This window comes from Rhinichthys klamathensis, unplaced genomic scaffold (assembly GCF_029890125.1).
Source record: "Rhinichthys klamathensis goyatoka isolate OS25496 unplaced genomic scaffold, OSU_Roscu_1.1 h1tg000486l_1, whole genome shotgun sequence".
Classification (NCBI taxonomy): Eukaryota; Metazoa; Chordata; class Actinopteri; order Cypriniformes; family Leuciscidae; genus Rhinichthys; species Rhinichthys klamathensis.
The window spans coordinates 543,725-682,500 of NW_026606973.1; the positions used below are offsets into that span (position 1 = coordinate 543,725).

Here is a 138,776-nt window from a genome sequence, read left to right on the forward strand (position 1 = left end):
GAAATACTACAACTCCACACATAACTGGAGCTGAATTGGAAAGAGAGTTCACACAGTCCTAAACACTTTTCTTAACTATTGCTGCATGAGCTGTGGATGTCAAAAGCAGCAGACAGATACAGTGAAATATTTGTGATTTGCATGTCACTTGGAAAAATAAATATGTTGTCAGGATATATAAAGTTAATGTTGAAGGGCCGTCAGTGGAGAAATACATTTGAGTATTAGTATTATCAAAATTGCTCTCTGAGATGATGATATAATGTAGATGATATATTGTCATTGTTTTGTCAGCCATGGCATCCTCCAGTGGTCCATCACTAAATGAGGAGCTCCAGTGCTCCATCTGTCTGGAAGTGTTCACTGATCCAGTCACCACTCCATGTGGACACAACTTCTGCAGAACCTGCTTGATCAAGAGCTGGACGAACACACAGACCTGCTTCTGTCCACTCTGTAACGAAAATTTCAGCAAAACACCTGATCTCAAGATTAATACAACATTCAGAGAAGTTGTGCAACACTTTAAGGAGAAGCTCAATCTAGGAGGATCTGAGGTGTTCTGTGACTTCTGTGATGATAGAAAGCAGAAAGCTGTGAAGACCTGCCTGACGTGTCCAGGCTCTTACTGTGACTCTCATCTGAAGCCTCATCTCAGTGTCCCAAGTCTAAAGAAACACACACTGATCAATGCTGTGGAAAATCTGGAGGATTATATATGCCAGAAACACAAGAGACCTCTGGAGATGTTCTGTAGAGATCATCAGACGTGTATTTGTATGTCCTGCTGCACTGAAGGAGAACACAGGACTCACACGATTGTTCCTATAGAGGAGGAGAGTCGAAATAAGAAGGTGAGAGTTACAAACAAAGCACTTTAAACATGCTGTGAAATGCAGATGTCTTTCCTGTGTCTTGACATGTTGAAGAACCTGTCCCCTTTTTTCCTTTTAAACAGACAAATCCAATAGTCTTTCATTACATCTGATAAAAGATGATTTTGATACCCTTAAAAACTGTCAGATGGACTAAAAGATTCAAAACTATCATTTTGAATTCAAATGGTCTTTAAATGGTTTAAAAAGAGAGATTCAAATAAGATCATCAGAAGATGGGAAGCTATATTCAGTGATAAATGTGTCTATGTTTTTCTCTGTATGTAGAATCAGCTGGTTCAGACACAGACAGACGTTCATCAGATGATCCAGGACAGAATGAAGAAGATTCAAGAGATCCAGCACTCAGTAGAGCTGAGAAAGGTTTGTGCTTCGATCAACCCGAGTTCATATCCTGACTCATGGTGTCCGATCCCCCTTTCACTTTCTGTTCACTCTCTAACTATCCTAGCTAAAAAATACCTTCAAAAAATTATATGCATCATAATATTTAAATCTAATTCATAAAGGCATTGAATTAAATTGTGAGTGATACAATCATCTAGTAACCCTCATGTGTAATGCTTAGTTTGATAGAATATGAAGACAACGATTCAAAAACATAAGATTTAATATAATACTCTGAATAAAAAGCCAATATGCGAGAGTGTGCTGCGCACAAATAATAACCGACAAATGAACAGAACCAAGGAAGAAACTTAAATATACAGAGATGATTAACTAAAAGATGAACCGCTGTGATGATTAGGGCTGGTCCGAATACCATTTTTTTGAGCGTCGAAGCTTCGGTAGTAATGAACATCGAATATTCGAAGCTTCGGAGAGAGGGGGCTGAACATATTCTTCTCACTAGGCTAATAAAGGCAGAAATCTCTGTGTCTGTCTGTTTGCATTTTGATTATTTCGAGAACCGTTCATCCAACCGACTTCACAAGGGAGTGCAGGACACGCGAGACGCGACACATTCAGAATTAATAAACTTTTAGCAAGCTACAGAACAGCGCGAGTGGGAAGCAGCGCACCTCACGCGGGCAGGGTTTATGCTCCGAGAACGCACACACACAGGTCTGTTAAATTAAGCAATACTTTTAAGGTAGTCTAATATTTTTCTGACTAACAAATTACTGACACAGTAAAGGGTAGATTTAAATAAGGAAAAACGAAATTTAAATAAAGAAAATTTTTAATTTAAAAAAGGAAAAACGAAATTTAAATAAAGAAAAAACGAAATTTAAATAAAGAAAAACAAACTTAAATAAAGAAAAAACGAAATTTAAATAAAGAAAAACGAAACTTAAATAAAGAAAAAACGAAATTGAAATAAAGAAAAAAAAACTAAATTTAAATTAAAAAAAACGAAATTAAGTTAAATTAAAAACGAGATTAATTTAGATTGATAATAACGGGTAAAAGGCTAATACATTTTGTTCTATTCTATTTTCCACAATGTCAAAGCAACGCAGCTTAACCAAAAACACAAGCTCATAGGCATGCACTTTGGTCCATACAAACTCCGCTGTTCTGCGCTCTAGCCAGAGAACACTCCCGTTGCAGTTAGGCGTCGGTTCTATTTCTAGCATGCACGCATTTTCCGCGTGGCTCGAGCCGCGCGTTTCACACAGGCAGTGTGCAAACTCCAACCTGTTAACATGGGAGCTGAAATAAAAACGTACATGACACTCACGCCATGCAGCCAGTGTGTCGCCAGCCTTATTCAAGAACCGTTTCGCGGGGTGTGCAAAAAAAAAAAAAAAAAAAAACCCTGAATATTCGAATGTCAAATTTTCAAATCGAATACCAACCCACCGAACGAATATTCTGGTCCAGCCCTAGTGATGATTAGTTAATGTCCAACTGATGAGTGGCGGAAAATAAAGTTTAATACAATACATGCAAATGAGAACAAGGAACACGTGTGAAAGCAATGAAAGCAAACTGAGAATCCATGACAACAGAAACTAACAGAACTTAACGGTGACATCATGTTGCTCCAAACACACATGATGTTTTTTTCCCATAGAGCACAAATCTGTTGTATGGAGTTATATAGGAGTGCTTCAACAGCTGGTCCTCAAGAGCAGCATGCAAAACATTTTAAGTGACATAAGGTTAATTAAAGATGATAGAGTTTTCATTTTGGGGTGAACTATCCCGTAAATAATATGTGAATATGCAATAGATTAACAAACATAACTGTTCTCATTCATCAGAGAAACAAAGAGGAAGAGAAATCCTCCAGTGTTGAGCTCTTCACTGATCTGATCCGCTCCATTGAGAGATGTCAGTCTGATCTGATGAAGATGATGGAGGAACAGCAGAAAGCAGCAGAGAAACAGGCTGAAGATCTCATTAAAGAGATACATCAGGAAATCACTGAGCTGAAGAGGAGAAACACTGAGCTGGAGCAGCTCTCACACACTGAAGATCATCTCCATCTCATACAGGTCTGTCAACATCTGTCTCAGTCAATATGTACATCATGTCTTTAAAGGTCCCGTTCTTCAGGTTTTTTTTGAAGCTTTGATTGTGTTTACAGTGTGCAATATAACATGTGTTCATGTTTCGCGTGTAAAAAAACACAGTATTTTTCACACAATTTACTTATCTGTATACCGCTGTTTTCACTGTCCAAAAAACGGCCCGATAACTTCCTTGTTCTATGAAGTCCCTCCTTCAGAAATACGTAACGCGTTCTGATTGTGCCAGCGGTTCCTGTGTTGTGATTGGACAGCAGCTTATCGCACGTTGCCCGGAAAGGTCACGCCTCTTACCATAAATTGGAGATGCATGCGCAGCTGAAGTGCTTCTTCTCCGTGGGAGCGCAACAAGACCACGCCCCCTTTTTGTGTATTCCTGTGGGCGGAGATTAGTCAAAAAACTGTTCCAGTTACGTCATTAAAAAAGGAAGTAGAGGGATGTAGTCCAAACCGGCCGTTCGCTGTAGGCTTTGAAAGGGGACTTCTGTTAAATAAAATATATCGCTAGGCATTGAACTTTGAGCTTTATAATTTTACAGGTATTATGTATGCTCTAACAGCAACATTACACACTAACTAAAGTTTGAAAAATGGAAATCGCAAAGAACGGGACCTTTAAGATCCATCAAATTGACCCAACGCCGGTGTCCAGTGGTGTGTCTGAAGGTCTCCTGTGTGTTCTGTATTTTCAGTGCTTTAAGTGAATTAATTTCAATTACACTTTTATCTGACTCAATTTTATCTTGACCTTAAATTTATGTTGGAATGCCAATGGATTATTGGTAACTTATATTTATCTAGATATTATATTATTCTGTTTAACTCTTTACTTTAGATTGTACTTGTTCATTTGGATTCCAATGTTGCTCAGAGGCTCACGCCGGCCGTTAATGTGAATCTCACGGTCACAAACTCGCCAGTCTGATTATTAGTCAGAGCAGAGGTTATGACTAATAATATTTAATAGGCCGTCCATGCTTGCCATTATTTAAAAAGTAAATCCGTTTGGCTATATAACAACTTAGTTAAAGCTCAAACAATAACCAGAGGTTATGGCTAATACTATAAAGTAATGCCACCTCATGCTTGCTATTATTTAAATTGCATTTTTGTCTAGCCTCCTATAGTGAATGCAACTATATAACAACTTAACTAAAATCAAGCAGTTCTTCAGACATCTCGCCTGATGTGCTTCATGCTCAGTCTAACCTGAGATCTAGTAAAACTCAAGCCTGGACACAGATTAGCAGAAACATGGATATAACATAATCTACTAGATTCAATAATCTCAGGTAAATCAGGTAAATCTATAATGCCAATTACATAATTATGTCGAAGATAATCAATACAAAACAAAATGCTCAGAAATAAACAGTAAAATATGCATACCTGAGATCTGAAAGATACATAATGCTGAGTGTCTGGAAGAGCTTCAACATTACGAGCTGATCAGATACAGAATCACCCTGAGCCTTTTACAAAATTTCTTTAAATACTCAGAACAAGACAAAACATCCTCCAAATGGAGGCACAAACTAACGATTGGAATTTGCATTAATCAAGATCCCAGACTTGGGTAGTTTAGACCTTATTGAGGACAGAAGGTCATTTGCATGAAAGACCCTGGTAAAGGCTCTCCCTCCACAGTAAGCAAAGTGTAACAGCTTTCCATTAAGCCGTTGTGGTATTGGTAATAGGAATGAGCAGAAAATGAACGTGTATAAACTCGATGAACACAGATGTAAGATGCAAACAATGTCTTAAATTTCTTGTGCTCTAATTGATCAACGTTCCTTCCGATTAGCTTCTTGTGTGTCTCATTCTTTGTAGTTCAAAGCATACTAATGTTAAATCCATACCTTGCAGATACAGCGCATGAACATTGTCCATATGTCCTTGAACATCACTCTTTATCAGTGAAGCATGGTTAAACACCATTAAACTCAATCCAACACATAACAATCTTATAGGCACGGTCAGCATGGTATTCCACGTAGTACATGGCTTAACACGGTCAAAAAACGGTGTGCTTCCCAACTACCAATACACCTGTTGTCTAATTACCCCTGTGCAACTAATATACAAATGTCAGAGCGCCCCCAATGGACAAATATATAATAATTGCATTAAAATGGCTCCAACACAAAGTATTTCTAAACTCTCTAACTTCTCTGGACATGAGACCATTGCACCAATCACACTGAGACATTTACCAAACAATGCTGTCAATTCACTTGCATTGACAGAACATTGTATTTTTCATGTAATCATTCTGATTGAACTGAGTGAAAGGAAGAAAACAACGAAAACCCTGTATAAAAACATTGAATTTACTGCTTTAAAAATAATGATCATATTTAACAGTGTTCTCTCTCTCCTGCTGTAGATGTGCTCATCCCTGCACACTCGTCCACACACCAAGAACTGGACTGAGATCAGGATTGACTCTGGTGTGAATGTGAACTCTCTGTTCATAGCTCTGACTGAACTGAAGAAAACTCTCAATGAAACACTCAGTCAAACTGGTATGTGAATCTCAGATGCAGTGTATAGATTTTTGTTATTACCTTAGAAATTACAATTTTCAAGGAATATTATGGGTTGAATAAAAAGTTGATGATCACCACAATTATTTTATCTCAGTCTGCAAAAGATCACACTGTTTGAAAAATATAATCATAACTTAGCATTAGACTGTTATGATAAAATCACTAACTAAACGTACTCTATGTAAAGTTTAGGGTTAGGGTTAAACCCTAAACCAAACTTATCTGATGCCATAACCAGTTATTGCAATATTAATTTAACTTACTTTAGAGATATGTAAGTGATATGATGTAACTATGATGTAACTATTCATGAAGAAACACTAAGACACATCACTGTAAAATTTGTTACATGCTATTTTAAAAAAATGACGGTAAAAATATTACGCTTGATATTTTTGAGTAGTTTTTAAGGCTTGATTTCTTTAATTAAATCTACCTGAATAAATAATGTAAAATCTCCTAAATTATTTAATATATATGACACAATGAATGTAATATTTTCTTTGTGAGATGTGCTTTTTTAATTTAAGTTGACTCTCAAAAGTGTGTGATTTTTAGTGAACGGAAATGACGTGTTTGAATTGGACTTGTGTTGTATTTGACAGTGAGTCTGGTTTCTCCAAAGGCTTTTCTCTCTCCATTCTGTCACTGATGGAGTTTTGGTTCATCGCCACTGTCGCCTTTGGCTTTTGGCTTGCTTAGTTGGGGACATTTAATTATTAATTAAATATAACATTTAATATTCAACAATATTATTGATCTCCTGCATTGACACCATTATATGAGAACTGAACTGAGCTGGACGATGACATCACGGTTTTCTCCAGAGCGGCTCGATATAAATTAACTAAATTAATAACTTTTTACAACAAAAATGAACCATTTCTGAACGTTACTTAAGCTGGACTGTGACGCTATTTTCTTCTAGAAACAAACTTTGTTGCATTATTTGACCCATTTCCGTAAAACTTCAGTATCTTTTCTTAAAGAAAATAACGGTGACGTTTCCACGCAACGAACGCGTTGTTTCATAGCAGTGACCGCGCAATGATATGGCAGCTTTATCAATGGCTTGCTTTCTCGATAGAGAGCTGTCATCTGCTCATGTGAACACCAGTGGCTGTCCTGAGGAGAGCTCAAACACGGACTGCTCAAAAATCTGTAGATGAGAGCTATATGGGACCGAGCGCGAGCGGAATCCAGTGAAAGATGGTAAGAGTGCAGCGAGTATGTGAGAGCTGTGAGGACGCGAAATGACGCCGCACAACGCCTCATTAATTCGCGCATGTAGTCATTTAATGTTTATATGTTTTAAAGCACTGAATCTATATAGAATCGCAAATTATTCGATTCTTAGCATTTTAAATCGAATATTGACCGAAATAAACGATTCACGATTCGAAATACATGTTTCAAGATCGATATGCATCGTCAGGATTTGTAATCGATGCATCGAGAAAACGAATGAATCGTTACACCCCTAATATTTACTCTCCATTTCCAGCCATGTGCAAAGTTTAGTTTATTTCTTTATTTGATCAGGGACAATGCACAAAAAAAAAGTTAGTCTAAAAAAGAAGAGATGTCATGTGCCAGGTTATAGCAAAAAATGCTAAATGCTGTCCCTGGACAGGTTGATGTTATACTTACAAAAATTAATAAAATGTATACAAACTAAATAAGCACTAAATAATATAGTGTCTCTAAATAAAACTCACTGTTAACCTGAAATTACTGCTATAAATAATTCATCATTATATTGTCATCTGTGTCCACAGGGTTGAAGTTTGTGCAGAAGTTTGCAGGTACAGTGTGACTGACACCATTTTCTTCAATACACTTACAATACATTGTTTATAATCTGTATTATATACTGTATCTGAAAATGTTTGTTCTGAAGTTGATAATGTCTGATCTCTCTCAGTGGATGTGACTCTGGATCCTGATACAGCGTATCCACATCTCCTCCTGTCTGATGATGGAAAACAAGTCAGTCGTGGAGACATTAAGCAGGACGTCCCAAAAAACCCAAACAGATTTGATGTGGGTTGTGTTCTGGCAAAGCAGGGATTCAGTTCAGGGAGATTTTACTATGAGGTGCAGGTGAAGGGAAAGACTGTGTGGACTTTAGGAGTGATCAGAGAATCCATTAACAGGAAGAAGTCAATCAGACTGAGACCTAAGAATGGAGTCTGGACTGTGGCTCTGAGGAGGGAGAATGAATATGAAGCTTGTGATGATTCACCTGTCTCTTTATCTCTGAGAGTGAAACCTGAGAAGGTTGGTGTGTTTGTGGATTATGAGGAGGGTCTGGTCTCTTTTTATGACGTGGAGTCCAGATCTCATCTCTACTCTTTCACTGCTCAGACTTTCCCTGAGAAACTCTATCCATTTTTCAGCCCATGCGATAATGATGAAGGTAAAAACTCAAACCCACTGATCATCACTCCTGTCAGATGAAACGAACAAAATAACATAAAATCTCAAAAGATTAACTATGGATGTGCTGTTTTGAGAATATGTAAATAAAAACCAAAAAAGAATTTGCACTAACCACAATCAATAAGTTTTAACTTACAACTATTAAGAAAATAAATATGTGATACAAGCTCAAAAAAATAAATGTATATTCAGGCCCTTAAAAATCAACTATAATGAAATATTTGTGTGTTATATACGTGTAAAGGGCTAATTTGTTACACATCTATATATTTCTTTTGTCTTACATTAATACTTTTCTTTTCAAATCTACTATGAAATTTTACATAATATGCTTTCATGTTATATGGTGAAATTCTACAAAATTATAAATTTACAAACTTACTTTCCAGAGTTTCTACCAAACTTTCTGAAGCCGTTTTCTCTCTCTTCTCTCCAGCTGTTAACACTCAATTACTGGTGAAATGTTGAGGTTCTTGGTTCATGTGAATAAAAACAAGAGTTCAATTCTATAACTGATATAGAGCGGGGCACAACCCAACACTTTCTGACTTTCTCAGTTTGTGTAAATCCACTTGGGGTTCAGACAATTAATTTTTTTATTTTAATTTAGACACGTCTAGTACAATTATGTGGTTTTGTTTCATTAATACAGTGTATATATTTTTTCTTGATTTACCACGAAAGAATGGAAGTGAAATGTGACAACATGCCCCATTGTAACATGACCATATGACAGATTAAAATGTTTTCTGATCTAATAAAAAAAATTTACAAGACAAACTCAAATATTTTGTCAATAAAATACAATTATTAATTTTTTCAAATAAAGTAATGGCTTTTTAAAATAATTAAAAATAAACTTTGACAACAAACAAAATTTTGACAATTTCTTTTTCAAAGAAAACATTTTTGTTTTGTTTTATAATAGATTTGAATTATTTGATTTGCATTGAGAGATGATCTTATGGAAAGTACCCCATGCCGACTAGCACTGCCGTCTTTACTTTCGTTTATGTAGGCTATTTGTTTCATTTTGTTATTAAATGTTTTGATTGTTCGCCGGTTCCCGCCTCCTTCTTCCCATAACACCTAACCTTGTTACAATGTATTACACATATTATGGTAGCCCTGTTTGTGCTAAATATAGTGTAATGACACCTTTGCCATTAATATGTTTATAAGCAACTGAAAAAAGCACAGATGTCAGGGCATGTCAAAACATCTCAAGGACCCCAAAAACACCGTAGACCCCAGAGGGATAATAACAGATATAAGATTAAAATAATATCAGATGTGTCTAATTTTAAATAAACACAAAAAACAATTAAATAAAATTAATAAAATACTGCTCACATTACTTCACAATTGCTAGATTGACCATATTGTTAATGTGATAAATAAACGAGTTTACACAATAAAATTTATATACACATAAAGAACAGATTTATTAACATACTTGTTTTAAATGCTTATAAATGAGCAGAAATACCGTAGTAAAACCCTGCTGTCATCAGAAACACACAACAGGACTAACATGTCAGGTCACGTCTCCTCATCAATAAAAGGAAAAACAAAGAGAAATGCATCGTGCATAAAGAAAATTTATCTTATTTTAGGACTATTACTGTAATCCAAAACATAGTTTGGAGACACGAGATGGCACAGATCTGTTTCCCAATGTCCCATAAAGTATAAAATATATTTACCCAGAATACAACTTTAACAAATTTAAAATACAGTATGAATGTAGTTAATTGAACCTGAATTATTTTCACTTGGAAATTAAGTATATGGAATACCAGTAATGACCAATGAATGTGTTTTTGAAAAAAGCTGTAGCTAGAATTATGTTATTTAGAAATAGCACTCAATAAAAACTAGAATCTGAGATCTTAAACTCATACCTGAACAAACTGAATCTGAAATATCTTCATTAAAATGTTAATTAAATCTGTTTTTATGAATGATGTGTGTGTGTGTGTGTGTGTGTGTGTGTGTGTGTGTGTGTGTGTGTGTGTGTGTGTGTGTGTGTGTGTGTGTGTGTGTGTGTGTGTGAGCACTGACCAAATCTGACTGGGTTGATGGTTATCAGATCCGTTTTCAGTCCAACATCACTGTCATTAACCGCTGCCGAATTAAACCTGCAAGAGAGAAAACGTAATATTGAAAGGAAGGATGAGTGAAAACGTACTCCGTTACTAACGTAACCTCGGTTCTAGAAGAGGGAACGAGTACTGCGTAATATCTTACGCTAGGGGAAAACCTCTTTTCCACGAGATATTGAAGCCAAAAATTATCCTTAATTTTGAATTAATGTAAAACGCTGTGCAGCAGCATGCAGACATAGGCAGGACGGCTCGCGCGCCCATTGGCTGCCCTGCTGCAACAGCAGCCTATCGAGAGAGGCGCTGCGTGACACCATATCCAATGGGGGCATTTCGCGCCCATTTCGTCACGTCCCGCCAGAAAAGGCGTGGTCTCGCCCTATAAATATAGCTCAATAAGGCTGGTACACTGGTTTTCATCGCCGAAGCGAACCAGAGCTGTGTACTGTATGCACGGCAAGATACGCAGTACTCGTTCCCTCTCTAGAGAGAACCGAGGTTACGTTAGTAACCGAGTACGTTCTCTTACGAGAGGTTCTCTCGTACTGCGTAATATCTTACGCTAGGGGAACACAGTGTAAAACGCCGTGCGTACAGGGATCCAACACTAAAGTCCCAAGGGCAGAAGCCCGGGGCTCATGTAGTGCATAATCACCATAGACTCACAGAGAGTCGGAGAAGAGAGGCTGCAAGCATCATTCCCCATGAAATAGCATCCTACAGGAGCTAGTTATGTTAACAGTGTTTCACACAGACAGGGTGAACGTGTTCAGCCTGAACTGGGTAACAGTACGGGTTACTCAACACCCATGGAGCTGTTTTATCGCTTAGTGAGCGATGCACTAGCAAAACTCAGCATCTGGGCCGGTACAGCGGGGCAGATTAGCACTGAATTCCATACCGACAGAAGCTTGGCTTGTAAGGCGGGAACCTCTAGGTTATAAAATCTTATAAATGTAGACGGCGAGGCCCAGCCCGCGGCCGTACAGATATCTTGCAAGGTAACCCCACTATACCACGCCCACGACAAGGCCACGCCTCTCGCGGAGTGCGCTCTGACACCCAAAGGACACTGCAGGTCCTTAGAAGTGTAAGCCAGTGCTATGGCATCGACTATCCATCTGGATAGGCTCTGTTTTGATGCGGCCAGTCCCCTGGAGCGTCCGCCAAACAAAACGAAGAGCTGCTCGGTCTGTCTGAAGCGGGACACATAAGCTCTCAGTGCCCTGACAGGGCAAAGGAGACTCGCATCCTCCTCCAGGGAAATAACCTGGGCCCTGAACGGTGTGTTGAGGGATTTGGGCACGTACCCGTGCCTTGGTTTGAGTATGACTTTTGAGTCATTAGGCCCAAACTCCATACATGACGCGCTTACTGAAAGCGCTTGTAAGTCCCCTATGCGCTTCACTGAAGCGAGAGCCAAAAGAAACACCGTTTTGAAAGACAGATGCTTCATGTCTGACAAATGTATTGGCTCGAACGGGGCACCTTTCATGGCTTCCAAAACCGTAGAAAGGTCCCACACCGGAACTGAAGGAGGTCTGGGAGGGTCCAGGAGCTTCTGAGAGCCGGAGACGGTGGGAACAAACCTCTCATCAGTGTAAGTGTAGCACACGTGTCAAATAATATTGCACTTGTTACTAATATTAACCATGGGCCAGTAGGTTTGACTATGGAGGTGTAATAAGGACAACACTGTTTAAATAATAAAGTAAATCTTTATATTTAAATGAATGATTGGAGTAATTGTTGATAAGTTAAAAATCAAGCTCGTCGCGACGGCCGACCCCAGGGGGTTACATACCTGCCAACCTAGAAGAAATTTTATGAGTACAACCATAAAATATATGTATAATAACCATACATACCCCCCCCCCCCCACCATATCTTTTGTCCATGTAAATTTGCATCCATTCGTTTTTCATTTTTTAACCCGTAATTGCAAAACGAAAAATGAACGGTTGTTGTATTTTTAAAATGCAAAGTTGAACACCAACATTTGAATTTGAACTGTAGGCTACACACCAAATGCTGCACTAAAAATGCTGTCGTCACCGGCGCGCAATGACTTATGGGGTAGGATCAGGGTAGGATAGGCCGCTAAGGATCCATTTATGTATCCTTCCTTTCACGGGGAAACGAAGGGTGCATTTGGCGTCGCTTTTGAATCAGGGTAGCCTTCGTTGCACCGCAACCGGCCTTCAAATGATGCGGAATTGAATTGGGACAGCCTTCATCTCGCCGCGGTGATGCAATCGGCCTTTAAATGCGGCCTTCGAAGATGCAGCCTTTGAATTGGGACATCCTTCGTCGCGCCGTTGTGACACAATCGGCCTTCAAATGCGGCCAATCGGCCTTCAAATACGGCCTTCGGAGGATGCAGCCTTCACATTGGGACACAGCTAAAGATTCCTAGAATACTACACCTTCAATATAAAATTCAACCCCATAAACATTGATAAATGTTCACAATTATAAAATTGGACAGTTCACTAAATCACATTTAAAAACATAAAAAAAAATGAACAAAATGCAAAAACAACAGTTCAGAAGAAAACAATTCACATAATCAGTTCAAAAGACTCGTTTGAACTGTTCAGTTCAAAAGGTTGAGTTTGAAAAGTTCACTTCAAATTCGTTTGGAAGAATTTGATTCAAAAGATTTGATTCACTGATCCAGTTCAGAGAATTCAAAGTTCCTTAGAATCGTGAAAATTCTAAAAATCGTGATTCTATAGTTCCACAGAATATCTGTTTGCGCAGGGAAACAAAATACTATGAGCAGAGCAGTCTTTCCAAAACAAAGCTCAGTCCAGGTTAGAAAAAAAAAAACTAGCAGGCAATCAGAACTTTCCTACCAATTCCACAGGTGTTGGTTTAACTCAAATCTCGCATCAATCAACGTTCATCTCGCTGGGAAGGGTCGCCATCTTAGATCGTAACGCTGAAATGAACGCAGTTCCAGGGTAGGATAAAGACCTGCATGTGCAACAGGCAGCATTTAGTTCACAGCACACATTAAATTCACAGCTTTTAGTTTAACAGTAATAGTAGCACTTTTTATCCTGTTTAACATATAACAGCTACATTTCCATCGTAATTCGACAGCTTAGATAACATTATGCAACTTAAACATAAAATCACTCGCTCAATATGATCAACAACAAAATATGAACATTACAAACTCATACACATTACCATTACATCACTTTTTGCTCATTAAACATCAGATCGTATCAGCATTTCATACTGACAAAGAAATACCTTTTCACTCTCTCAAATTAACACATCAGTACACAATCACATTTATGAAAGTTTACAAAATTAAAAATGTGTACTCACCAAATCCAAGGAAAATAGATCATATACGTAAATGTCTCCTTTTCGATCCTCTCTGACGATCTTAACTTTTACACAAAGTTATTCTGCTGCTCGTCACGCAAAGGAAAGAAAATGGCTTCCCCCATACAGCAACTCAACAGGGAGGGACTTCAACATAAACCCCCGTAATTGGACAATCATAAAAATGTCAATCATCACACTGACATGCATTTCTTTTTGATTAGATTTTTTTTTTTACACTTTTTACTAATTCTGGTTATTTTAACAACTCAAATTAATTAATTCCCTTTTATAATTAATTTGTTAAATTATGCAGGGTTACATTAGCGTTGCAAGGTTCTCCACATCACTGACAGACAAAGACCATATCAACTCTCTGGAAGCTTCACTCTTTAAATATCATATTTAATGCAATACAATTTATGTTTTGAAGCATACAGTGCATGAACACGTCACAGCTGAAATTAAACTGCTGTTAAACACTGAATGTCTTACCCATTCACTGTTCTCCAGCTTTACAGTCTGAACCCATAGACTCTGTGCAGGTTTGATCGGTGGATCCATGACTGTCACACACACACACACACACACACACACACACACACACACTCTCTCCTGAGCATCAGTAAAGTGAGTCCTGTGTGTCTCTGGATCTGTGTGTGTTCAGAGAGTTGATCTCTGACGCTCCACTGAATCCTGTCCATCAGTCACACACACTCAAACCTCTTCCAGCTCCTGAGGAACACAGAATCACAGCGACTTTTAATTTATATAACAACTGTTCCTCTGAGGGACACTATTTTAAAGATTAATAAACTGTTGGCAGACTGGATGTATGAAAACTAATAAACAACATTTTTTATATGACATAAAACACGCATGAATAATAGGCCTATTCAGTTAAAAGTGAGAAGTCTTGTAAACTGGTATAACTTGTGCATTTCCCCTTCAAAAACCTGAAATTCAAATCAACCTTGTCCATAAAACCAACAAAACAAGATCATTTTATGATTAGAGTTGACACAATACAACTCCAGACATAATTGGATCTGAAAGAGTTTTTCAAGCACTTTGAATTGGAAAAAGAGTTTTCCAAACACCTTTCTTAACTATTGTTTTCTTACTGTTATAGTTGTCTTCAGCCATTTTGGTGTGTTAAATTTGAGTCCGGTTTGGACTTCCCATTTTTATGATTAAATTTACATTGTAAAAAACAAGGTTATGTTCCATATTATGGTGTTCAGCAATTTTAACATAGTATTGTCATTATATCAGATAGATGTAGATGGAACAAAATAAAACCATTATATCAAGTAAATAAGTATAATACTTGATGACACTCTTGTCCCAAAAAGTATTGCTATATATCACAAATATGTTGTCCCACGGTGAGTCATTTTCCCCTGTTGACCAAAATGTGAGGGTTCCCTCACAAATCCCAATTTAACCACTGTACATACAGTATATTATTTGTAGTTTGTGTGTGGGAATTATTATGACTTGTATTTTATAAGGTGTTTTAATGAGTGTTTATTGCAGGGAATTAAGCTGCATTTTCTAAATTCTGATTGGCAGTTGAGAGTTTGAGAGTTACCATGACGACTGTGGCGCATCCTCAAACACAGAGCAGAACTTCAAAAACACTCTTGTTTATCTCACTCATTTAGTGCTAAAGGTTAGTAAAATCATCACATTTCAGTGGAAAAAAACTGTTACTCAAATGCTTTAATGTCTAACTATTGCATTTCAAGTAGATGTTCAGTTTATTAATAATTTTTGTATACTTATGTCATAGAGAAGTCTGATAGTGTATCGTTTAACTTACCTGTGATCAGTCTGCTGTGTGAAAGAGTCTGAAACGTTTATTTATATGTAAATTTATGTATGGTAACACTTTAGTCACACTTAAGTCCAAATCTCACTGTTAACTAATTGCTTATTAGCATGCCTATTACTAGGATATTGGCTGTTTATTAGTAGCTTACTTATTAAGGACATAATAATGCCTTATTCTGCATGACTATGTTCTACATCCCATAATTACAACATTACCTTACTAACTATTAATAAGCAGTAATTTGGAGTTTGTTGAGGCGAAAGTCATAGTTAATACCTAGTTAAAAGTGAGAAGTCTTTTAAACTGGTCTAACTTGTGTATTTCCCCTTCAAAAACCTGAAATTCAAATAAATCCTTGTCCATAAAGCCAACAAAACAAGATCATTTTATGTTTGGATTTGACATAATACAACTCCACACATAATTGGATCTGAAAGAGTTTTTCACTTTGAATTGGAAAGAGAGATTTCCAAACACTTTTCTTAACTATTGCTGCATGAGCCGTGGATGTCAGATAAGTTACTGTGAAATGTGTGATTTATGTCACTTGAAGATAAAATATTTTCTCAGCTACTTTTAAAGGGCCGTCAGTGGAGAAATAATACATAAAATCTTTGAGTATAAGTATTATCAAAACTGCTCTCTTGCTTCTCTTCATAGTTTTGTCAGCCATGGCGTCCTCTGCTGATCACAGGACTCACAACACTGATCCTATAGAGGAGGAGAGTCGAGAGAAGAAGGTAAAGAGTTACAAACTAAACACCTTAAACACACTTTGACACATGTTGATGTTGGTGTAGGTCATATTGAAGGGCTCGTAACTTTTATTTCAGCCAGTTTGATTGGACGAGCGGTGCAAGATGAGTCTTGAAATTGTGTTTTGCAGAAAAGCAAAGATTATACATCTTAAATTTGATATGCCAAAAGTTAATTTTTAATTTTGAAGTCATTAAAATTTTTTTTTTTAAATAATTATTCAAATGACTAATATGGAATTAATATGTAAGCTACCTGTGTGTTTCTCTCTATGTCTCATCAGCTGGTTCAGACACAGACAGACGTTCATCAGATGATCCAGGACAGAATGAAGAAGATTCAAGAGATCCAGAACTCAGTAGAGCTGAGAAAAGTGAGTGGAAGTAAACATGCTAAATTAATATTGCATTATAACATTTCAATCTGCTTAATAAAGGTTCTCAGTTAAATAAATTAAAACAACTTTTAAGTGACATGAGGCCAGTAGATGAAGAAGAAATTTCTATTTTTTTTGTAAACATGTAAATACATAATAACCCTTAAGGAAAATAAGGGTAACACTTTATTTTAAGGTGCTTGTAATAAGCAGCAATTAACAGTTAATAAGACACTTATAAGACCTTATAAGATGCATATAAGATGCATATAAGCATTAACTAATGATAATAAATAAATTAAATTAAATAATACATTTCTCAAGTATCAATACATTGCACTTTTAGAACAGCCAAACAAACATAAATGATAACACAAACTCCCAGTCACTTAAAAATCGACCTTTCCAAGAGGGAGTATAGTTTCCCTGATCTCTTCAGGGCCTGGACCTTTAATTAACCCTTATATGAAGTAGTTAATGCTTATATGCATCTTATAAGGTCTTACAAGTGTCTTATTAACTGTTAATTACTGCTTATTACAAGCACCTTAAAATAAAGTGTTACCAAAATGAGTTTATTCAAGTGTGCTATTAGTATATTTATTTTAAACAAAAAAATAAATAAGAAAGTATACTTTCAGTCTACTTTTTATGTACTTAATATAACTAAATATAACTAAAAATTACAAGTAAATGACTTGTACTGACAGAAAAGTATATTTGGCGAATATTTGTACTCAATCTTTTGATCGAGATATACTCACATCTATATTAAAGGTGCCCTAGAATGTTTTTTATTATTATTTTATAATGTTTCCTGGGTTACCCTTATAATGTTAGTATGTTTTTTAGATAAAAAATAATCATAATTTAGAAATAAATGGCATTTTTCCTAGCCTGCTTTTAGCCTCTGATTTGAACACTCTGTTTGAAGGGGCGTGTCTCTGTGGGATTCAGTGTAACCGCGGCCACTGCTGTGATTGGCTGTGGGATTCAGTGTAACCGCGGCCACTGCTGTGATTGGCTGACATGCTTGCATATGAAATAGCTACATATTACATGTGAAACTCTCTCCCGAATACTTTTACTACTGCTATTATACGTTTTTACTATAACAGCTATCGAGATTAACGAATCGTGAGATGTTTTTAAAGTATTTAGATCTATTCCCATCACATAAAATGTTGCCGTGATGAGCATTGAGCAGATGACAGTGTGTTGATCGCGAGAATGAAGATCTTATCATTGCAAAGCAGTTTCTGCACTCTCTCTGCTTTCACCAATGCAAACACGATGATGTAAATACAGTAAGAGCTTCGTTGTGCAGTAACGTGCGTCATTGATTTCATAACGAGTTTGGCAAGTGTCCAGATAAACTCGCGCTGTGTGGAAAGATTGTTCTTTGATCGCTTTCTGTATATAATTTGTTCACAATTTAAATACGATTATTTTCATCCTACTAAAAGAAACGATGTGAAGCTGATATTTTAGTCACTGGCTTGACTTACTGATGCATAAACAGTATTGAACGATTTTGAGAGAAAGATTACCTGTCTGAACTTGAACAATTACACATCAGAAAGTGTTGCTTGGTAGCTCGATCCGAGGCCAGCTCTGTCGGTGAAATGTTTGGAAATTTCCAGAGAAAATAAAATTAACCCATTGTTTCTTCAGAGGCTCAGATGAAGGAACTAAAAAATACTTTTGTGTTCATGTGTACATCCACACTGAGCAACTGCCATGCTTCGGCTGCGCAGTTCCGCCTGGCATTGAGGGCTGGCATTATGCAAATATTTGGAGGCGTACATATTAATGATCCCGACTATTGCGTCACAGTCGGTATTGTGTGGAGAACCGACCGTTTTTCAGGGGTGTTTTTCATAAACGTGAATTAAATGAGAACGCCAAAACAGTCCAGTTTGAGATTCACTCTATGTCATGTCCATGCACTGAACTCTTGTTATTTGACTATACCAAGGTAAATTCAATTTTGAATTATAGGTCACCTTTAAATATTCCAAGTACACTTGGCTTGTAGTTGTGTTTACTCTTTTGATTGATTATCCTATCCAAATAGTTTTACATACTGTCATATGAACTTAAATTGTTTGAAAATATTGATTTATAAAGAAAATGTTTCCTTATTCTGACTATTGGTAGAGTACAGAAGAAATTACTTCAAATCTACGTACTCTTTCCCATCACTGACTGAATTCTCCAGATATCCATGTTTTCACTGTTATACGGTAGGGGGCGCTATAGGCATCTTCTGAAAGAGTACTGAATCTCCTGATCAAAACACAGGTGAAGAAGAAGCAGAAACAAGCGATAGAAGATTGTTTACACAGATATAAAATAACGCTATCATCAAATATTAAACAGCATAAATCAAAACTGCCTAACGTTACCGAATGAAATGTCGAACCCATGAAGAGGAAACGACTGAAGCTTTGAGGGTGTTGATGGACTCGATCCACTCAATCTGTGTTTTGATCATCGTTCTGAATCTCATCCGGACAAAGTCTTTGGGGGAAAAAAAAAACACGATTTTCTCAGCTTTTTGTTAAAAATGGTGCTTTAAAAAAATTAAACTTACCCACATTCAAGTGTTGATTAAAAAAGGATGCATGTTTTATTCAAAATGTTTTTTAAATGGAAAGAGTTGAAGTACAGTAAAATATATATTTCAAGTATAAAAAATGAATACCTAAATGGGAACATAGTAGTATACTTAAAAGTGCACAAATAATATATAAATAATGAACTATAAGTATGATGTTACAGTATGTTCACTTAAAGAAACCTTACATATACTTGCGTTATAAAACTACAAAACAAGTAGTTTACTGAGAGTATTCAAAGTGTACTTTCATAAACTAAAGAATGTGCTACAAGTATTTGACCTATAAGTATAAGTTCACTTGTAGTATAGTTGCAGTACAAACGAAAAATTTAAAAAGTGGGTCAATTTATTCCCAAGTAGTTTTAAAACAGTACACTTAAAAGTATACTTCTAGAACATTGATATTAGTATACTTACTACATAAAGTATACTTTGTAGAGGCAGATACAAGCTCACACATCATGGATCTGCTGACATAATTCACTCATCACCGACACACATGTATATTGGACATGTCCCCTTTAAGAAGACGTTCATGAGAGTTTGGGGGTGGTTTAATGCGTGTTTTTTTCTGACGCATGAGTTCATTAAAAAACACAACAGTTGTTGTTCTGACACTGCAATCCTGCCTCCGTGTATTTTTGATAGCACAAAAGCTACATTGGTGACCCCGATACAGAACAATTAACGTACGATGTCGACGAATGCTGTATCTCTGAAGCTGCCGGAGTTTTGGGAGCAACAAGCGGCCGTGTGGTTCGCTCAAGCCGAAGCTCAGTTCGCATTGCGGGACATAACCGCGGATGACACGAGATATTACTATTAGGGGTGCCAAAAAATCGATTCACAGAAGAATCTAGATTCTCATTTGCAACGATTCAGAATCGATCTGAAATGTCCAAGAATCGATTTAATAATTAAATCAGCTGGCTGTTCGCCTCCATTTTTGTAACTATACGGGACGTCCGGACGCAGCCGGTTTTTAAACGTGAGCGGCAAATCAGAGGAAGCAAATATGGATGCTTTTATAGAGCTTCTGATGCTTCTAAATATGATGCTTCTACATTCATTCTGCCGTGACGGGCCGCCACACCTAAAATAATCCCGCCACGGCTGCAGCTTCTCAGTGAGGTCCGATATTAATGTGCATACTATTGTGTTATTGTTAAGCTAAAGGCATAATAAACATTGTAAAGCACCATAAAGTGTTCGCACTATATTCCAAGACTTCTAAAGTCATTCAATAGCATAATGTGAGGTAAAAATGAATATTTAAGTCGTTAGTTAAAGTTAATGGAAACTCATCTCTCCTCAGTCATTCTCCATTCAGCATTCACACAGCGCGTCGCGTTATAGCGTTTTCTAAATCATAATCCTTTCTCCCGGGTGTCTGTTAGATTACAGCACTGGAGAGCGCTATGAATTGTTCTTCATCCGCACTGTAACTGAAATTTAAAACCGTTAAAAGAAAATGCTCAATAAACTGTTGCAAATATATAATACATTAAGCATGGATAGACAGATATAATCTCTTCGTTTTGTGCTTTGAACTTTTCGCTGCGCGCTGTGACTTCACGTTGCTTCAAGTGCATCATTCTGCGCACGGGATGCGCATAATCGCTTTGCCGCTCTTATTCGAGCCTTTGGGGGCGTGGCCAATGGCAATCACTCATGGGCCACGCCCCCTCCCCCTGGCGAAATGGACCTGCCACCACAGCTGGAAAAAATCCTAGAGGAAACACTGGTCTCCGTTTGTCATTCTGTATAGCAAAGCAGATGAGAGTAGATCATGATCAGAAACCCGATTAGAAATCATTATGGATAAAATCGAATCGTTTTAAATCGAAAATCTTTTTGAATTGAAAATCGATTTTGAATCGAATCGTGGGCTCAAGAATCGGAATCGAATTGAATCGTGAGATGGTAAAAGATTCCCACCCCTAATTACTATGTTGTTGCAGCCCTCGGCAACTCCACGGCCGCGCGAGCGATCAGCATTCTGGAAACCCCCCCGGATCTGCTTAAATATGATACTCTAAAGCAGTGTTTCCCAACCCTGTTCCTGGCGGCACACCAACACTGCGCGTATTCTTTGTCTCCCTAATCAAACACACCTGATTCAACTCATCAGCTCATTAACCAATGTGATAATGAGCTAATGAGTTGAATCAGGTGTGTTTGATTAGGGAGACAAAGAATACGCGCAGTGTTGGTGTGCCGCCAGGAACAGGGTTGGGAAACATTGCTCTAAAGCAGGGGTGCCCAATCCTGCTCCTGGCGATCGACTGTCCTGCACAGTTCATTTCCAACCCTAATCAAATACACCTGCCTTTAATTTTTTAGTGATCCTGACGTGCTCTGAAGACCTTAATTGGTTGCTTCAGGTGTGTTTGATTAGGGTTGGAGATGAACTGTGCAGGACAGTCGATCGCCAGGAGCAGGATTGGGCACCCCTGCTCTAAAGGCATATCTGTTAAAGACTTTCAGTTTATCAGAGACTGAAAGAGCACGTCGTTTGCTCTCACTGCCAGGCCTCGGAGATTCCCGGCCATCTGAGTCAATGGATCACATGCTAGCGCTGCTGGGTGAGCATAAACCATGTTTTCTGTTTAAAGAGTTGTTCTTACAACAGTTACCACAGACCGTTCGTACCGCTTTGGCAAATAGTACAGTGACTGACTACAGAGAACTAGCACAACTGGCAGATGTTTATCAGGCAGCATCACACAAGTGTACAACTACTGAGTCAGTGGCTGCGTCTGTATACCCGGTTATGAGAGCTGCAGCACAACGGGCAGATGAACGACCAGCTTTTACCGCGCGGCAATCACCGGACCAAGGACTACGTTATTTTCACGCCCGTTTTGGGGTGAAAGCCAAAAAGGTGCCGTCCACCATGCACGTTCAAGGGGAGCCATAATACCACACCTACAGTCAGTAGCATAGTAGCTAACGACAACGCTTACCTACTGTTCGTCACTGACTCATTATCTGGCCGACATTTCCTGTGTGATACAGGGGCGCAGGTCAGTGTTCTCCCCGCATCCCCGGTGGACAGACGCTTGGGTGAAGTTGGCTCACCGCTCGAGGCGGCCAACCAAGGCAAGATATGCACCTATGGGAAACGGCTAATACCACTGTGCTTTAATGGACAACGCTTTACATGGGAGTTTGTCTTAGCGGATGTGAGTAGGCCTCTCCTGGGCGCAGACTTCCTGTGCACTAATGGACTGTTGGTTGATGTCAAAAATTGCTGTTTAGTCACGGCGGAAGGTTTTAATGTCTTACCCTGTTCGAGGAGCATTTTCCCCACAACCACCGTGTCTAGTGCATTGACAGGCGAGTGCGGGTTCGCCCAGCTGCTCAATGAATTTCCCAATCTCACCAAGCCCACTTTCTCCTCAGCACTGGCCAGTCATGGGGTCGTTCATCATATCTCTACATCCGGGCCGCCAGTTTATGCCCGGCCCCGTCGACTAGATCCAGTGAAGCTAGCAATTGCCGAGGCGGAGTTCACAAACATGGAAAAACTGGGTATAGTACAGCGCTCCAACAGTCCTTTTGGCCTCAAAAATGCGGCACAAACCTTTCTAGTCGATATAGGAGGACGCCCAGAGCGAGTGACTGTTGATCGACTCAAGGCAGCTCATGGGGAGCCAGGTCAACCGATGGTTCCGGCGCATGTCCCGCCCCTCTTCCACTGTGATTGGACAGTTGGGTAAAAAGCAGTGATGAACGCTGCGTTTTACCCAAAGTTGGACATTCTTTAACTCTCGGCAACCGGTAAAAAACGCTGAGCGCTCAACACTTCAGCGTGAAATAGACGCTCAGTGCCTCGTTACGCTCATGGCGTTTTAAATGCATTGGTGGACACAGGGCCTTAAGGATACTTAATAAAATTAACTTGAAGTATACTTATTTTTTGTAAGAGAAATGAATCTGCTTATTTATTTTATAGAGAAACACAGATAAAGAGAGATCAGCCAGTGTGGAGCTCTTCACTGATGTGATCCACTCCTTTGAGAGATGTCAGTCTGAGCAGATGAAGATGATGGAGGAACAGCAGAAAGCAGCAGAGAAACAGGCTGAAGATCTCATTAAAGAGATACATCAGGAAATCACTGAGCTGAAGAGGAGAAACACTGAGCTGGAGCAGCTCTCACACACTGACGATCATCTCCATCTCATACAGGTCTGTCAACATCTGTCTCAGTCAATATGTACAACAGGACAGTGCCCGGTTGCATAAAGCACCTTAAGTGTAATTTTCCCTTAAAGTCGCCCTTATGTTTCCCTTAAACCTAAGGGTGTTGCAGAAAAATACCCTTAAGTGTTACTTAACGTTTTTTTTAAGTGAAACGTCATAAACACTTAGAATTTCCCTTAAATGCTGTTTTTTTCACTTAAGTAATCGTTAAGTGTTGCATAAAACCCCTTAACGGTAATTTCCCTAAGTATAACTTAAGGTTTGGAAATCGTAACCTTAAGAGTAACGCGGACAAAAGTAAGACGACATGGCTGAATTTATGAAACCAGCTGAAGATCATAGGGAATAGGGAGAACCCTTTGGACCAATTTAGCCATGAATAATTGTTGCAAGAATACCGATTTGATCGACGCGCAATATTTGACATCGCTATCAAACTAGACGGCTGTCTGTCTGTCATTACACGCGACTCGCATGTAAACTATCACAACGTTAAGTCAGTGCGCGCACGGAGAGTGTGTGGCCGACCAAAAATTCACAGGAGAACGAGCTGATTCTGTGTTTTAAAAGGAATCATGACAGAAGAAAACAGGTACGCTATGGAAATATACTCAGCTGTATTTCGAGACACAGAGCCAGAAGTGCATTCACAAAACCTAAACAAATGCCAAAGCATGAGACGGTGAACAACACAAACTGCCGCCACGTTCGGAGCTAACGCGGTGTTGAGTGATAGCGTCACTGGACTGACACGTGATATTCCGACATGTTAGTGTTTTGCGTATCTATGGCAACAACAGACTTTTATAACGTGAATCCAGGATCGCTGTCGTAAAAACACTTAAATGTTTCCCTTACCTAAGAGAACCGTTTAAGAGATTATATGCAACACCCTTAAGTTGTTCTCTTAGGTAAGGGTAAATCGCCCCTTAAGTATCATACTTAAGGGAAAAACTTAAGGTGCTTTATGCAACCGGGCACAGGTCTTTAGAAATTAAACAGAATGAAACAGTATTACTTGTCAAATAAAAAAAAAAAATTTAACTTGAATAATAATAATAATAATAATTAAAGCTGCTAGCAGCATTTAGCGGTGTTCAAGCATTTAAGACAGTTAAGACAGTTAAGACAGTTAAGCTCAAAAGCATCAAAAGACATTAAGGTTTATGTAGCAAGCATTTAACCACTGACATCATAGATGGAATAGACCATGTTTTAGCATGATTTGCCATGATATACAACATTTCAGTGTGATTGTTAATGATTTACTATGTTACAGTATGATTTACCATAGTTTACCCTGTTCTTGCATGATTTACCACAATTGAACACATTCTAGTAGCCTAAGATGTAATATGATTCTAGCATGCTTTATCATAGTTTACCTTGATTTGTCTTAGTTTACCTTGATTTACCATGTTATAGGATGATTTACCAGGGTTGTAACATTCTTTACCATGATTAATCACATTGCTAGCATGATTTACCATGATACACCATGTAATAATATTATTTACTGTGATTTACCATGTTTCTATCGTGATTTACCATGATTTACCACGTTGCTAGCAATTATGTGAAGCTTCAGAACAGTAAAGTGAATTGAAAGACAAAATATGATTGTTATTATAGTAATTGTCACATAAGGTTATTTTTTAGTGTCTAAATATATGAATGCAAAAGCACATGTGAAAAGACTATTAATAAGTATAATGTCCAGCAGAGGGTAGTAGAAGACCACTTATTGCTATAGTACCACTTTTATTTTGAACTACTTGGTTTAATCAATATTGTGCACTAAAGCAAACCAGTCTTTCAATGTGAATTCCATTGTGCATGCTTACACACACACACACACACACAATTTTGGGTTATGATATTGTGAAAATCTCTTTTTGTGGTCCTTAAGCATTTCAGATATTTATTTGTGATGTAAAAATATTAAACTTTCTAATAAATCATTATTTAATATTATATTATTTATTATAAATATTATTTCCAACATAATAAATATCTTTAAGCATTTGTTTGTTAGCCATTGCTGAAAACTGGTTAAAAAGATTAAAAACGTCTAATGCTGTTGCTCCCTCTAGTGGACAACAGCGGTTTTACAGCCTACATAAACGGTTGAAATGAATGACGGGAAATTCGTTTTTTTTTTTTACTTATATCTCGGGAACGAGAAAGTGAAAAAATCTGAAACTCAGAACTTAGATAGTGTTAGAGGAGCTCTGTTGATCAAGACCATTCCGGTGTTGCTGGGTGATTGGGGGCGGGAGTAATGTCCGTTTAAATGCATATTTTGTGGGCTTATATCTCGGGAATGCCCAGGCCAAATCGCACCAACCTCGAATCGAAGCTAGATGAGGACGGGCCCTTTCCAACAAGCTCTTCCACAAGGATCTAGATGGTCTGGATCAAGAGTTACAGCCGTTTCAAGTTGGGGTTCTCACAGATTAGCGATCCGCGGGGGGGGCGCTCCCGAGCCCCGCGACGATAGATTTGGATCAAGATCCCCGAGAGGACCTTACCATCAAAATTTGAGCGCGCAGAGACTTTCCGTTTTCGAGTTATGAGTGAATTTGTACTTGGGGGGCGTGGCCCAATGTTTTACTTTCGTTTTGAGGCTTCCTGTGACAATTAATTATAGAGGCAAATTTTGTCTGATTTGTCTGAAATTTTTCAATGCCGTACAGAGTGATATTACACATGTTCTTGACCGTTTTAAAGAAGATCTGAGCATTCATTTAAGAGATCAGCATTTACAGCCAATTCAGGCAATTTACCATAGGAAATGTATGGTTTTAAAGCTTTTTGACAGTTTTAGCGCCAACTATGGTCCGATCTCCATGAAACTTTGCATGCTTCTTCACCATGTTATGACACATATGCTCACCAATTTTTGTTTAGTACTGAGTTTTTATTTATGATTTATAGGCTTTTGTGTGTATTTGACACGCCCCTTTTCTAAATGACCCTGTTATAGCCATACGAAAAATGCAAAAGTTCAACTTTTTTTCAATGATTATTGATCTAGAGAGTCCAGAGAATTGTCCTAGACTGGTCTGGTTCCGATCGGGTGAAAATCCAGGGACTAGTTCGCAAAAGTAGGTTTTTAACATATTCGTGAATATTTAATGAACGATTTGATTGACAGCAATGGTTCTAGAGGCAAAGTTGTTCAACCTGAGGAGATGTATCAAATGATATGCATATTTTGGGGATGTGTGCAACACCACGTGATTACAGAGCCGTAAAACTCGTTAGCGCCAACTAGTGGCCAATTTCTTTCAAAACTCTTACAGACCTCTTTGGCCATGAGTCGAACATGCCCATCGAGTTTCGTTCCGATTGGCCTCCGTTAACCTCGTCTAATAGGTGCTCAAATTCATTGGCCAATGGCGGCCATGTTTTTTTAGTTACGCCAATTTCCTCATACACATACATGGCACCTTGGACCAAGACACTGCATACCAATTTTCAAGTCAATCGGACTAACGGTCAGGTTGTCATAGCCCCATTTAGGTTTTTTGTGTGTTATAGCGCCACCTAGTTTTAGGTCGACGCGATTTTTTTACTGTGACCTCAGATTGAACTCATACACATGTGTTCCAAGTTTGGTGAAGATATCTCATTTCTTTCTCGAGTTATAGCCATTTTAGTAAAATAGGCTCCTCCCACAACGATCATTTTACTCCCCCTAGCGACCGTGAATCGAAAATTCAACTTTTTTTCAATGAATATTGATATTCAGACTCCAGAGAACATGTATGCATTTGTCTGGTTTTGATCGGGCAAAAAACCAGGGACTAGTTCGCAAAAGTAGGTTTTTGACAAAATTCAAAATGGCCGAAAAATTTGCATACCGGAAATGAAATCGGAGATATACGTTTTGTTCTTCAGGCCTCCAGCTTTCCAATGATATAAGACACTTGAGCCTACGACATACGGTTTAGGAGTTATGAGCAGTTTCGCGCAATTGATTGCTGTAGCGCCACCTATAGGCCAATCGGGGTCATACTTTCTGAGGCTCTCCTCGATTTTTGTACTACCATCTGACAAAGTTTCAGAGCTCCAGCACTTACGGTTTGTTCTGCACGATGCGTTTTACGGCAGAAGAATAATAATAATAATAATAATAATAATTAAAGCTGCAAGCAGCATTTAGCGGTGTTCAAGCAGTTAAGGCCTTTAAGGCCGTTAAGCACATAAGCATCAAAAAGCATTTACAGCCAATACAGTCAATTTACCATAGGAAATGTATGGTTTTAAAGCTTTTTAACAGTTATAGCGCCACCTATGGTCCGATCCAGCAATGGTTCTAGAGGCAAAGTTGTTCAGCATGAGGAGATCTATCAAATGATATGCATATTGTGATTACAAAGCCGTAAAACTCGTTAGCGCCAACTAGTGGCCGATTTCTTTCAAAACTCTTACAGACCTTTTGGACCATGAGTCGAACATGTCCATCGAGTTTTGTTCCGATTGGCCTCCGTTAACCTTGTCTCATAGGTGCTCGAACTTCATTGGCCGATGGCGGCCATGTTTTTTGAGATACGCTAATGTCCTCATGGACCAAGACACTGCATACCAATTTTCATGTCAATCGGACTAACGGTCAGGTGGTCATGGCCTTTTCAATGTAATTTTTAATGTTATAGCGCCACCATGTGGCCAATCGATGCAGTTTTTTTACTGTGACCTCAGATTGAACTCGAAAATATGTGTACCAAGTTTGGTGAAGATATCTAATTTATTTCTCGAGTTATAGCCATTTTAGTAAAATAGGCTCCTCCCACAACGATCATTTCACTCCCCCTAGTGACCGGAAATCGAAATTTCAACTTTTTTTCAATAATTATTGATAGTCAGACTCCAGAGAATATTTCTGCACTGGTTTGGTTCCGATCGGGCAAAAAACCTCATAACCAGAGGTGTAGTGGTAAAAAAAGAGGTGGGCAAACTATAAATTCTGGTGGACCACGACGTGGTCACCCGGTAAGGTGGGCCACTGCCTACCGGTGTATGTGTATCCTGATGACATTGCTAACATTGCTCGACATTAAGCCTTTTCACTTGTCCTTCGGACAAGTAAATCTGTCATTCACTTGTCTGAGTAAAAAAATTGCTCGTCCGGATTTTTTTTTTTGGTGTGTGTGTTAATTTATTCTGAAACAATATTCTCATTTATTCTGATTATTCTCATCAGTGTTCAATCAGCTTTGATATTTAAATCGGCATATTGTAATATCTGCACCTTTAAAGGGTGTCCCCTCCCCCTATATTATTAAATGTATGCTTCATCTTTCATTTTAAATTCATACATTTGGTCAATAAATTCAATTATTTAGAATAATAAGACACTATAGGGCTGTTACCCTAGGGGCTGATCAAATTAAATAATTTACACTGAAAAATTACAATTGTGTAAAATAATGTTATGAAATTGATTTAAATTTACATATAAGAAACATTGGAAAGAATGATACTACTTTTAAACATAACACTAAACCGCCAGTAGGTGGCGGCAGGCGACCGTCTTAATGAGTGAGTCATTGATTCATTCATTCAAACAAACAAACAAACAAACAAACGATTCGTTCAAACGGCTGATTCATTCAAGAAGAGACATATATTTATGAATGGGTCATTGAATCTTTGACTCAATCGATTCGTTCAAAATGCTGAATCATTCAGTAATGAAAACAGGTTGAGTGTTACTGTGAGATGCGCCGTGGTTCTGCTGTGATTTTTGTTTGGAACTATTTTCGCTGCTGAAACAGAACAAAAACAGCCAATATTGCATCTAAAATGTAAGTGACTTAATTTTAACTGTTTATTGAACTGTTGTAGGAAATGTCACATTTTCAATCATGATGGTGTTCAGGAAAAATAATTGAGGTTGCTTAACATATGTTAAAAATATAAAAACTCCACATTTAGATTTTTATAGGCAGTATGTTGTTAACTGGTTAACTGAGTGTGTGTGTGTGCGCTCATTTGTGTAGATTTCTCCTCGAGAGGCTGCGCGAGCGTCAACAGCGCAACCTTACCGTCCGTCAGTAAAAGTCAACAACACTGACAGTAATGCAGCGCAATATGAAAGAGTTAGTCTTAGTTTTAACAACCTATGAAACTAATAATGAAGAATATGAAACTAAAACGACATAAGCTTAATTTAAAATGTCTTAGGAACTACGGGCTATTTAGAGGTGGGTAAACGCTATTTAGAGGTGGATAAACGCTATCTAGAGGTGGATAAACGCACTTTGGAGGTGGGTAAACGCTATTTCCGAATATTGGGAGGTGCGTAAACGGCGTTTACGTGCGTTTAGCCTCCACTACATCCCTGCTCATAACAATATGGTCACTTGCTGCATCACGTGTAAAATTTCCATTTCGCCTCTAATATGCAGAAACATTTGGACACACATCATGAACAGACTTTAGTCCCATTAAACTTAAACTGGAATGTCACTGTTTCTGTCACTGCGACTTCACGAACGGGTGAACACGCGCACGCACACACACATCACTTTTGAAGTAAAATTGAGGACGCAGTGCATGTAATGCATCGAGATATCGAATTGAACTGAATCGATAACATGATAATCGTAATCGAACCGAACCGTGAGACCAGTGTAGGTTCACACCCCTAATACTCTGTGCTGTGTCAGCGAGTTAATAATAATTAACAAACAAAATAAGTTATAAGTTCAATAAGTTAATACAAACAAACAAATTTGTACTAATTCCCTCACCCAATGAGAATCGATAAGGAATCGAATCGATAAGCAATATCGATAATGGAATCGGAATCGTTAAATTCTTATCAATTCCCATTTCTAATCAAAATGAAAGTGAGCCAATAAGTGGTCTTCTACTGCCCTCTGCTGGTCACTCTACTTATTAATAAAGTGTTTTCACAAGTGCTTTGCACACACACACACACACACACACACACACACGGGATATGTTATTGTGAAAATCTCTTTTAATGGTGTATAAGCATGCATTTCACATATTTCTTTGTGATGTAATAATATAAAACTATATGCTTTAAGCATTTGTTTGTTAGCCAATGCTGAAAGCTGATAAAAAAGATTAAAAATGTCGGTAACACTTTACAATAAGGTTAATTTATTAATCATTGGTTAATGTATTAATTAACATGAACTAACCATGAGCAATACATTTGTTACTGTTTTTGTTCATCTTTGTTAACGTCAGTTAATACAAATCCAGCTGTTCATTGTTAGTTCATGTTAGTTCACAGTGCATCAACTAATGTTAGCAAGATTTTAATAAAGTATTTGTAAATGTTGAAATTAACATTAACAAAGATTAACAAATGCTGAAGGAGTATTGTTCATTCTTAGTTAATGTTAACTAATGTAGTTAACTAATGAACCTTATTGTAAAGTGTTACCAAAATGTCTAATGCTGCTGCTTCATCTATTGGACAACAGTGATATTACAGACTATACAGTTGAAATGAATGAATGGAAATTTGGTTTTCACTTATATCTCGGGAACGAGACAATGAAAAAATCTGAAACTCAGAACTTAGATAGTGTTAGAGGCCGTTGTCCGATGTCCGTTGAAATGCATATCTTTGTGGGCTTATATCTCGGGAATGCCCAGGCCAAATCGCACCATACTCGAATCGAAACTAGATGAGGACGGGCCCTTTCAAAGTTCCCGAGCCCCGCGACGATAGATTTGGATCAAGAACCCCGAGAGAACCTTACCATCAAAATTTGAGCGTGCAGCGACTTTCTGTTTTCGAGTTATGAGTGAATTTGTACTTGGGGGGGCGTGGCCCAACGTTATACTTTCGTTTTCAGCCTTCCTGTGACACAATTGTAAATAGTAATAAACAAAATAAATAAATGCAGTCCATAATACTCCAATAGATGAATTTGGACAAAATGTGATTGTAAATGTTAAAATAATGATTTAATAAAGTCTAAATTTCAATTATATATACCAAGATTAGGGAGTAGTATGATGAAATGACAGCAGGGGGCAGTAAAATACCACTTATTGGCTGTTATAGCCATCCAAAATGTTTTAGCCATCCAATTTACACTATTATAGCCATTCAAATGAATAAATTATACCTTTTCTGATAATTATTGATCTAGAGAGTCCAGATAATTGTACTGCACTGGTTTTAAACAGTAAGATATGAGAATTTTACGATCATAGATGGAAAAGACCATTTACAGCCAATACAGGCAATTTACCATAGGAAATGCATGGTTTTAAAGCTTTTCAACAGTTATAGCGCCACCTATTGTCCGATCTCCATGAAACTTTGCATGCTTCTTCACCATGGTATGACACATATGCTCATCAATTTTTGTCAAGTTCTGAGTTTTTATTTATGATTTATAGGCTTTTGAGTGTATTTTGACACGCCCCTTTTCTAAATAACCCTATTATAGCCATACGAAAAATGCAAAAGTTCAACTTTTTTTCGATAATTATTGATCTAAAGAGTCCAGAGAATTGACCTAGACTGGTCTGGTTCCGATCGGGCGAAAAACCAGGGACTAGTTCGCAAAAGTAGGTTTTTAACATATTCGTGAATATTTAATGAACGATTTGATTGACAGCAATGGTTCTAGAGGCAAAGTTGTTTAGCATGAGGAGATCTATCAAATGATATGCATATTGTGGGGATGTGTGCAACACCACGTGATTACAGAGCCGTAAAACTCGTTAGCGCCAACTAGTGGCCGATTTCTTTCAAAACTCTTACAGACCTCTTGGGCCATGAGTTGAACATGCCCATCGAGTTTCGTTCCGATCGGCCTTCGTTAACCTCGTCTAATAGGTGCTCAAATTCATTGGCCAATGGCGGCCATGTTTTTTGAGTTACGCCAATTTCCTCATAGGCATACATGGGGCCTTGGACCAAGACACTGCATACCAACTTTCAAGTCAATCGGACTAACGGTCAGGTGGTCATAGCCCTTTTCATGCTTTTTTTATGTCATAGCGCCACCTAGTGTTCGATCGTCGCGATATTTTTACTGTGACCTCGGACTGTCCTCATACACATGTCTCTTGAGTTTGGTGAAGATATCTCATTTACTTCTCGAGTTATAGCCATTTTAGTAAAATAGGCTCCTCCCACAACGATCATTTTACTCCCCCTAGCAACCGGAAATCGAAAATTCAACTTTTTTTCGATAACGATTGATAATCAGACTCCAGAGAACATGTATGCATTTGTTTGGTTTTGATCGTGCGAAAAACCAGGGACTAGTTCGCAAAATTAGGTTTTTGACAAAATTCAAAATGGCGGAAAAATTTGCATACCGGAAATGAAATCGGAGATATACATTTTTTACTTCAGGCCTCCAGCTTTCCAATGATATAAGACACTTGAGTCTACGACATACGGTTTAGGAGTTATGAGCAGTTTTGCGCAATTGATCGCTGTAGCGCCACCTATAGGCCAATCGGGCTCATACTTTGATAACCTCTCCTCGATTTTTGTACTACCATCTGACAAAGTTTCAACTCTCCAGCACTTACGGTTTGGGCTGCACGATGCGTTTTACAGGAGAATAATAATAATAATAATAATAAAAATCGGAACGAATACAATAGGTTTTCAGCACTTCGTGCTTGAACACCTAATTAAAGCTGCTAGCAGCATTTAGCGGTGTTCAAGCAGTTAAGGCCTTTAAGGCCGTTAAGCACAAAAGCATCAAAAGACATTAAGTTTTATGTAGCAAGCATTTAACCATTGACATCATAGATGGAATAGACCATGTTTTAGCATGATTTACCATGATATACCAAATTTAGTGTGATTTTTCATGATCTACCATGTTCCAGTATGATTTACCATGAATCTAGCATGATTTACCACAGTTTACCATCATTTACCATGTTATAGGATGATTTACCATGATATACCACATTCTAGAATGATTTACCAGGATTGTAGCATGATTTACCATGATTCATCACATTGCTAGCATGATTTGCCATGATCCACCATGTAATAGTATTTTTTACTATGATTTACCATGTTTCTATCGTGATTTACCATGATTTACCACATTGCTGCATTGATGTGAAGGGCCAATAAAAATGAAGTGATAAACTCTGACAAAAAATGATTGTGTTATAATAGTTAACATGGAAAAACTGGTTTGCTTTAGTGCTGTGATTTACTGGTGAAAATCAAGTGTGTCAAAATGAAAGTGAGCCAATAAGTGGTCTTCTACTGCCCTCTGCTGGCCACTGTACTTATTAATAAAGTGTTTTCACAAGTGCTTTTGCATTCATATGTAGACATATGCTTACACACACACACACACACACACACACACACACATGGGATATGTTATTGTGAAAATCTCTTTTAATGGTGTATAAGCATGCATTTCACATATTTCTTTGTGATGTAATAATATAAAACTATATTAAAACTAATAAAAAAATTGCTTTAAGCGTTTGTTTGTTAGCCAATGCTGAAAGCTGATAAAAAAGATTAAAAATGTCGGTAACACTTTACAATAAGGTTCATTTATTAAACATTAGTTAATGTATTAATTAACATGAACTAACCATGAGCAATACATTTGTTACTGTTTTTGTTCATCTTTGTTAACACTAGAATGGCCACGACGGTCATTTTGACCGTTTTGAATTTTATATCTGCAATAACTTTGTTGAAAAAAAAAAAAAATCCTGCTGGTACCTGACTTTTCCTAAAAGTGTCTGTATTTTCATTTAAAATGTTTTTAATATAAATTACACATAAGGCAAACAAACAAATGAACATATTTACCTATTTCGGCCATAGACGGTCATATTGACCGCACTGAATTTCGCGGTATTCTTTTGTTACATTTCTCGCGGTTGACCTTTGTCTATTAGGAAAAAATCAGAAGATTCAATTGCAAAATGACAGATATGTTTATTGAGAGCTGGTCAGATGCTGGGAGAGTTAAGGTGTGCAAATGTCTGGTATGAAGCCCTTGGCAGCACAGGGACGCTGGAGTGAGTGCTGAACCAGGAGTGCTGAACACGGGATGACACACGGAAAACCTATACAGGCAGGGAACAAACACGCAGGAAAAATCCACAACGATCTGACAAAGGGCCTTTCTCAATCTGTGTTCTTGTCTGTACTTGTGTCCTTGTGTTCTTGTGAAACGTCATCTTTTGTGGCCCAAGTACTGTCCCAATACACAAGTTTGCATTTTGGCAAGAACAGTTAAAAATCCCGGATGTGTTCTTGACACGCCCATTTTACCAAGGATGCATCGGTTGGTAACTTGTGTTGACTTGACGGCAGAAATATCCCAGCATTCAATTCGGCATTCGAGGAAGGAGAGGCAGGTCAATACAGTATTTCGTTTTTCTACAATTACGTACACTATTTCATCACTAAATTCACTTCTGAGAACATTTGATGCGAGAAATCAACTGTGTAGATTTCAAATATTGGCATTTTTACGAAAATGTATGGCTAATCGAAAATGTGCTCAAACGTTTTCGGAAGTGAGAATCTCCATAAGCGCCTGCGGGTGTAACGTTAGCTATCGAGCCAACCGGCCAGTTTGCTCACAGACTCGTTTTTCCCCACAGCCAAGAGACCATTGCAGCCTGGCTGTTATCGTCAATAATTCTCGTTATGTTTGGGTACTGCAGACGGTGTCTGTGCGGGGGTATTATTGCGCAATACCAGCAAGAACACATCGTCTCAAACTGTCAGCAGCGTTCTGTGTGCTCGTTAGCTTGTGAGTTCATTCTTCCAAGAACAACTAGCAAGAGCGTTCTCCCCAAGAACACAAGTCCGTTCTTTGCATTCTTGGTTTTGAGAAACACCCAAAGACTAGGCGAGAACAGTAACACTGAAAAGGGTCGAATCGCTGATCAGTTGCAGCTGGCGCCTTGATCAGAGCGCACGTGCTGATCAGCTGCATTGATCAGCGACCACGCACACACACACACACACAACAAGACGAGAAAGGAGACAGCGAATTCATAAACCGTGACATTGTCTCTCTCACTGTCAAAAGAATATCTAAATAAGATACTTTTAGTTGTTATTATCTTGTTCTGAGTTATGTTGAAGGGATATGGAAATATAGCTCTGTTGTGAATAGGCCCTATGCGATAATTACGGGCTACTGATATTATTATTTATAAATGTATAATTAAACTTTTTAAAATGTACAGTTTGGTGTTGTTTTGTTTTTAAAAGATATCCTAATACAACAAATGCATTAATCTCTCAATTGGGTATTTATCATTAAAGATATAGAGTTTGCAATCTAACGGTCAAAATGACCGCTTGTGGCAGTTCTAGTAGTTATGGAATTCTGGCACTTCTAGTGTTAACGTTAGTTAATACAAATCCAGCTGTTCATTGTTAGTTCAGGTAAAGAACGTATATTGACAAGAAGTGAAAGCCAATAGAACGTTCCATTGCAACACCAGCGCCCAGCAGCAGCCCTACGCGTCCGCCATTTTGGGGTGAAAGCGACTCGGCAGTCATATATTATACATATATTTAGTCCAGTGCAGAGGTCATTTTTAGGTTGAAATAATTAGGTGATTATTTTAATTCACAACAGTTAACGTTATATCCGTTAAAAAGAAGTTGCTACTAGGCTTTTCCCCCACATAACTTGAGACAGGGAAGTTCAAGGATTTAATTAATTATATTAATCTCTACATTAAGTTTGACAGGTAAGAAGAATAAAGTGATGTAAGTTCATAAAGTTATAACGTTGGACCGTTTCCCAGGAGGTACACATAACCTTACATACAAAAATAAGTTCAATGAAATAAATGAATTCAGCAAATAAATGTAATTGTACTAAAATGTAAATGTTGGACAATAAATATATAACAGCAATAGAATAGCTTTACAGTAAACTGGTTTTTTTGCAGTACTATTTTATATTAATGACCGCTAAAGCAAGCCTATGTAAACAAAAAAACACAGATAACGGACACACCAATGCATCATGTTAAGATCATCATGTTTGTAGCACGATCCAGGGGATTAAAACGTACAAAATATATTTCAGGCCTAGTGGAGTTGGTAACTAATAATAGTAGTAAATGTGTAAAGTTGCATAAAAATGCAAGAAAAACTACCTAAAAAACTGTTATCTGTGCTGTTGCCCAGTAACTCCAGTTGGAATTTTCACCCCAAAATGGCGGCCGCGCCACCTAGTGGCTGTTACCAGAAAAGCATCGGAGTTTCGCCTCTTGTTCTTCTATACTCTTTGGTTCAGGTTAGTTCACAGTGCATTAACTAATGTTAACAAGATTTTAATAAAGTATTTGTAAATGTTGAAATTAACATTAACAAAGATTAACAAATGCTGAAGGAGTATTGTTCATTCTTAGTTAATGTTAACTACATTAGTTAACATTAACTAAGAATGAACAATACTCCTTCAGCATTTGTATAATGCTGCTGCTCCATCTATTGGATAACAGTGGTATTACAGACTATATACAGTTGAAATAAATGAATGGAAATTTGGTTTTCACTTATATCTCGGGAACGAGGTAATGAAAAAATTATCTAAAGATTGGGGGCGTTCCCGAGCCCCGCGACGATAGATTTGGATCAAGAACCCCGAGAGAACCTTACCATCAAAATTTGAGCGTGCAGCGACTTTCTGTTTTCGAGTTATGAGTGAATTTGTCCTTGGGGGGCGTGGCCCAACGTTATACTTTCGTTTTCAGCCTTCCTGTGACACAATTGTAAATAGTAATAAATAAAATAAATAAATGCAGTCCATAATACTCCAATAGATGAATTTGGACAAAATGTGATTGTAAATGTTGAAATAATGATTTTAGAAATTCTAAATATGAATTATAAAACAATATTAGGGAGTAGTATGATGAAATGACAGCAAGGGGCAGTAAAATACCACTTTGGTATTTTTTTAATAAAAAAATAGCTTTAAGCATTTGTTTGTTAGCCAATGCTGAAAGCTGATTAAAAAAAAGATTAAAAATGTCGGTAACACTTTACAATAAGGTTAATTTATTAAACATTAATGTATTAATTAACATTAACTAACCATGAACAATACATTTGTTACTGTTTTTGTTCATCTTTGTTAACGTTAGTTAATACAAATCCAGCTGTTCATTGTTAGTTCATGTTAGTTCACAGTGCATTAACTAATGTTAACAAGATTTAAATAAAGTATTTGTAAATGTTGAAATTAACATTAACAAAGATTAACAAATGCTGAAGGAGTATTGTTCATTCTTAGTTAATGTTAACTACATTAGTTAGCATTAACTAAGAATGAACAATACTCCTTCAGCATTTGTATAATACTGCTGCTCCATCTATTGGACAACAGTGGTATTACAGACTATAAACAGTTGTATAAATAAAAACTTTCGTTTTCAGCCTTCCTGTGACACAATTGTAAAGAGTAATAAATAAAATAAATAAATGCAGTCCATAATACTCCAATAGATGCATTTTTACAAAATGTGATAGTAAATGTTAAAATAATGATTTTAGAAAGTCTAAATATGAACTATAACAATATTAGGGAGTAGTATGATGAAAATGACAGCAGGGGGCAGTAAAATATCACTTATTGGCTGTTAGCCATGCTTGACCTTTTTTTAAGAAGCTATGAGCATTCATTGAAAAGATATTGGCTTTCGGTCAAGGCTACATATTGAAGTGACCCTATTTTAGTCATCCAAATGTTATACATTACAAGTTATACATTTTCTGATAATTATTGTTCTAGAGAGTACAGAGCAATAGATGAATTTGGACAAAATGTGATTGTAAATGTTAAAATAATGATTTAATAAAGTCTAAATTTCAATTATATATAACAATTTTAGGGAGTAGTATGATGAAATGACAGCAGGGGGCAGTAAAATACCACTTATTGGCTGTTATAGCCATCCAAAATGTTATAGCCATCCAATTTACACTATTACAGCCATTCAAATGAAGAAATTACACCTTTTCTGATAATTATTGATCTAGAGAGTCCAGATAATTGTACTGCACTGGTTTTAAACATTAAGATATGAAAATTTTACGATCATAGATGGAAAAGACCATTTACAGCCAATACAGGCAATTTACCATAGGAAATATATGGTTTTAAAGCTTTTTAAAAGTTATAGCGCCACCTATGGTCCGATCTCCATGAAACTTTGCATGCTTCCTCAACATGGTATGACACATATGCTCATCAATTTTTGTCAAGTTCTGAGTTTTCATTTATGATTTATAGGCTTTTGAGTGTATTTTGACACGCCCCTTTTCTAAATGACCCTGTTACAGTGAACCAAAGGGCAAAGTTCAACTTTTTTTTGATAATTATTGATCTAGAGAGTCCAGAGAATTGTCCTAGACTGGTCTGGTTTTGATCGGGCGAAAAACCAGGGACTAGTTCGCAAAAGTAGGTTTTTAACATATTCGTGAATATTTAATGAACGATTTGATTGACAGCAATGGTTCTAGAGGCAAAGTTGTTCACCATGAGGATATCTATAAAATGATATGCATTTTGGGGGGATGTGTGCAACACCACGTGATTACAGAGCCGTAAAACTCGTTAGCGCCAACTAGTGGCCGATTTCTTTCAAAACTCTTACAGACCTCTTAGGCCATGAGTCGAACATGCCCATCGAGTTTCGTTCCGATTGGCCTCCGTTAACCTCGTCTCATAGGGGCTCAAACTTCATTGGTCAATGGCGGCCATGTTTTTTGAGATACGCCAATGTCCTCATAGACATACATGGGGCCTTGGACCAAGACACTGCATACCAATTTTCAAGTCAATCGGACTAACGGTCAGTCCTTTATATGTTTTTTTCATGTTATAGCGCCACCTAGTGTTCGATCGTCGCGATTTTTTTACTGTGACCTCAGATTGAACTCATGCACAACTGTACCAAGTTTGGTGAACCTACCTAATTTACTTCTAGAGTTATAGTCGTTTTAGTAAAATAGGCTCCTCCCACAACGTTCTTTTTGCGCCCCCTAGCGACCGGAAATCGAAATTTCAACTTTTTTACGATTATAATTTATATTCAGACTCCACAGAACATTTGTGCACTGGTTTGGTTCCGATCGGGCAAAAAATCAGGGACTAGTTCGCAAAAGTCGTTTTTTGACAAAATTCAAAATGGCGGAAAATCTATCATGACGGAAATGAAATCGGAGATATACGTTTTTTAAGTCAGGAGTCCAGCTTTCCAATGATATAAGACACTTGAGTCTACGATTTACGGTCTAGGAGTTATGAGCAGTTTTGCGCAATTGGTTGCTATAGCGCCACCTATGGGCCAATCGGGCTCATAATTTGATAAGCTCTCCTCGATTTTTGTACTACCATCTGACAAAGTTTCAAGTCTCTAGCACTTACGGTTTGGTCTGCACGATGCGTTTTACGGCAGAAGAATAATAATAATAATAATAATAATAATAATAAAAATCCTTACAATTACAATAGGTTTTCAGCACTTCGTGCTTGAACACCTAAAAATCAGTACAAATACAATAGGTTTTCAGCACTTCGTGCTTGAACACCTAATAAAATAATAATATTCAACTGTCTTGTCTCTCCTGCTGTAGATGAGCTCATCCGTGGACAGTCGTCCCCACACCAAGAACTGGACTGAGATCAGGATTGACTCTGATGTGAATGTGAACTCTCTGTATAGAGCTCTGACTCAACTGAAGAAAACTCAAGAGACACTGAATGAAAAACTCAGTCAAACTGGTATGTGAATTTTAAATACAGTCGTGATAAAGTTCAGAGTGAGGAAGAAGGCAGGGTTTGCTTACTGAGGCTCATGCCTTTTATTATTTCCACAAATAAAACAAATGAGCTCTCTGCGCTCTCAACACACTTCTGAACAAAGTGACACCAGTTTCTCAAGCAGTATCGCAGGTTCAAACAGCACGAGTCCTAAGTCCAGGTTCTCTCATTACTTCCAGTTTCCCTTTGGCTCTTCTCCGGTCTCTCTATGCCAATTACTGCCTCTAATTCAGTCTGAACCAGCTTTTTTTGTGTTCAGGTAGACGCTATGCCTATCACCACGCCCGGCTCGGTCTCGATATGGTGCTGAATCAGGTTCATTCGACCAGGCAGGGGCGAGAACACGTCTGTAAATTCGACTTGTAACCTGGCTACATCAGTGAACTGAGAGGGCAGGAGGTGATCTCCTCCTGGGGCCAGAGCGAGAGATTGGATTTTGGTGCTCACTTCTGAATTCTCATAATTGAGATTAGGGTTAGGGTGTACCTCGCCGTGTGACTTCAAAGGGTCATTGCCACTTGGGACTTAATTTGGAATTAGACGTAGGGAGCAATACAAGTACTTTATCTGCCGGTGTAAATTCACGTAGTCTGGAGCCCCTATTTTACAGGTCCAGCACATACTGAATTTCGTTTCTGCTATCGAAAGGTCCGTCCTTCCAAGTTTTTCTAAGGATGGGCTCAAGAGGGGCTCCAGCGATTTGTCCCAATTTGAAGTCCATACCAATTCTCTTGATGGGGACCTGCATTAGAGGAAAAAGACGCAAAGGCGCTTTAGGAGAGGCCGGTGGATTCACCAACTGGCTTTCATGAAAACCTGCACACCACCTGCGCACATTCTCATCAAAAATCGGGTCATGAGATGATTTAGTGTCGTTGATTGCCCTAAATGTCCTGCCATAGGATTACAGCCATAGGATTAAAAGCATTTCCCGATGGCTTTTAGGTACTTATTATTGGGTTGTATTGGCTTTGTCTGAGCGGCTTGGGTTACTCGATACAACCTATCTTTTAAAATAGCGAAATATGGATAGGAGAGCAGCCGAGCTGCCCATCGATAGAACAGACCTGTTCAAAAGCATTTTTAATGTCTCATCCTGGGACTGATTCAGGGGAATATCATCACACTCATGAGGATTAGCCTCTCAATAGCGCTCTGGGGCCGGTTTTACAAAGATAGACTTTGACTATGGCTTAGATATAGTAGATAGTCTGACTTCAGATAGACATCTAAATCAGACCGTTGCACAAAGCACTTAAGACTCTGACTATCTTAAGTAGGACTACACTGCAATGCATTCTGGGTAAAATAAGGCACTTTTCAAAACAAAAAACATGGCGGATCGAGTAAGCGCATTCAACCGCTCAGTGCAGTTTACCCCAGCGGAAAATATGTGTTTGTTGGAGGAGTATAACAGCTACAAGGACATTTTACTTGGGAAATTTAGCGGAGAATGTAGTAACAAGAAGAAAAGTTTAATTTGGACAAAGATTGCTACGACAGTGTGGCGAGCAGGACGAGGTCGAGGGACGTGAGAGCGGCGCGAGGCCGGTGGCGTGATTGATAATGAGCGACACCTGCGGCTGCGAGACGCACCGGTCTTGTATCTTCACAGTCGTCGCTCCTCCTTTATGCTTCCGCTCCTCCGTGAGAGATACGAGACCGGTGCGTCTCACAGGTGTCGCTCTTTATCACTCATGCCACCGGCCTCGCGCCGCTCTCATGTCCCTCGACCTCGTCCTGCTCGCCACAGCGGAGCGTTAAAGGCGTACAGAAAAGATACAAAAATATATTTCCAGTAGGTTACTGCGGTCCCTAAAAACCCTTTCCCTTCTCATAGCTCTCTCCATAACGTCGTCAGCAAACCACAAATTATGAGCCATTTTCCCTTTTCTTTCGGCTGTTTGTAATGTAACTGATTGTTACTGCTGGTTGCCAAGGTAACAGAGTCTTAGACCTAAGTTAGCCTGGGGGAAAGGTGTCTAATGTTTTTGGACTAAATTAAGTCAGTCTTTATTTTTGTGAAACAGTCTAACTTGCATTAGACTAGTCTATGAGCTAATTTCAGACTTGTCTAACACTATAGACCGGTCTAAAATAGCTTTGTGAAACCGGCCCCTGGTCCCCTGACTCAGGTCCCGTCTGTCCCGGTTCAGCTTCTCCCAACTGAGCGACCACCCTCCTTCCACGCTTTCTGTTCTCCCAAGAGACATCTACACACAAATACCCCAATAAATGATTAAAAGCTGGCCAGCTGCGACCTCTACAGTATGCTTTTTCCCCCGAAATTGAACAACAGCAGACATTACTGGATATTTCACCACATCCCTGTGCACACACCGCACCTGAACCATGCAGCTCTTATCGAATGCCTTGGGTTGAATCAGGCTCTGATGGATCAAGGTTTGGTTACATCCCGAATCCACCATAGCCTGATAAGTACCCCTCTTAATACTCACAGGTATTTGGTACAATCCAGCTTGATCAGAGGCAACCTGTGGTGTGTCCAGGACTCGAATTAGGGTCCCCACTTCCATTACTGTACAGCCCAGACCTCCCCGCCGCCGTAGTGGAAGTGGGTCAAAGGATTGATGTGGAGAGAGTGGAGGTCCAGGAGCTGACGCTTTGCCCAGCACTGGCCACCCCCTGGGTGGTATTTTCTGGACAGCTGGATGTTCATGAGCTTGAGGAGGGACATTCAAACGGGACCTAGGGGAAAGGGACAAGTCTAGAGGAAGAGAGAGAAGGAGAAATCACAGGGGAGGGGTGAGAGAGATGGTAAGGATTCACCAACCCCAGGGGATGCCACCATCTGGTTGAATGTTGAATGGCCAGGTCCAGCGACGTCTGCAGCCTAAACCTCCCTGTCCATCCAGCTCCAGAACAGCTCGCGGTCCTCCTGTCACGAGACATGTCAAGACACATACCCACTTTCCACCAGCAAGAACCGGGTGCTAGTTCAGAGTCAGAGCTATTGCCAGTTGGGAGTTGGTTCGACTGACGAGCTTTCTAAGAACCGGTTTGTCTTTCCACAGGCCAGAGAGCCACCACAGCCAGATCTTACGTCACTGTAAACATCTCATGTTTGGCAGCGCCAAACACACTAGGCTTGTGATCACAGACCGATCAGCGCATAACATCAAAGCACTGCGAAAGCTCTCCAAACACTCCCGCAGCTCCGATCGGTCCGCGCCGCTCCGATGCACCTCGAACAAGCCTTCCATCAACAATGGCGGTCGTTGCGTTACAATTATTGCTCATGGCATTGCGAACCTACATCGGCATTGAAACACGCAGAATCCAACGTGCTCGTGTAGCTCGCCATAACTTGCATAGACGGAGATTACAATCGAGCTGCTATTAGCTCGATTAGCTGCTATTAGCAAAATGGCGGTGACAAGTTTCTGTTCATCTTGTTGGTCACGATAACACCGTCCGCAGCCCCTGATGCAAGCGGTTCTTACTTCTAGCCCAGCAATGTTTTGGTGCTACTTAAGAACCACTTTTACTGGTTCAGAGCTGGTGCTTTGGGTGTCGAAAAACAAAGAACCAATTTGAAACTAGGCTCTGGCTCCGAACCAGCACCACCACTGCCTTGGGGGTAACAGGTGTTTGTCATTTTGCACACTTCAATGCTCATCTCCCGACTCTCTCTCCCGCTGGAGACCTCGCTCAACCAAGCCCCCTTCGCCACAACACTGTATAGATTTTTTTTGTCAGTAACTAAGAAAATATTTCCTTTCAAGGAATATTCTTGGTTAAATCCATTTTAACCATCTGTGTCATGCTGGTGATCAGCAAAACTATATGTAGTCTCAGTTTGTAAGGGATCACACTATTTCAAAAATATAATCATTACACCACTAACCCTGTCATATATAAACTTTAACTCATGTCATAACCATTTAAAGCAGTATTACTTGGAATATTAGAACTGAATGTGTAACTATCTGTGTACAATCTAAAATGACACATTTTACTGAATTGTTATTAATAGAGCATTAATTAAAAAAATACAAGCTTCAAATTTCTTCTCCTAAATCCTCATTATGTTTGTCCCATAAACCTCTATTGTATGTATATTTACTGTAGACGTATTCTGCATTTTGTTTTACAAACAAAGGGATGAGCAACATTTATATGCTACTGATGCTGCCAATAGAGAGAAACTCAATGTTAATCTTAAATTATTGCTATAAATAATTCATCATTATATTGTCATCTGTGTCCACAGGGTTGAAGTTTGTGCAGAAGTTTGCAGGTACAGTGTGATTGATGCTATTTTTTTCAATGCACTTACAATACTTTGTTAATCTATATTATAGACTGTACATCTGAAAATGTTTGTTCTGAAGTTGATTGATAATGTCTGATCTCTCTCAGTGGATGTGACTCTGGATCCTGATACAGCGGATCCACATCTCATCCTGTCTGATGATGGAAAACAAGTCAGTTGTGGAGACATTGAGCAGGACGTCCCAGAAAACCCAAAGAGATTTGATATGGATTGTGTTCTGGCAAAAGAGGGATTCAGTTCAGGGAGATTTTACTATGAGGTGCAGGTGAAGGGAATGACTCAGTGGTGTTTAGGAGTGATCAGAGAATCCATTAGCAGGAAGGGGGACATTAACAGTATCCCGAGTCCTGAGGATGGAATCTGGATTCTGATGCTGTTTATTGAGGATCTAAATGTAGTTCTTGTGAATCCAGCGGTTATGGTCTCTCTGAAAGTGAAACCTGAGAAGGTTGGTGTGTTTGTGGATTATGAGGAGGGTCTGGTCTCTTTTTATGACGTGGAGTCCAGATCTCATCTCTACTCTTTCACTGGTCAGACTTTCACTGAGAGACTCTATCCGTATTTCAGCCCATGCGAATGCGATAATGGTGAATGTAAAAACTCAAACCCACTGATCATCACTCCTGTCAGTTAAAATGAACGGGAAAAAAACAACCTTGAAATCTGAAAAGATTAACTACAGTTACAGTTTTTTTTTTTTTTAAAGAGTATATTTTACTCAGCATTATAAAGAAAATGTATATGTGATAGACAAAATGTGTACAAGAGCAAAATAAAACATGAACTATAATAAAACATTATAGTTATATGTACATTTGAATGGCCGATTTGTTATGAGTCTATTTTTCTAGTCAACACAATGACTTGCTTTTGTCAGTCATTAATACTTATTAATAATAATTATTAATAATGCTTTCTTTTTAAAATCTACTATAGCATTTTATATGATTAAATATATGTTGAATTTCTACATAATATGCTAAATTTCCAGAGAGTGTCTACGTGTTATTTTGTAAGGAAATCTCTGAAACCATTTTATCTCTCTCCTCTCCAGCTGTTATCACAGAATGACTTTTAGGTCATTTTTAGGTTCTTGGTTTATATTGTAATAACTGCAGCATCTGAATAAAGACAAGCGTTCAATTCTAAAACTAAAAACTAAACAGCTTGCCAATCGTTATGCAAATACACATTGAAGGACGATGAATATCTGCTCACATAAACATTACAACAGACAGACGGGATATAATTTAAACATGGAGGATCTTTATTGTTGAATTACATGAATTGAGAATGAAAATACTGAATTATTATACAATGTAGATGACCCTTAAATCTAGTACATTCTTCAAGAGAAGCGAGAGCATTAGAAGGCTTTACAATGACAGTGTTTTTCACTTTGCTTTGACCACAATATCAGCGAATCCGTGCACCTGAGTGAGCTGATGGCAGTCCATCGATGCCAGGAGCTTCTGAGAGCCGGAGGCGGTGGGAACAAACTTCTCCATCAGTGTAACCTTCGCAAGCTTCTCCACATCACTGACAGACACAAACACAATATCAACTCTCTGGAAGCTTCACTCTTTAAATATCATTTATGTTTTTCAGCATATCTACAGTGCATGTGAATTAAAACTGTTGTTAAACACTGAAAGTCTTACCCATTCGGGATCTTTCTGGCGCTCTGCATTCCCAATCCCTTTATATGGAACATAACGTTCTTCAACACTAGCGGCAGCGGGTTCTGGAACGTGATCTTGACCGTCAACTCTTTACCCACCACAGCGTCCCCTAGAGGCTGAAACAGTACAAACAGATGTAGATTATTTTTTGTGATGAACTGAATTTAACTGTAGTGTTTGTATTTAAGTAAAAGCAAAGGTGAAACACTTTTATAAATAGACAGAAATTAGGGACACAAAACATGCAAATTATTTTTGTTCTAAAACAACTTCTTAGTCTGTTTTTAACTGAGCATCACTATACAAAGTTTATTATCTCTCCCCTGCAACTCTCAAATCTCATTCGCACTTGTGTACAATTCAAATATGATGCCTTTAAATGTGCTACTGCAGCTTGAGCATCAACACTAAACCAAATGGATTCTCACACGTGTCAGTTTGAATGTGCAAAATAGAAAATGAGATTTGAGATCTAAGATAGAGAGAATAAATGTCGAGTCTGTTCCTCACTTGAGCATTATATGACTCCAGAGGTCTTGGAATGTAGTGTGCAAGCGAGAATATAGTGCACTACTATTATGATACTTGACAGTAACAATCTAACTGCAACATCACAAAACATAAAAACATGTTGTGCTTGTTACACGTCACGACTAGAGTCTCATTGGCTTACAGTGATAATGAGGTCTGGAGTGCGCAGTCTGAAGTTGAACTGTGTGGCCAGAATCTGTTTGGTTTGATTGACCCGTCCGGTGACCGTGAGCATCAGAGCGCCCTGATCCACCAGATGATTCATGTACTCCTTATACAGCAGAGTCCAGGGAATAGTCTTGGCTGAAGGGAGACAAGGGAACATGGCATTAATGACAACGTATAAAACAACTGTGAGTCATTTTGCACTGTATTTTTGGAGCAGACTGTCTGTGTTATGAAGAGTAATTAAAATATTTATAAAATGCCTCATATATATCCTCAAATGCCATGGATTTCATCCTACATCAAAAGTAAGGATCAAACTGGGATTTTTAAAGGCAAAAAAAGTAGTGAAAAGGGGGGGGGGGGTGGGGGGGGGGTGGGGGGGGGGGGGGGGGTGGACTGAACATTTATAAGGCAAACAATGCATTTTGGGCCCTTACATTTTTGCGATCTCAAAAATGAATGCAAATTTTTTGTTGTTATTAGTAGTTTTGTTTCCCCTCTAAAATTTCTCATAATTGTGGCCAAGACTGTCTGAGTTAATAGTTGCATTTGTTCAAAAACACTTGATGATGAGGCCTGATTTGCAGTCGGTGTTCAAATTAATCCCAAAAAGGTTCAGTGGGGTTTGGTTCAGACCATATAAAGCTTACTTTTTTTTACTTTCTGTATGTGAACAGAATCTTGATCACTCCGATTGGCCTACGATTTATGGATCTTGATTAGCTAAATGTTGCATTAATTTCCCTTAAATTTAGGGACTCCAACTCACTCTCTAGCGGTTTGAGGTTGACAGGAATCCGCTCCTTCTTCACGGTGGCTTTCAGCACTCCAGTGTAGTACATGACCAGCACCTCAGACAGCAGACTGGCCGTGCGCTGCTTTGAGCTCTTGTTCTTCAGGACGATGGAGAGTTTGGCGTCTCCACCAATACGAGGTCCTTCCCCGTCCATGACTATCTCAATGCTCACGTCGTTTTCGGTGGCTGATGGGTACAGAGTCGGCTTGGAGCCGAAGCGACTGGCTGTTTCCACAGCAATGCGTTCCTCCTCCGAACCTGAGAGACAGGAAGATAAAGGGAGAGAATGAGAAGTGTGAGTTGCTGCATTTTATTTAAGAGTTGGAGTATTAGCTCGGTTCCAAAAACTAAAAGATTAAGGAAAATAGTTCAACGCCGTGGTATAACGAGCACACTCGCGCCCTCAAGAAAGCAGCCTGAAAAAATGGAGAGCAGCTGGAAGAAAACAGATCTGGAGGTTTTTCGCATTTCGTGGAAGGATAGTGGTATTGCATACAGAGACCTTAAAAACTGCTAGATCTGCTTACTTTTCGACTCTCTTAGAAGAGAACGAACACAACCATAGATATTCATTTGATTCAGTGGCTAATTAACAAGAAATAAAGCTTCATCTTCAGACGTTTTCAAACAGCACAGCAGTAATGACTAATGAATTTCTTTACTTGCTAGATTGATACTATTAGAGAGGAAATTACAATCTATGCAATCTACTAGAGTCTCACATCAGACGTTGTGTTATAGACCCCCCTGATGAACAATTTCATTCATTCTTTACTATAGGAGAGGAAGAATTGTCTAAACTAAATCATCTAAATCAACAGCAGTATACCCACTAAGCTACTAAATAAGATCCTTCCCAAAGTTATAGATCGACTTCTTAATATTATTAATTCTTCATTGTCATAAGGATACGTAGCGAAATCTTTTAAGCTGGCTATTATTAAACCTCTTATTTAAAAAACGCAACTTGATCCTAAAGAATTAGTAATTACAGTCAGATCTCAAATCTACTTTTTCTATCAAAGATACTAGAAAAGGCAGTATCCTCACAACAATGTTCCTTTTTAGAAAGAAATGATATCTGCGAGGATTTCCAGTCAGGATTTAGACCGTAACAGTACTGAGACAGCTCTCAGAGGTACAAATGATTTGCTCTTATCATCTTGTCTCTCTCTATAAGTGTTACTAGATCTTAGTGCTGCATTTTGCTACTACATTCTTGTGAATAGGCTGGAAATTATGTTGGCATTAGTGGAGTTGCACTGGTATGGTTCAAATCACAAGTTCAGTATGGTGTACCACAAGGCTCAGTACTAGGACCGTTGCTGTTCACTCTGTACATGCTACCCTTGAAGATTTCATTAGGAAGCATGGCATTAGTTTTCACTGTTACGTAGCTCTATATCTCTTTGCGCCCTGACGAAACATACCAATTCACAAAATTAACAGAATGTATAAAAAATTTGGATGACTAGTAATTTCCTACTACTTAATTCAGAAAAAAACAGAGATACTAATTTTTGGACAAAAAACCTAATAAACTGCACGTAATAAACTAGAATAGGCTACTGTCTAGCACTTGATGGCTGCTCTGTCAAGTCTGCATGGCTATGCATGTGTATGAATATAAATTTGCATGGAAATGGGTTATTATTTTAGAGTTTTCTACTATTAAAGATGTTTGATAATAAGGAAACACATGCGTCTATGATTCCTTAAAATGCTTTGCAGGAAGGTAGACTGAGGTTTTGGACACAGATGCATTAGTTTTGTTACCCTCTGGGTATTTGTAGAGGTGTGTGATGTCCATGCGCTCCTCCGATCCCACAGCTTTGGTACTGATGCGCTGGCCGATTGTGTTCTTCTCCACGTTGACCTGACTGAAACTGCCATCAGGTTTCTTCTGCCAGTAGATCCTATCACTGTTCACCTGAGACACAGTGAAACGACTTCAGTAGATGTTTTGACTCAAATTGAATACAATGCTCAAAATGAATATTCAGGGTAAAAAAAAAGGCAAAGGCTTCACCTCGGCAAAGACGAACGGCGTGTCGAATTTCAGGTCGACTTGTCCGTTGCGGACGGCGGAGACGGGCGTGGGACCGCAGCGGTACGAACCCTGGCTGGGCTCCTGAGGGGTCGCGTCCACCACCTGCCATCCACCGTAACCCACCGGCAGGTCCGGGCGGGTCATCCACGACTCGTTCCACACGTGGAAGTTCCTACACAGGAACAGAGTTTATTGGCAGTCGGCAATTTACACAAATAAAGTCGAATAAAATAGGCCCTGAAAAAAAAAAAAAAAAAAAAAAGTAATTCTTACACACTAATCACATTTGGTCATGTCAGCTTATCCTTCGACTACTATTTATGAATATTTTATTACTAAATATTTTATGAGCGGTTTTATTTTCTGTTTATTTAGTATGAAGTTTGAATCTTATTTAATTACTATTAAAACTTTGGACAGCCCTGAATACAGTATAAAACCCTAAATTTATATACTACATATAAACAACGAAATAAATGCACCAAAAAAATATAAAAAAATTATATTTTTAATTTAAATTAAATGGAAACTCAGGTAAAGTTTAATTTCCCAAAAATCACAACTAGCTATTTTTAATTCTAAAGGGTTAAATATTCAATCTAAGTTTACTTTTAAAAAATAAATAAAAATGTATTTCTTTGGGACAGCTCTAAATACACTTCAAAACCCCTGATTTTATATTGATATACACTAAATAAACAACAATATAAATGCAATATATATCAAATTAAACTTTTTTAAATTTAATTTAAATTAAATCAAAACTAAATTTAATCTTAAAAAGAACCTCACGTAAACAACTAGCTATTTTTCATTCTATGGTTTATATATTAGATATAGGTTTTAGGAGATGATTGTTCATCTAAAATATGTATTATTTCTCAAAATAATAAAAAAAGAAGCTATTTTTGCTTCTAATGCTTAAAATAAAACTCATGCGACGCAGAAATCTCTGATATTCATGGATAGTGTCAGTAATGATCACTTCTATTTAAGAAAATCTAAAAAACATAACCTAATTTTTTTTTTTTTTAAATGTACACACACTGATGACACTGATGACATTAATGCCAATCATGAAAGGAACATGTGATATTGATTGATGGATGGTTGTTTTTATCGTACCAGACAGAATCGTTGGTCTTGTCTTTAATTAATTCCATATTGTCATCAATGTAAATGTCAGTGGTCAAGGAGAGATCCGTGTCGTGGGCGGAGCTGAAGTTGGTCACACACCGAGTCGGAATACCGAGACATCTCAACACTGAGAGAGAGACAGAAGAAAGTTTATACACTTTATGAATGGAGTGCAAGGTGCTGACACAATGGTGAAGTTCTCTTAAACTTTCCCAGGTTAGTTATATTTATAGCGCCCCCTTGAGGACTGACGGTTGTCACAACAATCAGGCGCTGGCCAATCATTCTCGTCTGATTTGCATACACATATAGCGTAGGTTTTGGCAGGCCACTTAACAATAACATTCAGTGTTACATTACATTAATTCATTGCATATTATCAAATGCAAATGATTGATGCCACAGAAACACCACCGCGGTTATGCACGTACCAGAGGCCGTGACCCCGGCGTAGACCCAGCACTGGGCGAACTTCACGGGCTTTCCTGCACTCTTGTAAAACTGTTTGAGAATGTCTCCGCTCCCGATCCAGGCGGTGGGAGTCGTCCCGCCTTCATAGCTGTCCGTCCAATTACCCATCAGCACTCCTCGGTCATCATTAGAGTTCACCTGTCACAGAGAAGAGGAGGAGACCTTGAGAAACAGGTGCTTTTTAAAGAGGTTTCTGAGAAACGCTGTTGAAAGTGAACTGAGCGCCACAACAAACTTCTAGCCAATCAGCAGTAAGGGGCGTGTCCTCTCATGAGGGGGAGGAGCCTGTGCTGCATTGTTAATTTGGGGGCGGGGCTATCTATCATGATAGGGGCGTGTTTGTTTTGGTGATTTCAAATATCAAACTGTGTTTCTGGATTTTTTTTTTTTTTTGTACAAAAATGTATACTTTTATTCAGCAAGGACGCATTCAATTGATCAAAAGTGACAGGAAAGACATTTATAATGTTACAAAAGATTCCATTTCAAATAAATGCTGTTCTTTTGAACTTTATATTCATCAAAGAATCCTGAAAAATAAAATGCATCACCATTTCCACAAAAATATGATCAGTACAATTGTTTTTTATCATTGATAATAATCGTAAATGTTTCTTGAGCATCAGATCATCATATTAGAGTGATTTCTGAAGGATCATGTGACACCGAAGACTGGAATAAATTACACTTTACTATATATTCACATAGAAAACGGTTATTTTAGATTGGAAAAATATTTCATAATTTTTACTGTATTTTCGATCAAATAAATGCAGCCTTGGTCCGAATAAAATACGTCTTTCAAAAACATTAAAATAATCGTACCCACCCCGAAAGTTTTAACTGTACTATATATTTATAATATCGCTGTAATATTTGTTTAAATAATAACTTTACTCAGTTGTTTTGCATGTCTTGTGAATGAGCCTCACCAGAGCAGAAATCATCCGGGACACGATCACCGGGTCTCTCCATTCGGTCATAGCGACCCGACCCCTCTCCAGCAGGAACAGACACGCTTCCAGGACGTCCTGCTCAAACTGACCAAACACACCTTTCATTGCAAAATCAGAATGATCATAATAATTACAATAATAAGAGCAATAATAATACAAATACTAATGTAAATAATAATAATAGCAATAGTAATAATAATGATAATAATAATGTAAATAGTACTAATAATAATGTAAATAATATTAGTATTAATAATAATGTAAATAATACAATAATAATAGCAATACAAATGTAAATAATAATGTAAATAATGCTAATAATATTGAAATACTACTTCTAATAATAATAATGTAAATAATAATTATATAATTAATAATAATAATAATAACATTGTAAATATGCAAATAATAGCAATGAAAACTAAAATAAAAAATAATACAATAATAAAAGCAATAATAGTAAAAAAAAAATGTCAATACAAATAATAGCAATGGGGAAAAAAAAAATCACTTAAAAATATAATAATAATAGCAATATTACCACTACTACTACTACTAATAATAATAATTATTATTATTATTATTATAGCGTAAATAATAATCATAATAATTCTTATAATGTAAATAATAATAATAATAATAATGGGGGAATAATATATTTTTTAAATATAATAATAATAATGCAAATAATAGCAATAAATGTGGAACAATTAAAAATATTAAAATGTAATACTACTACTACTAATAATAATAATATACAGCAGTAATAATAGTAGTAATAATAATAATAATAACATCAGCTATAATAATAATAACAGTCCCTCTCTGTAATGTAATTGTGTGTGTTCACACCTGGGCATAATTCCATGTTCTGGCTCCAATCTGCTGCTCGGTTCCGTAATAAATTCTGCCCATGCTGTTGAGAACATACTCTTTTCTTTCCGCCTCGTTATCCAAATACACAGGGTCATCTGAGGAAAGACAGGTGTGGGTACAGTAGTGTTAATTCAGTGCTGTACGTGACGCCAGAATGTGTGTGTAGGGCCCGTATATACCTTCACACCAGGGGTTGAAGAGCAGGAACAGGTCGTTCGGGGCGCAGGGGAACAGCAGCTTCCCCCTCGGAGAGAAGGACACCACCGTGATCATGTAGCGGCCGATGGAGGCGCTCGCCATCGTGTTCACCGACACACGGACACGCCGGTCCTTCTGCTCCACGATCTTCATCTCCCAGCCGCTGTCTCCCAGCTCGTCCACCAGCGGGACGGAGATGCGGACCCCAGTCGCGGCGGCGGAGCCTGAGGAGGAGAACACACACCGGCAAGAGTTACAGTGTGTGTGAATCTCTGAAAGATCAAGCTTTGATCATTTATAATGTTACAAAAGATTCGATTTCAAATAGGCTAAAAATGGTTTTTTTCCTGAATCCTGAAAAAAAAAATTCATGCAAGATAAAAAAAGTATCCAATGGAAAAACTACTCAAGTACAGGTGAAACTCGAAAAATTAGAATATCGTGCAAAAGTTATCATTTTGATGTTTATGACAGCTTATGAAAACCCCAAATTCAAAATCGCAGAAAATTTGAATATTTCATGAAATCAATAAAAAAAAGGATTTTAAATACAGAAATGTCGGCCCAGAAAAGTATAATCATGGATATGTATATAGTACACAGGTGAAACTCGAAAAATTCGAACATGGTGCAAAAGTTCATTTATTTCAGTGATTCAACTTAAAAGGTGAAACTAGTATATTATATAGACTCATTACATGCAAAGTGAGATATTTCAAGCCTTTATTTGTTGTAATTTTGATGATTATGGCTTAGAGCTTATGAAAACCTTTTCACAATATTGGCTTTGGGGTTTTCATAAGCTGTAATCCATAATCATCACAATTATAACAAATAAACGCTTGTAATATCTCACTTTGCATGTAATGAGTCTATATAATATACTAGTTTCACCTTTTAAGTTGAATCACTGAAATAAATGAACATTTGCACCATATTCGAATTTTTCGAGTTTCACCTGTAGTTAGTTACTAGTTAATTTGGAACAAGGCCTATATATACACACACACACATACATACATGTTATTATTCAGATATTTTAATTGAAATGCTTATTATTATCATAATTAGATATGCAACAGAAACAGAAGAGACACGCATTATTTCTGGCATCTGTAGCCCGATCAGTGCCTGTCCTTTGGTTTGTATAATAATAACTACATTTGGATTATTAAATAATGTTGAAATAAAGTGACTCTGCAGAGTTTTGCATTCAAAAGTGTGTAAAGGGAACCATTGACACAGAGAAGAAAGAGTTAAACTCTTCACACGTTTCATCAAAGAATCCCGAAAAATGAAATGTATCACGGTTTCCACAAAAACTATGAAGCAGCAGCACAACTGTTCTCAACATTGATAATAATAATCATAAATATGATTATTATGAGCAGCATCGATTAATAAAGAGGCAGGATTAGAGGGATTAGATGACATCATCATAACTATCCTGGCCCGAAACCAAGCACTTCATGACTCATCCATCATGATCTGGGAACAAGTGTGATGAATGGACTCATCTGTCAGCGGAATAAAGAGAAAGATAATTTACTAACTGTCAGAATGTCTGGACATCTTTCTCTCTTTGTTACACACTTAGCCTGTGTATCAGGCAATCAATGTTAATGTGTGTGTGTGTGTGTGTTTCATGAGTGACGGCTGAGTACACAAACACTTAAAGCTTTAAATGCACCGAGTTATCAGATTCTGACATCTAATATTTACTGATTCTTCATCATATTCAGATATTGATTGTGATTCTTCTTCTGATGCGGATTCTGGTTCTTCTGTTACTGGTTTTAATGGTGTTTCTGATTCTAGGTGTGAGATAATTGTCGTTCAACAACTCTTTTGATTCGATTATGCAAAGCCTGAAGTGCGTCCACTGGGAATGAGACGGATGTATTACAGTAATGGGGGAAAAAATGAACTAAAACCCAAAACAAACAGTGAGAGAATCCAGACGTGTCCAGGCGTGAGTGTGTCATCTGAGGCGTGTGTGTCTGTAGCTTGTGTTTAGGATAAGCACAGATATGTAAAGGTGAAGTGAGATGGAATTGAAAAATAATGACTGTTGTCAAACAGGTTTATCCTTCCCTCACACTTGGTAACACATCTTTACCAGCCCTAACATTACAAACACATTATTTTAAGCCCTAAAATTATTCTTTCTTTTTTTTGTCCAGAAAGGTCATTATTTTTTAATGAAACTTTTGTTTCCTTTAAATTGCTAGATTTGATAAATAAATAATAAATAAATAAATAGTAATTTAGGCACATTTTTCACATTCTTTCAACTTAAATTCAAAATAACTCAAAATTTCATGCACAACCCTTTTAAAGGCACACTGTGGAACTTTTCAACCTTTATAATATATTACCTAAACCCATTGAGATGGTACATCGACTTACAATAGGTTGAATGACACGTCTGCCGAAGCCTGAAGGTGTCTGTATCGCTTTTCCTAGCACTATGTAACTTCGGGTTTCGGGTAGGAACCCGAGCACAAAAAGAACTACAAAATTCGACCGCTTTACGGCATAAGTCACTTCACCCACCACCCCAACTTCCTCAAATTCTAACGTGAGAGCTCAACTCGCGTTTGATTGCCGGCGTCTGTATGTTGTCGTCATGGCTGAATCAACAGCTACTCGGAAGAAAGCGAAGAAAGCAAAGATTTTGTCAGAGGAGACCAAAAAAAAAAAAAGGGAGAGTTTAAAATAAACATCGGCATAAAAGTGTATATATAATGTAATATTTACTGCGAATTCGTGTAACAAAACTGATATAAGTCACAACATACTGCCGTATACAAATGTAAATGTTTTTTTTTCCTTTCAGCTCATATATGTTTGTATTTGTGTAAAAGGAAAAACAAACTGAAGACTACAAATAACGGAAATATGTAGTGAGTTATATCAGTTTTGTTACACGATTTCCCGACTACTCGATTTCATCTCCAACCCATTGCAAAGAGATCCTGAAGACGTTAATTGTTTGCTTCAGGTGTGTTTGATTAGGGTTGGAGATGAACTGTGCAGGACAGACGATCGGCAGGAGCAGGATTGGGCAACCCTTGTCAATGCGACTTACCTGATCAGACATTGTTTTCTGCGTTTGCTACTTTTATTCAATTTGTTTTCTTTATAGGATTTATATTATTAATCTTATATTTATATTATTATTTTGGTCAGTAGTGAATCGATTAACTTTCTCCAACATACAAATCAAATGCTGTCTGCACACACATAAAGACACGGGAGGTTGACCGGTTGACTTTTGACTTTTGCGACAATGCTGCGGCGCTTGTGGCCTCTAGGGGCACTAGACATGAAAATTACAGGTCGAGCGCACCCTAGTGGCCAAAAATTCCACAGTGTGCCTTTAATTCAGCTCTAAATATCTTACATTACACACTCGTGTGGAGAAAAATAATAATATAACATGATATTTCACGACTCTAGGAGGCCTTATAGCTCTATATGAGCAGAGGAGCTGTTCCCCTGGGTCCTATAAAGTTCACTTCAGTCTGCATTCAGATACACATGTAGACATTATAAATTATTTGTTGGTAAATTTTTAGCATTTTTTGTTTGAATTCTACGCATTTGATGTTTTTCTATGAAGCCTTCCTCACATTCCAGTCATTCCTAAGGGGGTCAAATCGACCCGCGAGTGAAGGATGCGTTACTTTTTTCAATTTCAACCTCGAATCTATACATTCTTTTAATTATTTGTGTATTCATGGTTAAGTGCGACAAACGTCCTGGGGTCTTGGACCCGTCTGAGGAACACTACATGTAAACAGAAGTGAGTTAGGGAAGGGTTGAGGACCTCAAACACACTCACTCAGCTGCAGTTGCAGGTTGTCGGATCCGCTGGTGAAGGGTCTGGAGAGCTCGATCCACATCTGGAAGGTCTGTCCTCTGCGGACGATCAGGTTGTCGCTGAGGTAAGAGTCCGTGTGATGCTCGCGTCGGTTCGGCCCGTCTCTGGACTTCAGGAGGTCCACGGAGCGCACCATCAGAAGCGTGTCTGGGGAACAGAGAGGTTTAGAGGGTTTAGGACACAGTCGAATCACAGGAGTAGCTGAAGTCTGAAATACTCCTCCTCATCCTCACCTATAACAGCAGGTTTAGCATACGCAGACGCAGATCCAGATGTTGGTGTGGGTGTGGATGATGCAGATGCAGATCCAGATCCAGATGTTGGTGTGGGTGTGGATGATGCAGATCCAGATCCAGATCCAGATGTTGGTGTGGGTGTGGATGATGCAGATCCAGATCCAGGTGTTGGTGTTGGTGTGGTTGTGGATGATGCAGATGCAGATGCAGATCCAGATCCAGATCCAGATCCAGATGTTGGTGTGGATGATGCAGATCCAGATCCAGATCCAGATGTTGGTCTTGGTGTGGATGATGCAGATGCAGATCCAGATCCAGATCCAGATGTTGGCGTGGGTGTGGATGATGCAGATGCAGATCCAGATCCAGATCCAGATGTTGGTGTGGGTGTGGATGATGCAGATCCAGATCCAGGTGTTGGTGTTGGTGTGGTTGTGGATGATGCAGATGCAGATGCAGATCCAGATCCAGATCCAGATCCAGATGTTGGTGTGGATGATGCAGATCCAGATCCAGATCCAGATGTTGGTCTTGGTGTGGATGATGCAGATGCAGATCCAGATCCAGATCCAGATGTTGGCGTGGGTGTGGATGATGCAGATGCAGATCCAGATCCAGATCCAGATGTTGGTGTGGGTGTGGATGATGCAGATCCAGATCCAGATCCAGATGTTGGTCTTGGTGTGGATGATCCAGATCCAGATCCAGATGTTGGTCTTGGTGTGGATGATGCAGATGCAGATCCAGATCCAGATGTTGGCGTGGGTGTGGATGATGCAGATCCAGATCCAGATGTTGGTGTGGTCGTAGGCACATCTGCACGTGTGCTGGGACCTCTAGTAGTGTTGGGATCTGAGCTAGACATTTCTACAGGTAGGCTGAGAAATCAAGAAAAAAAAAGACCTAAATATGTTAAATATATTTTCATAAATAAAGAAACAAACAAATAAATAGTAAAACAATGAATAAATAAATACAATTCTAATAAATAAATAAACAAATAAATAAATAAGTCCATGAACAAATAATCAAATAAATAAATATTAATAAATTAAATATTAATAAATTAAAATTCTAGTAAATTATATATATATATATATATATATACACACACACACACACACTGAACAAAATGATAAACGCAAAACTTTTGTCTTTGCCCCCATTTGCCCCGAGCTGAACTCACAGATCTAAGACTTTTTCTATGTACACAAAAGGCTTATTTCGCTCAAATATTGTTCACAAATCTGTCTAAATCTGTGTTAGTGAGCACTTCTCCTTTTCCGAGGTAATCCATCCACCTCACAGGTGCGGCATATCAAGATGCTGATTAGATAAGATGATTATTGCACAGGTGTGCCTTAGGGCTGTCCACAATAAAAGGCCACTCTAAAATGTGCAGTTTTATCACACAACACAATGCCACAGATGTCGCAAGTTTTGAGGGAGCGTGCGATCGGCATGCTGACTGCAGGAGTGTCCACCAGAGCTGTTTCCCGTGAACTGAATGTTCATTTCTCTACCATAAGCCTCTACATACAAACATTAAATAAAAAAAACACAATTCTAATAGATAAAAAAAGAAAAAAATATTAAATAAATAAATGTACTAAATTATTTAATAATATTTATACACATGTATAAATAATTATTAATACACCTCTTTCTATTTAATTCCAGGTTTACATTATTTTGATCTTGAGTCATCAAATAGTTATGTCACATACACTAACAGAGAAAAGTTTGAATGTACTTAATTGAATTTATGTTCATCGAGATTTTAAAAATAGTTTCGGTAACACTTTACTTGAAGGGGTGTGCATAAGACTAACATGACACCTTCATAATCATGACATGACACATGTTATGAATATGAAGGAAGTTTTATGCATGTTTGTGACAACTGTCATTAACTCTTTAAGTGTCACCCCCCTTTTTTTGAATATACATGAAAATGCACATTTCGAACTTAAATGGTTGTAATTCAAGAATGCTTTGGAATATAGACGTAAGATTGGTCTTGTTTTAAAGAAGACATTTGGCAGATTTTTGTAGAAGTGAAATAAATTAAGAAAGTGAAACAGAAAAAAAGTTATAGAAGTTTGAGTTTATGAAAATGTACAATGTAAAAAATTTAATTATTCATATTTTATATAAAATATTTATTTTCAAAACCTGGGCGACTCTAAAACTGCAAAAAAATCAAAGCCAAAAATCTGAACAAGTTGTGTTTCAAATTTTAGGTTGATATCTCAAAAAATGAGCTTTCAGTAAGATTTTGTTTGGGCGCAGTACCAAACTTTTTCACTAGATGACAACCAGACTCCATTACTGCCCATATAAGGGCGCCTCCATTTCCATATGTGTTTTGAGTGATATGAACCATTATTTCCACAATTTTCATACAATTTATGAAGTAGACATCCTATTCAGAAGTAATATGAGAAGTTTGGCAGATTTTGATATGATTTCAACCTCTAAGAAACATAAAAAGAACACGCATGTGCGTTTTAGCTTCCTGCCACATCATATAATTTTTTTCTTTATATAAAAAAAAAAAAATCAGACCTTTTTTTTTTTTTAAATAATTGAATGGATGCTATCTTTTGAACTCTTGGCATGAAAACAAACTGAGGTTTCTACCCTTCTTTCATGATTTTTCATGTTCATCACTATTTCAAAATAAAGGTCTAAGAGTATGAAAATATTATTGTTGCAAATTGATAAATTACGGCTCCTCTCTAATTTATTTTGAAAATCAATCACCAAATATGGAAACTAGAGATTTTAAGCTTTCCAATGATATATAGTTTGTCAAGATTAGTTTAGGTTTAGTATAGGATATTACTGTTTTAAAAATGTAAAGGATTTGGGCCCACCGGTGGGCCCGTGACATAAGTGTCATTCGCTCAATTATGACATTTTTAATGCAAATATGACATTGTTTGAGATGTCTTTGTTATGACACCTTGACATAAACCATAACATCATAACCTGTCAGTGTCTCTGTCATGACAACTTGACATTACTAAGACAACACAACCTGTCATAAACATGACATAGCAGATTAATTATCAAACTTAAGAAACCACTTAGCTGTACTGGTTAACATTACATTAAACTGCCAGGTGGTTGGTTTTGGCATTGGCTGTCATGAAGCATTATAACTGTTTAATGTCAAATTGAATGTGTACCACTGTAGTTGAGGTCACGAAAAATATTCATGACACAGTTATAATGGCCTCATGACAGCCAATGTCAAAACCAACCACATGACAGTTTAACTTAATTTAATGTCAAGTTGTCATGACAAAGACACTGACAGGTTATGATGTTATGGTTTATGTCAAGATGTCATAACAAAGACATCTTAAACAATGTCATATTTGCATTAAAAATGTCATTATTGAGCGAAAGACACTTAATGACAGTTGTCATAAACATGCATAAACCCTACTTCATATTCATGACATGTGTCATGTCATGGTTATGAAGGTGTTATGTCAGTCTTATGCACACCCCTTCAAGTAAAGTGTTACCATAGTTTCTATGTCTGCCTTTCTTCTGTCTAAATGATGTGTTTTTTGTTATGGATCTGAATGTCTTACAATATACATTAAACATTATTAATGTTATTTTGATCCAAAGGCTTCTGCTTAAATGCAGTTTAAGTTTAATTAAAGTTAAATTAAAACTCAAAACTGTGCGTATAACACTGTTTATTTACAATTACTAAACCAGATAAATATTTCTTCTTCTAGTTTTCATTGAAATATCATGGCACAGCCTATTGACCAATGTTTTGTCGTCATGTTTCTCTATTAAATTCATACAGGGATTAATGACGAGTTCTGCGTCCTCGGTGACTCTTTTAATTGTGCGATTATAAAATCATTATACAGAGTGTACATTATGATCTTGCTTATGACAGCGTCCCCTCCCACACTAAACTTAGAGTTCTTCACAAATGACTCGCAACAAAGACGCCACTTACACACACACACACACACACACACACAAACACACCTGCATAACAACCCATTAAACATCCTCATCATCATCATCATCATGTCTAAACCAATGCCACTGATCGTGAAAATACATGTTTTACAATAACTTACATTCTTAAATAATAATTAATAATAAAATAATTATAATAATTATCCTGTTTTAAAGTTATAAAGCATGTTATAAAGACCCAAACAACTGTAAAGGGCAACATGAACACATATAATTTAATGCAATACTGGTTCCACAGATATTTTCAATTCTGTTAAGCGTAATGTTTATCATCATAAAGTGCAGTTGTAATGCAGTATTGATGGAAGAGTGTTACCTGTGTCTCTGACGGAGCGTCCACTGTGTGTGTGTGTGTGTGTGTGTTGATGAACTCGGGGAAAGTGTGGCTCTTATTTAAACTCGTCGCCACTCCTTCTTCTTTGTGACACGATCATGACACTTACAGACACAGACAGGTGGAAATACAGGGCATTTCTTCCTCCTCTTACTGAAGGGAAATATTCCAGAAAAATCAAATCCTCGTGAATCACGGATAATCAGCTTCAAATCTGTGAATCACCAAAGGCAATGAATCCATACAAAAGCCATGAGTACATTTCTGCTGCCCAAAAGCAACTTTTAAACATGAATATAAGTGTATGAGGAAATGAGTGCAAGTTTAATCTTTTTTTTTTTTATTCTGAAAGCTTATGATTTAATACAAGTTAAAATAAATAGAATACCAATAAATATTAAACACATTTTTAATAAGTAAATATGATTCATATGTATTATAATATTTATTATGACATATAAAATTCAAATAAATTAAACTCAAATAAATACATAAAATATAAATAAGTATTAAATAAAAATGTATCAATAAATAGAATTCTAAACAACAAAATTCAGATAAATAAAAAATAATTTAATAAAATTAATAAACGCATTAATCTAATAAATAAAATATAAATAAATGCTAAATCATTTTAGTATATAAATAAACATTAAATAAAATCAATAAACACATTATTCTAATAAATAAAATTCAAATAAATAAAATAAAAATAAAATTTAATAAAAATAAATCAATACATGTATTGAACATGCATTCGATTTTGATCTCATCAAATACACACTAACGGGGCAAACTTTGGACATACTTGCTTCAAATTTGTTTTGAAATGTTTCATAAAGTTTAAAAACTGTAAGTTCACCAACAATCTGCAGTTCATGTTGAACAAACACGTCATCCGCATATAGCTCAATCTTTTTCAAATTTTGAATCAAAAGTCACCGAACTAAAATACAAAAATCGTGTTGTACCAAAATACCCAAAACACAAGGTGTGTCCCATTTGACATTCTTCTGTATTCTGCAAAAAATCACAGGACGACAGGTATGCGGATGATGAACTCGCTCAACTGAAACCAGAAATATCGCTGCATGTTTTGAAAGTGCATATCTAAATTTTATGTGCAAATGAAAAGGTTTTCTTATATATCTACAGTGTGCATATCTAAACTTTTGAACCTTCACACCCAGATAACAAACACACTCACTCATACACACACATATATTAAATAAACATGTTTCCATAAAGCCCAAAAATGATGTTTCCCATACGGTGACACAGAAGAGGAGAAACCGGTTCGAGTGTGAGAGCGAGTGAGTGAAAGGGAGGGAGAGAGGGATGAGATTATAAGAAAGAAAGAGTAATGAGGTGTGTGTGTGTGTGTGTGTGACCTGTACTTTTCAGGAGAGTGTTATTATTGTAATCGGTCTGGAATAATAAGAGTGTAAAGGGTGCGTCGCTTTTACACACACGTTTATTAAACACTTTTGTCTGTTCAGTAATAAGACTGAGCAGGTCCACTTACGATATCTGCGGATAAAACAGGGTTTCATAATCTTCTGGACCAGAAATATTCGGCTTGAATTGATTATGAATGTATAGAACAAGAGTAAAAGTTTCTCCAGAATTATTAAATGCAAAATAAGATTCAAGCGTGAAACTCAAGTAAATATGTAGGACTTTTAGAGACTTTAGATGTAGATCAAAACATGCTAAAACCTCATGAAATGTACCTTATTAATTAATAAATGGATAAAAAAAATTATAAAAGCATCTGCTAAATGAAATTTGAATGGTTATTTTTATTATTATAAACATAACATTTGTAAAGATTGTAAAAAATAAAGCACTTTTTATGTATCATACATTTAATAAAAGTGTCTGCATACAAGTATAATAATAATAAATTATTATGGACGCATAGTTCTAAAAATGAATACATTTGTAACTAATTAAAAAAATTATTTATAAAGCACTTTTCATTTATAAAGCACAATACATTTAATGGGTGTATGTTAAATAAATACAATAATAATAATGACGAATTACTAGCTATATACTTATAATAATAAAAAATACATTTGTAATAAATTTAAATGTAAACATTTAATTTAATTAAAATTAAATTAATTTATAAAGCACTTTTCATTTACCTTTAATAAAAGTGTCCGCTAAATAAACACAAGTTTATTATTATTATTTGTATTAATTAGTAGTAGTAGAAGTATAGACGCGTAATAATTATAAAATAAATAAATACATTTATAATAAATTTTACTAAATGAGCAAAAATACTATTTTCTTATTTGAAAACTGAATAAAAGGTTTACTGTACATTTAATAAAAGTGACTGCTAAATAAATACAAGTATAATAATAATAATAATAATAATAAATTATTATAGACTCAATTATACAAATAAATACATTTATAATTAACTAAAAAAATATTTATAAAGCACTTTTCATTTATAAAGCATGTTAAATAAATAAAAGTATAATAATAATAATAGCAAATTACTATATCATATAAAATACACATTTATAGTAAATGAATATATATATATATATATATATATATATATATATATATATATATATATAAAGAAAGAAACAAGTGAAAGATTTGGGTCATAATGTGAAATATGATGATATTAACTACTAAAGACTGGGCAAAACCAAAACGTAATATTTGTCACTCCTCGTTCAGTCTCGGACGGAATTAATCCTGTTTCGGTCTGATGATTAAAAAAATACAACCTGATGTTTCACATCCCAAAAAGATTAATAGCTACACATTTGTTACTTGTGGCTAATTACATGACAGACTGATGAAAGATGCAGGAGTGTTTCCACGAGCTCTGAGTCATTACTTTGGAAACGCTTCATTATTAAATCAAACTTCCTTGAATCAGCAATTACATTTCTTCTGGACGTCACACACACACACTGTCACGGAATGGGAAGATTAAAGGTGAGAGGACTCAAGTGCAGAAACAATGGGTAGTATTTATTAAGTAAACAAACAAACATAAACAAAACTCCCTCGTGGGGGAGAACGAGAACGAGAACAGGCAGAATCAGGAAACACAAGGAACATGGACAACTTGGACAACGAACCAGCACAGGACTGCAAACACAAATAGGGAGCAAACAAAAGAGGGTAAAGAACAAAGCAGGTGGGGAAGATTTATCCGTTATCAGGTAACGAGATGGGAGGGGCTAGACAATTGACAGGAGAGTACATGGCACAAGGAATACAAGACAAGCCATGTGCTCTCAATAAACCAGACTAAACATAAACACAGGACAAACTGGGAATGTCAGAGCTCTGTCACCAACCAGAATATAACCCAGACAGAAGTGACAGAACCCTGACACACACACACACACACACACACACACACAAAGATGTCACTTGTTTTGAAGGAAAGATTCTATATGGAATCTTCAAGAGTTCCGTCAGACGCTTCATATATAGAACCTTTCAGGGGTTCCATCATGGGAGCATCATATGGATTTAGTTTTAATTAATTAATTTTGTTAGAATTCATTTTTTATTTTCATTAAATTTTATGGCTGCACCTGAGCAAGCTGGTGCCTGTAACGTAAGAACTACGGAAGCAATTGCAAGTAACAATATTTATTGGAAAACTCAGAACACAGTCCACAGACAGGCAAGGTTGAAAACTCAGTACACGATCCACAGACAGGCAGGTAAGTGGCGCAGGGACTCGATGGTCAGATGGATACAGTGCAGGTGAAGTGAGGTGACGATCAACAAGACGAATCCAGAACATCCACAGGGAACAGACAGGAACAACGAAGGATACTGGAACGTAGAGGGATCAAACACCGGACATCACAAACAGCGATCTGACAATGGAGATGAGAAATGGGTGAGATTAAATAGACCGGGATGATAGACTGCAGCTGGTGATGAGTGATTACTGAATGAGCTCTGATGAGCAGCCACGCCCCTCTAATCAGCACACACACACATGTAACAACAGAAACACGAGACATGAATGAGACATAGGATTTACCCACCGTGACAGGTGCCTGCTTACGTCATGCGGCACCACAACATCCAATAGGAAAATTCACCTGCAGTAGCCACCGTTCAACCTGAAGAGGGCAGCACTCAGACGCTTTTACACCATATATTGTAGAATTAAAACACTTTATACCCAAATGTCAAAAAATGTACTCGAATCAATGAACAGCATTAATAAAGCCCCAGTCTTACAGATCATTAACTAAAAAAAAAAGAAGTTGTTTTAGGGTTTAGTTACCCTTTAAACTCCTGCAGGTGTAATAAAAACAGGGAGGCTGCCACAGTTTTGGTGCAGCAACGGCAGAAGCTCGATCTCCTCTCGTTTTAATATCTTACCCGAGGAACATTTAACAGTTGGATGACCTGGAGTCCTTCCAGGATTGTGAATGGATAATAAATCAGATTTCAGAACTGGAGTAATGTGCTCTCGATCACACAAACACCATCAGGAGCCGCCGTATGGTTGCGGGGTTAATGCACATACATATACAGGGAATCACAAGAGTCAAGCCTTGTTAAAAGTCCCTAAAAGAGAGAAATGATTGAACTTTAGCTAGGACTCAGATGAAGAACACTGGTTTTGACTTCCATAGTGTCAAATCTGAGACTATGGAAAGACACGCCACATTCATCACTAGTGCTTTCACACATGGAGACAAAGGCCAACATTTAAGCAAAGCTTGTAAACAGACTTCGTCATTAGAAACATGGAAATAAGTTAAACATGAAAGCATTATGCAATCATTTAAGACGTTTCTCCTTCTTTTTTTTCTTTTTTCTTTAACAGACATACAGACCAAAATAGTGCATTAACGAACAATATAGTAATTGCAGAACTGAAAATAACAGTGGGTGTGTGTGTGTGTGTGTGTGTGTGTGTGTGTGCGTGTCTATGTGCATAAGCAAAATAACCATTTATTATTTATTACCATCATCATTACCATCATCACCACCACTCCTCAATACCAACGTCAATTTTTATTCTTATTTCCATCTTTCCTCCTATGTAACAATTACCATTGTCAGCACTCTTCAAGATAATATAAGATAACCCTCCCCCCACATCTCTTCAATCCCTATTTTCTCCTAAAAAATATTTATTTATTTATATATATATATTTTTGTATGTTATGTGTAGTGTTTAAGGTGCATTAAAACAAGGGGTACATTGAGAGAGTGTCTCAACTTGGGACGTTTCTCCTTCTAAAGAACATTTTTGGCATAAAGTACACCAGAATTCTATATAGAACCATTTTTTATTTATTAATTTTTTTTATGGAAGCTTATTTCCACCACAGAATAGGAAAATTGTAAATAATTATAAAAAATGAATAGTTGTAGTATTACCGTAACTGCAACTTTTTAATTGCACAATTCTGATTTTGAACTTTTATGTCGCCATTCAGAAATATAAATGAAGAAAAGAGAAGCCAGAATTCAGTTTTTAGGAGATGATTTTGACATCTGGTGATCAGACGACCCTTTCACCCACCAAACATGCATGAGAATTCAGAGGAATGGAAGTTCGACAGATAAACTATTAATTGTGGGAAATAAAGTCAGAATTGCGAGTAAAAAATAATTGTGAGGTGTAAAAAAAAAAAAAAACCCGTCAGAATTGCGTGTGAAAAAAATTGCAATTATCTTTTTGCTTTTTCATTTAGTGATGAAATGGGCTTTCATAGTGTTACCTGCTACTGTATGAGCAATAACCACACACACCTCATTACTGCATTATGTTGCACAATATATGTAAATTTTGTAATTCCAACGGAGAGTAAAACCCTTTATTTCATCACAGTTTGACAGATAATATGTGGCATTTCCTCAAGCATCATCATCACAGAATCAGATTGTCGGTGAAGTGTGTGTGAGTGTGTGTGTATGACAGGTGTTTTTTCCCACCATATTTTTCCTATTACAAATGTATTTCAGTCCACAGAAAGTGAGACGCTGAAAACATTAAAACACATGAGTAAATGGCTTTTTATTATGATGATGATTAAGACGGACGGACTAGATAGATTAGATAGATTAGATTAGATAGAATTGCAAGTCAGAATTGTGTGATAAAAAGTCCCAATTACCTTTTATATTTTAATTCCATGGCAGAAACAGGCTTAGTGTTTAACTGTGTGTGCAAAAACAAACAAACGTCATTGGTATTTTCAGATATTTTCCAGCAGCAGCATAAAATTATTAATAGAAAGAGTAAAAGAGCTTTTTTTAGATGACTCTCATGTAAATGGAGAAAATAATAATCATAGTATTCTTCAGTTCTTCAGGTGTAAAACGATTTTAAAAAGGAAAAAATACTTGTATAGTACCGACATCAGAACAAAATATGGATGTTAGATGATAATCTATATCTTAAAACAGGCGGAAAATACCCCACAAAATGTAAAATATCTGTAAATAAATAAATATTGTAAATAATAATAATTAAAAAGAAAAATTTATCTGCCAATACTAATAAAATACATTTAAATAAATACATAAAAAATATTGGAAAAAATATCAAATATCTGTAAATAAAAAATAAAAAAAAATTATTGCAAGAAATAGCAAATATCTGCCACCACAAATGGAAATATAAATTAATAAATATTGCCAAAAAACATGAAATATACAGAATAAAATAAATATAAATATAAACAAATATTGCCTGAAATATGAAGTATCTGCCAATATGATTTTAAAATACTGATTAAAATAAATAAATGTCTAAATAAATGTCTAAATAAATAAATGCCCAAAAATGCAAATATCAGCCTCGCCGATAAAAATAAATAAATAAATATTGCCCAAAACATGAAACAAAGTTTTTTTTTAAAAGTAATATTGCCTGAAATAGGAAATATCTGCAAATACAATTAATTAAAAAAAAAATTCACAAATTGTGACATTTCTGCCAATATTAATTACAATGTAATGAATTCAATGAATAAATATAGTCTTAAATATCAAATACTTAAGTAAATTAAAAAGTTTTTGTAAAATATATAAAAAATATACATCACTAACATGGAGATTATAATGCATCCCTGATATGTTTGCAAAAAGAATAACAGAGCTTTTTCTAATCTTTAATCTCCTCTGAACACATCTTTCTTTACATGTAAAAGTGTTTTAAACTCGACAGCAGAACAAACAGACAGACCACGCACTTATAAACACATTTATTCCATATTTTCAACATTAAACACGTTTGATTTCACTCTGACAACGACACACAGCGTCTCTCGAACACGGGAAACTTGAAGACGAGCTTGAGGTGTGTATGAGTGACGTCTGAACACTGTAAACACATGCGCTGTTCAACAACCTGGAGTCACACACACACAGTCATTTTACAGCAGCTCAGCGCTGAGAACACACTCTGTCTCAGTAAACCGCAGGAATACAGTGAATCTAACCGTGATCAAGTGTGTGTGGCCCGTACACACAGTGATCAAGAGTGTGTGTTCACACAGTGGAGAATCAGTGAGGTTCTTCAGGTTAGTGAAACTTACTTTACTCAAAGAAAACCACACACTACAACAACTAACACACACGCCTGCTATGGCACAGTGATGCACTCAAATCATATTTTAGCCTTAGATTTAAGATATGCAACTAATAAACTTAAAGTGCTGCATATTAGTCAGTCATAAAACAGGTCAGATTTGTGTAATCGTACTGCATTTTAAATACACAAATAATTCAAATTTTGGCTTTTTTATTATAAAAATGTAACATTTGAAATATGCATTAAAATTGCACATCATATTTCCGTTCATTTGGATTACACGGTTTTACCAAACATCAATGTAATGTGATGTAAATATGTCAGGCACACACACTGTAAATAAAACAGCTCAGATTTCTGTAATAGTAATAATAAAATTTGTTTCAATCTCACATTTTAAATAATTAAATATTGTTTGTTTCACAGCTAAACTTTTTTTTTTTTTTTTTTACCACGTTCATACTTTTTAACAAAAAATATTACAGGTTTGTGTTGCTTCCAAGCAATTTGAATAAAAGCGTTTTGAAAATATGACTATTTAAATCAAATCAAATAGATGCAAATAATTAAACAATTCTGTGATTATTTTTTTGAGTGCCCAATTTATGTATGACTGACAAAAATGCATCACATTAAGTATAATAGTTTATGTTAAAGAGGCTATATGTACGAATTTTCATGTTTTAATCGCTTTAATTGCAATATAATGAAACTTAACAAACGAGACCTTCCCTGAACTGCTGTGTTGTCTCTGAAAGCTTGTAGACTGATGTCTATATGAAGGACTCAGGTCGTTTTTCCCGGGAAAATCTAAAGCATGTGTCGTTTACGCTCCAGAGAATCTCTCTTCCGTTCAGTGACACATGAAACTAATGCTTATACAATGTTCTGTCACAGTGTCTGGTTTCTGTAACCTGGGTGTCCACTAGTGGTCTCTTCCCATACCGTCACCACCACATCATGAACTGCAATTCCCACAATCCTTTGTCAGTACTCATCACTGATCATTGCACTCAGCTGTTCCCACTCACATTGTTTGTATCTGTCTATTTATACCCTGTCTGTTTCAGTGTTCGTCATGGAGTCCTTGTTTAATGTCACTGGCACTTCGGAGATCTTTTGCCTGTTTTGTTTCTTGTTTTGGACTGCCTTTCTTTGATTTTGACCCTTTGTCTGGATGACTTACGATTACGGATTACCCTATTAAATTCGCACTTGGATCTATCTGTTTGTGTGTGTGTCTTGACAGAAGGACTCCATCAAAATGTATAGATTCAGCAATATGGGTATTCGTATCCTTCCCCCTAGCACTGAAGAGGAGAGGAGGGGACGAGTTCGTAACCTTCCGAACCTACGTCAGCAGGGCATGACTATCTCAGGTGGGTGGTCTATCTCAGGTATTTTGGACCCTCCAGGAGAGGCATGGGGTATAATGAGGCAGAACTGAAGGATCTTCTTAATAACTGCCTTGATGAACCTTTGCCTCAATGGGAGATGAAAGGACTTGAATTATTGGGGTTTCACTAGCTACCTACACCATCGCAGCCAATGGGCAACACCAGCTATGCCCGTCTCTCCAGGCAAGATGGCCGCCATGCCCTTGCAAGAGACTGTAGCACTCGTCTCGCCATCAGAAACGGAGGAGGAGGAGGAAGCATCCGTCCACCGTCTCTCAAGGCCCGGAGAATGTCCCCGGGCAGCCCGTTATCATTCCGGAGGCCGTCCCTGAGCAGCCGGCTATCGTCCACGAGGACCAGACTTCGGGGGTCTTAAGTCCGGTGGTCCGGGGGGGACCAGACTTCGGGGGTCTCAAGTCCGGTGGTGCGGGAGGACCAGACTTCGAGGGTCTCAAGTCCGGTGGTCCGGGAGGACCAGACTTTGGGGGTCTCAAGTCCGGTGGTACGGGATGACCCGACCTCGGGGGTCTCAAGTCCGGTGGTCCGGGAGGACCAGACTTCGGGGGTCTCAAGTCCGGTGGTACAGGAGGACCAGACTTTGGGGGTCTCAAGTCCGGTGGTACGGGATGACCCGACCTCGGGGGTCTCAAGTCCGGTGGTCCGGGAGGACCAGACTTCGGGGGTCTCAAGTCCGGTGGTACAGGAGGACCAGACTTCGGGGGTCTCAAGTCCGGTGGTCCGGGGGGACCAGACTTCGGGGGTCTCAAGTCCGGTGGTGCGGGAGAACCAGACTTCGAGGGTCTCAAGTCCGGTGGTCTGGGAGGACCCGACTTCGGGGGTCTCAAGTCCGGTGGTCCGGGAGGACCAGACTTCGGGGGTCTCAAGTCCGGTGGTACAGGAGGACCAGACTTCGGGGGTCTCAAGTCCGGTGGTCCGGGGGGACCAGACTTCGGGGGTCTCAAGTCCGGTGGTGCGGGAGAACCAGACTTCGAGGGTCTCAAGTCCGGTGGTCTGGGAGGACCCGACTTCGGGGGTCTCAAGTCCGGTGGTACGGGAGGACCCGACTTCGGGGGTCTCAAGTCCGGTGGTCCGGGAGGACCCGACTTCGGGGGTCTCAACTCCAGTGGTCTGGGAGGACCAGACTTTCGGGGTCTCAAGTCCAGTGGTCTGGGAGGACCCGACTTCGGGGGTCTCAAGTCCAGTGGTCCGGGAGGACCCGACTTCGGGGGTCTCAAGTCCAGTGGTCCGGGAGGACCCGACTTCGGGGGTCTCAAGTCCTGTGGTCCGGGAGGACCCGACTTCGGGGGTCTCAAGTCCGGTGGTCTGGGAGGACCCGACTTCGGGGGTCTCAAGTCTGGTGGTCCGGGAGGACCAGACTTCGGGGGTCTCAAGTCCAGTGGTCCGGGAGGACCAGACTTCGGGGGTCTCAAGTCCGGTGGTCCGGGAGGACCAGACTTCGGGGGTCTCAAGTCTGGTGGTCTTCGGGGGTCTCAAGTCCGGTGGTCCGGGAGGACCCGACTTCGGGGGTCTCAAGTCCAGTGGTCTGGGAGGACCGGACTTCGGGGGTCTCAAGTCCGGTGTTCCGAGAGGACCTGATTTTGGTTCCAGAGCTGTCCATTCTCCCTGTTGCACCCCCAGTGGGGGCCAAAGAGACTGTAACACTGCCGCACTCTTGTAAGCAGAGGAGGAGGAGGAAGGCGGCATCTTCTATTCCACAGGGCCCATCCCCAAGGGCATCACCCTGCCAGCACCAGCACAGCGCCTCAGCCTTCTGGCAACGCCCCAGCATCTCGCCCTGCCGGCACCGACCCAGCGTCTCGCCCTGCCGGCACCGCCCCCAGTGTCTCGCCCTGCCGGCACCGACCCAGCGTCTCGCCCTGCCGGCACCGCCCCCAGCGTCTCGCCCTGCCTAATGTCACAGTGTCTGGTTTCTGTACACTGGGTGTCCACTAGTGGTCTCTTCCCATACCGTCACCACCACATCATGAACTGCAATTCCCACAATCCTTTGTCTGTACTCATCACTGATCATTGCACTCAGCTGTTCCCACTCACATTGTTTGTATCTGTCTATTTATACCCTGTCTGTTTCAGTGTTCGTCATGGAGTCCTTGTTTAATGTCACTGGCACTTCGGAGATCTTTTGCCTGTTTTGTTTCTTGTTTTGGACTGCCTTTCTTTGATTTTGACCCTTTAGCCCCGTTCACACCGCCAGCGATTTTGTCGCTACATGCCGCTTGTCTCTGTACTGTGAAGTCGCTTGTGGGCGTTCGTAGTGCTGTCGCTCTAATGTTATTGGTAGACTGTACGTCTAGCCATATATCTATAAAAAATACCATCAGAAGTGACATATACAACTATATTATTTTAATTTGACTAGGAATTAGGCTCAAAAGAAACAGTATGCTGTTGGGAGAGTGTTTTTATATTACCACCACAGCAGTGTTCAATGGATTAGATCATTTACTAGATTAACGATCGATCAATCAACAAATTAAACTCACTCATTCTGTCATAAATTACTAAAACGTCATTCGAATTTGACAAATAATCAATTTTCTTGTTCCTAATAGTCAACATAATGCAGGGAAACTGTAAAATGATCTGCAGCAGTGCTAAACTTGCATCATAAAATTGCAACACTCGACCTATAAATGTATATGAATTAAACTCACTGAGACTGTCGACAGTTTCTTTTCCATTCGTCATTTTATTATATCCATGTATGTGGTTACAGTCAAATCATATAAAACAGTGAAATCTCCCACAAACTCTTCTGTCTTGCCTGCACTCCACGTGAGCTCCACTGAAAGTCTTCTTTCCTATTGGTTGTCGCTCGTGAAAATCGCTTCTCATTTGCATAAAGTTGAAATTTCTCAACTTTTGTCGCTTGTCTCTTGTCGCTTGACACGCCCACATTCTGTCGCCAACGGTCACTGCCGCTCGTGTCGCCGGATGTCGCCAGCGCTCCATTGAAATGAATGGGATCATGTCGCTTTGTCGCTGCGTGTCGCTGGCGGTGTGAACGGGGCTTTTGCCTGGATGACTTACGATTACGAATTACCCTTTAAATTCTGACTTGGATCTATCTGTTTGTGTGTGTGTCGTGACATGTTCAGCATAAGAGCCGTTTTGTGCTGTAATGTCAATGTGTCGTGCAAAGAAAACAGATTCATTCAAACTATAGTCTCACATAGATCTAGTTAGTCTCAAATATACTTCATAATCAAACTATCATAACAGTGTGATGTGACTGAGCTCATCTGTCGATGGCAGACATCCCAAGTCTCCCGGAAGTTCCGGGAGTCTCCCGCATATTGCTAGCCTCTCCCTGATGCCCGCAAATTAGTTCAAATCTCCCGGAATCTAGAGCGAGATAGAACATACTGCGCCCAGAGCTTAGAAAAACTCATATTTAACGGCTCTGACTGCGCGCATAACATACACAGCGCGCGGCGCGTGCAAGGCAGAGAGGGAGAGAGCGAGAGACCTTGCGAGTGTGCCTCAGGAAAGATAGACAACCCCCCCCCCCCGTCAACAATCCAGTCACCCCCCCCCCCCCCGTCAACAATCCAGTCACCAAGATATACCTCCCTGAAATGACTTCTTGCAGGTTGGGATGTCTGCGATGGGGAATCTGAGCGTCTGCAAACATCCACATCACATGATCAGATGTTTCTGCTGCTTTCTCAACACTGTGTTTATTTTGGTATTTCTCAACTTGCTTTTACTTCCAAGAGAAGAACGAGAAAGAATATTACAGCATTGAAACACGTTCAGTCTGTTGTACGTTGTGTGTGTGAGCGACACGTTTCTGCTGCAGTTCCACTAACGGCCACCGGCGTCGCTAAAAACAAGAGTTTCTGAATTATACATATAACCTCTTTAAAACTGTGTCATTTTAATATAGTTGGAACATTATATGCGATATAAATACACAAATCTTAAATGTAGGCCTCCATATTTGAGTGTAGAAGTGTTTGAGAACGTCTCAGGTATTTGTGCTGATGTTTACCACTATAAACTACAATCTAACACACAGAAAGCAATCTTTGGTTTTTTGAATGAATCCCTTTTTTGACTTTTTCTCTATTTTTACATTTTCTAAATTATTGAATGGCCCTACGTCACATAATACTTTTCCGGTAACACTTTACAATAAGGTTCATTAGTTAACATTAGTTAAGTTAACATGAACTAAGAATGAACAATACTTCTTCATTTATTAATCTTAGTTAAAAATAATTTCAACATTTACGAATACGTTATTAAAATCAAATGTTGTATTTGTTAACATTATTTAATGCCCTGTAAACTAACATTAATAATGAACAGCTGGATTTTTATTAACTAACACTAACAAAGATTAATAAATACTGTAACAAATGCATTTCTCATTGTTAGTTCATGTTAGTTAATACATTAGTTAATGTTAACTAATGAAACTTATTGTGAAGTGTTACCACTTTCCCAAACACTGGTTTACTGTGTAAAGCCAGTAGATGTAGTGTGTGGTGACTGCAGGCGATGAGAGAAACACGTATATTTGATGGTGTGTGTGTGTGTGTTCTTCACAGCAGATGTAAAGTAGGATGTGTCGTCCTGCGCTGACAACATTTGCACAAGTTCTTCTGAGCTCACAAACCAGGCACATGATCAACACGGAAACATTGTGAAGTGTGTGTGTGTGTGTGTGTGTGTGTGTGTGTGTTTGCTACATCTTTAGGTGGTCAGGCGCTCAGTGTGTGTGTGTGTGGTTTATGTGAGCCCGATCTCTTCTAGGACGCTGCGGGGAGTCTCTGCTTCCTGTGGGAGGAACATCAACACTTTCCCTGATCACACACTCACTGATAAAACCAGCAAAATCACACAACAGGCAAACACATGCATTTTTTTTCAAATATAATTCAAATGTATAAATATGTTTCAAATGTATGAATAAAACAAAAACAGTTAATATTTGAATTTGTGTTTGTTTAATAAATATGTGTTTTTATAACAAAAACAAAGTTAGCATTTGAATTTTTAGTGTTTGCTTGGTAAATATTTGTTTTATAACAAAAAAAAAGTTAACATTTCGATTTTTTTATGTTTGTTTGGTAAAAAATCTTGGTTTTTATAACAAAAACAAACCTAAAAATGTAAATGTTGTCATAAAATATTTACAAACTAACAGTAAATAATTAAAAAAAATTGGCTTTGTTGAGTTATAAAAAACAAACACTATATAATTAAAATGTTGTTTTTGTGTTTCATTATAAAAACAAATATTTACCAACAAACACTAAAATATTTAAATGTTGGCTTTGTGTTTTATTATAAAAACAAATATTTACCAACAAACACTAAAATATTTAAATGTTGGCTTTGTGTTTTATTATAAAAACAAATATTTACCAACAAACACTAAAATATTTAAATGTTGGCTTTGTGTTTTATTATAAAAACAAATATTTACCAACAAACACTAAAATATTTAAATGTTGGCTTTGTGTTTTATTATAAAAGCAAATATTTACCAACAAACACTAAAATATTTAAATGTTGGCTTTGTGTTTTATTATAAAAGCAAATATTTACCAACAAACACTAAAATATTTAAATGTTGGCTTTGTGTTTTATTATAAAAACAAATATTTACCAACAAACACTAAAATATTTAAATGTTGGCTTTGTGTTTTATTATAAAAACAAATATTTACCAACAAACACTAAAATATTTAAATGTTGGCTTTGCGTTTTGTTATAAAAACAAATATTTACCAATAAAAACACTAAAATATTTAAATGTTGGCTTTGTTCTGAACAACTTCTTGAAGCAAATCTGCATTTACTTTGATTTTAAAATCTAAGATTGTAACTTTTTAAATGTCCCAATATGTTTTTCTTCCTGAATGTATTGCACAACTATGAATAATTTACTCAGAAACAGCCATTTTATTTCCATGAATACACACAAACAGAGATCATTTATTTAAACTAAAACATTAGAAAGGCAGAGCACCTTTCAAACGCTGATATCACAAACACACGACAGACCATGAGTTTAGTGTTATGGGTTTTGTTCGCTGGCCAAGTGGTGACATCCGAGAACAACTTTTGCCCATGCAAACGTCTTATATGAAATATCAATCTTATGATGTGAAAGCTACAAAAAGCTGAATATACATTTTGCAGTTATTTTAACCTCTTAAGTGTCGCGCCCCCTTTTTTGAATAAACATGAAAATGCACAATCCGAACTTAAATAGTTGTAATTCAAGAATGCTTTGGAATAAAGATGTAAGATTGGCCTTGTTTTAAAGAAGACATTTGGCAGATCTGTGTAGAAGTTAAATAAATCAAGAAAGTGAAACAGAAAAAAAAGTTATAGAAGTTTGAGTTTATGAAAATGTAAAATGTAAAAATTTAATTATTCATATTTTATATAAAATATATTTTTTCAAAACCTGGTGGACTCTAAGATTTTGTTTGGGCGCAGTACCAACATTTTCCAAGCAGACTCCATTCCTGCCCATATAAGGGCGCCTCCATTTCCATTTGTGTTTGAGTGATCTGAACCATTATTTCCACAATTTTCATACAATTTATGAAGTAGGCATCCTATTCAGAAGTAGTAAGGGAAGTTTGGCATATTTTGATATGAATTCAACCTCTAATAATCACATAAAAATAACACGTATGTGCGTTATAGCTTGCTGCCACATCACAAATGGTGAATCTATCATTTTTTTCTTTAGATTTAAAACATTTTCAGACCTTTTTTTCTAAAAATATTTAATGGATGTTATCTTTTGAACAATTGTCATGAAAACAAACTGAGGTTTCTACCATTCTTTCATGATTTTCATGTTCATCACTATTTCACAATAAAGGTCATAACACGCCTTAGGAGTATGAAAATATTCTTGTTGCAAATTGATAGATTACAGCTCTACTGTAATTTATTTTGAAAACCACACCAAATATGAAAACTACAGATTGTAAGCTTTCAAATGATATCTAGTTTGTCAATATTAGTTTAGGTTTAGTGTAGGATATTACTGTTTTAAATATGTAATGGCTATGACACTGGCGGTGACACTTAAGGGGTTAAAGACGTTGCGCTGGCGTGTTGTTCGGAGACGCCCCTCTGGGCTCAGCAGGTTTATATTATATATTATGAAGCACATGGAGATGAGCGGAGCTAAATTTATTCTCTGAGATCTGAAAATAATTAGTATGTGGGCTGCCATGACTCACTGATGACACAAATATACATTTACAACACACTGAGGCAAAGCAGACACACACACGAACAATCTCAACTTACTTTGGCATCCTGAACATCAGTGGGCCAAAAAAAAGGAGAAAATCAAGATTTAAAAAGTGCATGAATTAATTCAGCCTGTTATTTGCAATCTTAAAAGTTTCCAAAAAGGTTTTTAAAGTTGTATGGTCACACCAAAACATTAAGTGCCAGAAAGAACTGGTAAAATATTAAGCATCAATACAGTAATTAGTCCAAATTAATCAACCTACACGACAAAGACGCTTCAAAGGTGGAGCAAGTGCATGAAAGATTAAAAAGTTGTCTGTGAAATAACATGGACTGTAATAAAGTATTACAGATAATGTTTTTTTTTTTAAAGTGCACATTGAACTAAACTGAACCAAATTGTAGCATTTATTAAGTGTTTTTATTCTCTTAGTCCTAGGATGCACATAGTACACATTCAGGGAATTTGAATCTGAATTTTCTAATTCAGAATGAACCACTGATTTAACCTACGGTTATACATTACACCAGAGACGGGCAAACTCGGTCCCGGAGGGCCACAGCTCTGCAGAGTTCAGCTCCAACCCTGATAAACCCTGTAGCTTTCTAATGCCAGCAGCCGTATCACCCTGTAGCCCAAGACTGGTTCCCACTGACGCTAAGCAGGGCTGAGGCTGGTCAGTCTCTGGATGGGAGACTCCTGGGAAAACCAGGTTGCTGTTGGAAGAGGTGTTAGTGAGGCCAGCAGGGGGCGCTCACCCTGTGCTGTGTGTGGGTCCTAACGCCCCAGTGTAGTGATGGGGACACTACTGTCCTTCGGATGAGACGTTAAACCGAGGCCCTGACTCTCTGTGGTCACAAAAAAGTCACCAGAATGTCTTTGGAAAGAGTAGGGGTGTAACCCCGGTATCCTGGCCAAATTTGCCCAGTGGCCTCTGTCCATCATGGCCTCCTAATCAAGTCAAGTCATCCTCATTTATATAGCGCTTTTAACAGTGTAGATTGTTTAAAAGCAGCTTTACAGAGATAAACATATAATTTAAGGTAACAAAGATTGGTTTGGTTTTATAGCGGTTCTTGAATAATGTTATTTCCAGCTAAAGTTAGTTTTGATTGATTCACTTCCGTCGAAATGATCATTTGTTATTAGATTAGGGGCCGCTAATAGCCGCCATAAACGTATTCAATTTAATGTGATACACAGAGTTTATTATACCCCAGTAAGACTACACGCCTTTAAAAGTAACTATTCAGAGCTATGTCCCAGATGTAAAGTGCAGAGAGGGACACTTTTACACATGTTGTGGTCTTGTCCTGACCTTGAGGTATACTGGGAAGGGGTCTTAGAGATAATTGGCACAGTTGTCGGTACTAATATACTCAGGGAGCCCAGACTTATCTTGTTGGGGGACACTTCATTACTGGATGAACGAAGGGGGATTAATCTGAGGTTTGTTAGATTAGCTCTTTTAGCAGCAATGGAAGGACTCTAAACCACCTACTACTTCTATGTGAACTACAGAAGTATCATCATATGTATCTCTTGAAAAAATTGCATTTTGTTTGAAGAAACGTCAAGATCTGTTTGTAAAACACTGGGGCAGTTTCCTTTCTTATATGGGTATAACAACAACAGGACAAAATACCTAAATTTAATATGACTTTAAATGCCTTTTTCTTGTTTAATCTGTTTGGGTTTATTAGTGGCACTGTGGGAGGGAGGTTTGGGGTGTGATATAGGGTTGTGATATGGAAGAATTTTTCAATTTGTATTTTGTATTGTTTCTCCTTTATTTTTATTTTTTTTTAAGAAAAAAACCAATAAATACAATGTTCAAAAAAAAGATTAGGGGCCGCTAAGACGACACGTTCTCTCTAAACAGACTTTAAACTGAACCTGTGATAAACGCTGATGGCGTTTCACATGAGTTGATTCTATAGTTATGTGCGTTTGAATATATGTGCGCAGGTTTGTAATCATCCCCATATATATATATATATATATATATATATATATATATATATATATATATACACTGATTGGCTTCATCACTGTCTCCTCTCTACCAGGAAGCTGGTGTGTGTGTGTGTGTGTGTGTGTGTGTGTGTGTGTGTGTGTGTGTGTGTGTGTGTGTGTGTGTGTGTGTGTGTGTGTGTGTGTGTGTGTGTGTGTGTGTGTGTGTGTGTGTGTGTGTGTGTGTGTGTGTGACATCATCCAGGTGGACGTTGAGGAGATTCCCCCCTTCTATGTAAAGCTTTGAGTGCTGAGAAAAGCGCTATATAAATGTAATGAATTATTATTATTATTAATCCTGAAGACATTGATTAGCTGGTTCAGGTGTGATCGATTAGGGTCCCAGATAGATAGCAACCCTCGAAACAATGTTAAATCAATGTTAATGTGTCAATTTTAACTGCATTGACTAACATAACTTTTGCTGCCACAATTAATGTTAATTTTTTTATTTTTTATTTTTTTTATTTTTTTCATCCAAAACTCAATGGTAAAGCATTGTTTCCACTCTCAGAAAATGAAACACAACAACTATAACAGCCTGAAATCAACTGGAAATAAAAGACGACAATAAATCTCTTTTATTATTTTTGAGAATTAACAGAAGTTTAGATGTTGATGTTTTATTAAAGATATTTGGTCACCATTATGCTGATCGGTGTTTCATTTAGTTGGGCAGTGACTCTTGGCTTTTAGGTGAGTTTGAGTTCTTTGTAACAGTGTTTACTAAAACACATAATTTGCTACAAAGAAAGCCAGAAACAAAGATAATCAGGTGAATGGACCAATCATTCAAGCCTCTGTTAATTCTCAACAACAAAAAAAAAAACCTGCTGAGATCTTGAGAGATTTATTGTCGTCTTTTATTTGCAGTTGATTTCAGGCTGTGTGGCTTTAAGTCGGTTGTAATAGTTGAACCAACATCATATTGTAACATTGACTCAATGCCATTACCATTGATTTATGGATGAAATTTCAACATGTTTTCAACATTAATTGCGGGAGCAAAAGTGGTGTTGATTCAATGCAGTTAACATTGACACATTGACATTGTTGCGACGGTTGCTATCTATCTAGGACCCTATCAATCACACCTGAACCAGCTAATCAATGGCTTCAATGTCTTAGAGTATGAATTTTTATATTCAAATAAAAAATATATATATTTTACATCTCTAAATCATTACATTAAATTATACCAACAACACTTTTAGGAATTTTGAGTCAGTTTAAATAAAAAAAAAAAAAATTTTTAACCCATAATTTTATGGGTTAAATCAAGTAGAAATAAATTTTTCGAAGTAAATAATTGTAATTATTGGAGAATGTTTTACAAGTAAATACTATTTCTGTTTTTTTTTTTTTAAATTGACATTTAATTCAATGTTACACGTTTCTCATTTCTCTGTAACTGTTTGTGAAATTTACAATCAATTTCAGTGTGAAAAGTGTTTGTACGTGTAAGAAATTATAGTCTGCTCCGATCCAACTTCCACTCCAATATAGATATATTGAAATGTTCCTTCACTTAAAAGAGCTTATTTATCATAGAATTAATTCCTTACAATCTTAAAAGTATCACAGAGTCACGTTTATTACCTATAGCGTGGGAATGACAGCGGGTATTCAGGAACCATCTTGATTAGGGAGCTTCAAAGAGATGTTATCACCTTAAACATTTGGCCATTCTTATTTGAAAGAATATCAAAGACATGGACACAGAGGTACCACTTTAAGTTCTCTTCTATTTACATTTAAGATAGAGTTTCAGCTCCACGCTGAGAGAGAAGACGAATTTGTTATTCTCAATTTACATTTAAGAGAGAGCTTCATTTACATGCTGAGGGGGAAGACAGATGTAAGACGGTATAAAATGTTTACGCTGGGATGAGTTCGGGGTTCATTCTGACGCCGGTGAACCCAAGGTGCTTCGTGTGCCTTGCCACTGCTATGCTGTAATAAACTTCATTTTTGAGATCTTCGACGTCCACTTCATTTTTTCTTACATTGGCGAGCCACCCTTCCAGGAGTTTCCAACAAAAAGTGGGGAAAGGTAAGAAAAAGCTGTTTTCTTTCATTTATGCTGTTTTTTGTCAGGAAACCCCTCGTTTAAAAAAAAATCTAGAAAAGGAAAATTTAAGGACAGAAGAGAATTTGGTTTATTCAGTATTAGCAGGAGGAGTTGTTAAGCCTATTCTGTACGATTTTGTTTAAGATTCTAACGGAACTGAATCAGCCCGAAGCAGTGTGGCGGCAGAGTTGTATTGGAATTGTTGTTTCTAAAGTAGTTGAAACAAAGTGCTTAAGTGTAAAGTTTCTAAAGTAACTGAAACTTTGTGTTGGTCTCTTATAAATTCTGTTAAGATCCTAAAGTAATTGAATCAACCCGAAGTAGTGAGGTGGCAGAATTATATTAGATCAGTTGTTTCTAAAGTAACCGAAACAAAAGTGTATGCAGCCTATTTGAAACCGATTGTGAAAGTTGTAATAATTCTGAGGAAATTCTAAAGTAATTGAATAGACCCGACGCAGTGTGGTCACAGAATTATTTCACAACGATTGTGTTTTATAGTGTAGTAGATTAGTAAATCTAACACTGTGGCTCTGTGAAATTTAAAACAAGAACCCGAAGCAGTGTGGTTTTGCCCGACGTACTGTGGCAGTGTTTTACATTTTATTTATAAATATTGTTTAAGCCCGAAGTACTGTGGATAAGTAAACTGTTTTAAGAAAATAACATAAAACCCGACGTAGTGTGGTTTTGTCCGACGTATTGTGACGTGGTTTTTTTTTTTTTTTTTTTTTTTTTTTTTTACTGTTTTGTGTAGTGAAATTTAAGGTCCAAAGGACTGCGGCCATGGTTAAGTTAAGCCTCGGGTAGTGTGGCTATTTTGTTCATTTGCGTCCGAAGTACTGGAGCTGTGAATAATTAGACTAACGGATATCTTAAAGGAACTAGATAACGTGTAGTTATTTAAAATCAGACTTTGTGAATAACAATTAAATCACGAGATACTCTAAAGCCCGATAAGACTTTTGAAAATGGAAGAAATTATTCTTAAATACATTGCTAAACATGGTTCTCAGGGAATGTTTGATGGAATAGAGAATATTGTTGATAAACCGTACAAGTGGGCTATCTCGAAGTTTGAAAATGATCCCAAAATGCCTAAGAACAAAAATGGGAAAATTGCTAATGCGCTTCAAGCACTTTTTGCTTCATACAAAGTAACGAGGAGGAGACTAGATGAGTTAGAGGCTGAAAATGAGCGACTCAGTGTTGGGGTAATTTCTACCAAAAATTACCTGGCTAGTGACATGATATGGAAAGAAGAAAAGGTCAAGATGCAGAATGAGATTGCACTTCTGAGAACAAACAATAGTTTGCTTAAATCATCTGTGGAAACATTGTCCAACAATTTGGAGGAAGCAAAGGCAGCGTATCAGTTTATGATAAAGAGTGGCACAACTGAGAAAAACTGTAGTAAGACATTATTAAGTGTCACATTGTGTAACCCAGTTCCAGGAATGCCAGATTTGCAGGAAGACAGAGCTGAGGGTTGGGAAAAAGATTCTCAGTCATTTAGTAGCCAATACTCAGACTGTAGAGTCAGATTTCCCATGGCACCAGTCCATAGTACTACCGCTATACGTGCTAGTGAAGGAAGAGAAGAACCAATAACCTCTACCATAGTCCGAGGATTTAATCCAACTGAACTAGAAACTGTGATCAATAATATTGGTAGATTTGATCCTGTCAAACAAGATCCACTAGATTTTCTGAAAAACTTGGAGGAATATGCTGACGTGTACAATTTAACAGATGGTGATGCATGCGTTTTGTTGAGAATGTGCTTGCCTGACACTTTGTCTGGAGCCTTAACTCAGAAAGTAAAGGACCGAAAGGCTAATAAGTCAGAGAGGAAAAAGGCACTGCTTGAAGTCTTAGGTGTGATGTCAGTTAATTGGGATAAAATATCTGAAATGCACATGAGGAAAGGGGAGCATCCAGCTGCATTTTCAGAACGATTATTGGAGATGTTTAAAACTTTCAGTGGGAATCCTGATATTACTAAGAATGATGTCAGTTTCAAGTCTGCCTTGATTAACAAATGTGACCCACTCACCTGCTGTGACAATGCTTGTGACACCACTCTCTGAATATAATGACATTATTGGTAAAATGACACAGTTTTACAACAATAATGCTAATGAAAATAGTCAAATGAAAACTGTCAAATCTAGACATCCAGTTGCTGCCTTTGGCGGGAGAGAATGTTCTACTACATTGTCTAATGGTTTCCATCATAGACCAAGGAGATTTACAAGAATAAATTCAGAAGGTGTTATTCTTTGCTATGCATGTGGAAAAGCTGGTCACATTGCTAGACATTGTCAAGACAATGAGAGACCTCTTCAAAGCTTTGTCTGTCATGCATGTGGAAAGGATGGTCACATTGCAAGGCACTGTTTGGAGAAAAGAAAGGAAGATCAGGAAGTTGTTTGTTTTGCTTGTGGACTGATGGGGCACAAGGCAAGACAGTGTCACTTTTCACACAAAAGAAAGATGGGCTATCGTGGTTTGCTCAAGAAAATAGGCAATTTAGAAACCCAGTTGGAACTGTTGCAAGGAAATAAAGAAGCGATTCACACCTTGTCAAACATATCACCGCATGAGCAACAAGACTGTAGCTCAGTCACAAGCAGATGCTGATGCAAATTAGAATTAGTTTTATGATAGTAACACATTTTAGAAAAGGGTTTACTATCAAAAGGGGGGTGATTCTTTATGATTTATGGAACATGTTTTATTAGCATTGCTATGTAGGTGTAATTTATAATAAATGTTTTGATGGCATTATGTTTAGAAATCATTTTTAAAAAAACATTACAGATGTTTGATGTTTTGAGATTAAACTTCTGTGACTTTGATGTTTGAATGTGAAAAGATGATTGTGGGGGAAAGGGGGGCAACCTCTTCTTTTGATAATTGTTTCAGATAAGCATCAAGATGTTTTGTCTGAAACGTGTAACCTCCTGGAGAAAGATGGCATGGTCGTTTGAAGGACGAGAAGGAAGTAGAACCAGTGGAGCCAGGGGATTTCCTCAAGAAAAAGAACACAATACAGAGATTTCCAGACCTGCAAGATCCAGAACTCCAGACCTAAAAGACTTAGAAACCCTGAGACCCACCATGGGATGGATGGAACTGATGAAGAGACACAGACTTGAACAACGACCTTGCCGCTGGTGCCACTTCTCGTGGGCGTAGAGTCCGATCCTTGAGCCGCACACTCGTCCGCAGATGGAGCAAGGGAAACCAGATGCCAGGGGGGTACCAGCCGCCCACTGGTGTCTCTTGATGCGCCTCTCGGATCGTCGGTCTTGGTTGTTTTGGTGTATTTGAGAGACTGCAGTGGCACAGGTGACCTGCCAGGCAGATCTGTCGAGTGCCAAAGATTCAAGCTGCGTAAGGGGGATGTTCGCTCGCTTTAGGATGACCCTGGTGTAGTCCTTAAAGCGCCGCTTTTGCCCTCCAGCGGACCGCTTTGCGCCCATTAGTTGACTGTAGAGGACTTGGCGGGGCAAGCGGTGTTCAGGCATACGTATGGTGTGCCCTATCCAGCGCAGATGTTTTTTGGCCACAGCTGCTTCCATACAGATTGAGCCAGTGTTGCTGAGGATGACTGTATGGGGGATTCGGTCTTCCCAGGACAAACTGAGGATCTTCTGTAGGCAGCGAATATGGAAGGCCTCCAAGGTGATGATGTGCTGGCGGTATGGGGTCCATGACTCTGCCCCATAAAGCAGAGTGGCAAGACATACCGCGTTGTAAACAGCGACCTTGGTACTGATCTTCAGGTTACGGTTTTCAAAAACCCTGCTGCGTAGGCGTCCAAAAGATGACGAGGCTTTATTTATCCGGGTGTGTATTTCTGTATCAAGTGAACAGCATGAGGACAGAGTGGAGCCGAGATAGGTGAAGTGGTCCACTGTTTTAAGTGGAACACCGTTTATATGAAAACTGGGGGTTGTGAGGGCGGGGGTGGTGATATGGGACATGACCTCGGTTTTTTTAATGTTGACCTGTAGGCCAAAGGATTGGTACAGACGGGATATTGTGTTAAGGGCGTGCTGCATAGAGTCCGGACTGTGGGCTAAGACGGCACAGTCATCAGCGTACTGAAGCTCACAAATTTGGCGGGTCTTTGTCTTAGTGCGGGCCTGTAGCCGACGGATGTTGAAAAGGCTTCCGTCAAGTCGGTATTCCACATGGACACCGTCTTCACGTCCCATGACACGGTGGAAGAGGCAGGTGATGGCAGAGAGGAGGATGTTAAAGAGCACCGGAGCCAAGACACAGCCTTGCTTCACCCCAACGCTTACCTCGAAAGACTCTGACTGGAGTTCTCCCATAAGGACTCTGGCTTGCATCCCATCATGCAGCTGCTTTAGGATGCTGAGAAACTTGTGTGGTACCCCAAGTTTGGAGAGGTGTTTCCAGAGCAGTTCACGGTTGATGGTATCAAAAGCTTTGCTGAGGTTGATGAAGGCAACGTAAAGGTCTTTGTGATGTTCTCGGCTCTTCTCCATCAGCTGCCTCAAGACAAAAACCATGTCTGTCGTGGATCTGGTCTTCCGGAAGCCACACTGCGTTTCCGGAAGCACAGTTTCCGAGATGTACTCAACCAATCTGCTGAGCATGATCTTGGCCAGGACTTTCCCTGCGATGGATAGAAGAGATATCCCGCGGCTGTTGCCGCAGACTGCTCGGTCTCCTTTCTGCTTGTAAATGACCACGATGTTAGCATCCTTCCAGTCCTGTGGGAGGGTCCCATGTTCCCAGATGTTTTGGATCAGGAGGTGCAGGCGACGCGTGAGGATGTATCCTCCGTGTTTGAAAACCTCTGCAGGGATTCCATCGGGTCCAGGGCTTTTGTTGTTCTTCAGCCCTGCAATAGCTTGCCGAAGTTCTGAGTAAAGTGGTGGGGTGTCCAGGTGTATGGATGGTGGCAGGTCTGGAAGATTATCCAGAATATGTGGGTCGACAGGGTTGATGTGGTTGAGGAGACTCTCAAAATGATTTGCCCAGCGGGCAATGATCTCGTGGCGGTCCTTGAAGAGAATGGCGCCATCAGCTGATCGGACTGGGGCAATCGCCCGCTTCCTGGGGCCGTACAATGCTTTTATGGCATCATAAAAGCCTTGAATATTATTGCAATCTGCCAGGTTCTGGATTTCTCGCGCCTTTTGCACCCACCAGGTGTCCTCCATAGTCCTGAGGGCTCGCTGGGTTGCTGTTCTTGCAGCAATGAAGGTGGCTTTAAGGGTGGGAGATCCGGGGCAGGACAGGAGAGCTTTGTGGGCCTCATGCTTGGTTTTTAGGAGTAACTGTATCTCAGCTGAGTTACAGTCAAACCAGTCCTGGTGGTGTTTCCTTGATTGACCTAGCGCCTCTGAGGCTGCGCTATGAATAGCCTGGCACAGACCTGGCCAATCGGTTGATTCCTCTGGGATCTTGTCGAGGTTTTCAGCAAGGAGCCGTCGGAGGTTGTCTTTGGTGGTGAGGCTATTCAGCGCTGTGCAGTTGAGTTTCTTGTTAGGAGCTGTCCTTGGGCCACGGGGGTGAATGCTCATGAGTAGTTTGGATCTGACCATGAGGTGGTCAGTCCAGCACTCAGCTCCGCGCATAACACGGGTGGTGAGGACATCTTGTCTGTCCTTTTGACGGACAATCACATAGTCAAGAAGATGCCAGTGTTTTGAGCGGGGGTGCTGCCAGGTGGTCTTAAGCCTGTTCTTCATCTGGAAGACGGTGTTGGTAATGACCAGCTGGTGCTCTGCACAGAGGGAGAGGAGTCTGAGCCCGTTGTGGTTCATTTTCCCCACACCATGCTGGCCAATGACTTTACTCCATACCAGGTGCTCCGTGCCCACTCTAGCATTGAAATCTCCCATGAGTATGAGCTTGTCCGTAGCCGGTATTTTCTGTAAGATGGCATCAAGAGCTCTGTAGAAATCCTCTTTGAGGTTGTACTCTGCATCAAGTGTTGGAGCGTATGCACTGATGAGAGTGGCGAAGCGTTCCTTTGCCAGGGGAATGCGCCATGTCATCAGTCTTTCATTGATGCCGATGGGGGATTCCGGAATGCACTGCAGCAGTTTAGACTTTACAGCAAAGCCAACTCCATGGTTGCGGCGAGTGCCTTCGGGGACCCCCTTCCAGAAGAAGGTGTACCCAGCACCAACCTCTGTCAGGGAGTCCTCCCCATGTAGTCTGGTCTCGCTGAGAGCTGCTATGTCGATGTTATATCTTGCGAGCTCCAGGGCCACCAGTGCTGTCTTGCGATGGGGCCTATCAGGAGTTTCGGCCAGGTCCAGCAGTGTACGAACGTTCCACGAAGCAATACTTAGCTTATTTTTTACTTTGATTTTTCGACCGCAAGGGGGGGATGCTCCGACGGTTGCGGCTTACCGTCCGGAGTATGAGGAGCAGACAATTTTTGGACCACCTTTTCCAGGTCCTTCCCCATCTCAGGGGTGAGCAGTGTGGAGCTGCTCAGTCGCAGTGGAAGCTGCCGAAAAGACGCGCTGCTCCATCCCGCAGTCCTAGCGACCATCACTCCATTGCCGCCTGTGTGCATGGTTTGGTTAGACACTCCCAGCCACATCCTTGGCCTGTGCCCACCACCATTCCACATCGCCACAGGACTTTGAGGGAGAGGGGGGGGGGGGGGGGGGAGGGGGGGGGGGGGGGGGGGGGGGCAAGAAGCTTGCGCATAGGTAAGGATTAAGGTGAGGGTGTGGGTGCGCAAACCTCACTCCCACCATCTTCACTCCTACCAGATGACTTCCAGTGGCATGAGGGAACCCATGACGACCTTCGTCTGGCAGGAGTTGCAGGGGGCTGCCGGTGGTCCGGTCAGTTGGACTCCGCCTTTGCCTGTCCCCAGGTGCAGGTTTGTCTTCGGGGTTTGCTCCCCTAGCCACTGTACCCTCCTGAGTTAACCCACGTGGCCTGGGGTTGCCTTTTTCCGCCTTTCCAGCCGTTGTGGTGGTTCTCACATCACCATCTTCCGCCTGTGCCGCCGTTGAGGTCTTCACTGTTTACCCATAGCTGGGGCTATTTACCCATAACTGGGACAGTGGTTGACGGGCATCAGGGCGTTTCCACTCACCGATGGGCCTGCATGCCGCGTCTCTGGGGCCCACTGCTACTCCGAGATCCCGTACAACTTTGCCTGGAACCTCAAGGGACCAGTTACCATGTGTGCCACGGGGAGGCGTGTACGAGATCTTGGCAGTGGAGAGGCTATGTACCGGCTGAGGAGGCTTACACACTCGGCTCCTCTTTTCACCCCTAAAAACAGAGGGCTATCCGGTGGCAGTAGCTGAAAGCAGAGAGGCAAGCAGAGGCAGCATGCAGAGGCAGCATGCACTAACTACAAGCACTACTACTCCAACACTGCTGCACTGACGCATCACACGCCCTGTGTGAAACACACACACACACACACACACACACACACACACACACACACACACACACACACACACACACACACACACACACACACACACACACACACACACACACACACACACACACACACACACACACACACACAGTCTATTGATTGTTGATTGTTTAAATTGATCAAAACTAAAACAATATGCTAACATCACTGATACACATTGTGAGCCCAACAAGGCCTTGAAGAAAAAGACAAAGATTTTGGCAAAACAAATGCATGATGGAGATTTAGATATTGCCTTTGCTGGTTTAATTTGGAATGTAACATTTAAAACAGCTGTATGTGTATGTATGCATTCTTATTATCAGTCAGTACATTATGTTATGCTGTATGTGTTCCATGTTGAAACGTCAGGTTGAAGATAATTCTATGATCAAAATTGGACGTTCCCGTTGGATGTGATGGTTCTTGATTACCTCTCTCAAACCCAAGAAATACTTTTCCAAAAAAAAAAAAAAAAAAATTCTTAACACCAACTATGATAATTCTGCTCAAGTGAAGTAGAGCTGTAACCAGTGTGCATGAGGTGTCATTCCTATGACGGGTAAGATTCTCCGATGGCCATAGGGGGACAACCTAAGCCAGGATGCCACCGCCACTGGGCACCTGCCCACCAGGAAAGGGAGGTGTTATTTAGGAAAAGGGAGTGGATGTGATGCTACTTATGGGCCAAGAGCATCAAAGGGGGGTCTGTAAGAAATTATAGTCTGCTCCGATCCAACTTCCACTCCAATATAGATATATTGAAATGTTCCTTCACTTAAAAGAGCTTATTTATCATAGAATTAATTCCTTACAATCTTAAAAGTATCACAGAGTCACGTTTATTACCTATAGCGTGGGAATGACAGCGGGTATTCAGGAACCATCTTGATTAGGGAGCTTCAAAGAGATGTTATCACCTTAAACATTTGGCCATTCTTATTTGAAAGAATATCAAAGACATGGACACAGAGGTACCACTTTAAGTTCTCTTCTATTTACATTTAAGATAGAGTTTCAGCTCCACGCTGAGAGAGAAGACGAATTTGTTATTCTCAATTTACATTTAAGAGAGAGCTTCATTTACATGCTGAGGGGGAAGACAGATGTAAGACGGTATAAAATGTTTACGCTGGGATGAGTTCGGGGTTCATTCTGACGCCGGTGAACCCAAGGTGCTTCGTGTGCCTTGCCACTGCTATGCTGTAATAAACTTCATTTTTGAGATCTTCGACGTCCACTTCATTTTTTCTTACATACGGCAATTATTTTTCTGAACACTAAAAAAAACTTTCCTCCTATTTTAACTTAAAAACTTCAGTTCAGCAGCTGCCCTCAATTTTTAAGTATAATCAAATTACCTGTGCAAGTCATTTCAATTATAAACTATATTAAACTGAATTTAGAGTTGAATCTCATATAACTTCTAAAAATTGAAATTGCTTAAATTATTTTGATGAGTTAAAAGTAATGTAAAAACATGTTGACACGACTTATCGATCAAGCCTTTTTTACAGTGTAACAATTGCATGTTACCACGTTTTACAGTGTAAATTCAACACATTAAATATAAAACTTATGTGCAGAAACCCTTTTGTTCCCAAGGCAAGCTGTATTTCTGTAGTTCATCAGATTGACTGAATGTGAGTTTAGTACTCCGGTCTTAAACGCCCGGTAAAGACGGGAGCATCCCAGCGGATCTTTAACGTCCGCTTCTCTCCAGGAGTCTTGAATCATTCATGATTTCTGAGCTGCAAAGATTCCCGTCGGGATTAAAACCCAATTATCGCTCAACCCTGCGTTGTCGGTCCAGGAGTTTACACCGACGCCCAACGAGAACACAGATCAACTTATATCACGTCACACACCTTTCCCAAAAGACAACATCCAATCAAAATGGACGATTTGCTTTTGTAAATTCATGTTATCGTTCATCAAACCGGATCCACTTTTGAAATGACTTTCTGAGTCTGGTCGTACACTTACCGGATCATTTAACAAACAGAAAAACTGCTTAGGGTACGTTTACACGACTATATAGTAAAAAAGTTTTTCGTGTGCAGTTGACAATGTTGTCACGGATCTGAGAAAACGATTAAAAACGCTGTGTTCTGCTGCCAGGCCAGTAGATGGCGCTGTCACTTTGTAAAGAAACACTGTAGACTGAACACAATACACATGCGCACAGTGTTGGGGAAAGTTACTCTTAAAAGTAATGCATTACAAAATTGCGTTACTCCCTAAAAACTTAACATTGCGAGTTACTTAGTTACTTTTTTATGGAAAGTAATACGTTACGTTATTTTTGCGCTACTTTTTCTCATCTGGGCTGGGCTTGTTTGTTTTTTAAATAACTAAAAAGTTTATTCTGTTTCTGGCAAATCATAAGTGAAGTGAATAAGCCTGAAGGAAATGCAGATTCACTCCTGTACAGTAGAGGGTGCCGCTCAAACAATAAAGTTCAGCGCTCTTCAACAATAAAAACAAAAAATGAAACACAAATGTGACGTTTATCTAAAGGTGTTTTGGTTAGTATGGCTGAATTGGATCATTGAAGGTCAGCAGGAAAGACATTGATTAATAAAGTGAGATTAAATACATAAAGTACATTTGTGTTATTTAACATATTTAGTCAGTGAAGGTTTGCGTAATATTCTGAGTTTGCATTTTTTGCAGGTTTGCACTGTTTTTATCCATTTTCAGGAATACTGAATCTGTTGTGCAAGTGAGATTAGTAATGTTCACATTTAGACTAGAACAGATCATATTCACACACAACGCCTCTGAACTTACGATTCCTCTCAACACGGGGAACGGAGAGTTACTCAAGTTAATTGTTCGAAAAAGTAACTCCAATATTTTGCTGTAAATTTAAAAGTGATGTGTTACTTTACTAGTTACTTGGAAAACAGTTATCCGATTACGTGACTCGAACTAGGCCTACCTGTAACCCCAACACTGCATACATGATGTCACTGTTTCACAAATTCATTCATTAACTGTATCATCTTCAAAAACTTGCACTTTGAATCCCGTTTTCAAAAGTTTGTATTCCAGGCCCACCAAACGCTGTTGTCGTGTGAATGAACGGCCAAAACGCATAAAAATATTTAAATTTTTAGTTGAAACCGGTCGTGTAAACGGACCCTTACACATCATTTTAACAAACTTTCATTTGTTCTGTGTCAAATCAAGATATACATTATTACAGTTGCGAAACAAATCATGTCCAGGTCATATTTCATCCCAATATCAAAAGGAAATATATATGAAACTCGAAAAATTAGAATATGGTGCAAAAGTTCATTTATTTCAGTAATTCAACTTAAAAGGTGAAACTAATATATTATATAGACTCATTACATGCAAAGTGAGATATTTCAAGCCTTTATTTGTTATAATTTTGATGATTATGGCTCACAGCTTATGAAAACCCCAAAGTCAAAATTAGAATAGTATGAAAAGGTTTTCATAGCTATAATGCATAATCATCACAATTATAACAAATAAAGGCTTGAAATATCTCAATTTGCATGTAATGAGTCTATATAATATATTAGTTTCACCTTTTAAGTTGAATTACTGAAATAAATGAACTTTTGCACCATATTCTAATTTTTCGAGTTTCACCTGTATATATATATATATAGCATAAATGAAAGATCATAATGTAATGATAAACTTTTTCATATTACACTAATATCAATTAATATTGAATATCAAGTTTTCTATATCAGTATCAGGTTTATCCCATATGCATTGAGCATAAAAGAAAATGGCATTAAGATTCTGTTGTGTGTGTGTGTGTGTGTGCAATAAAGAACATTTGGGTGCTGAATGTGTTAATTGTCATAAAAAAAAACATGCAATGCACAATGAAAAGATATTTAAATCCTAAAATAGGCTATGCAAAATATACTTTCTATTTTTCGTGTGAAATATCATCTGGACAGGTTTCATGTGCTCTACAATCCACACCTAAGCTATAAACACAATCACACACTTCTTGAAATTCTCACATTTCATTTGTTTATTTCTACGGCGTTACATGAATTTACATCCACTCATATTCTCAGCGATTCAAAACACTCATTGTGAAACAAACTGTACCTCCAAACATGAATGTGTTTACAGATCTAACGCTATAACTATTCAATTAAACATTCATAGATTGTATCGAACACTGCAGTGCAGAAGTGTTTGTAGGTGTAAAACGTGTATAACGACAGCAGAAATACAGCGCTTCAGTCAAACTTATCGCAGAACTTCTCTTTATCATTTTTGAATACATATAAATATCAGCATCTGCACCAAATTGCATATTTTTGGGGGGTTTTTCTCCATATTTCTCACTATTACAGAATGTATGAGCCATAAAAGCCTGATGTATCAAATATGATACTCAAAATAAAACAAAAACTGTTCCTTTCAGATTTAAAAAACAACAACATTTTGCTTAAAACTTCAATAAACTGTTCCAAAATATTAGACTTTTCTGACCATTTCATGTTAGACTTTACAGGGTTAAAAAATTACACTTGTTTTCATATTTATTATTTAATGCAGACATTCAAACATTTCTATATGTTATATAAGCGTGAGTGAGAGTGAGAGTGAGTGAGTGAGTGAGTGAGAGTGAGTGAGTGGACACATTAAAAATAACTGATAATTTGATATAACATAAATGACTATACCAAAATGTATTTAAAATAGTGTACAACAAATACATATACATATTTACTGGCATATCGCTTGAGACTTACTGATATAAATATTATAATTCAACTTTTACGAGGAGTACTTATTTATTGCACAATGTACATTTCTTAATATTAAGCCTAAAATGTGTTTAATATCAGTATTATTGAGGATAGTATGATCTCTGTATAACATCTTTAAATGTAAGATATTTAAAGTGTTCCTAAAGTATACTTGCAATAGTTCCACTTTAGCACAAACACACTTAAATATATATATTTAGTTGAACTTCAGCACTATTTCTGGATAACTAAAGTGACTTACGTACAAAATTAGTTGTTCCAATTTAGCAGACTTTAAGCATATTAATTTAGTATACTAAAAGTACAATTACAGGATATTTACATTAAGTACATAAATATGTAAATGTATTTGTAGTATACTTACTTAGCATTAAAAAAATGTATTTTAATACATTTTAGTATATTTATTTTTCACTAGGGGTTTTACTAAATAAATCACGAAAAAAACTAAAGTTGCCAACGCACATACAAACTCACAATTTATAAATTACAACATTTACCAATCGTAAACTTACAGCTGTTATTCTGAGGATTGCTTTGCCTAAAACAAACTGAACACTGCAAAAAAAAAGATGTTTTTCCATCAGCATTAATAATCAAAATTAAGTAGGTTTATGCTTGACATAAAAAGGTCAGTGTGGTCAGAAAAATATATTTAAAGGGATTTACAATATAATAGAATAGAATAGAATATAATATAATAAGGAATGCACCATATATCGGCCACCATATCGGTATCATCCGATATATGTTTATTTTTAATGTTATCGTTATCGGCCTGATAAGAAAATTTGGCCGATATATTAAAGCCAATAAATATTGTATTATTTCCATCAGCTGAGACACTTCAGATACACACTGTTCAACATTGTGTTTAAATTGATTGAAATATGATTTGAATCACTTAAAAAAAAAAAAAAAAAATACAGTAAAATGCAACAAGTCTGTCATATCGGCTACATCAGATTATCATGACAACATTATGATTGTGTGTTTAGGATATGGATTTTAATGGTGAGACTTTTTTTGTAATCAGGCTCTGAAAAATTATATAAAAACTTGGATTTGGATTTAGATTTATCGGCCGATATATCGGTTATCGCCTTTCAAATATAAAGAATTATCGGTTAACGGTATCAGCCAAAATTTCCATATCGGTGCATTAGGGTTGGGCGGTATGACGCGGTAGAAAATGTCAACCGTAACAGATTTTTTTGTATACCGCGACATGCAAATAAGTGGGCGTGGTTAACTCGGGTGCAGCGTGCGTGAGACTGAAACACTGAGAATTGTCAAAGAAACATGGAGAAAGCAGATCAAGAGCATCCACAAAGGAATTACGTTTACTAAAGGGTTGTTGTTGTTAACGTGATATTTTCGGGGGGAAAGGCGCAGCAGTTAATTAGAGCAGTGCAGCACACTACAGTTTAGAGCGCGCTCGCAACCGGGAAAACATTAATTGACAATGACAGTTCATATATCAATATCGTAACGAATAGAAATAACCTTAAATAATGTTATCGGCATCTTTCCGTCTCTTATGTATAGTTTTAAACACGAAAATCGCAGCATGACACGCAAACAGTTTGCCGTGGTAAGCTGCTTGTTAAAGCGAATGTATTATCCTGTATCTGAGGCAAAATTAATAAATATGCAGCGCGAGTTATATATTTCTAACTCCAAACAATTGGCCACTGAACCAGCTGATAAAAGCTTCCTTTGATTCGATACTGATTACAACTTGACAGACACTCAAATTTACCGATCGCATTTTACTGATGTAAAAGACGCGCGCGTGCACACGCACTGAGAGGGAGTCAGTGTTCACCGGGCTATGAAAAAAAAAAAAAAAAACACACAGTTACAAGGTGTGTATAATTTAAACTAGGCTACTTAGTCACCATTAACAGTAGCTGCTGTTCGGTTTTCATGCTGCTCTCCTGCTAGTCACTTCTGAACTTGAACTTCTCTTGATTAAAGCTGCAGGTGACGGGTTGCCAGATATCACAAAAAGAGCAAAACAAGCCCCTTAAAAACGCAGTGTATAAGCAGACAGGGCAAAAATGTACCGGGGAACACATTTAAACATACCGTAACTAGTATTACTATACTAGAAAATTAAAAGGAAGTAACTAATTTATTATGAATAGAATAGTTCAATATAAAATATTCAGATATTATAAACTGATTGATGAAGTAAAGCATATGAGATTGAAAAATTATTCAGCAACACTTTATTTAAAGTTTAATTGCACCTATGAGTTGTATTTAATATCAATCAGTTGGGGGCAGTTCATCTAAAAGTTGATGAGTGTGTTTTGTTTATATTTAGCAATCAAAATAGTTTACCAAAGAAATAATTTACCAAATAAGAGAAAAAGAAAACTATGTGAAGTACTTTTCATTTCTAAAGTATTTGGGTTTATTTATTATACAAAGCCCTTTTTGTCGATTTTTCGAGAATAGCTACGTATATAAATAACTATATCGTGAAATATATCGTTACCGTGAAATAAAATTAGTCATACCGTGAAATAGAATTTTGGTCATACCGCCCACCCCTACGGTGCATCCCAATATAATATAATTAATGTAATGTAAAAGATTTTTTTTTCTTGTGTTAAGCATAAACTCGTAAGTAATAAGCATAAGTAATTTTGCTTCTCGAGTAAATGCATCTTGACTTAAGAACGTTTAGATATTTGTGCTGGAAAATGGAAAACAAGTCAAAAATACTGAGGAAGAACATTATTTTTTGCAGTGTAGAAATCATTAAAGCAAAAATTATTTTCCTAAAACATCTTAAAATATCCTTACGTGGGAATCAAAACAGCATTAAATATTACTAACCCGTTTTCTACTACTCTATCTTAAGTCTATGTCATTCACTTTTGTTTTCAATAGTAAAACAAGATGAAGACAACAATTAAGAATGGCATTTTTGCTCTGAAACAAAGACTGAAAAGTCCGTATGATTACACAGATGTACTCTCATGAATTTGTCACTGTATTTTAAATAATGTCCATTTGTACGAGTGAAGAACCGGTGAGAGTTATTCAGGTTTTTAAGCTGGACGGAGTTTTGATTTCCTAAAGCTACATGAACGAGTGTCGCCTGAAGAATACAGGAATAAAATCAATTCAGATGAAGGACCAGCATAAAGTAAAACACACAATGAAACATTTGACACTATCTGACAAAATCCACTATATCTGCAGGTGAAACCGGGTCCAAGATGCAGCTCTCTGATTGGACGGTGCTGAGACAGAGGCGGAGTCAGGCGTGCAGGGGGAGTGGCTCGGCATGCAGCAGCCAATCAGTACACGGGCACGTTAAAGTACTCATGTCGGGGCTGAAGGAGAGACACACACACACACACACTGAAAATGCTGCAGACAAACACAACTGTGAGATGCAGACAGACACGTGCAGGACGACATGCAGTGAACACATTAAACTCAAGTGCTTTACATGCACAGTCTCACACCGATTATTGGTAAAAACAGTTTAATCTGAACGGACAGATTTGTGTGCATTACCTCGCTTTCATTTCGCATGTAAATTCCCAGAGTAGCATTCAGTCATCTTACACTCATACCTCGACAGTATATGAGCAGATTTACAATAGAAATCAGCATTTTACTGTACATGTAAATGCACTAATACACATTCTGCTCAGACTTTATACAGTAGGATTATATATTAACTAATCCGGTCAAGAGATTAAAATAACTGCAATTAATCTCTAGATCTATTCTGTAGTAAATGTAATTATATACTCTTTTGTTCCAAAGTTTGCGGTTAGTAGGATTTTATTTAAGGAAATTCATACTTTTAATCAGCAAGGGATGCATTAAAAATTGAACAAAAGTGGCAGTAAAGAAATTAATAATGTTACTAAAGATTCTATTTCAAAGAATTCTGAATTAAAATGTATCACTGCCATAAATGTGTCTTGAACATCAAATCATCATATTAGATCATCATATTTCTGAAGGATCATGTGACACTGAACACTGGAGTAATGATGCTGAACATTCAGCTTTGATCACAGGAATAAATTACACTTTACTATATATTAAAATAGAAAACAGCTGATTTACACTGTCATAATATTACTTTATATATACAGGTGAAACTCGAAAAATTTGAATATAGTGCAAAAGTTAATTTATTTCAGTAATTCAACTTAAAAGGTGAAACTAATATATTATATAGACTCATTACATGAAAAGTGAGATATTTCAAGCCTTTATTTGTTATAATTTTGATGATTATGGCTTACAGATATGAAAACCCCAAAGTCAAAATTAGATTATTGTGAAAAGTTTTTAATAAACTGTACGCTCATAATCAAACTTTTGCACGATATTCTAATTTTTCGAGTTTCACCTGTATATATTTTTAATCAAATAAATGCAGCATTGGTGAGCAGAAGAGACTCCTTTTAACAACATTAAAAAATCTTACAGATCCAAAACTTTTGTATTCACGTAGAAAACAGCTTTTTAAACTGTAATAATATTTAACTTTTTTTTTACTGTATTTTTGATCAAATAAACGCAGCCTTGGTAGGCTATTATCATCATATATATTAAGTATGTATGTATGTTCATATATATATATATATATTAGGGCTGTCAAACGATTAATCACGATTAATCGCATCCAAAATCAAAGTTTGTGTTTACATAATATATGTGTGTGTACTATGTATAATTTTTTTTAATACATAAATACCCACACATGCATGTGTATTTAAGAAATATTTGCATGTATATACTGTATATAGACTGAATGTAGCCTATATATAATGTATATTTTATATAAATATAAACATTTGTATAACATACATGTGTGCATTTATATACAAAATAATAAGTATATTATGTAAACACAAACTTTTATTTTGGATGCGATTAATCGTGATTAATCGTTTGACAACCCTAATATATACACACACACAATATTATATTTCTATATAAATACATATGTAACTTTATATATTTATAATAAGTATTAAATATTATTAATATAACATCTAAATATATAATAGTTATTCCTGAAACCAAACCAGTTGAGAACTGCAGCTGTAAAGTACAGCATTGGTTTTCTATTAACGGTGACATAAACCATAAACTCTGTGAGGGAAGAGGACAATGAGAAACACGGAAACACAATGACTGGACGGCATCACACACACATATAAACACACACAGCTCATGACATCTGTGTTAAACTGGTCATCTAGAGCCACGACGACACTAACAGCAGAGACACGACTCTACGACTGACGGAGAGCCACACCTGAAGCGCTCGCCTCGAGCCGGCTAACTCTGGAAGAGAACGGAGGACTCGCAGGACATGCTCGGACTCAGAACACCTGCAGGACATTCACACACACACACACGTGATTTACAGCCACCTCAGCATCCGATCGATCCGCAGACACACACATGGGCTGAATCCGAAATCGCCCCCTAATCCCTCATTCACTACGCAAGTCCCCTAATACTGTTCACTTGAAGGAGTGAATGAAAACGAGGGAGTGAATTCGGACAGCCGTTATTGCAGTGCATTGTGGGATTGAATGAGTGTACTCAACGTCCACTATGGTTTCGGACAGCACTACAAATGGATGTCCCCTCAAATAACGCCCTATTTGAGGGTATAGGGGGCGATTTCAGATTCACACACTGTCAAAAGTGATCAGTTGACTTAACTTAAAAAAAATTGAGGATACCCGTCGCCTTAAAATTATTAAGTAATGCTTCATGCTTAAAGGGATAGTTCACCCAAAAATGAAAAACCCTGTCAGTATTTACTCACCCTCATGTTGTTCCAACCCCGTAAGACTTTCGTTCATCTTCGAAACACAAATTAAGATATTTGTGATTAAATCTGAGAGCTGGATCACTCCTCCATAGGCTTCTATTGTAATTGAAACTTGCCGGCCCAGAAAAGTTATTAAAGACATCGTTAAAATAGTCCGAGTGACGACAGTGGCTCAACCTTAAGTTTATCAAGCGGCGAGAATACTTTTTGTGCGAAACAAACAAACAAAAATAACGACTTTATTCAACTATTCATCTTCTTTTGTGTGGGCCTCGAGTGAGCTCACTATTGGCCGACGCTGGTCATGTGTGTGATGCTGGCCAATAGTGAGCCTACGTTCTGACGAAGCGCTGCGCTGTTACACAACATGAACTCACTCGAGAAGAGTTGAATAAAGTCGTTATTTTTGTTTGTTTTTTGCGCACAAAAAGTATTCTCGTCGCTTGATAAACGTAAGATTGAGCCACTGTAGTCACTCGGACTATTTTAACGATGTCTTTCATAACTTTTTGGGCCGGCAAGTTTCAATTACAATAGAAGCCTATGGAGGAGTGATCCAGCTCTCCGATTTAATTAGAAATATCTCCTAATTTGTGTCCCGAAGATGAACGAAAGTCTTACGGGGTTGAACAACATGAGGGAGAGTAATTACTGACAGAGTTTACATGTTTGGGTGAACTATCCCTTTAATAAAAAAAAATTAAGTACGGTAATGTGGAATTGTGAAGTTCACATAACTTAATTTTTTCAATTAAGCATTTGTTTATTTACTTAATAATTTTAAGGTTTGCAAATTCCGACAGTGCAGCGTCTCCCTCAGGTTTCTCCTCAAACACGGATATGAGCGTCAGTCTCGCTGTCAGTCTCTGTCCTCTGATGAAGTCGGAGCCGCGGGCCTTTGAGTGCGAGTGTGTGTGTGGGATCTCTGCTGTTCAGTCAGGAATGTTCCGGATTGACTTTCCCGGGTTTCATTAGCTAAGCTGACGGAGAACCGTGTGCTTTTAATTAAAAACACCTCGGCACACAGAGGCCGGCGTTCGTTTGAAGTTCAACCCCAAAGCTTCAAATTAGTTTATTATAAAGTTACTTGAAAAAAGAAAAGCCACACAAAATTAAATCCATATAATACCAGTGAGAATGTAAAGAATGTTAATCAGATTATTAAAACTGACTGAGGAATATGAAATCAGTCTGGGAGAACATAGCCTTCCACAAAAACATGAGTGTTCATTTTCAACTAAAACTATGACGAAAAATGTTCGTCTGCAAGCATTTTTTTCCCATTACTGAGACGAGACGACAATAAGGTCATTAAATGATAACGGGGACAATATCAACATGAAATATCAGTGACGAAAAATAGACTTAAAAGACCAGACATTAAGTCAACTAAACATAAACAGGACTAAATACGATAAAAACAAATAAAAAAAGACATGGGACGAAGACTAAATTAAAAAATAGCTGATAAAATTAACAATATCCAGGACACATTTCACCTGAATAAAATAAGAGAATGCATTTACTAAATATATATAATAAACACAGATTCATATATATATATATATATATATATATATATATATATATATATATATATATATATATATATATATATATATATATATATATATTCCCTTCCTAAATGTAATAATATTCAAATATTAATAGTTTTTTCCAGTGGTTTGTCAATTATCCACCTGATAAAAGTAACTCCAGAACATTCCTGAAAGAAGAAATATTGTATAATTGAAAAATAAATGTTTTATTTACAAAAATGAATTAATTGTATGCGTGTAGATCTCCCTGTAGCCTATATACTTTAAAAATTAAGCATTTTAGTACCTGTGTGTGTAATCTTGATAGAATTTGCTCATCTAATAAACTAAATTCAATAATTTTAAGAACATTAGCAAAAGGCAGAGCGCAAGAGAGAGAGAGAGACATGGGGGGGGGGAGAGAGAGAGAGAGAGAGAGAGAGAGAGAGAGAGAGAGAGAGAGAGAGAGAGAGAGAGAGAGAGAGAGAGAGAGAGAGAGACTGAGAGAGAGAGAGAGAGAGAGAGAGAGATACAAACCCCTCACCGCATAATGTGATTTATTCTGATGCAGTGGGATATTTATGCAGTGGCGAAGCCCCAAAATGAAAAGGGACACACTCATCTCTCATCCCCACACACACACACACTCTGAGCTGAGGGAGTAATGCACATCTTTATGCAGGCACAATTTACGGAGAGCATAAAACCGCAGTTAAAGCATTAGTTGTCATCCAGTGCGAGTTAGTTCCCATCAGGCATCATCACGTCAGAGACACACACATTCACAGCGTCTGATCGTGGAGACGGGGTGTGTGCCTTTAAACGCAACACATTCATATTACATGCATGCATTCAGAGAATGTGTTCAGTCGTTTGCTGAATATGCCATTATGGTAATTAAATGCAAACCGATAACTGAAGACATGACAGGAGTTACGATGACTGGCCCTTTAAGACTGATCCTGCGACACACAGTATACACAGATTAGGATTCGCTTTCAAATCTTCTCTTTAGAAGTAAAAGATGCAGTTTATAAATGCATGGAGTTTGTATAACTTGTATGCTAATAATCCATTCTGAATTATTTCATACATCATAATAAATAAACTAAATAAGGTTGCATGCTTAAACTAAATCTTAATTCTTACATAATGCATTTCTCTGGTTGCTGTTTTGCTCCAACTTAAGACTGATTATCCTTTTGCTAGAAATCTTGTGACCACATTTTGACCAGGTAAAAGGTCAAGAGTTAAGTTAAGTTTAAATGCTCCCCCCTTTGTCACGTCACCACGTCTCCTCCAATCAGAGCGAGCGAGAGCTTCATCATGCCCAATCAGCAATCGGCTCAGGCAAATCACACCATTTACCAATCGGCTGACAGGGTGGGCGGGGCTCCGGCCCCTATAAGATCTCCTCATTGGCCAAACCTCCCCAGTCTTCAGTCTGGCTCTACGGACAGAAACACCAGCCAATCAAACAGCCCCGTTCTGCGAAAGCACGCCCAATCCGCTTCACAGAAGGCAGGGACTCTTGGGATTGGATTAAGATTGTGAATGAGGATCTGTTCGGCCTCAGACTGAAGGTTCAGAGACACGATCCAGGCAACATGATACAAGTTACATTAAATTAAACTGATCATCATGATGGCGTTTATGCAACTGGCCACAGAAATGAACATCGAGTGAAGAAATAAAACACGATCTATGGCTAATTTATAGTATCATGGGAATTTCTTGATTTTCATGCTCTTTTAACCACAAACATATCTTAAAACTGCCCAATAACTGACTGATTAAACTAGCCCCATAGATATAAACATGCCACATATCATGAGTCTTTTGGTGTAAGCCTGTAAGGTAATATTTTTGATGCAATAGCTTATTAATTTACACATATTTGTAAATAATAACATTTTAGAGAAAAAAAAAGGGATTTAACAGAAATCCATGGGTTAAAACGTTTAACACGGATATAAAATAGTTGTTAATCACCATTAATTAGGCAATTTAACTAGTTTAATGTTTGGAAATCCAGGCCATACAAACATACAGATGATTTTTCATAAAACTGTGCTGAATGTATGAACAATAGTCAGAAACGGAGCAGCAGCTCAAACTCATTAAACCAAACCAGACTCATTAAAACATCACAGATCTGACCTGGAATCAGCAGATAAAGGACAAGCCCCAGGCGAGACTACGGCAGCCCAGAGGCTCAAACCGCATGCTCTCGCTGATAATGCTTTTATTTTGTATGTTACTTATGCATATTCGTTTATTATTCATATTGGCGTGGTTACGTGAACCATGACATCGATAAAGATGCAAAGCTAGTTGACGTGTCGGCACCGCAGTGTGTTCGTGCTCAGCCGGTGAGCTGCACATTTAGGTCATGTCTCGCTGCTAAAGCGTGGACAGCAAGTCTTTGTTCTCTTTTTTTCTCCTCTGTCTGTCTGTAATTTGGCCCTCGGGATACAGTCTGTCGGGATGGCAGTCAGAGGTGATAAAGCACAGCTCTGCTCGGAGTTACCGATGGTGATTGAACACTTCGATTTCATCTAGTCTGTAACTAGTGCCTAAATCAGCCTTAGTGTGGGAAAAATCATCCAATCACATCAATCATACACTCATTCATTCATAAACCCTTTTCACTGGGAGATAACGAGGAGAAATTCTTGGGTAAGACTTTAACTAAGAGACTTAACTATTAAGACTAACTAACTGGGTCAATCTCACAAAACCTGGCAAGAATGTATTCAACCCCAAAAATCGAAAGAAAGAAAGAAAATAGCATTTTACTAGTGCGGTCAAATTGATTAAATCGCATCTAACATAAAAGTTTGTGTTTACATAATATGTATATGTATATATATATATATATATATATATATATATATATACACACACATACACGACACACAATATATATATATATTATATATATATATATACACACACAAATAATATCTATGTATGTGTGTGTGTGTATGTGTGTGTGTGTATATATATATATATATATTAGGGGTGTAACGGTACATGTATTCGTATTGAACCGTTTCGGTTCGAGGCTTCCGGTTCGGTACGCATACAAACCGAACGATTCCTTGGACCATTTTTCCTGCCGACAAAATTCGCGCTGGCGCGATCACCACAACGTTGCGCAACATCAAATGGCAAACGTAATGAAAGCGGAACGAAACAGCGCTACTCATTATGTGCTTCACGGACCGTTTATAAGTTCGGACCAGCAACATCTGTGCAGCGCGAGCCGATCTCGATCAAGCGACACTGTAACTACACAGCGCAAAGAGATCCAGTGAAGAAAACATTTGAATTCGCCACTGAAGTAATAACATCGCTGCGAGATCTAGTGAGAAGCATTCACATTTCTCCGTTATTAACCGTAGATCTCTATTAGATCAAACAGCGCTGACGTGGACACCAGGAGAAACATTGTGCCGTCAATGAACTAGTAATACTTTACGTCCACAGACCAGCAACATTCACCATGGATTTAATATAGTAACACTAAATGTAACCAGTTTGGCTGGAATAGTGAAATGCTTTCAAGAACTTCTTCACACATCTTTTTCCAGCACTTCAAAACTCAAATATTATATAAATAAATATATGAAGAGTTCAGATGCAAAAGCCTCTAAATGCCATTTGAAATTTTCTTCTAGAATGATCTTTTTTATGAAGCTTGTATATTTAAGTTCAGTAATTTCACTCAAATGACAATTAATAGGTAATCTTCATTGCCATTTAAGTGAAATTACTGAACTTAAATATACAAGCTTGATAAAAATTATCATTCTAGAACAAAATTTCAAATGGCTTTTGCATCTGAACTCTTCATATATTTAAATATTATTTTTAATGTGATGATGACCAAAACATTATTTGTTCATCCTTCAAAGATGACACCCATTTATAGACCTGAAAGTTTCAAGATGTAGGAAAACTCACACTTATTTAAAAAATATTTTTTCTTTTAACAAATAGGAAATTCTCTGGCATTTCTTACTTTTTGCTGTATCGAAAACGTACCGAACCGTGATTTTTGTGTACCGTTACACCCCTAATATATATATATATATATATATATATATATATATATATATATATATATATATATATATATATATATATATGCAGACACACATAATATATATATATAAATACAATTATATACACACATACTGTATATTGTTAACTCAATTTTGTTAGATGTGATTAATCGCGATCAAATAAATTTGACAGCATTACATTTTAAATAAAGAAAATGAGGAAACTAATAATAATAATAAAAAAACGTAACGTTCAATGCAAAAAAGGCTTAATATATACTTAAAATAAGTAATGAAAAAAATATGAAATTTACTAGTGCGGTCAAATTGATTAAATCGCATCTAACATAAAAGTTTGTGTTTACATAATATGTGTGTGTACTGTGTGTGTATATATATATATATATATATATATATATATATACACACACACAATATATATATATATATATATATATATATGTATATATACACACACACATAGTATACGCGTGTATGTGTGTATGTGTGTGAGTGTGTGTGTATATAATATATATATATATATATATATATATATATATATATGCAGACACACACATATAATATATATATATATAAATATAATAGTATATATAGACACATATATTGTTCACTCAACATTTTGTTAGATGTGATTAATTGCGATCAAATAAATTTGACAGCACTATATTTTAAATAAAGAAAATGAGGAAACTAATAATAATTGTAAAAAAAAACCGTAACGTTCAATGCAAAAAAGGCTTAATGTATACTTAAAATCAGTAATGAAAAAAATATGAAAAGTTTTCATTTTTTTTCTTTTGATTTTGGGGTGTGATGTGGAAAAATGCTGATATCTGTTAATTTAGTGGGGGGGGGGGGGGGGGGGGAAGAATTGGAAATGTATTGTCAAAATGCTGTTGACATTAAATATATTTTAAGTAAAAAAAAAAAAAAAAAAATTCTTTAGATTCTTTTGGGGTGAAATGTGACCCTTTTTTTTTTTTTTAAAGTGAGATTCACTCAATTAAACTATAGTAACTAGTTTCTCTAAGATTTTTATTCAGGAAAAACTCAGCATGTCATCAACTTCCAGTATCCAGAAGCTCATGGCATGTAGAATACAGTCCCGCTGGGATCAGATTAATAACTACAGCTACAGGGAGACTGAGGACTACAGTTGCTAATCAATGATCCATAAATCATACCTGGAAGCAGACGGATCTGAAAATCTAGATTCTGTAAATCAAAACAGTTGGGTCGGGCAAAAGGAGGAAGAATACAGAAAGCAAGAGAGAGAAGAGAGACGTCAAACTCGGGAAGCAAGTTTAAATGTATGCTCTGGGTGTTTCCTATGCTGTTGCTAGGGTTCTTCAGATTAGACTTGCATATTAATAAAAAATGGATATGAGAAAGCATTTCAATATCAAACCAGATACACTTCAGCTTTAATCTGAAAGCCCAGCATCAGGACATGATCTGTGCATCTGTACGCTACAGCGAGACTCCATGAAGATGAAGAGATCGTGTGTGAAAGCTCAGTTACTCTACACTGTAACGAACAAAGGAGTGTTTTGTTCTGCAAGCGCCGGGGAAGCTGGGTAATACACACACACACGAGAGCAGTCACAGGGAACCTGTAGCTCCCGAGGGATTTCTACCTTTCAATTCAAAAGTCAGAGCGAGAGAGAGAAGCAGAACGGCGGTGCGAAGGTCAAAAACACTATGAAATACGCAAACGATCCCGTTGCTTTGCTGTGGCGGTAATAAACCTCAGTACTCAAGCGGGAAGAGACCCATTAAACCAGATCTGGTGGGATCTTATGAAATTAACTTTCACTCACCGGCCAATTTTGGCTACTAAATTTTTAAAGGCGTTTTCACACCCGAAAATCCGCACCAAAGTTCATGTTTTGATTAGGGCTGTCAAACGATTAATCGCATCCAAAATAAAAGTTTGTGTTTACATATTATATGTGTGTGTACTGTGTATAATTATTTTGTATATAAATGCACACATGTATATATTTAAGAAAAATATGTTATTTATATATAAAATGTTTATATTTATATAAAATATACATTATATATAGGCTACATTCAGTCTATATACAGTATATGCATGCAAATATTTCTTAAATACACATGCATGTGTGGGTATTTATGTATTAAAAATAATTATACACAGTACACACACATATATTATGTAAACACAAACTTTTATTTTGGATGCGATTAATCGTGATTAATCGTTTGACAGCCCTAGTTTTGATATAATTGATACATTCGGTAAGTTTTGGTTTGGTTTCACATTGCAGTTATGCGAGCGCACTAAAGAACTCTACGTGACATACGTGCGTCCTGTCGTCATCCTCTATGTGGGCTGCATTTTGACATTGATTGGTTTGTAAACGGACGTGTGTGTGTGACGTCAGCGTGTCGTCAATTCAGCGGGTAACTTTGGCAAGAATGAATGAACTGATGCATATCGTTGCCACTATACTGTCATTATTACGGCATTACTGCCAGCGGCAGCTATACTCAAGACTAGTTCAACTTCGCCAAATGAACGTCCTCGTTGTGTGAACATTTATTCATCGCCGGCAGGAAAAGAGGAGAAGACTCGAGCAATCCTCCGGGAACCACCGGAACTTCTTGTAAATGGTCTAAAAGTCCGAAGTCCGAACCATACAGAAATGCTTTCACACTAGAAACGAACCAAACCTTTGTTCAGTTTGATCCGGACCGAGACTACCTCTTATCGCCTGACCAAATTTCGACTATGGTCCGGGGGGGGTTCACAATTAACAAGGTGTGTGAAAGGGCCTTAAAGAGCATATTGTAGGTAAAAAAAAAATCTAAATTAATATATAACCTTGTATGAAAATACCATATGAAAAGGTAATGCAGGATTTAAAATGTTTTAAAACGACATAAGGGCACTAATTTAGTAGATAAAGTGAGCGTTTCTTGGACTGCTCGTAAAAACGGCTTTTTTTTCAACAGCGCGTCATTTTACGTCACGCTAGGGAGCCTCAGCCTCGCCTCAGTGCAGAGCAGGCTGGCATTTAGTGAGAGCGGCCGTGAGTCAGTGTGTTTTCGGTAGTTTTTGTAATTCAATCTATCATCGTCATGGTAAATTATTGTGTTTGTGGAGGTTGCAAAAACTCCGGCCTGTCAGGACATCGAGTCCACAGGTTTCCATAACAAGAAAAACGGTGCTGGTGTATATCTTTCGTGCCTGGTGCGGTTTGTGCAGGTGAAGAGACGGGATTTCTCCTCCGCATCGGCTTCGAGAAACGCGGTCGTGTGTAGCTTTCACTTCAGATCGGAGGATTATCATCCCGGCGATATGATGGAGTTTAACATGGGATGCCGAAGCAAGAATATTGATCGTCGTATACTGTACCAATGGCATCAAATAGTGTGATATAGGTAACGTTAGTCATGCCCTAAGGCAACTTGTAATTGAAAAACAAAATTACTAGGTTGATTAAATATTCAAATCTTTAATTTTCTGTTTATGTTATAACCCAGATGAAAAATATGTTTTAAAAATGTACTTGAGTATGTTTTTAGTAACTTACAATAGAAATATACTCAAGTATAGTTTTTATACATTTAATAGTATACATCTACCCTAAACATACTAATGTCTGCTGGCCTGATATACGATGGTAATAATCTGTACAATATTGTGAGCACAGTGTACATCGTTAGCGAACGTGTATCTATAAGCACGTCTCTCACCAAGACACCTGTCCTGTTCTCCACTGGTTCTCACACCACAACTCAATGTGTCTCTGACCGTTCTGTCTGACATTAATCCTGGCCTGTCCCTACTCTCTTGGCAGCATAGCAGGCTCATAATTGTATGGCTGTAGTCCATAATTGTAAGTAAGTATTTCCTCAGCGTCCGAAATGTCATTGCGATCCATTGTTTTCCTGTTGTTTGAATCGACCGCTCTCCCGCCCGTTACGTCACGCCCACCACACCCATTTTCAGACGCGGAAGTAAAATTTTCTCACAAAAACGACTCCAGAAGCTTATGTAGCGTATTTATAAGAATATTTTAAAGAAAATCTAGTTCCTACATTATTTTTCTATACATTGACTCGTTGGGTCCTCTAACCTGCAATATGCCCTTTAAGTTACCGGCCATTCAGAACCTCTACTAGCCAAAAAAAGAAAAAGAAAAAAAGAAGAAATAAACCAGATTAACTATGTCACAGCTTATATATATATATATATTATAAAAATTGGATTTCATATATTAATTTCTTATTCAAACAAAATCCTGTCATCTCCTCATCCTTGTATTGTAAAATGTATTTTAGGTGGACAGATCAATACAGTACAAAAAAACATTTTTAAAAAAGTAGGATGTAAAAAAAAAAAAAAAAAAGACTTTTCTGTTAACCAAATGCTTTATAATCTTCGCTATTGTATCATTGCAAATGAATATGCTGCATCTAATATATCATGATGAGTCACAAGTAGGGGTGTGCCGGTTTCAGAATTGGTGATGACGGTTATGACGTGAGTCAAATGTGACGGTTCGTAACATAACCGCCGTCGTCCGGGGGGGCGTTGCGACGTTCGTCTGTTATAGGACAACTTAGTTTGAATAAACAAGCAGACACTGATTAGCTACTTGCTTTACGTTTATTTTAAATTAACAGCAAGACAACTAGCAGTGAATGTGCTTTCCATTAAATGAATCACACAGTAAACAAATCCTTAACAAAAAAACAGGCCTTTCTTTGTCAGTGTCGGCTGCAAAGATGAAGTTGACGATGCTGACTCGCAATCTTCGCTGTAGTGAACGCGCCAGAGAGAAATGCACATTTCATACGGATTACATAAGCAGAGAGCAGTCTATCGTCTTTTTCTTTCGGTTTGAATTGTTCTGTTTAAAAGTAGACATGTCTGTGAGGCAGTAGGCTACCTTATACGCTGAGTTTCGGTTCATTTATGAGACGAGCTCCAGTTCACGCGCCGGCGCCTCCGTTCCGTGATTATCTATCTGCTATATTTACTTCTTATTTATTAAAACCAGGCAATTGGTTGATGAAACATTGATTAAAATTAAGATACAATTAATACAAAACGAAATTCACTTTAAAGAAAGGCTTTATGCTTTTTGTTTGATGTCTCTGTGAACGTTTTACTCTGTGAGACGTGATTAAATGTCACGTCTTTTAGTGGCGCTTTCAGAGCGGTCACATCTGTAACATTGTTTTTTTCCTCATAAATGCGAACACGAAATTATGTTCTGTGGAGACTACTGTTACTCATAATTTGTATTCTGAATACGTAACGCCGGTACATGTATTCCGTTACTCCCCAACACTGATATTAGTATTACCTTATCTGCAAGATATTTTAATAACACGGTTTTGGCGATTATAGAGTTCTAATGACGGTGTTCAACTATAACCGTCGGTCTCACGTTATATAATAACCGTCACAGCCCTATTCACGAGTTGAGTATTTGTGCTAATTCTGCGCAGATTTGGTTTACATGAACTTCCCCAGCAAAGTGAGTAAATATAATAAGTAACACACCAAATTGGCCAGTGATTTGACTTTTACCCGCATTTAGCAGATTGGCGGGTGTTCAGTTCAAACCCTGATGGTAGCTAGATATAAACATCTCAACAGACCAATTATTTCTAACTAACCCGCTCAGCAACCTGTCCTTGACGCTCTGAGCGGCAGTACGTGGCCTTCTGAGCGGCAGTACGTGACCCTCTGAGCGGAAGTACGTGACCCTCTGAGCGGAAGTACGAGACCCTCTGAGCGGCAGTACGTGACCCTCTGAGCGGCAGTACGTGACCCTCTGAGCGGCAGTACGTGACCCTCTGAGCGGAAGTACGTGACCCTCTGAGCGGCAGTACGAGACCCTCTGAGCGGCAGTACGAGACCCTCTGAGCGGTGATCGGCAGTACGTGACCCTCTGAGCGGAAGTACGTGACCCTCTGAGCGGCAGTACGCGACCCTCTGATCGGCAGTACGCGACCCTCTGAGCGGCAGTACGCGACCCTCTGAGCGGTGATCGGCAGTACGCGACCCTCAGAGCGGCAGTACGCGACCCTCTGAGCGGCAGTACGTGACCCTCTGAGCGGCAGTACGTGACCCTCTGAGCGGCAGTACGCGACCCTCTGAGCGGTGATCGGCAGTACGCGACCCTCTGAGCGGCAGTACGCGACCCTCTGAGCGGTGATCGGCAGTACGCGACCCTCTGAGCGGCAGTACGCGACCCTCTGAGCGGCAGTACGTGACCCTCTGAGCGGAAGTACGTGACCCTCTGAGCGGCAGTACGCGACCCTCTGAGCGGCAGTACGAGACCCTCTGAGCGGCAGTACGTGACCCTCTGAGCGGAAGTACGTGACCCTCTGAGCGGCAGTACGAGACCCTCTGAGCGGCAGTACGTGACCCTCTGAGCGGCAGTACGTGACCCTCTGAGCGGCAGTACGTGACCCTCTGAGCGGCAGTACGTGACCCTCTGAGCGGCAGTACGTGACCCTCTGAGCGGCAATACGTGACCCTCTGAGCGGAAGTACGTGACCCTCTGAGCGGAAGTACGTGACCCTCTGAGCGGAAGTACGTGACCCTCTGAGCGGCAGTACGTGACCCTCTGAGCGGAAGTACGTGACCCTCTGAGCGGAAGTACGCGACCCTCTGAGCGGCAGTACGTGACCCTCTGAGCGGAAGTACGAGACCCTCTGAGCGGCAGTACGTGACCCTCTGAGCGGAAGTACGTGACCCTCTGAGCGGAAGTACGTGACCCTCTGAGCGGAAGTACGGGACCCTCTGAGCGGAAGTACGGGACCCTCTGAGCGGAAGTACGCGACCCTCCGAGCGGCAGTACGTGACCCTCTGAGCGGCAGTACGTGACCCTCTGAGCGGTGATCGGCAGTACGTGACCCTCTGAGCGGCAGTACGTGACCCTCTGAGCGGTGATCGGCAGTACGTGACCCTCTGAGCGGCAGTACGTGACCCTCTGAGCGGTGATCGGCAGTACGCGACCCTCTGAGCGGCAGTACGTGACCCTCTGAGCGGCAGTACGTGACCCTCTGAGCGGAAGTACGTGACCCTCTGAGCGGCAGTACGCGACCCTCTGAGCGGCAGTACGTGACCCTCTGAGCGGTGATCGGCAGTACGCGACCCTCTGAGCGGCAGTACGCGACCCTCTGAGCGGCAGTACGTGACCCTCTGAGCGGAAGTACGTGACCCTCTGAGCGGAAGTACGTGACCCTCTGAGCGGCAGTACGTGACCCTCTGAGCGGAAGTACGTGACCCTCTGAGCGGCAGTACGTGACCCTCTGAGCGGAAGTACGTGACCCTCTGAGCGGCAGTACGTGACCCTCTGTGGGGCAGTACGCGACCCTCTGAGCGGCAGTACGTGACCCTCTGAGCGGCAGTACGTGACCCTCTGAGCGGCAGTACGTGACCCTCTGAGCGGCAGTACGAGACCCTCTGAGCGGCAGTACGTGACCCTCTGAGCGGCAGTACGCGACCCTCTGAGCGGCAGTACGCGACCCTCTGAGCGGCAGTACGCGACCCTCTGAGCGGCAGTACGTGACCCTCTGGGCGGCAGTACGAGACCCTCTGAGCGGCAGTACGTGACCCTCTGAGCGCCAGTACGTGACCCTCTGAGCAGCAGTACGTGACCCTCTGAGCGGCAGTACGCGACCCTCTGAGCGGCAGTACGTGACCCTCTGAGCGGAAGTACGTGACCCTCTGAGCGGAAGTACGTGACCCTCTGAGCGGCAGTACGAGACCCTCTGAGCGGCAGTACGAGACCCTCTGAGCGGAAGTACGTGACCCTCTGAGCGGCAGTACGAGACCCTCTGAGCGGCAGTACGTGACCCTCTGAGCGGCAGTACGAGACCCTCTGAGCGCCAGTACGTGACCCTCTGAGCGCCAGTACGTGACCCTCTGAGCGGCAGTACGCGACCCTCTGAGCGGCAGTACGCGACCCTCTGAGCGGCAGTACGTGACCCTCTGAGCGGAAGTACGTGACCCTCTGAGCGGAAGTACGTGACCCTCTGAGCGGAAGTACGTGACCCTCTGAGCGGAAGTACGTGACCCTCTGAGCGGCAGTACGTGACCCTTTGAGCGGCAGTACGCGGCCCTCTGAGCGGAAGTACGTGACCCTCTGAGCGGCAGTACGTGACCCTCTGAGCGGCAGTACGAGACCCTCTGAGCGGCAGTACGAGACCCTCTGAGCGGAAGTACGTGACCCTCTGAGCGGCAGTACGAGACCCTCTGAGCGGCAGTACGTGACCCTCTGAGCGGCAGTACTTGACCCTCTGAGCGCCAGTACGTGACCCTCTGAGCGGCAGTACGTGACCCTCTGAGGGGCAGTACGAGACCCTCTGAGCGGCAGTACGAGACCCTCTGAGCGGCAGTACGTGACCCTCTGAGCGGCAGTACGTGACCCTCTGAGCGGCAGTACGAGACCCTCTGAGCGGCAGTACGAGACCCTCTGAGCGGCAGTACGTGACCCTCTGAGTGGCAGTACGTGACCCTCTGAGCGGCAGTACGAGACCCTCTGAGCGGCAGTACGTGACCCTCTGAGCGGCAGTACGTGACCCTCTGAGCGGCAGTACGTGACCCTCTGAGCGGCAGTACGTGACCCTCTGAGCGGCAGTACGCGACCCTCTGAGTGGCAGTACGTGACCCTCTGAGCGGCAGTACGAGACCCTCTGAGCGGAAGTACGCGACCCTCTGAGCGCCAGTACGCGACCCTCTGAGCGCCAGTACGCGACCCTCTGAGCGCCAGTACGCGACCCTCTGAGCGCCAGTACGCGACCCTCTGAGCGCCAGTACGCGACCCTCTGAGCGCCAGTACGCGACCCTCTGAGCGCCAGTACGCGACCCTCTGAGCGCCAGTACGCGACCCTCTGAGCGCCAGTACGTGACCCTCTGAGCGCCAGTACGCGACCCTCTGAGCGCCAGTACGCGACCCTCTGAGCGGCAGTACGTGACCCTCACCTCCTGCAGGAGATCCGCCTGCTCGATGGCCTTCAGGACGTTCTTCTTCGACGTCTCCTGAGCTTCGCCTCCCAGCAGGAACTCGTCCAAGATGAAATACGCCTTCTCGAAGTTAAAGATGATGTCCAGCTCGCAGACCTGAGTTGGGGAGGAATAATCACTGTAATTGGGTTCTTCTTTTTATTTTTTGGGAAGCAACAAGCAACAAGTCACGTATATTTTGACTTACGCTGCCGAAGTATTTGTCGAGCAGCTCGACATAGCGGTGGATGATCTCCAGTGTGATCAGCTCGTTGTCCTGGTCCTCAATGGCACAGCAGAAATACAGACTGGCGTATCTGCAACATAAACAACATCCGCTTTAGTTTTAGTCACACTGCATGATATTGGCAAAAACTGACATTTTGCTTTTCAACTGATATGAAAACAATTTCACCAGATGATGTGAATAGCTCTATTTGGAAAGAATTAATCATTCTAGAATGATTGAGGTGATTTTGTAAGGAAGTGAATCTGCATTAAAAAAATTATAAACAAATTACGATCATAGGTAAATACAATATGCTTGTAAAAAGTGCTTTATGTTTTTCAGGTAAGTCAGGTACAGAAATTGAATAATGAAATGTAAAATAACACTGCATAGTCTTCACTGTATAAATTAAATATAATTAATCTTTGTTAAAGCTACAAAAGTGATCTTCTCTTTGTATTTTGTTGTTTGATTGACATTAATGACACAGAAGCAGGAATATTAGGCTACTGTCACTTTAAGACCGAATGCACAGATCTAATACAATAATACACATACATTTTCTTTCTCAATAATTTTCATTCACATAAGCCATTAGTGACTGTATTTATGACGATACTCACAGAGACAGGCATTTTGACATACATTTGCGTGTATTTTTTCATTCAATCACAAATAGACGCGGCAGTGCTCTTCTGTGCGTCCGAATCGGCTTCTCTTTCACGTCTTCTTGCACTCAAATGGTTTAAAATCGCTTGAATGTTTAAATTGACAGGACCTTAAACATGTGCAAGTGATAAACTTTCGCTCTAGGATGGTTAAAGTTTGCAATAAATCCGAGAATTACGTGCGTTGGAAGTTCGAACCGTGGTGACTGTACCATACTAACACTTGACATTGCCCATCACATATCGCGGATACACGTATAGCGATATTGAAGCTAAAACAATACATCACTTGAATCAATTAGCGACTGGCAATATAACGCTGATTAATTAGTTCTCAGACAGGGAAAACACGATGGAAATGCTGTGCAGGAAATGTAAAAAAATATGTATACTGCTTTATTGATTATATAGGAGCAAAATTATTTTTTCCTTCTTTCAGACCGACTTAAGGCACCCTAACGTCACTGAATGATCTAGAACAGATTAAAGTGAGCTTTAGACAAGTGTTACTTTTGTTGATGAATAATTTGTCAATTTCCGTCAACATTTTTTCACTAAATATAGACTATAACTACAGGTGAAACTCGAAAAATTTGAATATCGTGCAAAAAATGTGTTAATTTATTTCAGTAAGTCAACTTAAAAGGTGAAACTAATATATTATATAGACTCATTACATGAAAAGTGAGATATTTCAAGCCTTTATTTGTTATAATTGTGATGATTATGGCTTACAGATATGAAAACCTTTTCACAATATTCTAATTTTTAATTTGGGGTTTTCATAAGCTGTAAGCCATAATCATCAAAATTATAACAAATAAAGGCTTGTAATATCTTTAAGTTGAATTACTGAAATAAATGAACTTTTGCACAATATATGAATTTTTCGAGTTTCACCTGTACATAAATACCACACCAAATGATAAAAACTACTCATAAACACAGTTGATTATTTCTAGGTAAGTAAACATAAAAGGTTGGGAGGATATCAGATGTCTATCAGTGTATTGGATCTGTGCATTAGCTCTTAAAGTGACAGGAGCCTAATAAACCTGATGCTGTCCATCATTAATGTTAATCAAAAGAAATGAACAACTTTAACAGCTTTAATAAGGATTTCATTTATACAAATAAATGTCTGCTTAAAATAATGAAGAATGTTGTTATAAAGAATGCATATATCATTAATTAAAAATACAACCATGTACTAGTTTCTTTATGAGAAGTGGCTTTATTTCATTTTCAGATAAATAAAGAAGTTATGTCATCTGTCTGTATTGCATCTTCAAACCTTAATATTATTGATATTAACAAGCTAATACATATGTTCTCCAAGTGTATATACTGAGCTTGGACATTTTAGAAAAATGCTAAATTGACGTATTACAATTAAACTAAAGCCATTTGATTTTAAAACTAAAATCTTGTGATATTTAGTCGACTAAAACAATTCAGAAGACTGAAATATGACACACTAAATGGCATTTAAGTCAAAAGACTATGAATAAAACTAACATCAAATTTGCCGTCAAAATTAACGCTGCTTTAGACAAAACCAAGCAAACATTTGCATGTTAAAAAAGGCATTTGACCGTCTACTACTTTGTTTTGCTCCATGAAACTGCATGCTAGTAAACCGAGTGTGTGTGTGTGTGTGTGTGTGTGTGTGTGTGTGTGTGTGTGTGTGTTTCAATAATAATAATAATGTATCTTTCTTTCAGCTGACACTTCATTTCTCTTCATTCTCACATGCGGAGGATCTACGGCTGGCGAGAGCTGCTGAGCGAGTGTTTTAATGTGAGAATGTGCCGCTGTGTGTGTGTGTGTGTGTGAGTGTGTGAGAGACGCAGAGAGAATGAGGATGAATCACATCTTCTACATTCAACTTTTATTCAAAATGCTGTTATGAATATGCATATCTAACATCGGGTTTCCTTGCTAGTAGCTTTCAGGGTTCCAGCTGAATACAACAGTGCAGAATAATGGGGCAAATAAAATATAATATTCAAATGAGAGAACAAGAAATAAAACGCAATAAAAAATATGAAATGAATGTAATAAAATATAATAAAATTTAAAAAAAACTTAGAATAGGGTGAATAAAAAACATAACAAAAAATATGTATGTAATTAGCAAATTTTATTAAGCAAATAATTTGCATATTTTATTATATAAGCATTTTATTTGATCTTATTCTATTTACTGCATTTGCATATTTTTATATAATTTAATTTATTTGCTTCTTGTCTACTACTACTATTTCACTCACAACGGAGTGAAGTAGTAATTAAAATGTAAACAAAATATGAGTGGACAAGTAATAAAGTGCTATAAAAAATTAAAATGAGTGAAAGTAAATAAACAAACTAATATGCAAATGGGGTGACTAAAATAGAAAGCAAAAATATGAAGTAATTGAGTAAAATGAAATATTCAAATCGCATGACCAATTAAATAAATGCAAATAGGCTGACTAAGTAAAATACAAAATATGCAAATCGAGTATTGAAGCGTTGGGGTCAGAAACCCTCGTCTCTTCAATACACATCTATATATCCTTTTGAGTGCTTACATTATTCCTATAAAAATGACTAATCAAGGATATGCATGGTGGTCACATAATAATTTCTATATTCTTTGAGTTATTAAAATATACTTTTAATCATATGATGGCTGAAAGTGTTTGACCAGTTTAGGTGCATTCTGGGGTCGGACGGATGGACGGATGGATACTACAGTATTACAGTACTATTAGACACTACAGTAATAATTTCACAAATATCTCCATAAAGCCACGTGACATAACACAGAACCCAACATAGCATAACTAAACCACTAAAAATAAGTACACATACAAATAGAGATGGCTGCTAATGTCTCTCCCTATGGAGGATCCCTATTCCACTCTACAGATAAAGCGTTGTGGAAATTTCAATTCGCGTATCAACCCCTATAAAAATGTATAGGCAAGACAAGTATTTTGTTTAGGCATGGTTTGTAGGGAATTACAAACCTGCGCACACATATTCAAACGCACATAACTATAGACTCAACTCTTAATGCGCATGTGAACGCCACCAGCGTTAATCACAGGTTCAGTTTAAAGTCTGTTTAGAGAGAACAGAGTCGTCTTAGCGGCCCCTAATGTAATAACAAATGATCATTTCGACGGAGGTGAATCAATCAAAACTAACTTTAGCTGGAAATAACATTATTCAAGAACCGCTATAAAGCCAAACCAATCTCTGTTACCTTAAATTAGATTAAGTTGATCTCTGTAAGACATATAGTCAGGCTGTGTAGAGCGGGTGGTTGGGGTCAGAGGTCAGAGGTCAGACGGGGCGAGCTGTGAGGGAATGAGTCTGAGACTGATGCAGACACAAGCTCATGTTCATTATTCTAGACCTCGTTCTTCATCAGCATCAGTTCACTGTGTTTCACTGAATCGCCAATAACACAACTGTTTAGCAAACAATGGGTAATATACAATAAAAAAGCTCATAAATAAATAAAACATATGCAAATGCAAGAACAAAAAATAAAAAATAATAATATGCACATAGAATTAACAAGTAATATAATAAAAAAAGCAAAAGTAGTCATGCCAAATCATGCCAATCAACTGAACAAGTAACAAAAAGAAAACTTTAAATTTTAAGTTAAAAAAATAAAATAAAAATATGCAAATGGAGTGAATAAAATATAATTAAATAGACAAAATTACTAAAAGTAATAAAATAACAAATGTGCAAATGATAAGAAATTAAATTATATAAAATATGCAAATGCAGCACATAAAATAAGATCAAATAGAAATATGCAAATGGTTGCTTGAGTAATAAAAGATGCAAATTATTGTAATAAAATATGCAAATAGAATGCTTAAGTAATAAAATATGCAAATGAGAACGAGCAAGTAAAAAAAATATATGCAAATAAAATGAAAGAGTAATAAATAATAAAAAAATTAATGTAGTGAATGTAGAGAAAAAATGCAAATGGAGAGAACAAGTAATAAAATAACAAATATGCAAATGGGGTGAATGCATTAAAATTAGTGCTGGGCAAGTTAACGCGTTATTATCGCGTTAACGCATTTATTAATTAATGCCGACAATTTTTTTATCGCGCGTTAACGCAGAGTTTTTTTTATTATTATTTTGAAAGTCCGTTGCTCACTGGCTCTGAATACACATAGGCCTACAGTCAAACCATGATCACAGGAGGGGTGGGATGTTGGTCAGCCAGCAAATAACCCACCCAAACAAGTAGTAGAGAGGCTTTGGCAGGTTCTCTCAGGTGAACAGAAAGGGAGACAGCGCTCCGCAAGTGAATGACAGGCGCTCTATGGATAGTAACCATGGCAACGGCTTCTGTGCGCTACGCAGCTGTAGCCTTTTTAACTTAAATTAAATTTATACATAACTTTACCTGATAGGCCTGCGTTTAGTTTAGCGGGGATGCTCTGCCATGTGAATTCCCTCCTGTTGATATCCTGATAACTATTTAGATTCTGGAAACTCACAAACAGCGAGCCGAGGATCAGTCTCTCCAGGAGTGGACATGCACAAAGTTGACAAATCCCGCCCATGAAACCCGGAAGCGTGATAATCCCCTATGATTTGTGCTGCGCGTCGTGTACAAAAAAGTAAGACAATTCAACTTCGGCAACGCGCGGGCGCGTGCGTGAGGCGAGCATGACCGCAACAGTTTCACAGGAACGCACCCGCTTGTCGCTGCACCTGTGCTCGACCACTTCACCTCACTCTGCTGATTTATACTTCTGCGTCGGACTTACGCCGGAGCTTCTACGCTATAGACAACTCAACTTCGGCAACGCGCGGGCGCGTGCGTGAGGCGAGCATGACCGCAACAGTTTCACAGGAACGCACCCGCTTGTTGGTTTTCATTTATATATCGTACTCGGTTACTAACGTAACCTCTGTTCTCTCTAGAGAGGGAACGAGTACTGCGTAATAGCTTACGCTAGGGGAAAAACTCTTTTCCGCGAGATATTGAAGCCAAAAATTATCCGTAATTTTTTAATAATGTAAAACGCTTTGCAGCAGCAAGCAGACATAGGCGAAACAGCTCGCGCGCCTATTGGCTGCTCTGCCGCAAATGCAGCAGCCTATCGAGAGAGACTCTGCGTGACGTAATGACCAATGGGGGCCATTCGCGCCCATATCGTCACGTCCCGCCAGAAGGGGCGTGGTCTCACCCTATAAATATGCTCGTTAGGCTGATACAAGCTGGTTTTTATCACTGAAGCGAACCAGAGCGTATTCCAAGCACGGCAAGATACGCAGTACTCGTTCCCTCTCTAGAGAGAACAGAGGTTACGTTAGTAACCGAGTACGTTCTCTTACGAGAGTATCTCTCGTACTGCGTAATAGCTTACGCTAGGGGAACACAATGCAACACGCCGTGCGTACAGGGATCCAACACCAAAGTCCCGGGGGCCGAAGCCCAGGGCTCATGTAGTGCATAATCACCATAAACTCACATAGAGTGGAGGAAGAGAGGCTGGAAGCGTCATTCCTTATAAAAAAGCACCCAGCGGGGCTATTATATGACAACAAAACGCGCAGCCAGGGTGAAAGCTTTCAGCCTGATCTGGGTAGCCATACGTGTGTCAACACTCATGGGGCTGCAGTAAACTCAGCATCTGGGCCGCAAAGCGGGGCAGATAGCACTGAATTTTAAACCGCCAAAAGCTTAGCTTGTAAGGCGGGTACCTCCAGGTTATAGTATTTTATAAATGTAGACGGCGAGGCCCAGCCCGCGGCCGTACAGATATCTTGCAGGGAAACCCCGCTCGACCACGCCCACGAAGAGGCCACGCCTCTCGTGGAGTGCGCCCTGACACCCAAAGGGCACTGTAGGCCCTTCGCAGAGTAAGCGAGCGCAATGGCATCCACTATCCATCTGGATAGGCTCTGTTTTGAGGCGGCGAGTCCCTTGGAACGCCCGCCAAACAAAACAAAAAGCTGCTCCGTCTGTCTGAAAACAGACGAGCGTGACACATAAGCTCTCAATGCCCTGACGGGGCAAAGGAGACTCGCATCATCCTCCTCACTGAGAACCGGAAGGGCGGACAGGGAAATTACCTGGGCCCTGAACGGTGTATTGAGGGATTTCGGGACATACCCGTGCTTTGGTTTGAGAATGACCTTCGAGTCATTAGGCCCAAACTCCATACACGACGCGCTTACTGAAAGCGCCTGTAAGTCCCCTATGCGCTTCACTGAAGCGAGAGCCATGAGAAACACTGTTTTGAACGACAGGTGTTTCATGTCCACCAGCTGGATTGGCTCGAACGGGGCGCCTTTCATGGCCTCCAAGACCGTGGAAAGGTCCCACGTCGGGACTGAAGGGGGCCTGGGAGGGTTCAGCCTCCGAGCTCCCCTAAGGAAACGCACGACTAAGTCGTTTTTCCCCAGCGACTGGCCAGACACCGGTTTTGCAAACGTTGCTATGGCCGCCACATACACTTTGAGCGTGGATGGGGTCCTGCCCTTATCCAGTAGCTCTTGAAGGAAGGAAAGCACTTCCGAAATCCCGCACTCCACAGGTGAAAAGCTCTGGGCTTGACACCATGCAGAGAAAACAGACCATTTCGAGGAGTAGAGCCGCCTGGTAGACGGAGCTCTAGCCTGCGCGATCGTGTTTAACACTCCTTCTGGGAGGCTAGCGGGTACCCGTTGATGGCCCATGCGTGCAGGGACCACAACTCCGGGCGAGGGTGCCAAATCGAGCCCTCCGCCTGAGAGAGGAGGTCTCTCCTCAATGGTACAGGCCATGGGGCAGTGCTGGTCAGCTGCATCAGGGCAGGGAACCACGTCTGGTTTGTCCAGAGCGGAGCTACGAGCAGCACTGGGCATCCGTTCTCCCTGATTCGTTCCAACACCTGAGGCAGGAGCGAGACGGGAGGAAAAGCATATAGGGGGCAGCGGGGCCAAACATGAGCCAGCGCGTCCTTGCTTTTCGAGAAAAACTCCGGGCAATGAGCGTTTTCGTGGGACGCGAACAGGTCCACTTGTGCTCTGCCGAACGTTTTCCACAGCAGCTGGACCGTCTGCGGGTGCAGCGATCATTCCCCTGCCGGGACCTTGTTCCTGGACAGTCTGTCTGGTCCCACATTCAGGTGACCAGGCACGTGCGCCGCTCTCAGTGAGAGCAGGCTGTGCTGAGCCCAGACCAGAAGGCGTTCCGTCAGCCTGAGAAGGCTTCGTGACCTGACGCCGCCCTGGCGATTTATGTATGCCACCACTGACATGTTGTCCGACCGGACTAAGACGTGGTGGCCTGTTATCTGGGGACAAAAAAGCCGTAGCGCTTTGTCGACTGCTATCATCTCCAAGCAGTTTATGTGAAGGAGCTTTTCCCGTTCTGACCACAGGCCAGCTAGCGGTCTGCCCTCGAGCAGCGCTCCCCACCCCGAGGTGGAGGCGTCCGTAGACACCACCTTCACACTCGAAGCGGTCCCCAGACTCACACCTGACTGATACCAGTCGGTCACTTTCCAAGGTTCCAGAGCTGAAACGCACTGAAGGTCGACCCTGAGGCGAAACAGACCCGCTGTCCATGCCCTGGGTGGAACCCGCGCTTCCAGCCACATCTGCAGTGGGCGCATGCGGAGCAAGCCCAACTGGAGTACAGAGGCTGCTGAGGCCATCAGCCCCAGCACTTTCTGAAACCTTTTGAGCGGAACTATCGCGCCGTGGCGGAAGGATTTCACGCCGCGCTGAATACTCAGTACGCGCTCTGGTGACAGGCGTGCTGTCATGGACAGCGAGTCCAACACGGTTCCCAGAAAGGAAATTTTCCGACTGGGAGACAGTGAGCTCTTCGCCCAATTGACTGTGAGGCCCAGCTTCTCGAGGTGCTCGAGTAATGCGGCCCTGTGTTCTATGAGCTCCGATCGTGATCGAGCTAGAATCAGCCAATCGTCCAAGTAGTTCAGGACTCGCATGCCCTGAAGTCTCAGGGGTGCGAGCGCCGCGTCCATGCACTTCGTAAATGTACGAGGTGCTAGGGACAGGCCGAACGGCAGGACTGTGTATTGATATGCCTGATCCTCGAAGGCGAATCTCAAAAATCGCCTGTGATGGGACGCTATTTGTATCTGGAAATAGGCGTCTTTCAGATCTATTGACATAAACCAGTCCCCGTGGCGCACTTGCGCGAGGATTTTCCTGGTCGTAAGCATTCTGAACTGGCGTTTGACAAGCGCTCTGTTCAGCTGTCGCAGATCTAAAATGGGTCTGAGACCCCCATCCTTTTTCGGTACCAGAAAATATCTGCTGTATAGGCCCCCTTCGCTCTGAGCCTGAGATAAAGGTTCTATAGCCCCTTTGCTCAGTAGTTTCGCTATCTCGGCACGAAGTAGATTGAGACACTTCGTTTTTCACCGTAGTTTCGACGCGCGCCGTATAGCGGCGTGGGCGTCGAGCGAATTGTAGTGAATAGCCTCTCTTTATAGTGTTCAGCACCCATTCTGATACCCCGGGAAGCTTTGACCACGCATCTGCATGAATAGCTAGGGGCAGAATGAAATCCGGGCTCTGGTCGCGGCAAAACGGCAACTCGAGAGCCCGGGCATACTGGGAACACAACACCGTGTTTACAGCGTTCGAGGCGGGGGGCGCGCTGATCACAGCGGGCGGCCTGACCGCGCTCAGCTTTTTTATGGCAGATAGTGCAGAAAAAGCGAGCGGGGGAGATCCCGTAGGAATCGGCGTGTCTGTGACAAAATGTGGGCGCGGGGCTGCGGGCACATTTATTACACTGAAAACACCGTCGTTCATGGCCGACTGAATGTGTGTTGGTTTCGTTTTTACAGAAACCAAGGGACACGCAGCATGTAGTGTGAGCGGGCATGGTGACATGGGCGCGTTTACTACATTGTTTGCACAATCGACCTGAGTCGAGTTTATTTGTGCTAGCCCTGCACCGTGGCGGGCTGTGTCTGGGTGTGGGAATGGGCACTGGGTGGGCATTCTTACAACACTCATAACACCATCGGCCGTGGCCGGATTGTTTGTGCGAGCCCTGCATTTTTGCGGGCTGTGTTTGTGTGTAGAAATGAGCCCTGGGTTGTAGGCATTTTCAATACACTCATAACACCATCGGCTGTGGCCGGAATATCAGAAAATACACCATTTATGTGATTTATCTGGGTCGCCGTGGGAACAGCATTAGTGTGCAGGCAAGCGGGCATGGTACTGGCTTGCTTACTGCAAAATACACTGGAACAGTCACATTTTCTGGAACTGAACGAGCGAAAATTTCAGTGGAAGTCTGGCCACGGCGAGACTGAAACACCGTCAATTTCCTAGGAGGCTAGGAGGACTTGTGTTGGTTTCGTTTTACAGAAACCGTGGTAGTGTATGTGGGCACTGGGTTGTGGGCACATTCACTACATTTAATGCACAATTGTGCGAGCCCTGTACCGTGGCGGGCTGTGTTTGTGTGTAGAAATGAACACTGGGCTGTGAGCATTTTATTACACTTATAACACTATCGGCTGTGGCCGGAAAACCAGAAATACAATGATTTTTCTGGGTCGCCATGGAAACGGCCTTTATGTGCAGGCAAGCGGGCCGTGGTACCAGCTTGTTTACTGCAAAATACACTGGAACAGTCGCATTATCTGGAACTGAACGAGCGAATAGTTTCGGTGGAAGTCTGGCCGCGGCGAGACTAAATTTTTATCTGCTGCGAGAGCCGGGATCGAACACGGGTCTCCCGCGTGAAAGCTTCAGGTTCCGCCACTGGGCCACAGGGAGAACTACACTAGCGCAAGCAGATAAGAGAGCGTCATCACAGTTTTGTGTGTGTCGGCGTTTGTATGCAGGTGTGCGTGTTATACAACAGGCTCATTGCTGCAATAATGACATTTTCAGCCGCTCAAACTAGGAGCTGAGAAATGTTTGAGAAATGGAGATTAATCCGGCCTCGGCGGGGACTAAAACACACTCTTTTCTCATTTGCCGGTGACGCACGCCCATGGGGGGCGGGGTAGAATGCTGGCCCGTTTCCTTGACGACTCGCGGACAGAAGGCGGAGGTCCACAGAGCTCGCCTGTTGCGCGGCGGTTGCGCGGGCGCTTCCCAATCGAGGCCGATGCTATCCACGGCCTGAGAGAGCAGACGCATCAGCTCAGTCTCAACGCCGGCTCTCTTACCAGTGGTCTGGCGGGAAACGCTAGCGGAGGGGAGGTCCACGGAGCTCCCCCAATCCTCGCTATCGGATGCCAGAAGAGAACACGCCTCGGTGGGTTCGTCAAACTCGTGGATGGACGCGGCGGCAGGCGGCGGCCGTTGTCCGTCAGTGAGCGACTCGAGCGAAACCGGCGAAGCTGGCGGGCGAACCGGCGAGCTTTGGCGGGCTGGAGAGAGCTCGGGAGCGCGCTGGGCGCGGCGCTTCTTGCGGCGCGGCACCACGGCGGGCTGCGGTGAAGGCTCGGAGAATGATGCCAGGCGAGTCCTCAGAGTCACCATGGGCAACAGCTCGCAATGAGGGCATCCGCCGTCAGCGAGCGCGAGAGCCGCGTGATCCTCACCCAAGCAGGAAACACAGATGACGTGCCGGTCTCCATCGCTGAGCGGGGCGCGGCACGAGCCACAGGAAGGCATCTTTAAAAAGACGCAGCTCTTTTGTGAGAGAAGTGTGAGTCGCGAAGTAAGCTGACAAACACTCTCAACAGAGTAAATACACACAGAGTATGAAAAGGATATATAACGCCGGAAAGCGCAGCAGGTACGGCAGTTGAAGGCGGCGAGGCCAGCGACTCCAGAGCTCGTCCCGCTGAAAGGCTTGCTTCGACGGCGCGGCTTCTCACTCCGGATCCAGCGATGCGTGTGCTTCGCTGAAGAGGTAAAAATCAGCTTGTATCAGCCTAACGAGCATATTTATAGGGTGAGACCACGCCCCTTCTGGCGGGACGTGACGATATGGGCGCGAATGGCCCCCATTGGTCATTACGTCACGCAGAGTCTCTCTCGATAGGCTGCTGCATTTGCGGCAGAGCAGCCAATAGGCGCGCGAGCTGTTTCGCCTATGTCTGCTTGCTGCTGCAAAGCGTTTTACATTATTAAAAAATTAAGGATAATTTTTGGCTTCAATATCTCGCGGAAAAGAGTTTTTCCCCTAGCGTAAGCTATTACGCAGTACGAGAGATACTCTCGTAAGAGAACTGCGTCGTTGTCCGCGTTGACGCGCACTTACACATGCAGAGGGAGAGTGTGAAACCCGGGGAGCGGTTCTAGCAATCACAGCGCTTGCGGTACGCGTAGAATTGACGTTACATTTTTGAAAAGATGCACGTCAGGGTACGCGCGCTACACAGCTACGGCGTGAGTTCGATGCAGAAGTATAAATTGGGCTTTACCTCTGTTTAATGTAATCTTACGTGGGAAACCATGGCATGCCATGACCAAATCTAAGCTGCTATCTATCAGAGAAGTAACGTTGGTCGACTTATATCTGTAGTGATCATGACCCTTTGACTACATAGACTGTTTCTGCTGCTCCCTGATACAAGATACCTGCTCAGAAAAAAACACACAAGAAAACAGGACTCGTTTTAACAAGCTAGATAAAAGGTAATGCCCTGGCAGTGGCAAATAGCTTTGTTTAAATATTTGATTTGATTACATTAATGTTTAAGTTGAGATTTACAAGAAATATTTTATTGATACTGTGTAAAGGGAATACTGCTGGTATAAAAGCATAAAAGTTTTTGCAAACCACATGTTATTGCACTTTTGTAGCAGTACATTTAAATCAAAAGTGCGCAATACACTACTTTAGAATTCATTATTCAATATTGCGCGTAACAATGCGATTAATCGCGATTAATCGCAAGAAGATCATGCGATTAATCGCGATTAAATTTTTTAATCGTTGCCCAGCACTAATTAAAATACAATACAAATATATGCAAATCGAGTGAAGTAGTAACAAAAAATAAGATTTTACATCAAATAAAAAAAAAAGTATGCATTTTGCAGATGTTTTCATCTAAAGCAACTTCAATTGTATTCCAGGTTTACGTTTCATCTGGGAACTGAACCCATGACCTTTCCATTGCTTGCAAAATATGAAATAAATGTGCTCAGTCGCTCTTTTTTATGGAATGAATCAGCATTTGTTAATCGTTCTGACACGTGTGTGTTTATCTGTGTATACAGGGACGACCTTCCATATACAAATCATCCCCTATAAAAATGCAAAGCGCTTTCCTTAAGGAAACAGCCTTTGGGTTTGTGTTGATCTGTAATCATTATAACTAGATTTATGGAACGATAACATAAAGAAAGATCGGGTATATGTCCTCCTTGTGAATGGAAGAAATGAACATGAGGACAGCACACTGACACAAAGACACAGCGAGGAATACACCACACGTGTGTGTGTGTGTGTGTGTGTGTGTGTGTGTGTGTGTGTGTGTGTGTGTGTGTGTGGCCGCATATCTGAGATTCACTCATGCTACTAAATACAAATTACACACGGTTACTCTCATTCCAGAAACACCAAAAAACACGATATCAACATCATACGCTGATAAATCAACTGTGCCAACGTGTATTCCTCTTGTTTTCAGAAGCTGAAACCCTCATACACACACAATCCAGTGCAGACACACACAGAATAATGTGATATTAAAGGTGACCTATTATTCAAAATTAATTTGTAAAATATGTAACATATTTTTGTGTCCACGACCACCATATTGTGGTAAAAAAAAAAAAATCCACTACTTGTTATTTTCCCATAAATCTGAAACAGTGTCTCAAAATGCCGTTCAAGAATGTGACTTCACATTTACTTAGGCTCCGCCCACAACTGCTGACAGGCTCCACCCCATTAGCATAGCTCCGCCCCTCAGTGAGCTGTACACAGTCTGTCATGTTTATCTCCTCGCCACAGCATTTAACAGCAGCATTCAAATAAGAAATGTGTTCTTATTAAAGCTGCTAAAGTTATTCAGTCAACAGCAGCGAGTGGTTTCCTTGTTTGATTCATGTTAACACACACACAGCAGTAAAGTACTGTATATTACGCTGCTGTCACTTTAATACACAGATCTAATATACTCATGCAGCTTCATATAGATATAACCGACTGTGTTTATGCGAACTTAGTGTGTATTTGACAACAGATGTTTTAGTTTTTGTCAGAGTATAGAGGTGAGCCGTAAAGGCCCCGCCCCCTTTCCAGAAGAGCTCATTTGCATTTAAAGATACATGCGTGAAAACAGCGCGTCTTTCCTTCCACTTAAAAATGCATTTACAACACGGTGTAATAAATGATGTGTGGGGGATTTTGAGCTGAAATTTCACACACACATTCTAGGGGACACTTATATTATGCAGGTCCCCATCATCACCCACTCCGAACACCCCCGAACACACCGAATGCGCGTTTTTTTCCCACTGTCCAATCAAATGAATGGAGAGGCGGGGCTTCCGTTGTAGTGACGAAAGCCACAGTTGCTCTGAACGTCCAGAGACTGCAGAGATGGAGGAGAAACTGGTGGTGCTCTCGCGGGTTACCAGGAGCTTCACGACTTCACGTTAACAGAAAGTAAATAAAGTTAATATAAGGCTAATATGACGTTTACTTGACTGACAGGACAGCTGTTTCGGTGGTTACCTAGCAACATATAAAAAAATGTGATCGGGGCCAAAAAAAGGCAGCGCTGTGTGCGTTAAAAACCGCATTCGGTGTGATCGGGGTCCATTCCCTGCAGTGGGAAGTTTTACATGGGAAAACGTTCACATTTTCTATAGGAAAGGCAAAAGTCTAGCAGTATCACTGTTATTCTGTAGCCTGGATGCCAGCTGAGCTTAGCCCCGCCCACAACATCTGAGGATGGGAAGTTCGGTCTGGACTTGATCCGTTGTGAAGCAAGTATGACCGAACCAAAGCTGTTCGGACCAATCAAATCATCAGGGCGGGCTTTATACGATGATGGACAGATGATCAACCGTAGCGTAATCATCACGTCACCAAAGTGCGCTTGGGTTGAATTCGTGTACAACAGAGATGGCCGCCGCTGGAGAACTGAGATGTGTTGATTCAGCATCGCGTCCGTTATAGAAGATGTACAGCCATGGCGTAGCCAACTATGAGGTCACCGAGGTCCGGACCTCGGTCGTTTTTTTTACATTCAAAAATAAAATGTCAAGCTCTCTGAATGATTAATTAGCCGTGTTTAAACCACCTCATATGAGTGTTTGCAATTCATGTTGCTGCGAGAAGCTAGCGCAGTGAACGGGGCTTGAGAGCGCGCGTGAGTGAGGGCGCGGGTGCAGCCTCCGTGTTGCCAGATCCCCCTAATGGAAAGGTGGCAGTTCTCCTGGACCTGTTTATCTGATTTAATGTGACACTTTAGGAAGTTATTAAAGTGGAAAGTTGCATGTTAGGGTTAGTGATATATTAATCTTATTTCCAAAACACAAGCTTTGAACTTATTTCGGGTTATTATTATTATTTTGTTTTGTTTTTCGTAGCAATATCTGGCAACATTTAGTGTCGGCATTAATTAAAAAAAAAGCTTATAGACAAACTGTAGCTATTCGGTAAGACAAACGCAATGATCATCGTGATTATCTGTAAGAAATGTATAACACTATCAAAAAAATAGCATAGGCATAATACAGATCTGTATGTTACAGAATTAAATTTGCCAAATGAAATAACTTACTGGCCAGCTGGAAGACGGCTCATGCTGTTTAGTTAACCTTTCACAAAGTCATGTCAAGTCAAGTCATCTTCATTTATATAGCGCTTTTAACAATGGACTGTTTCAAAGCAGCTTTACAGAGATAAACATATAATTTAAGGTAACAGAAATTGTTTTGGTTTTATAGCGGTTCTTGAATAATGTTATTTCCAGCTAAAGTTAATTTTGATTGATTCACTTCCGGCGAAATGATCAGACTTTAAACGCAAACCTGTGATTAACGCTGATGGCGTTCACATGCATTTGAATATATGTGCGCAGGTTTGTAATTCCATACAACCCATGCCTAAACAAACTACTTGTCTTGCCTATAAATTTTGATACAGAATTTTGTTTTATTTTATCACTTCGGGGTACGCGAACCGAAATTCACAACGCAAAGTCTTCATAAAAACATTCATTAAAGCAGTGTTTCTCAACTAGCAATCTATTCAGTCAGCATATTTGTTAGACCTACTTTTTATTCTATATTTCTTTGAACAAAACTCTCCAGAAAGTGCCATTTAATGTTTTTTTTTTTTTTTTTTTTTTTTTTTATCACGGGGGGGGGGGGGGGGGGGGGGGCATACCCCCAGACCCCCCTAGTAAGAGCCCCCCCCCCCCCCCCCCCACCCACATAATAAATCCCAATTTAACCCCTGTATATGTCAAATTCCTTTTTAAAAAAAGGGTCGCAGCTTAATGTCCATGGGGAAATGTGGGTCCAATGGCCTAACCATTATTATAGCACAATTCTTTACACCTCACCCCGGACCTCACTCATTTTCAAACCCTGGTTACGGCCTTGCGTACAGCGCATTCATTTTAAAAGAGGAACAGAGAACCGCGATCAAGGCATTTGTCTGATTGAGTTCAGAGGCATTTCTTTCCTGGTTGGGTTGAAACGCCCCATAATCCCAGCCCAATGGAGCCGCATCAGACTCTCATGCTGACTAATCTGAGGATGACCACGCCAGGCTAGCTATTCTGGTGATTACAATGAAATTAAATATTATATCAATATCAAACACTGCAGTGCCGGTACAAGTGGGATGTTTGTGAGTCCATTTCCCTGTGTGTGTGTGTGTGTGTGTGTGTGTCAGTTCTCAGGTCAATGTCCATGTACCCCCCATTCCCGCTGCCATGGAAACACCCTGGTCTGAAGGAGCGATGGTTTCCTCATGTGATAGCGTGCGGGACACAGTAACTCACACTACATGAAGAACTGCGCTCCAGAGACGGGAAATATCAGATTCATAAACTAATTACCATCCATTAGTGTGTGCCGGTAAACAAGCTCTGTGTGTGTGCATATTTTAATAACTTGTCACCAACATTCCATTTACTTACTTTCTTAAAATGTGTTCCTTCTCTTTACTGTGAACATTTCATACTGAAAACACTCTAATGTCATCATGAGCAAATCCCACCAATCACGTGACAAGAAGCTCGACTCGAACTGGAGCAAAACTTGAGCTAATATTTAAAGACATTCAGGAAGTTTTCCCACAGCATGGTTAAATTAGTAGCCAAGACGTTTTAGCATTAACCACTTCCTAAGTAGTTAGTCACACACACACACACACACACACACACACACACACACACACACACACACACACACACACTTTTAATCTCAAACTCTCTCAATATGCACTGATGCTCGTATTCGCCAGGGTGATTGTCTTTAACTAAAACTGACAATAAAACCATAAAAAACAAATACTTTGTTACTTTAAATAAAATAAACATGGTAAGACTTTACAGCAAGGTCCCACTAGTTAACATTAATGCATTAACTAAAACTAACTAACAATGAGCAATACTTGTGTTATGTACTTATGTTAACATTACTTAATAAAAATACAACATTGTAAGTTCATGTCAACTCAAGTCCATTAATAATATCAACAGATTTTAATAATGTATTAGTAAATGTTAAATTTAACAATAATTACAATTATTTTTTATTGTTACGTCATCTTAACTGAAGTGTTAACTAATGCAGCCTTATTATAGCGTTACCGTAAACGTTAACTGAAATAAAATAAAATGCACAAAAGTAAACTTATTTTAGAACAGCTGGTAACATCTCATTTTCATTTAGTTCAAGTACTAAAATTAATAAAAGAGTGCTGTCAAATTGATTAATCACATGTAATTTAAAAGTTTGTAAATATATGTCTGTGTGTATATATATATATATATATATATATATATATATATATATTTATTTTGATATAGATACATCCATACATATATATTTACAAACTTTTATATTACATGCGATTAATCGCGATTCATTGATTTGACAGCACTAAAATAAAAATAAAAATACAAATATAGAAAAATAATACCAAACTACAGACCTATGTAACAAAAACTAATAAAATTTACAAAAATACAAAATTAGTAAAACTTTCACCATATATAACATTTAAAATATTAATAAAAATCATAATAGGTAGTAGAAAATACCCATCATATGACTGTTATTTCTCAAATAAATGTTTCAAACCGTAATATGCTGAATAGTCACATGACCTGTTTATTATGCCGCACGTTTGATTCAGAGATTGGTGTCTGGTTGATTATTATTTTCCAATGTTTCTGAAACTACTTTAACTTCATTTGTCACAACAGTAACGGAAGGTGAATTCGATCGAGTGCAGTGAATCATGGGATAGAACGCTTTGAAAGAGATTGATTCCTCAGTTGACTGATTAAAGGTTGACTTCTCATCAGTTAAAGTTTAAAACAGCTCCACTGACCTCTTATACACGATCTTCAGGTCTCTCCACTCCAGGAAGCTGCACATCTTGGGCTTGCGGGCCAGGACCGTCTGCACCAGCTCTCGAGTGATCTTCTTCTTCTCCTTATCGGACAGAGGAACGTACCACTTCTGCAGCCGGAGCTTCCCCTGTCTGCTGAACAACAGCATGAACTGCATCTGTGGGGGACGAGATGGACATCAGAAGTGCAGGACAACAAACGCATTCAGACACATGATAAATAACAGCATAACAACTGGCATTTAAAGAATAAGCCACTCAAGATTTGCACAGAATCATGAAAAAATGATTAATCACTAGGGATGGGAATCTCTCGGCATCGCATGATTCGATTCAAGTGCATTCTTGAGGTCAGGATTCGATTAAAAGGTTAAAACTTTACAACTTAACATTAATGCATTAACTAAAACTAACTAACAATGAGCAATACTTTTGTTATTCGTCTATGTTAACATTAGTTAATAAAAAATACAACATTGTAAGTTCATGTCAACTAAGGTCCATTAATAATATCAACAGATTTTAATAATGTATTAGTAAATGTTAAATTTAACAATAATTAAGATTAACCAAAGTTTTTTTTCATTGTTACGTCATCATCTTAACTCATGCAGTGTTAACTAATGGAGCCTTATTATAGCGTTACCGTAAACGTTAACTGAAATAAAATAAAATGCTCAAAAGTAAACTTATTTTAGAACTGCTGGTAACATCTCATTTTCATTTAGTTCAAGTACAAAAAAAAAAAATGGATAAAAGGTCTCGATTTTGAATCAGATTTGACTGTTTTGTGTTACTTTTCATATTTGACTGCGTAGATAGTTTAGACGGGGAACATTTTTTATTATTTAAAAGAGTTAATTTTAACCCTTGAAATGTATTTCGTTTTTCTTCCCAATATTCAACCTAATATTATAAAACAAATGCCCTTTACTGCAATCATAACACACACGACTGTCAGTCTTCTGTAATGAACCAGGGTAGGCCTGACACTAAGAGAAAAACTACTGAGTATATATAAATAAAATTCCTTGATACAAAAAATAACACTTTTGCAAATATAAAACTGGTAAATAAAATGAAAATAATCAAACTACTAAGTTTCTCAGGTACAGTAGCCTAGTTTTATTTAACTTGTCTTAAGAAAAACTACAGAAACTGAATAATAAAAATAATAAAACACTATAGTTTTTTTTAACATAAATTAAATTAGCTTTAATGAAACGCATGGCAACAGTTTATTAGGCTGCTGTCCCTTTAAGAAGAAATGCACAGATCTAATGTACTGTTACACATGCGATTTTCTCCAAACCGTTTATTTGTCTCTACAGAAAGCAAGACATCATTAAAGTAATCCATGTGACTCCAGTGGTTTAACCTGAATTTTATGAAGTGATGTGAGTGCTTTGTTTGTGCAAAAACACATAATTTACCACTTTATTTACTAAATGTATCTCTACCGCGCGAGCACCACGACGCATGCGTGTTGTGTTGAGCAGAGCTGAGAAAGTGGTAGTTGCTTAGCTGTCAATGGAGGGACAGAAAGCTCTCCGATTTCATTAAAACATTATCATTTGTGTTTCAAAGATGAACAAATGTCTTACGGGTTTGAAACGTCATGAGGGCGAGAACTTATTTCATTTTTAGATGAATTATCCTTTTAATATAACATTAAATCAATTACAACAATAAACTCAATGCATCTATTCTAGATTTAAAAAACGTGTAAAAAAAACACATATCTATTTTCACATTTTACTATTTATTTAATAGCATGCATTACTATTGTTATTAAATATTGTAAAGAATGCATGTCGTGATAATATAATGATTTTGTCATTATAAGCAAACTCCTTGATCGGCAGTATTTCATTTGCACAGACAGAAATATAAATTAATTCAAAGCCCAAATGCACATAACTTATGCGTTCTAGAGATTTGATTGCAAAGCTAATTAATGCCTTAACTAATAAGCATGTGATCTCCAATGCGCAGCTGGTATTTACACTTTTGAGTCACGCGAGGCCTATTCCAGAAGGGAAATGCTCAAATAACACGCGACATACCTTTGTGAAGAGGTCCGTTAGTAAATGAGGGATAAATTCACATGAGTTCTGGATTCACAGTGATCGCGTCTGTCTCAGCTCGAGGCTTGTGTACAAGAGATGCGAAACGGCGTCAGCTGACTGCTCGCTTCTCATTGGACGGAGGCTTCGCTCGGGGCGTTTTGATTGGTGAGAAAGAGACCGTTATTCCCGCCCAGTCAGGGGCGCAGGCATTTGATTGGCTGATACGTGCGCCAGTCAACGCTACAGCCACACCTCCACTCAGTGTTGTTGGAAGGGTGATTGTCAAACGCTTAAAAAGGTAGTCCGGGTTTTAAAAGGGAATGAACGTCAGAGGATCACATTTAGTATCAGATTTAAAAGCGTTTGTTCAGCCTGTACCTGGTAAAAACAAAACAAAAAAACATTCAGTCTATTAAGGCCTAATTGCTTTTTGTCATTCACATGTCTTTTATTCGCACTTTAAGTCACTTAGATGACACATTATAGGCTCTCAGTTGTTACTGATAATGCACTTAACACATAATGTAGGCTACTCTATTAATGTATAATTCTGTGCATTCTTCTATAGGCCTACTGTAAATATCGTGTCTTTATATAATACACGTACATAATATATAGCCTATAATAATCTGTTGTCATTGTATTGCTACAATACTTCAGTTTGACTAATTTGATCAGATTTTAATTTGATCTGATTAGAGTAAAAAAGCCAATTACACAAACGAGTTCATTTGCGGATACAAACACCTCTTCTTTTTTCTGTTATTTTATCTGAAAGGTTCAACTATGTTGTCAGGGCAAGAGTATTTTTCATAAAAAAAATATATTTATAAATAAAATATGAAATAAAAGCACACTTGGCAATAAAACTCTTTCTGATATGTCAGGGTGGGGCAAGTCACGTGTGTTTCAAATGTTATTAAAGTATGCAAATTATTATTATAATTTATTTATAAAGTGTCTGTTGGCCTCAACGATCTGGACATGAACATGACGCTTTTCCTTTAAGCTAGAACCAGTTAATTAATCATTTAAATGACCAGACAGACTGTTTAAATGACGTCATCGCTGATGTTACAGCGCCACCAAGTGACGATTGTCGCAATGAGACCTTTTTACAGATTTTTATTTATTTTGCCATTAGAGAAAACGGGAAAGCAAAAACAAGGGCTCAAATCCATATGAAAACGAATATCCTTCATTCTAAATAAACACTAAAACTGGCTTTATAACAAAAGGTTGGAAGCATTGTGAACTTCAAATTTGACTATGCTACCTGTTGCTTGGCATTTACATTTATTTTGTAATTAATGGCACTAACTTATTTCTATTCTATAGGCTACATTTCAATTTTGCTCTGTTCTGAATACCTTGAATTCATTTGGAGTGAGGGGAAGTAAAATAGGCCTACATGTTTATAGAGTTTAACGTTATGGTTTTTTTAGGCTTCCGCTATTTTACATCATTTCTGAATGTAATAAAATGCGACTGTGTCCGCTTTCAAAGCAAGTTTGACCTTGAGCAACTTTTCCATAAAATACAGTAAATGGAATAAAATTGTGCAGTATTTAAGTAGGGACTTTTTGCACCAATAAAACAATCATTATGTCCTTTACTCCCAGGAATCATTATCACTGTCATAAATACGATGGGGGGTCTCTGGAAAATTATTCCCTATTAGGGGTCCCTGGCTCCAAAAAGTTTGACATGCCCTGCATTAAACCTCAAAGTGAAAGTGTAATGTAACAGCACAAAATGTCACAGTGTCAAAGGTTTTTAAAAACAAAGCCTCTTTATTAATTTGCCAGTCTAAAAGTGTATCATTGATCTCCAGCGGTCACTCAGACGGTTTGCCCCGGTGCGCGTGCACGGCGGCGTGGATCTCTCGCTGCGTGATCACGCGCCTCCGGTTGAACTTGGAGAGGCGCGCGGCCTCGGTGCCCACCTGCGCGTGCACATCTGCCCGGCGTCCCATCAGAGAGATGGCGTCACTCACGTCAACAGACAGCTCCTAAAAATAAATAAAAGTGTCACTTTAAAATTCTCCAAAAAAAATAAAAATAAATACAACTTTAGGCTCTGTTGCATGAATTATTCAAAAAGCAACATCAAAAGATACATGTTAGTTTGGTAACACTTTACAATAAAGGTTCATTGGTTAACTAGGCTACCTTAACATGAATTAAGAATAGGCTACTTCAGCATTTATTAATCTTAGTTAATAATTTACCAATACGTCATTAAAAATCAAAGGTTGTCTCTGTTAACATTATGCACTCTAAACTAACATGAACAACAGTATTTTCATTATCATTTAACAAAGAATAAATACTGTAACAACTGGATTGCCCATTGTTAGTGTTAGTAAATAATACATTAACTAATGTTAACTAATTAACCTTATTGTAAAGCGTTAGGCTACCGTTAATTTTAATACGGAAAAAAAGACGATGTTTTTTTTTTTTTTTTTTTTTTTCTTTCCTTTTACACACCTTCTCAATCTTGTAGATGTAGGCAGAATATTTCGTGCTGCTCTGTTTGCGTGTCCTGCCTGTTTTACTGGACTTCTTCAAGGATTTCACACTCCTGTCGGATGATGTTTTCATGATTGATCCGCTTTCACAGAACCGGAAGTGACGCTGTTGATCTCCGGAACAATTTATTGCGTCTCTGCTCGTCTCAGCACAGGTGAAACACTTCAGTTTTAATGCTCTTTCCCTAATTAAGACATTCAATCAAATGCCATTGCGATAGTATATCATAACTTTGTTAGTAGCCTAATATATAAATGAGTATATTTGATTCAGTCATTAAATACATTAAACAATATGTTTGACTTAAATAAAACCAGTTTATGTCGATTTTTTAAAGTTACAGTTTATTTAGAGTGTGTGAGGTTTGGGAATTAATTTTGATATACAACTATAAAAGGCTTAATTATTATTCATAGTTGCTCTTTTTCCCCTAGATTCATGTTTGGATGTGTATTTGATAAATAAACTTGTGATGTTTCTATTTGGACTCATTGTTTCATTGTTCTAATCGTGTGAAGACAAACACACAGTTTAAGAGACTTAGGCCCGGTTTCACAGACAAGGTTTAGATTAAGCCAGGGTTAAGCTTTAGTTCAATTAGGACATTTAAGTAGCTTTAATAAATGTGCCTTTGAAAAAAATGGCACTGACATATTTTAAGATATGCTTTCAGTTAAAACAGATTAA

The 138,776-nt window shown here is 39.0% G+C and overlaps 4 protein-coding genes across 9 annotated transcripts; 1 reads left to right on the plus strand and 3 right to left on the minus strand.

Moving 5' to 3' along the window:
• The first annotated feature begins 268 nt into the window (after positions 1-268).
• On the plus strand, positions 269-45,355 carry LOC130072340 (E3 ubiquitin-protein ligase TRIM39-like). The gene is given in 12 exon segments (XM_056237405.1): positions 269-854; positions 1,164-1,259; positions 3,107-3,340; positions 5,760-5,893; positions 7,687-7,727; positions 7,847-8,425; positions 16,309-16,388; positions 16,703-16,777; positions 23,362-23,595; positions 40,238-40,385; positions 44,659-44,685; positions 44,808-45,355. Coding segments are annotated over 12 exon segments (2,754 nt in total). The 5' UTR covers positions 269-296.
• A 610-nt stretch (positions 45,356-45,965) lies between these two features.
• LOC130072341 (protein-glutamine gamma-glutamyltransferase K-like) lies at positions 45,966-70,706 on the minus strand. Its single transcript, XM_056237406.1, has 14 exons — positions 70,683-70,706; positions 57,729-58,544; positions 57,434-57,680; positions 53,568-53,810; positions 53,365-53,483; positions 52,489-52,596; positions 51,517-51,694; positions 51,074-51,212; positions 49,928-50,120; positions 49,675-49,828; positions 47,872-48,156; positions 47,077-47,237; positions 46,383-46,519; positions 45,966-46,260 (listed from the first exon to the last, which is right to left on the minus strand). Exons 1-14 carry the CDS (start codon positions 70,704-70,706, stop codon positions 46,116-46,118), a joined length of 2,949 nt encoding a protein of 982 aa, XP_056093381.1. The 3' UTR covers positions 45,966-46,115.
• A 5,009-nt stretch (positions 70,707-75,715) lies between these two features.
• LOC130072361 (AP-1 complex subunit sigma-2) lies at positions 75,716-135,692 on the minus strand. 6 transcript variants are annotated; one of them, XM_056237435.1, is made up of 7 exons: positions 135,553-135,692; positions 133,466-133,644; positions 115,268-115,376; positions 115,039-115,176; positions 107,243-107,273; positions 99,902-99,977; positions 97,710-97,946 (listed from the first exon to the last, which is right to left on the minus strand). In XM_056237435.1, the coding sequence occupies exons 2-6, from the start codon at positions 133,642-133,644 to the stop codon at positions 99,925-99,927; spliced, it is 510 nt and encodes a 169-aa protein (XP_056093410.1). In that variant the 5' UTR covers positions 135,553-135,692; the 3' UTR covers positions 97,710-97,946; positions 99,902-99,924. The 6 variants fall into 6 exon arrangements, with proteins under 6 accessions (XP_056093411.1, XP_056093413.1, XP_056093410.1 ...); XM_056237436.1 differs by lacking the exons at positions 97,710-97,946; positions 99,902-99,977; positions 107,243-107,273 and adding exons at positions 75,716-75,829; positions 78,335-78,343; XM_056237437.1 differs by lacking the exons at positions 99,902-99,977; positions 107,243-107,273 and adding an exon at positions 103,336-103,417 and having other exon boundaries at positions 97,712-97,946.
• A 1,642-nt stretch (positions 135,693-137,334) lies between these two features.
• On the minus strand, positions 137,335-138,162 carry LOC130072363 (histone H2B.1, sperm-like). Its single transcript, XM_056237441.1, has 2 exons — positions 138,048-138,162; positions 137,335-137,566 (listed from the first exon to the last, which is right to left on the minus strand). Exons 1-2 carry the CDS (start codon positions 138,159-138,161, stop codon positions 137,393-137,395), a joined length of 288 nt encoding a protein of 95 aa, XP_056093416.1. The 5' UTR covers position 138,162; the 3' UTR covers positions 137,335-137,392.
• Between the last annotated feature and the right edge of the window lie 614 nt (positions 138,163-138,776).

What these genes read in the sequence shown, in the direction of transcription:
- LOC130072341 (XM_056237406.1), bottom strand. Translation starts at nt 70,706, where the DNA reads ATGACGAACACTGAAACAGACAGG. An exon ending in ACATCTGGATCTGCGTCTGC is followed by an intron (nt 57,681 to 57,728) that starts GTATGCTAAACC and finishes GGAGTATTTCAG; the next exon opens with ACTTCAGCTACTCCTGTGAT. An exon ending in CAACCTGCAACTGCAGCTGA is followed by an intron (nt 53,811 to 57,433) that starts GTGAGTGTGTTT and finishes TCTCCTCCTCAG; the next exon opens with GCTCCGCCGCCGCGACTGGG.
- LOC130072363 (XM_056237441.1), bottom strand. Translation starts at nt 138,161, where the DNA reads ATGAAAACATCATCCGACAGGAGTGTGAAATCCTTGAAGAAGTCCAGT. An exon ending in ACATCTACAAGATTGAGAAG is followed by an intron (nt 137,567 to 138,047) that starts GTGTGTAAAAGG and finishes ATTTATTTTTAG; the next exon opens with GAGCTGTCTGTTGACGTGAG.
- LOC130072361 (XM_056237435.1), bottom strand. Translation starts at nt 133,644, where the DNA reads ATGCAGTTCATGCTGTTGTTCAGCAGACAGGGGAAGCTCCGGCTGCAG. An exon ending in CTGAAGATCGTGTATAAGAG is followed by an intron (nt 115,377 to 133,465) that starts GTCAGTGGAGCT and finishes TTTATGTTGCAG; the next exon opens with ATACGCCAGTCTGTATTTCT. An exon ending in TCAGATCCGTCTGCTTCCAG is followed by an intron (nt 99,978 to 107,242) that starts GTATGATTTATG and finishes AATGTCCTGCAG; the next exon opens with GTGTTCTGAGTCCGAGCATG.